The sequence below is a fragment of the Rutidosis leptorrhynchoides genome, chromosome 7 (assembly GCF_046630445.1).
Source record: "Rutidosis leptorrhynchoides isolate AG116_Rl617_1_P2 chromosome 7, CSIRO_AGI_Rlap_v1, whole genome shotgun sequence".
Taxonomy (NCBI): Eukaryota; Viridiplantae; Streptophyta; class Magnoliopsida; order Asterales; family Asteraceae; genus Rutidosis; species Rutidosis leptorrhynchoides.
The window spans coordinates 382,124,183-382,268,361 of record NC_092339.1 but is presented as its reverse complement, the minus strand read 5'-3'; positions in this window follow the sequence as shown (position 1 = coordinate 382,268,361).

Here is a 144,179-nt window from a genome sequence, read left to right as displayed (position 1 = left end):
AGTTAATGATTGTTGAATCAGAATCGAAGAATATACAGTGTAACATATTAATGTGAAATCTAAGTATTTCTCGGGTATTACCTACCCGTTAAAAAAATTTCACAAGTAATATATTGTACAAAAGAATTTTATTACAGTCTTTATGAAAATATATATGTATGTATATTTTCTTCAGATGTAATATAGATTTAATGAGTTAATATTAAATTAAACTCATTTGATTTACGGTTGAAACTAGAATTGAATAATTCCTAAAACTTTAGAAATTTCGTAACCTTTGCTGATTATTCCTTCCACTTGCATGAAATTATGAATTAATACTTCATTATTCATCTATTGATATTTCTTCGGTGAATAATGCTGGTGTTCGTGGAATTCTTGTGAACTTGGCCCGACACTAATGATGATTTCTAGAAAGTTTCGAATACATCGAAAATGAAAGTGTCTAATCGAACATATATTGGAATAATACACTTGGTTTATTATGAAATGGAATTCATTGAATTGAAACATAGATGGTAGTTAATGATGGTTAAGTTGTTAACGAAGGATGTACATCATAGCATATTAGTAATATGAATTTATCCGAGTAGTATCTATCCCTTAAAATTCACACGTAATAGCTTAGTACGAAAAGATAATTTGTTTAAAAATTCATATATATAAAATATACATATAAATTCTTCAGAGGGAATAAGTTAATACTTCATAACTCGTTGATGTGATATACTCGTTGTTGATTTGTGATGATGTCGGTGATTATGGAATTGGTGGAGCTTGTGATGTTGTAGATGCTGCTGGTGCTGGTCGGTACTGATGGTGCTGATGATGTTGTCAATACTGCTAGTGCTGGTGATGCTGCCGGTACTGCTGGTGTTGATGATACTGATGGTACTGCTGATACTGCTTGTATAACAAGTCTATTTTGTTACACACGCACCATTTCTGTTAGGGTTTCTGTTCTCCCCCTATCATCTCTATCCATCCACTCATCTTGATTTACGGTTATGATTAGAGTAAATAATCTCTAAAACTTTAGAGATTACATAATCACTGTAGAATATTTCTCCGATGAAGTTATGAATCAGTACTTCATCGTTTGTTGTTGTTGGTATTCTTTGGTATCTACAGGGCGTATGACGTTGATGCTCGTGGGATAGATTGTGAAGTTGAGGTTTGCGATGCGGTTGTTGTTGGTGATGGTAATGGTACTGTTGGTGTTGTTTTCGGTGGTACAGTTGGCGTTTGTGGCACTTGTGATGCTTGTAAATTCTGCGTCATGTTCTCCAAAGCCACCACCCTAGCGCGAAGTTCATTGACTTCTTCTAGTACACCGGGGTGATTGTTGGTTAGGATGAGCGGATGAATAAGATCTAAAATTTGAGACAATATATAATCGTGACGAGATACTCTGGAAATGAGAGAGAAAATGGTGTTTCGGACAGGTTCACCGGTAAGTGCTTCAGGTTCTTCGCCAAGAGGGAAATGTGGTGGATGGAAGGGATCACCTTCTTCTTGTCTCTAATGATTTAGTAGGCTACGAACCCATCCCCAATTAATCCAAAATAGATGATGGCTAATTGGTTGATCCATTCCGGTCACACTGCTTTCGGAGCTCGAGTGGAAGTTCATATCGGAATCCAAGGGGCTTGAACTAGTGGCGAGTTCCATTTCGTAAGATTGAATAAAGGATTTTTCGATATGAAATGATTTCCGGCTATTGGATGGTATTCTAATTACATAGAATATATATATATATATATATATATATATATATATATATATATATATATATATATATATATATATATATATATATATATATATAGAACAAAAGATTTCGTAAATTACAGAGGAATTTATAGAATATGTCAGGCAAAGTTTACAGTAACAGATACGCTAAGATATGAATTAGCAGATACGCTAAGATATGAATTTTGTCTATACACTATTCATACAATCAATGCAGTAAGATGTGTCTAGACTAAGAATGATAAGCAGGTAATTTCCGACAATAAATGATAAGCAAAACTTTTTGATATGCATCTAAGGTCGAAGTCCAGACTCACTAATGCGTCTTAATAACTATCCGTTAGACACACTAATGCAAGACCTAGTTCGCTAAGACCACCACTCTGATACCACATGAGACGACCCTTCCTAATCTATAAGGACGAATACAATAACATATGGTTACATTGCGAGGTATTTGACCTCTATATGATAAGTTTTACAAACATTGCATTCGCTTTTAAAAGACAACTTTCATTTCATCGAAGATGACAGGCATGCATACCATTTCATAATATATCCAAACTATAAATGACTTAATAATAATATTTATTGAACTCAACGACTTGAATGCGACGTCTTTTAAAATATGCCATGAATGACTCCAAGTAATATCTTTAATATAAGCAAATGCACAGCGGAAGATTTCTTTAAAACCTGAGAATAAACAAACCAAAAGGTTGGTGAGTTCATTAGTTTTTCATAATCATTCATTTCCATCATTTTAATAGACCACAAGATTTCAATAATTAATTGTACACGTAACCCGAGTACAAAATAATACACATAACCTGTGTATAAAAATCATTCATATGAATTGAACACCTGGTAACCGACATTAACTTTAATGCATAGAATATCCCCAAACAGAACCTCTCGTCTGTATAATATAATCTCGAAGTACTAAAGCCATCCATAACCTGAATGGGGGTTGTTAGGCCCAATAGATCTATCTTTAGGATTCGCGTCAATTAGGGGCCATTTCCCTAATTCTTAGGCTACCAAGCTTGAAGGGGCGATATTCGGTTTAATAATCCAATCATAGAATGTAGTTTTAAGTACTTGTGTCTATTTCGTAAAACATTTATAAAAGCAGCGCATGTATTCTCAGTCCCAAAAATATATATAAAAAGGGAGTAATGAAACTCACGATACTGTATTTCGTAGTAAAAATACATATGACGTCATTGAACAAGTGTAGGGTTGGCCTCGGATTCACGAACCTATATTAAGTATATATGTTTATATGTTGATCAATATCAGACTAACAATTTAAATCAAGTCGTAGTGTATCACAATCCTAATACTTTAGATTATCATACAAAAGTCAACAAAAGTCATCTAATCCAAAAATGACTTTCAAAATCTATACATGGTTATTATATAATTATATTACTAGAGTATAAGTCTTGATAGTTGAATGTATCGATAATTTACAAAACTCAAATTATCACATAACTGACTAAATTGTCATATTCGAAATTTTTTAGATAAATCAATGTAACAAGTTTATATATATTTATTTGTAATCTACATGTTATTTTAATGAATTATATGTTATTTTAATAATTAAATAACTTTTATTTATTCTACATATTTTAAGTAGTTAATATTTATATAGTAAATATTTCTTAAATTATTTCATCATTTATATAATGTATTAATGATAAAAATTTATTTTAATATATGATGAGATGTATTTTTATATATTAAGTAATATAATTTATATAACGTTTACATAATATGATAAAATATAGTGGTATTTATTATTAATATAATTGTATAACATGTGATAAATATATACTTGTATCAAATATTTATTTGATTAATCAATATAATATTGATAATAATAATAATAATAATAATGAACAAAAGTTGTATTATTTTGTAATAATAATAATATTAATTATTTTAATAATAATAATAATAATAATAATAATAATAATAATACTAATAATAATAATAATAATAATAATAATAATAATAATAATAATAATAATAATTTTAATAATAAATAATATTATTAAAATCATGTTAATGATAATAACAGTGATAATAATATTATTGTTATTAATAATAATACTAATAATATTAATAAAAATGATAATTTTAATGAAAATGTTAGTTTTATGATTTATAATAACATTTTCTAACAAACATAATAATCTTAATAATAACGATACTTTTTAATATTATCGATAATAATAATAATAATCATTTTAATAATAATACTAAAATAATAGTAATAATGATATTTTATAATAACAATGATATTCTATTAAAAATAATAATTTTAATAAAAATGATAGTTCTAATATTAATGATACTTTTAATAATAATAATAATAGAAATAATGAAACGATATTTTTTATCTAAATCAATATATTACAATATTTTAATTTCATCATGATAGTTATACTTATTATTTCCTAAATCAATTTGTTTAATAGCTTTTAGTCCTCTTTTATATCGCATTCATAATAATGATAATAATAATAGTAATCATAATAATTAGATGATACTAATATTAGTTTTAATGATAATGATACTAATAATAATTATAATAATACTAATGATAATACTAATAATTATTATAATGATAATAATAATAATAATAATAATAATAATAATAATAATAATAATAATAATAATAATAATAATAATAATAATAATAATAATAATAATAATAATAATAATAATTAATAATAATAATAAAAATAATCATAATAATAATATCAATAATAACTTTAGTGATAATAATGATAGTATTAATAATAACAATAACAATTTTAATGATAATACTTATATTAATAACGATAATGATAATAATAATAATAATAATAATAATAATAATAATAATAATAATAATAATAATAATAATAATAATAATAATAATAATAATAATAATAATAATAATAATAATAATAATAATAATAATAATTAGATAATTTAGATAATAATAATAATGACGATAGTAATAATAATAATCATTTTAATAATACTACTAAAATTAAGGATAATTCAGTTGACTATATCTTTTAATCCGTTCAACGAAACCATACGTTTTCTAAATGAAAAGTTATTAATTTTTCGCCAGCTTTCCAATGACATGCATATCATATACCTTATATGTCATAACCCATCAAAAATCTTCCTGAACGAACACAATAACATATGGTACCATCGCGATGAACTGACATCTATATGCCTTGAACGACTCCAAGTAATATCTTTAAAATGAGCAAATGCACAGCGGAAGGTTTCTTTCATACCTGCGAATAAACATGCTTTAATGTGTCAACCAAATGGTTGGTGAGTTTATAGGTTTATCGTAAACAATAAAATTCAGTACTTTTGATAGACCACAAGATTTAAATGTGCATAGTACAAATGGGCCCGAATTCTATACCCACCTGTAATGTACATGCGATATCTTTTGAATACAGTACACATATCTCGTGTACAAAATCATTTTTTCAATAATCCTTTGTAACCGTACACATATCTCGTGTACAAAATATCATACACATAACCTGTGTATAAAATCATTCTCTCGATACATAACATTCACTTTGCTTTCAGAGCTTGGCTTGGTAACCGACCTTAACATATAATGCGCATCAATAATAATATCCCTAAAACAGAACATCTCGTCTGTATAATATATAAACTTCGAAGTACTAAACATCACGCCCAATAGCTCTTCCGTCTAGTGAACATTCTGGGTGGGGGTGTTAAACCCGGTAGCTACCTTTAGGATTCGCGTGAATTAGGGGCCATACCCATTTCCTAATTCTTAGGTTACCAAGCTATAATGATCAAGGGAAAATATTCACATCAATTGGTGGCAATCATCATGTCCACCTAATTTAATAATAATCAACAGAACTTCTGTATGTATAATAATTCATTCGAGGAATGTTTTGCTTGTGTCTATCTCATCAAACATTCATAAAAGCATCTCATGTATTCACAGTCCAAAATATATTTCAAAAGCATTTAATAAAGCAGTTGTAAAAGTTGTGCATGTATTCTCTGCCCCAAAAATGTAAAGAGTAAAAGGGAATCAAATGAACTCACAATACTGTATTTTGTAGTAAAAATATGCATACGACGATACTGAATAATGCAAGGTTGGCCTCGGATTCACGAACCTATATCATTAATATATATTAACACATATATTTGTAATCGAACAAATTTATATATATTACATCTTAGTTTGTAACGACCCGTCAAAATCGCTATTGACGCGGCACGTTAATCATTGATTCCACAGTGAGGTTTTGACCTCTATATGATTCGTTTTGATAAAATATTGCATTCATTAAAATAAGTGACTTTCTAAACATAGAAAGTTATAAACATGTGGGCGAGTGCTTAGGTATAAGCAAAACCCCAAAATACATAAGTCTTTAATTTACAGGTTGACATCACAGTCCAATTATTTATTACACAACGCAGTTTTATTTTGAATGCAATAAACTTTGTACAAAGCATGAGAGACTCCATGCAGGCAACAAGCACATCACAGCGGAAGCAGTCTAAGGACCTGAGAATAAAACATGCTTAAAAGTTAACACGAATGTTGGTGAGTTATAGGTTTAATTGCTCGAGTCATAAACATATATAAAGATAGACCACAAGATTTCATCAAAAGTTTATCAGTAGATTCTACGTAACAGAGCACCCTGGTAACTAAACTTAACGCTATAATGATAATTACCCTATTTTTTTTAATACACGCAAACCAACGTGTCATAAACTCAAATAACATACGTCCGTTAAAAGGCTAGCGCTCTAGCTCGGACAGGGATGTCAAGCCTTATGGATCCATATACAATTATTCGCGCCCACCAGTCCATATCCTATGTACTGGCAGCTACTATTTACCAAAGCTAAGGGATTTTCGGTTTAACTCAGTGTAGAATTTAGTATGTACTCGTGTCTTATCGCGTTTAAAATAAATTGTATGTATTCTCAGCCCAAAAATATTTAAAGTATTTAAAAAGGGAGACTATAACTCACAGTTCAATATTGAGACTCAATATTGTAGGCAAATTGCGTAGACGTAATGATGGTAGACGACTGTATGGTTGGCCTTGGATTCAAGAACAATACCCCGCACAATACCTAATATTTCCTTAGCTTAAAGCGGTTTGAAACCCGAATTAAAAACACCCTCGTATATACCTTATTATTATTAAACTTAAATTTAAAATTATAATTATAATATAAATATAAATAAATTATAGAAGAAAGAAGTGTAAGGAATTCATCGAGGAAACTGGCGTATTTATAGTACTTTTTCATTTACTGTAGCTCATGCGATCGCATGAGTTTTCAGTGTTTTTGCCATGCGATCGCATGGCCGCCTTATCCGTTTTTATTTGCTAGTTCGTCGACATCAAATAGTGTTACTGTAGCAAATAGTGTTTACTGTAGCAAATAGTGTTTTACCGTAGAAAAGTCGTTTTTACTTGTACATATATATATATATACATACATATAATTGTTCATGAATCGTCGAGAGTAGTCAAAGGTAATTGAATATATGAAACAATTCTAAAATTTTGAGACTCAATCTAACAGACTTTGTTTAACGTGTCAAAATAATAAATCGTATAGAGAATTGGTTTAAATAAGTCGAAATTTTTCGGGTCATCACATAGTTTATATGTTATATGTATTTAATCTGTATATATTTAAAATGATTAATATTTATACATGTAGATATATTAATATGTATATTAGTATTTTATCAATACTTTGTTATACGTAACATTTATAAAAATAATGTTAATAATGATAATAAGAATGATAATACTTAAAATGAAAATTTTGATAGAAATACTTTTGTTAATAATAATAACTTGAAAAATGATAATTTTTATGATAATACTAATAATAATATTAATAATACTACTAATAATAATACTTAATGACAATACTAATACTAATGTTAATAATAATAATAATAATAATAATAATAAAAATAATAATAATAATAATAATAATAATAATAATAATAATAATAATAATAATAATAATACTTATAATATTTATAATATAAATAATAATGATAATAATAATAATAACAATATTAATAATGAAAATAATAGAAAGGCTACCTTTATGTAATAAGCCTTAAAAAAAATAAACGTCCATGCTAAGGATTGAACCCGCGACCTCTCGAAACCCAACTACTCCCCTAACCATTGCTCCATCTCTTTCTTTCTAATTTAATGGGGACATAAATAAAACGTTTGCATTATGGATAATTGATTTAATTGCAAATGGGATTTTTAAGATCCAAAAGGAAAACATCACTAAGTTGTCGGCCACCCACACAAAAAAAAATTAACTAATCATTTAATGGTGGCAGTTTATTTGAGCATGAAACAAAAAGAAATGATGCAGTCCATTGCAATAATACATCATCAAATAATAGGTGGTGTTTGCAGTGGTGTTCGAATGGATTTGGAAGAAAAAAAACGTGTGGCAGTGGTGGTTTTTCACGAACAACAAAATATAAACAAGGTATAGCAGTAGTGTGGTAGTTTAGGTTTTCGAAGGAAATAGAAAAGGTGTTCTTTGAGTTGGTTCGTTTGACAGAAAGATAGTGAAGAAAGTGCAACTGCAGCTGCAACAAGTATCGACGTAGCTGTTTTAGATGATGGGTGTATTGGTTTTTGATGGAATAAATCAGAAAACATAAATCATGGTAGCAATGATTCACGATGGAGTTTAGAGAGAAAAATAGTGAGAGGGAGAAGAGAGAAGATGAGAGAGAGAGGGAATGAGGTGGTGGTCGATAGTTGTGCTCATGGTGGTGTTCAAATGAATACACGAGTTTGATGGTGAGGGTGGGTGTGGTGATTGGTGATGAATATTAAGGTAGTTGTTTATAGGTGTCGATGAGCAAACAGAAAATAGATAGAAAGAGGAATGGTGGTGATTGCGGTGGTTCCCGTAGGTGGAGGTGGTGAGAGTTCAGCAGAAAATTTACATGGGTTGATGGTGGTTGAGGGTGATTAAAGTGGGTTTCAAGGTTGAAGATGGTTAACCAGTGGTTCATGGTGATGAACTGAGGGTGAGGTGATGGCGTGTGGTGGTGATGGCCAAAGGTGATGGCGGGTGTGGGGTTTATGAGTGAAGGTGGTGACTTGATTAGTTTTTGGCCAGTAATAGATTAAAGAGAAGTAGTCTGTGTGTTTCATTTACATAATACTATAATCTGATTTGCATAAAAGGAGTAAGTAGTGGAAAGTGTGAACAAAGGAGGTGATGATTGAGTTCTTTTCTATATTGCCATGCCACATATTTATATACATATGATGCAGTTAACAATTAATAATAAAATAATAATTATAATAATAATTATTTACTAATCAATAGAAAGAGTGTGAATTGCAAAAGAGACAGTGATTGAAATTTAAAAGTAACGTACGGTAAAGCAGCCTACTTCTTAACTTCATCTACCGACAGTTTTAACGGACTGGTATATCGTACTCCGTTGTTTAACTCGGTGGCGAATAAAAGTGTTCAGAAAAATCCCATATTTTTAAATTAACTATATTTATTTATTTTGGTCATTATGGTATAAAATTCAATCATTAATTTAATAAATCAAAATTACATCAACCGTCCCTCTCATTTCAGGGTAAAATATAAAAAGTGTTAAAATTTAATAACTAAATCCTAAATACATTTTTAGTAAGCCTAAAATTTATATAACTCATTTTTGAATCACCGTTTATTTTAAAATTACATAAGTTTGTATTTAACTTGCTTAATATCAATATAAACAACAAACGAGTATTACAATCATTTAATATTTATTTTTAATATACTTTATTTATATATAGAGATATATTTTAAATAATAATTATTATATTATCATATTTTAATTTTATTAATTTTTAATAACAATAACATATAATACTTCAAATTATATTTTGAATTATTATTTATATACATACACACATATCTATTTGAAATTAATTGTTCGTGAATCGTCGAGAGCAGTCGAAGGTCAATTGAATATATGAACATCGTTTCAAAATTTTCTAAACTCAACATTACATACTTTGCTTATCGTGTCAAAACCATATAAAGATTAAGTTTAAGTTTGGTCGGAAATTCCCGAGTCATCACAGTACCTACCCGTTAAAGAAATTTCGTCCCGAAATTTGAGTGGGATTATCATGGCTAATAATAAAAATGTTTTCATGATGAATATGCGTTGATAAGTAGAGTTTTACCATTATTGATTAATATAGATAAAACGATTCAATTATGGGAAGCGTACGAGTGAAGCTGTCACAAAAGAGTGAAATGAAGAAATACAGATTCGTCTTAACTTTTGACGGAGTCACTTTTGAATTTAGAAAATAGGATGCGTCTTAACTTTTGACGTTGTCTTGGTTGAATTCTGGAATTCAAGGGATTTAAAGAAAATCTTCGTGATCTGATTAAGATTTGATTTTTCGATGATTAAAGAAATTAGGATCTCTTTAATTAAATGCGGTAATCTGTTTTGATTGCTCTGCCGGATATTTTACTATAAATTCACTCCCTCCATTTCCTTTATATTTTGGAGTTCCATCCTTTTGTTTTCTCTTCCTGACTTTAAGTCAAGTGAATAATGGTCCAGAATTCGTAGATATAAGGTTTCGAATGAACATGATTAACGTTCTAAGGAAGAAATTGTAATAGCACAATCCGGCTTGTCAAATTACCAGAATTCAAGGGAAAAGATAGGACTATCAAGAAAATATATTCTTGATATGTTTATAGATTATATAGAATGTAAGAGTCGTGTAACATGGCACATGATGACGGTAGGGTCTGTGAATCATCACATTCCATTTGAAACTCAGCATGACTTACTGTAATATAATCACGTTGATCAAGTGTCATTATATTATACTAACTCATGCTTCAGTTCCCAAAACAATTTTAAAAATATTCGTATTTTAAACTCAAAGATTTTTAGAATATATAAACTAAACAGTTTCCTTTCTGATGTAATATAGATAGCACGAAGAGATGAATAATTTCGGACAAGAATATTTATGAAAATATCCTCAGAAATATCGAAGATATTAATAATGAAAGATACGATAATATCTTAGAATTTCTAAGAGTTTAGAGTCAGGAGCAAGGTATTCATTAATGACTTCAGCAGATACTAAATCATTTGGATTCTTTGATGGCAAATTTAGTCTTTGTGATTTGTCCACAGCCTCCTTCATAATTTCACATAATCCGCTTTTCGGTACTAAATTTTCTATTGAGCGTTTCCAACACTCCATTCTTTATCATCAAACTTTTGACTGTCAAGGCAGTCTTCAGTTTTTACTTCTTCATCAGCTTTTTTTTTCAAAAATTCAAAAACCTGATTCATAGGCTAGATAATTTTTTTTTTCAGAATTTTAGAATGAAAGCTCATAATTTTAAGAGATGAATGTTATATGTGTACATATAACTATCGATGTAGAACGCTGCGAGATTCAAAATACTGATTGCTGATTCTCGATAATTGGTATGGAAATTATCATTACAAGACGCCGATGAGTTCATGATAAGACTTCACTAGATAAGTATAGTGATTTGTCGGAGAGTTTTAAGTCAAAGAGCAACGAGGTTGCTGGTACGTCTGCTGATAATGTGGTGGAATACAAAAGGTTCTCTGGTATGATGATGAAGGGGCAAATGTATACATCAAAGTTATAATAAGACTTATTCGAATGAAAAGTTGAAATTGATTTGCTGAAGCTGTGACAAAATTGGCTACTTTGGAAAGGGATTGCAAAGTAATTTTCGGTAATAACAACTCCAAAGGAGCTAATAAAGATTCGTGTTAAACGTTTACTCAAGTTCCGAGTGTTTTCAAGTGCATAACTATATGCATCAATCTCTTCTTACGTAGATGATGTGCGGTTGGTTCATCCTCTGGATTGAGGTGTTTTCAAGAATTACAAAAGGTTTGAACGCAGATTGTAATTGTCAAGATACAAATGAGGTTTAAGATGAAATCAAGTGGCAAACTTAAAGAATTGTTTAGTTTCATATGTTATAATTAATATTTTAATTTATTTTAATTGTCCAATCTTGGTAGTCCACAGTTAGCAGTCCACAGTTACTAACTCAATAATTCCTATATAGTTTATAATATTCGAATTAATTAATATGTATCGTGACCCGTGTACATGTCTCAGACTTGATCACAACTCAAAGTATATATATTATTTGAGAGTCAACCTCAACCCTGTATAGCTAACTCGAGCATTACCGCATATAGAGTGTCTATGGTTATTCCAAATAATATATATAGATGCATCGATATGATATGTCAAAACCTTTTATACGTGTCCCGATATTTAAAGTGCGTAAAATAAATAACAAAAATTAAATGACGATAAATAAAATTGCGAGAATATAAATTGCGATAAATAAATTGCGATAATTAAAATGTAATCAGTTAGCTAGGAACAGTTAGCTAGGAACAGTTAGCGTGGATTCTTTACAAAATTCTTCTCATAGTTCAATTGTTTTTTTTCTAACAAATTTTATTTTGTTCAATGTTTTCTTCATTATGCCACTTGTTGGATTTTGATAAGTCAAAATCCAATTATGAAATTGAATGAAAATGGTTACTCTGTGGTAAACGGATTCGTATAGCTGTGGATGTGAGTAGGATAGTAAATGACTGTTGAATCAGATTCGAAGAATGTACAGTGTAACTTTTCAATGTGAACTCTAAATATTCCTCAGGTATTACCTACCCTTTAAAATATTTTTACCATTAACAGTTTGTACAAAAGAATTTTTAATTACGATCTTTATGAAAACATATATACATATATATTTTCTTCAGATGCAATCATGGATTTAATGAGTTAATATGATATTAATCTCATTTGCTTTTCGGTTTGAGCTAGAATAAGTAATCTTTAAAACTTCTAGAAACCACATATTCTTCACAGAATATTTCTTCTTCACAGAATATTTCTTCTTCACAGAATATTTCTTCAATGAATTTATGGATCAATACTTCATCGTTAACTATTAGGAACCACATATTCTTCGCAGAATATTTCTTCAATGAAGTTATGGATCAATACTTTATCGTTCATTGTTGTTGGTACTCCTTGGTATCTATGATGTGTATGATGTTAATGTTCGAGGTATAGATTGTAATGTTGAAGTGAGGGATGCGGATGTTACTGTTGGTGGTGGTGATGGCACTGTTGGTGCCGGTGCTACTGATGGTGCTTGTAATCTTTGCACCATATTCTCCAATGCTACTACCCGAGTACGAAGCTCGTTGACTTCTTCTATTACACCGGGATGATTGTCGGTCACGACGAGAGGATGAATAAGATCTAAAATCCGACATAGTATATAGTCATGATGAGATAATCTGGAAATAAGAGAGAAAATGGGATTACGAACAGGTTCGCCGGTAAGTGCTTCAGATTCTTTGTCAAGAGGTGAATTCGGTTGGTGGAAAGGATCAACTTATTCTCATCTTCATTGATTAAGTCGACTACGAACCCATCCCCAATACATCTAGAATTGATGATGGCTGATTGGTTGATCCATTCCGGTTACACTACTTTCGAAGCTCGAGTGGAAATCCATATCGGAATCCGAGGAACTTGAACTGGTTACAGAATTCATCTTACACAGTTAGATAAAGAATTTTTCGATAAGAAATGATTATCGGATATCGGATGATATTCTAATTACATAGAATACCTAATACCTATATATGGTACAGAAGATCCCGTAGATTATGCAAGGAATTAAGGAAACGTGTCAGACAAGGTCTAACGTGATGGAATATGAATTCGTCTGTACATCATCTATGCAATAATTGCAATAAGACGTGTCGAGACTGAAAATGATAAGTAGATATTTTTTTCGACAAGGAATGATATGCAAAGTTTTTAACATGCAGATCAGGTTCAAGTCCAGACTTATTAATATATCCTAACAACTACTAGGTTGAAGTCCAGACTCATTAGTGCATCCTAACAACTACTAGTTAGACACACTAATGCAAGACCTGGTTCGCTAAGACCACCGCTCTGATACCACATGTCATAACCCGTCCAAAATCTTCCTGAACGAACACAATAACATATGGTACCATCGTGATGAACTGACATCTATATGCCTTGAAAGACTCCAAGTAATATCTTTAAAATGAGCAAATGCACAGCGGAAGGTTTCTTTCATACCTGCGAATAAACATGTTTTAAAGTGTCAACCAAACGGTTGGTGAGTTCATAGGTTTATCGTAAACAATAAAATTCAGTACTTTTGATAGACCACAAGATTCAAATGTGCATAGTACAAATGGGCCCGAATTCTATACCACCTGTAATGTACATGCGATATCTTTTAAATACAGTACACATATCTCATGTACGAAATCATTTTTTCAATAATCCTTTGTAACCGTACACATATCTCGTGTACAAAATATCATACACATAACCTGTGTATAAAATTATTCTCTCGATACATAACATTCACTTTGCTTTCATAGCTTGGCTTGGTAACCGACCTTAACATATAATGCGCATCAATAATAATATCCCCAAAATAGAACATCTCGGCTGTATAATATATAAACTTCGAAGTACTAAACATCACGCCCACTAGCTCTTCCGTCTAGTGAACATTCTGGGTGGGGGTGTTAAACCCGGTAGCTACCTTTAGAATTCGCGTGAATTAGGGGCCATACCCATTTCCTAATTCTTAGGTTACCAAGCTATAATAATCAAGGGGAAATATTCACATCAATTGGTGGCAATCATCATGTCCACCTAATTCAATAATAATCAACAGAACTTCTGTCTGTATAATAATTCATTCTAGGAATATTTTACTTGTGTCTATCTCGTCAAACATTCATAAAAGCATCTCATGTATTCACAGTCCAAAATATATTTCAAAAGCATTTAATAAAGCAGTTGTAAAAGTAGCGCATGTATTCTCAGTCCCAAAAATGTAAAGAGTAAAAGGGAATCAAATGAACTCACAATACTGTATTTTGTAGTAAAAATATGCATAGACGATACTGAATAATGCAAGGTTGGCCTCGGATTCACGAACCTATATCATTAATATATATTAACACATATATTTGTAATCGAACAAATTTATATATATTACATCTTAGTTTATATGTTATATGTATTTAATTTGTATATATTTAAAATGATTAATATTTATACATGTAGATATATTAATATGTATATTAGTATTTTATCAATACTTTGTTATATGTAGCATTTATAAAAATAATGTTAATAATGATAATAAGAATGATAATACTTAAAATGAAAATTTTAATAGAAATACTTTTGTTAATAATAATAACTTGAAAAATGATAATTTTTATGATAATACTAATAATAATATTAATAATACTACTAATAATAATACTTAATGACAATACTAATACTAATGTTAATAATAATAATAATAATAATAATAATAATAATAATAATAATAATAATAATAATAATAATAATAATAATAATAATAATAATAATAATAATAATAAGAATAATAATAATAATAAGAATAATAATACTTATAATATTTATAATAATAATGTAATGATAATGATAATAATAACAATATTAATAATGAAAATAATAGAAAGGCTACCTTTATGTAATAAGCCTTAAAAAAAATAAACGTCCATGCTAAGGAATGAACCCGCGACCTCTCGAAACCCAACTACTCCCCTAACCATTGCTACATCTCTTTCTTTCTAATTTAATGGAGACATAATTTCTTTTAACTAGATTTCAGCCCAACATTGTAGGTTAATCTCGACCCAACAGATAACTTAAACTGTGGCCCAACATAAGAGGAAGTCTCGGCCCAGCAAGAAGAAGGTCTCGGCCCAGTAGAGAAAAAAAGAAAGGAACTCAGCCCAAGACTTTAAATAAAACGTTTGCATTATGGATAATTGATTTAATTGCAAATGGGATTTTTAAGATCCAAAAGGAAAACATCACTAAGTTGTCGGCCACCCACACAACAAAAAATTAACTAATCATTTAATGATGGCAGTTTATTTGAGCATGAAACATAAAGAAATGATGCAGTCCATTGCAATAATACATAATCAAATAATAGGTGGTTTTTACAGTGGTGTTCGAATGGATTTAGAAACAAAAAAAAAACGTGTGGCAGTGGTGGTTTTTCCCGAACAACAAAATATAAACAAGGTATAGCAGTAGTGTGGCAGTTGTGGTTTTTGAAGGAAATAGAAAAGTTGTTCTTTGAGTTGGTTCGTTTAACAGAAAGATAGTGAAGAAAGTGCAAGTGCAGATGCAATATCAACGTAGTAGTTTTAGATGATGGGTGTATTGGTTTTCGATGGAATAAATCAGAAAACATAAATCATGGTAGCAATGATTCACGATGGAGTTTAGAGAGAAAAATAGTGAGAGGGAGAGGAGAGAAGATGAGAGAGAGGGAATGAGGTGGTGGTCAATAGTTATGCTCATGGTGGTGTTCAAACGAATACACGAGTTCGATGGCGTGGGTGGGTGTGGTGATTGGTGATGAATATCAAGGTGGTTGTTTATGGGTGTCGATGAGCAAACAGAAAATAGATAGAAAGAGGAATGGTGGTGATTGCGGTGGTTCCCGTAGGTGGAGGTGGTGAGAGTTCAGCAGAAAATTTACGTGGGTGTTGATGGTGGTTGAGGGTGATCGAAGTGGGTTTTAATGTTGAAGATGGTTAATCGGTGGTTCATGGTGATGAACCGAGGGTGAGGTGATGGCGTGTGGTGGTGATGGCCAAAGGTGATGGCGGGTGTGGGGTTTATGAGTGAAGGTGGTGACTTGATTAGTTTTTGGCCAGTAATAGATTAAAGAGAAGTAGTCTGTGTGTTTCATTTGCATAATACTATTATCTGGTTTGCATAAAAGGAGTAAGTAGTGGAAAGTGTGAACAAAGGAGGTGATGATTGAGTTCTTTTCTATATTGCCATGTCACATATTTATATACATATGATGCAGTTAACAATTAATAATAAAATAATAATTATAATAATAATTATTTACTAATCAATAGAAAGAATGTGAATTGCAAAAGAGACAGTGATTGAAATTTAAAAGTAACGTACGGTAAAGCAGCCTACTTCTTAACTTCATCTACCGACAGTTTTAACGTACTGGTATATCGTACTCCGTTGTTTAACTCGGCGGCGAATAAAAGTGTTCAGAAAAATCTCGTATTTTTAAATTAACTATATTTATTTATTTTGGTCATTATGGTATAAAATTCAATCATTAATTTAATAAATCAAAATTACATCAACTGTCCCTCTCATTTCAGGGTAAAATATAAAAAGTGTTAAAATTTAATAACTAAATCCTAAATACATTTTTAGTAAGCCTAAAATTTATATAACTCATTTTCGGATCACCGTTTATTTTAAAATTACATAAGTTTGAATTTAACTTGCTTAATATCAATCGAAACATCAAACGAGTATTACAATCATTTAATATTTATTTTTAATATACTTTATTTATATATAGAGATATATTTTAAATAATAATTATTATAATATCATATTTTAATTTTATTAATTTTTAATAACAACAACATATAATACTTCAAATTATATTTTGAATTATTATTTATATACATACACACATATCTATTTGAAATTAATTGTTCGTGAATCGTCGAGAGTAGTCGAAGGTCAATTGAATATATGAACATCGTTTCAAAATTTTCTAGACTCAACATTACATACTTTGCTTATCGTGTCGAAACCATATAAAGATTAAGTTTAAGTTTGGTCAGAAATTCCCGGGTCGTCACATTATATCAGTAGCATATGTATTAATTTCATGATTTATCATAAACTACTTAACGGCGAAATTAAGCATACAAGCATGCATAAACATATATACTCGAGCACTAGTCAGGGATACACTATTAATATATAAAATATAAGATATGAATGCTCACGTATCAATATTGTGATCCAATATTGCAGGAAAGTACGTAGACGCAACGGAAATGATAAACACTAAATTGATGTAGCATCCCGTTTTCTCCTTACATGTCTTAAGGTATATATTTGATCATTAGAACGTCTAAAGTTCGTTTACTTATGTGATTAAACGATTTATAGTGTTAGTTGATATATATACGAGATATATATGTATATATATATATATATACGAGATATATATATATGTACATATATATACATGCGTATGGATGTATACATGTAGTTTAAGTGTTTATGCAAAGCTAAAATGGGGTGTACGAGTCAGGTTATGACATTTGGGTTGTTTTAAGTGGTATCATAGCATGGTCTAAGGGATTTAGGCGACTTGAGATAGGTGCCTAAACTTAGACTTTATTGTGTATGCGCTTTATGCAGGATTTGTAGGAGACGGGTCGGACCGGGGATTGGTTAGTGCTTAGGTTTAGGTGAACTAACTATGCGCTAATTGTTTTGTGTTGTGTTTGCAATCATCAAGCGAGATAGACGTTGTACTAGCAAGTTAATGCGACGTGCTCGCGTAACAATGATTAGCTACCATTGTTACGGGTTCAAATCGTGTCAAACAATCAATGTACGATGATTGTTGAGCAAGATGGGGTGGTGAGATGTATACGTATATATTGATGTCTTGTCCTCTCATTTCATTGTTTAATCTATTTCCATTTTATAGTATGAAGACGAGAAACGGACCCGAGAACAATGATGGAGGTACGAGTGAGGATGTTGAGTTCACGGTCAAAGTTGAGGCCATCTTTAAACGTCAAAAAGCGGGGTTTCTCGAAGATGTTAAGAAGATGTTTCTAGATACGATTGACGAGCAACTAGTCAATGTAGTAAAGGAACAAATTAAGGTTGTCCTTCAAGAAGATAATGTTGGAAGGATAGATTTGTTATATAAGAATTTTAAAGATTCACAACCTCCCACCTTTAAAGGTGAACGGGACCCACTTAGGAGTTCCCGTTGGATCTCCGATATGGAGGGGGCTTTTCGTACATACGAATGCCCTCTCGATAAAAAGATGAGGTATGGTTGTAGCATGTTAAAGGGTGATGCTAAATTATGGTGGGATGCGAAGATCCAACTTTATGGCGAAGAGCAATGCATGGAATTCACTTGGGATGAGTTAAAGACGGAGTTTTTCTATGAGTGCCGAACTTCGGCCGATCTTACTATACTCAAGGACGAGTTGCATGCCTTGAGGCAAGGGTCAATAGATTTGAACACTCTCAAATCCGTTTTCTTGTCGAAGGCCCAATTTTTCCCGGTGTATATCAGGAATGATAAAATGTTGAAAGAAGATTTTTATCGAATCTTGAACGATAACTATTAAGAAAGTATTAGTGTAAGTGTGGTAAAAAGCTTTGATGAGTTGTTCAACATGGCGAAGGGTTTTGAGGCGCTCATTTTGAGAAAGAGTGGCTTTACTTCCGGCAAAAGAAAGTTTGAGGATTCTAGTCATTCGAACTTTTCAAACAAGAAGAGCAAGAAGGGCTCTGAATGCATTAGTAGTGTGAAGAAGAGTAGTTCCGGGGTTTTTTCTTATTCGTGCTATAATTGTGGACAAAAGGGTCACATGGCTTGTGATTGTCCGAATCTATCCTCCGCGAATAAAATCACTTGTTTTAATTGTAACAAGGAAGGGCACCGAAGGACGGAATGTCCCGAGTTACGGGGTGATCATGTTAAGAAGTTAGAAAAGGCGGCGGGGACTGCGAGTGGGCGAAATTATTTGATGACCCATGATGAGGCCAAGCAATCCAACGAAGTCATCTCAGGTACTTTCATGGTTAACTCTAATCCGGCAAGGATACTATTTGATAGCGGTGCTAATTTATCATTTGTGTCTCCGCAATTTGTGTCTAAACTTGATACACCACTAGCTAAGTTAAGTCATCCGGTAGAAGTTGAAATAGCGGATGGTAAGACGGTGCTAGGGGTTGATGTTTGTAATGATTGTGATATTGTGTTCGGTTCCAAAACGTTTAAAATTGATCTTATCCCGATGACGTTGGGTGAATTTGATATTGTCGTTGGCATGGATTGGCTCGATCGTTATAGAGCCGATATCGCATGCCATGAAAAGTCTATCCGTGTGAAGACCCCAGTGGGGGAGAGTTAATTGTTCATGGCAAAAGACGGAGAAGACTTGTGCCACTATGCACTATTTCACGGGCACGTCGTTTTCTTAGTAGCTGTGGTATGGCTTTTCTTGCCCATGTAGTTGATCCTCGTGAAGAGCCACTATCCATTCGTGAAATTTCTGTTGTTAACGAATTCGAAGATGTTTTTCCGGATGAATTACCGGGTGTTCCGGTGGAAAGACAAGTTGAATTTCGCATCGAGTTGGTTCCAGGGGCTACCCCTATTGCTAAAACTCCTTATCATTTAGCGCCGACTGAAATGCAAGAGTTGTTGAATCAAACCCAACAGTTACTTGAGAAGGGTTTTATCCGACCGAGTGCTTCTCCATGGGGCGCCCCGGTTCTATTCGTGAAGAAGAAAGATGATAGTATGCGGATGTGCATCGATTATTAGGAGTTGTATAAAGTGACAATCAAGAATCGCTATCCATTGCCTCGGATTGACGATGTGTTTGATCAACTCCAAGGTGCAACGTATATATGTAAGATTGACTTACGGTCCGGCTATCACCAAATGCGGGTCCGTGAGGAAGACATTGAGAAAACAGCTTTTCGTTCGCGTTACGGGCATTATGAGTTTGTAGTTATGCCTTTCGGTCTTACGAATGCACCGGCGGCATTCATGGATCTTATGAACCGAGTGTGCCAACATATGTTGGACAAGTCGGTAATTGTGTTCATTGACGACATACTTGTCTATTCGAAGAGTATGAAGGAACATGAACATCATTTGCGTGGTGTATTGAAGACGTTGCGGAAGGAGAAGTTATATGCTAAGCTCTCCAAATGTGAATTTTGGCTAAGGGAGGTTCAATTCTTTGTTCATATTGTGAATAAGGATGGTAATCAAGTAGATCCGGGAAAGATAGAGATGGTGAAGAGTTGGGGGCAACCGACTACGTCTACGGAAATCCGAAGTTTTCTTGGATTGGCCGGTTATTATCGTCGGTTTATCCAAGACTTTTCTAAGATTGCTTCTCCTTTGACGAAGTTGACAAGGAAGAACGCTAGATTTAATTGGGAAAATGAGCAAGAGATCGCTTTTCCAATTTTTAAAAGAGAAGTTGTGTCAAGCTCCGGTGTTAGTGTTACCGGAAGGGGTGGAAGACATGACGGTCTATTGTGATGCTTCTTTAAATGGGCCCGGGTGTGTTCTAATGCAAAGAGGTAAAGTGATCGCTTATGCCTCTCGACAATTGAAGGAACACAAGACGAGATACGCGACTCATGATCTTGAATTGGCGGCAGTGATTCATACGTTAAATATTTGGCGCCACTACTTGTATGGTGTCAAGTGTACAATTTATTCGGATCATAAGAGTTTGAAACATCTTTTTGATCAACAATATTTGAATTATCGTCAACGTAGGTGGATGGATGTAGTGAAAGACTACGATTGTGAGATACTTTATCATCCGGGTAAGGCAAATGTGGTCGCGGATGCATTGAGTCGAAAGAGTCAACATCCGGCAATACGAGTAGGATCGTTACGCATGATTATTACTAACGATTTTCTTGTGAAGCTCGGTGAGATTCAAATCGAAGCTTTTGTTCATAACAAGCATGAGGAACGAATCATGGGGCAAACGGAGTCTATTACCTTAGGCCCGCATGGTTTGTTGTCCTTTCAAGGAAGAGTGTGGGTGCCTAAGATGGGGGATAATCGACGAGTGCTACTTGATGAAGCGCATAAGTCAAAGTATTCCATTCATCCAGGCGCGACGAAAATGTATCTTGATTTAAGGAAGGAGTATTGGTGGCCGGGCATGAAACGAAATGTTGTTAAGTATGTTGAACAATGCGTCACGAATTTGCAAGTTAAAGCCGAACACCAAAAGCCGTATGGTATGTTACAACCATTAGAAATCTCAAAATGGAAATGGGAGCACATTACCATGGATTTCATCACAAAGTTACCAAAGACGGTGAGAACCCAATTTGATACGATTTGGGTGATAGTTAATGGTTTGACGAAGAGTGCTTTGTTTCTTCCCATTCAGGAAGCGATATCATCGGAGACCTTGTCTAAGTTGTTTATTAAGGAGGTGATATCGAGACACGGGGTTCCTATATCTATTATTTCGAATCGAGACACTCGTTTCACATCTCGGTTTTGGGAAATATTTCCTGAAGATATGGGTACACAATTGAAATTTAGCACGGCGTACCATCCTAAAACGGATGGTCAAACCGAACGTACGAATAAAACATTGGAGGATATGTTACGGGCGTGTATTATCGATTTCGGTGGTAGTTGGGATGAACACTTACCTTTTTTGGAAGTCTCGTACAACAATAGCTATCATGCTAGTATTGGAATGCCACCGTATAAGATGCTTAATGGGCATCGGTGTCGAACTCCTATATGTTGGGGTGAAGTGGGACAAAGAGAAATCGGGAGTACCGATTTGGTTTTAGAGACGAATAGCAAGATTGATATGATTCGGGCTCATTTGAAAAAGGCTCAAGATAGACAAAAGTCATATGCCGATAAACGAAGGCGGCCGATTGAGTTTCTAGAAGGCGACATGGTGATGCTTAAAGTTTCACCATGGAAGGGTGTTATTCGGTTTCGAAAACGAGGAAAGTTAGCTCCTCGGTTTATTGGTCCTTTCAAAATTTTAGCTCGTGTTGGTCAAGTTGCGTATCGTTTGGAATTACTCGAAGAGCTTGCGGGGATCCATAATACATTTCATGTTTCCCATCTCCGTAAGTGTCTTGTGGATGATTCTTCATGGGTGCCATTAGACGATATTGAACTAAACAACAAGTTAGAGTATGTTGAGAAGCCGATTGCTATACTCGACGAAAAGGTAAAGAGGTTGAGAAATAAAGAGGTGAGAACTTTTAAAGGTTCCGAGTTTACATGGGAACCCGAAGAGTTTGTATTGGTGTATCTTCCTGCTTGTTATACGGCTTGGATCGCGAGGACGTGCTCCGATTCAAGTGGGGGAGAGTTGTAACATCCCGTTTTCTCCTTACATATCTTAAGGTACATATTTGATCGTTAGAACGTCTATAGTTCGTTTGTTTATGTGATTAAACGATTTATAGTGTTAGTTGATATATATATATATATATATATATATATATATATATATATATATATATATATATATATATATATATATATATATATATATATATACGATATATATATATATATATATATATATATATATATATATATATATATATATATATATATATATGTATATATATATGCGTATGGATGTATACGTGTAGTTTAAGTGTTTATGCGAAGCTAAAATGGGGTGTACGAGTCGGGTTATGACACTTGGGTTGTTTCAATTGACCTCACGAGCATACCCCCGAACCATACCCATAACCTCCATAGCTATAACCCATATTTTTCTTAGCCCTATCCTGCTCGAAAAACCCATTTTGAAATGACTCGAACATCACTCTGTCGTAGTATTTTATGTATAATACTAATAATTATAATACTACTACTACTACTACTAATAATAAGATTAATAATATTAATCTTAATAATAATAATAATAATAATAATAATAATAATAATAATAATAATAATAATAATAATAATAATAATAATAATAATATTAATAATAATAATAATATAAATAAAATAAATATACTACGGTGTAATATAGATAGAGAAATGAATTGATGAATGAATCGCAGAATGGATCGAGCTTTATAGCCCCCGACTAGTGAGCCACAACTCCGCAATCGCGAAGCATATGAGAGTAAAAGGGCCGCAATCGCGGAGGTCCTGTTTCCAGCTCACTCACAAACAAAACGTGGGCTGCCGACGGTTTAATATATATATATATATATATATATATATATATATATATATATATATATATATATATATATATATATATATATATATATAATTTATATAATTATATATTTATTATATTATATTAACGAGCATAGTCGACTTGTAACCTTAGTTCCGATGACCTATACGTTGTCACTCGACTAAAGTCTCAGTTCCGGTTTTTCGAACGACTTTTCGTACGCTTAGAAAACTTGTACTTTACGTTTCGGGTATTGTACCTTTATAGATAACAAGACTCAATTCAATGAAAAACTATCCCACTCTAAATGTAACTTATTCATTTGAGTGTTTTGGTCAATTGCTTCTATAAGTCGACGTCTCGTTATATATATATATATATATATATATATATATATATATATATATACATATATATATATATATATATATATATATATATATATTCATTTCAAATTATAAATTTGAAATATTTATTTAACAAAATAATATATAGTTTTTCAAAACTAATTATATTTCAAAGTTCATTATAAAAATCATTTTAAATAATAGGAATTATTATATCATATAACGTTTATATTTTTATAACTTATATTTGATATAATTCATTCATGCACCATACTTTCATAAGTTCAATTAACTTGTCTAAACATCAATCAAGTCAATAATCAAATACTATTATCGTTTATTAATAATTCAAAATATATATATATATATATATATACATATATATATATATATATATATACATATATATATATATACATATATATATATATATGTATGTATATATATGTGTATATATATATATATATATATATATATATATATATATATATATATATATATGTGTATATATATATGTATATATATGTGTATATATATATGTATATATATATATATATATATATATATATATATATATATATATATATATATATATATATATATATATTCAAAGTATGTTATTTAAACAAAAACATTTTAATAATTAAATTCTATTGTATCGAAAAACGTTTTCGTGCGTTTGAAACTAAATCAAATAATATTATAAAGTTTAGTTTTTCAAACTAATTGTATACGAAATCAAAGGTTTTAATAATAGATATTGTTATATCATAAAACGTTTTCATAAAATACAATTATATAATTTATAATGGTTACCAGTTTCTAACATACAGTTTATTCGTAAAACGTAGGGTTAAGTCCAGAGGATGATCAGACGTGTGAAATCATTTTAATGTAACATATCCAATTGTTTCACATCCCGACATCCAATAACTAAATTATCTATATTCTAAGTTTTAACTATTATAAAAGTTAAATAATTAACATATCAAAAGTCACGAAAAATATTATTGTAAAGCATGTATCGGAGATCAAACTAGAATCTCCACTAACCCTTGTCTAGTTCCTGATAATTGACACTTTGTTCTCACTTGTAAAGCACTTTACTAATTATTCCGAATATCGTTAAAAAGAACAGATTTCTTTAAATCACAGTGGACCTCACCAAAGAGACCCATAATCATAACATAATGTATCTGATAATTCAATCATTTGATATTATCTTTTAATTCTGTCGATAAATATATTGAAACAAATACGTTTATGTAAAGTATTATACATCTAATACTTTGTTAACGTTTTCAATTAATATTATATATTATATATACATATCTATATACACATAAATGTTCATGAATCGTTGAGCATGGTCAAAGGGTAATTGATTACATGAATGTAGTTCCAAAATTTTGAGATTCAACATTACAAATTTTTCTTATCGTGTTGGAAACATATAAAGATTAAGTTTAAATTTGGTCGGAAATTTCCGGGTTGTCACAAATAAGGTGCATGATGTATTTCATGTCTCGAATCTTAAAAAGTTTCTTGTTGATGACACCCTCGTTATTCCATTGGAGGATATCTGCATTGATGATAAAATGTATTTTGTTGAAAAACAGATAGAAGTTATGGATCGTGAGTTTAAAGGCTTGAAACAGAGCAACATTCCTATTGTTAAGATCTGTTGGGATTCACGAAGAGGCCCCGAGTATACCTGGGAACGTGAAGACCAGATGAAGCGAAAATATCCCCATCTTTTCTCAACCGCTGTTGCATCCGAGAAATCCACCTGAAACTTCGGAACGAAGTTTAAATTAACGGGGAGGTACAATAACAACCCTTACTTTTCCATTATGAATTTACTAATTTACCCTTAGAGTTTCATTGTCTTGTATCATTAGGGTTGTTATCCGAATAATAAATGTCCAGAGATATTAAATGCTCGTATTATATAAACCCTAACCCTAATTAAATTATTATGTATAGATATAAATATATAACTCCGTACAATATTACATAAAGTTATATAATTAGCTTTATAATTAAAATATAGTGTCCAACATCTAAATTATTGATCTTGAAGTAACCTTTGTTATAAATGTAAAACTCTTAGGAAATAAATAAAAATTTAATAAAAGTCATGGACTAAAATTTAAAAAGATTAATAATACTTATCCTAAATAAATGGTACAAAAAAAAAAAAAATATTCAACAAGTAAATAAATAAGTGCCGAGTGTAAAAAGAAAATAATGTATATAAATAAAAATAAAATTGGCTAATTGGTTTTGAAGATTTCTAGACTTTTCCTAAAACTAAGATAAGATCTTTTATATATATATATATATATATATATATATATATATATATATATATATATATATATATATATATATATATATATATATATATATATATATATATATATATAAGAACATATACGGCTAAAAAAAGGGGAAGTTCATACTTATCATGTTTAACTTGTTCCCTAAATTATTAATCTAGTCCCATTTATCAACTAAGTACAATTTATAATTAGATAAGAATTTCATATGAATTTTGTTTTAAAAAAATATTCATCGGCATTATCTTTGTTCCATTTTTTTTTTTTGAGATTTTTTTTATCAGTCTTTTTCAACTATAAATACTCCAACTCTTTTCATAAACTTTTCCACAAATTTGTTTTTAAGAAAGCTCTCATTCCCTCTAAAATAAATACTTGTAAGTTTCTTTCCTTTTTTTTCGGTTTATATTTTTTTTTATTATAGCCGATTGTTTTTTTTTTATTTTATGAATTATGTACAACAAAATTAAATATATAGGATCATAAAATAAATGATAAGATCTGGAAAATTTTTATATATTTTATGAAAACAAATTTAATATTTAATTGTTATTAAATTCAAATTTTATTCATATACGATTTAAATCATATTAAATATGTAACAATTAGATAAAATTGATAAAAATAATTTTTACAGGTTCTTTAACTTTAATATGATATAACAGTTATCAGAAATAATTTATGTAGAATTTATAAATATTTAATGCGAATTATTAAGTATTTATTGAATATATATGTATTAAATACCATACACATATGCAAAAATTGATATTAATTATTCTAAATACTTAAAAATAGTTATGATAATTTTTACAGAGGTTTTTAGGCTTATAAAAGTTATTGGATGAGGAAACTTAATTATTATAACATTTTATATTTTTATCCTATATTTAAATGGTTACCGAATTAATCTAATGAATAAAAACGAATTTAAATTGAATAAAAATATTCACATCAGTAATTTTTGCTTAGAAATTATTTATAACAGTAGATTTACTTATAAAAATAATTATAACAAGTTTTGGAATATTATTTATATTTAAATACAAATTACTTATTAATTAAACACAAAAACTATGTGAAATTCGTAATAAATACTAAACAGAAATAAAAATAATTATAAATTTTTTTCTAAGATTATTATACTTGTATAAACCTACGAAAATTATAAAAAATAAATAAATAGGTATATTAGTATTTAATAGAAATTTGTTTATGTTATTTGTAAACCGAGAGGGAAAATGAAAGAAATACAAAATAAATACAAAAGTGTACTAAATCTGATAATATGAAATTTTTATATTATCATTAGGATGTATAGATACTGTAAAAATTATAAAAATTAATTTTAACTTTATTTATCCTATTTATTTAATTATAAGCCGAATAGAATGGATAAATGATAATAAAATATTAAATAAATAATATATCTATAGAAAATTCGAATTTATAATTTTTATAATATATTTACATAATATAGAACCTATAAAAAATATAAAATTATTTAATTAGGGCGATTTAATAATTATTATCTAATTAACCTTGATTATAATAAATTGAGAATATATATAAAGAAAAATGGGAAAGAAATATAAAAACAAGATATATTTATTTAGTTAAAATTTTACACAGTTTAAAATACCTAAATAAAATTATAAAAATTTTATTTATATGTATTTGGTATTTATTATAATTAAAAATGAATTAAAGGAGATAAATAATAAGCATAATGTTTATAATATAAGTTAATAATAATAATAATAATAATAATAATAATAATAATAATAATAATAATAATAATAATAATAATACATTATTAATAAATACTTACATTATAACTTATTAAAATACTTTAGTTATTACATAATAAATAAAACTTAATAATAATTAATAATACTAATCATAGTAATACATTATTAATAAATAATTATAATGTAACTATTAATACGTTTAAGTATGATATAAAAATAAATAATACGTCATTAATAAATAAATATAATATAACTTATAATATAGTAATAACATAGAATATAACTTAACTTAAAGTGAAAGTTATAATTGAAAGATAACGTGCACTTTATACGAACCTCACCGCTATTCACGGCCTAGGGTGGTCCTTGTTACCATTATGGGACTCGCTTGTGGATCTCGAATGCTAAGACTTAGATTCTGATTAAGAGTCATGGGTACCCGGTAACAACAGATCATCAGAGTGACTTACTTGATAGCAACGAGGTTTGGGTAAGGGTGTACAATGTCTTATGAAAGATTATAACTCAAACTTCCTAAATTTGGAAACTTACTATAAATGGTAACTTTCCAAAAATAGTAACTTTTCAAAAATAGAACTCTTTTAGTAAACCATCACTAAGAATATAGGTTGCTATACTTATAAGTATACTTATATCCATTTTTTTTTTCTATCTCTAGGTTGAGATTTCCGGTTTACTACTTCCGTTCATTCATTTCTTTCGAGGATACTTGACTTACTATTAAGGTGATTTCATAGCCCTATTTTCTTTTACTGTTTTTATAAATTGGGGTGAGACACATGCTATCTTTTAAATGTTTTACATGTTAGACACAAGTACAAAACCTTAAAATGCCATGCTATATGCTTAAGTCATATTAAATTCCCCTTAGAGTAATATCGTCAATTGCTATGTGATTTACTGAGCTTACTTATTGTGAATAGTGCTGTTGAGGGTAACGCCTCTGTCCATTAACCTATGGTTGTGGACACATAATAATGATTTTGGGCCAGAAAGATCCTTGGGGTTACCGTTTAGTCTCGATATTACAATTCGGCATATGTTTTTAAAGATTGATATGATGAATGTCAGTCTATTTTATTGAAATCTTGTGGTCTTAACAATTCAGGAATAATTATAAACCTATGATATCACTCAACCTTTGTGTTGACTTTTCAAAGTATGTTTTATCTCAGGTAATTAAGATGCCGATAATGTGAACAGCTAGCTTTACATGGAGTCTGCATATTATCACCATTTATTTTAGTTTCATTTAATACATTGTTATTTCAATGTAAAGACAATATTTACTTTCACTGCCAATAATGAAGTTTATTTTATAAAACGTCTCATATAAAGTCGTTCTCGTTTATGTACAATACTTGTTTTGATATAATTGGTCACAAATACCCCCGACCCTATTTGGAGGTGTGACATTTCTGATCCAAACAGCTTCCGGAGCAGCTTCAGATGCAACAATGTATTCTGATTCTGTTGTAGACATCGTTGTAGTGCTCTGCTTCAAGCTTCTCCAGTTGACTGCACCTCCGTTCATAACGAAAACGTAACCAGATTGTGATAGACTATCATCTCGATCAGTTTCGAAACTAGCATCAGTGTAACACTTTATGCTCAGTTCATCAAAACCTCTGTAAACTAAGAACATATCTTTAGTGTTTCGTAAATACTTCAATATACTCTTTAAAGCAGTCCAGTGACTATCACCTGGATTCTGTTGGTATCGGGTCACATATTGAGAGTGAAAGAAACATCTGGTCTAGTGCACCTCATATCATACATGATGGATCCGATAACTGAAGCATATGGAACTCCAGTCATTCACTTCACCTCTTCGGGTGTAGAGGGGGCTTGAGTCTTACTCAATACCACATTTGGTTGCATCGGAAGACTATCATGCTTGGAAGCTTCCATCTTAAATTGCATTAAGACTTTGTCAATGTATGCACTTTGACTTAGACCCATTAACCGCTTAGATCTGTCTCTATAGATCTTGATTCCTAGGATATACGCTGCATCTCCCAGATCTTTCATAGAGAAACATTTTCCATGCCAGGACTTAACGTCTTGTAGCGTTGGAATATGATTTCCCATGAGTAATATGTCATCAACATATAAGATCAGAAAGACTTTAACGCTCCCACTAGCTCTCATGTACACACAGGGCAGATTAAGGTTTTGTGAGAAGCCAAACTCTTTGATTTTCTCATCAAACTTCTTGTTCCAGCTCCTTGATGCTTGCTTTAATCCATAAATAGATTTATGAAGCTTACATACTTTCTTAGGATATTTGGGATTCACAAACCCTTCAGGTTGCACCATGTAATGACCCGGAATTTTCTGACCAAATTATACTTATGAGATTAATATTTACATAAATTAAACCATACCAACATGATAAGCAATCCAAATTGTTGAGACTTGTGTTTTTGAAAAGAGTTTTACACAACGTTTGACCGTCCAATATGACCGATGATATCACGAACTATATAACATACGATAATTAAACGTTTGTGTATATATATGTATTTATATATATTTAACATGATCTAAGGATGGTTTAACATCTCATTGTGTACTAATGACAATGAGTTGTAAGTATATTTTGAAACTACTAACTTAAGTTTTCAAAACGATAACTATACGTAACATTCTTTGATATATATACTTATAATCTATAATGCTTATACATGTATCGTATATATAATGTATTTAATCACTTTTTAAGGACTTAAATACATAAAACAATATAAGTATATTCACAAAATATAGCTATATTTGAATTCTCATTCCGTTTCCTCAAGATTTCTATACGTATATCTAGGGTATATGTACCCGTATCATACCCAGCTTCTATACGTATTTACTATTGGTATATACACATCAAATCAACATCCTAATAAACATTATTACTGCCCTAGATATGAGGTAACTAGAATTTGTCAAGTAGTATGAATTATTAGTAAGAAAACAAAATTAGGAATCCTTTTCTTTCTTTATAAACTAAAAACGTTTTTATAAATGAACATCATTTCTTCACTCCATTTTCTCATACCTACACCCTCATTTCTCTCTCAAAATACTCCTAACTTCATACTTGATCATCTCCAAGCATTTTCCCCATCATTTAGCTTCAATTACAAGCCTTAAACACCATAAGAAAACTCTTTCAAGAACATATCAAAATAACCACCCATTTGAAGAAGTTTACTTCCAACCTTTTGATCTAACTCCACAACTCTTTGATTCCAAGATTATTTCTTATATTTTGAAGTAACTTTGTCCAAGTAACTTGAGGTAGTAACCTTGTTCATAATCTTATTCAATTCATATTCATATAGCTATCTTATTTTGTGGTATAAAATTTTAACAACAACAACATAGTTTGAATGATTTCAAACTTGTTCGCAAACTAAATAGATCCTTCTAACTTGACTTTTAAAACACTTCAAGACCTGTAATATATCATAATGATATGCTAACCTAACAAGATATAACTTGGTTTTACAAAGAACATCTTAAAAACTGAATCTACGTCGTCGGAGTGCAACCGGGGGCTGTTTTGGGTTGGATAATTAAAAACCATCCTGAACTTTGAATTGGAAGTTTATGTTCTGGAAAAATGATATTTCTTATGAATATGTTAACACATAAAAATTTCATGGTTTAACTCAAAGTGTAAGTATTTTTAGAAAAATGATCATTAAATGTTGTTTTTATGATGGAAAATGATCACTTTCATAAGTTTCACCAAAGTTTGACCTATAACCTATGATTTTGAATAAAAACTAAGGTATTTTAAGTTCATATTCTTAAAATTTGACTCGATCCAAGGAAGTGGCAAGTTGAACCAACAAAAACGGAGTTGTAATGAAGAAACTACGACTAAAACAAGATTGGGTATCCGAAGCTAGTTTAGCTACGAAAATATTTGGAGAAAAAGTAAATTAATCATATCTTTTCTAATTAATATGATATTTTATATATAATTACTTATGATTTGATTTTATATATTTCAGGACCACCCATAAACAACACGAGAAGATTAATCATAAGACCTAATGATTGTACGCAACACGTCATTTGACAACACGGTACTTTATGTACGCAACACGTCATTTGACAACATGGTACCATGGGTCGAGATTAATTCTGATCAATACGAATACGATGGGGTCTTTATTTATTTTATTTAAGCAACTAATTGTGGACCACTAACATCGGACTGCTAACTACGGACTAAGAAAATATTAAAAGTATATATATATGTAACGATTACTTAAAAAGAAAATATGTTGATATATTATATATATGGTTAGGTTCGTGATATCTATCGGAGACCAAGTCGAATTAAATACCTTCAAGGCAAAAGTGAGTTTCATTTGCTCCCTTTTTAATTGCTTTTGCAATATATATTTTTGGGCTGAGAATACATGCGCTGCTTTTATAAATGTTTACAAAATAGACACAAGTACTTAAAAATATATTCTACGTTGAGTTGTACCACTGGCATATTTCCCTGTAGCTTGGTAACTATTATTTACATGGGTATTGTAAACGCGAATCCTGTTGATAGATCTATCGGGCCTGACAACCCCAACCGGACTGGACGACCAGTATTCAACGGGTGCACAGTACTTCATTTTGGTGACTACACTTGGTACGGTGTAGTGAGATTTCATAATAAAGGGAATATGCGACGTTGATTAAATGTTAAGTATGGTTACCAAGTGCTCAACCACTTAGAATGCTTTACATACACTTGCGAGTGTATTATGTTTATGATTATGAAATCTTGTGGTCTATTAACATATTGAAATGATTGTTATGATAAACCTATGAACTCACCAACCTTTTGGTTGACACTTTAAAGCATGTTTATTCTCAGGTACGAATTAAGTCTTTCGCTGTGCATTTGCTCAATATAAGGACATTTCTTGGAGCCGATCATCGCAATGGGACCAAATGTTGATGACTTCGTCCAGGTGGATTAGGACGGGTCCTTTCAGTTGGTATCAGAGCGGTGGTCGTAGCGAACCAGGTCTTGCATTAGTGTGTCTAACTAGTAGTTGTTAGGATGCATTAATGAGTCTGGACTTCGACCGTGTCTACATGTCAAAAGTTTTGCTTATCATTTCTAGTCGGAAATCATCTGCTTATCATCCTTAGGAAATTACCTGCTTATCATCCTTAGGAAATTACCTGCTTATCATTCATAAGTCTAGACACATTTTACTACATTTACTGCATTGATAGTGTATAGACGAATTCTTATCTTAGCATATCTGTTATTGCGAACTTTGACTGATATCTTTTCAAAGATTCTCCGTAATTTACGGGATTTTGGTATTATATATACATATGTAAATTATGTATTGAAGATTACCAAATCTAACTCCTATAATCTATTCCATACCAAAAATTCATTTCCCCATTATACAAGATGGATTCCGCATCTAGTTCGAATTCTTCAGATTCCGACAGTTATGCCGATATGGATTTCCATTCGGGCTCCGAAAGCAGCGTCACCGGAATGGATCAACCAATTTCCCATCATCTATTCTGGATGAATTGGGGATGGGTTCGTAATATACTAAATCACTGGAGACAAGAAGAATGTGATCCATTCCATCCACCAAATTGCCCTCTTGGCGATGAACCTGAAGCACTTACCGGCGAACCTATTCGAAACACCATTTTCTCTCTCATTTCTAGAGTATCTCGTCACGATTATATACTATCCCATATTACAAATCTTGTTCATTCACTCGCTCCAACCGCCAATCATCCCGGTGTACTAGCAGAAGTTAACGAACTTCGTGCTCGCATGATGGCTTTGGAGAACATGGTGCGAAGGTTGCAAACACCAGCAGCAGCACCAGCAGCATAATCAGCACCACCATCAATAACATCAACAATGCCATCATCACCACTAACAAACAACATCCGCATCACACGTCTCGACATCATAATCTGTCCCACAAACATCAACATCATACGCACCATAGATACCAAGGAGTACCAACAATAATGAACGATGAAGTATTGATCCATAACTTCATTGATATTCTGCGAAGAATATGTGGTTTCAAAAAGTTTTAGAGATTTCTTATTCTAGCTCAAACCGAAAAGCAAATGAGATTAATATCATATTAATTCATTAAATTCATGATTTCATCTGAAGAAAATATATTTGTATATATGTTTTCATAAAGATTGTAATTAAAAGTTCTTTTGTACAAAATATTAATGGTGAATTTTTTTTAACGTGTAGGTAATACCCGAGGAATAATTAGATTTCATCTTAATAAGTTACATTGTACATTCGTCGAAGCTGATTCAACAGTTATTTACTATCCTACTTACAACCACCGATATACGTATCCGTTCACCATAGAATAACCATTTTCATTCAATTTCATATTTGGATTTTGACTTCCCAGAATCCAACAAGTGGCATATGAAGAAAACATATGACAAAATAAAATCTGTTAGAAACAAACAAATTAACTATGAAAAATTTTGTTAAGAATCCACGCTAACTGTTCCAGCTAACTGTTCCTAGCTAACTGATTACATTTTATTTATCACAGTTTATTTATCGCAATTTAATTATCGCACTTTTATTTATCGTCATTTAATTTCTGTAATTATTTTACGCACTTTAAATATCGGGACACGTATACAATGTTTTGACATATCATATTGACGCATCTATATATATTATTTGGAATCACCATAGACACTCTATATGCAGTAATGATCGAGTTCTCTATACAGGGTTGAGGTTGATTCTACAATAATATATATAGTTTGAGTTGTGATCGAGTCTGAGAGGTATACGGGTCACGACACGTATTAATTAATTCGTATATTATATATTAAACTATATATGAATTATTGGACTGTTACTGTGGACTATCGACTGTGGACTAATGACATTGGACAATTAAAATGAATTAAAATATTGATTATAACATATGAAACTAAACATTTCTTCAAGATTGCCACTTGATTTCATCTTAAACCTCATTGTATCTCGACGATTACCATCAGCGTTCAAATCGATCATGATTCTTAAAAACACCTCAATCGAGAGGATAAACCAACCGCACTTTATCTACGGAAGAAAAGATTGATGCATATAGTTATGCACCTGAAAAACCCTCGGAAACTGAGTAAACGTTTGACACGTATCTGTTCTAGTTCCTTTGAGATTGTTATTACCGAAGATCGTTTTGCAATCCCTTTCCAAAGTAGCTAATTTTGTAACAGCTCCAGCAAGTCAACACTGACTTTTCATCCGAAACAACTTTATTATAACCGCGATATATATGCGTACTCTTTATTGTTACTGGGGAACCTTTTATATTCCACAATATTACCATCAGCGATTAATCATTCTAAAAACACAATTCTCCTGAAACTACCTTGGTTTGATAACCGATGACCCAGATCAGTTAACTTTGAAAATGCTGACGAAGCAGCATGTTGTAGATGATCTTAATGGCCAAAAGTTTGATGATAAAGAAAGGAGTGTTAGGAACGCTCGATAGAAAATTTAGTACCGAAAAGCGGATTATGTGAAACTATGAAGAAAGCCTTGGACAAATCACAAAGAATAAGTTTGCCTTCAAAGAATCCAAATGATTCTGTGCCTGCTGAAATCGTTAGCAAACATCTTATTTCTCATTCTAAACCTTCACAGACAAATCTTCTTCATCATCTATTGATATTAGAAATTCTAGGATATTCTCGTATGTTCTATTATAAGTATCCTCCATATTTCTAGCGATATTTTCACAACTATTCTTATCTGAGATCATTTATCTCTCCGTAATATCTGCAACATAAAAGAAACTGTGTTAGTTTCTAAATTCTGAAACCTTCGAGTTTAAAATATGAATGTTTTGAAGTAGTGTTGGGAACTAAAGCATGGATTAGTATAATATAATGACACTTGATTAACGTCATTATATTACAGTAAGTCATGCTGAGTTTCTAATGAAGCATGATGATTCACAGTACCGTCATCATGTGCCATTTACACGACTCTTACATTCTATCTAATCTTTAAACATATCAAGAGAATATTTTTCTGGATGACTCGGTCTTCTCCAGGGTATTCTGGTAATTTAACAAACCAAAATCGTTCTATTACCATTTTCTTTTTAGAGCATTAGCTATGTTCATTCTGAATTTCATATCTACGAATTCCGGACCATTACTCGCTTGACTCGAAGTCGGGAAGAGAAAACGAAAGCATGAAGCTCCAAAAAAATAATGAAGAATATAAACTTCGATAATAACCCCGAAATTACAAACCGTGTATATCGATGCAGATAGCAATATAGAGACACGGGAGAATTAGAAACACTATAAACACAAGAGTATAGTAGAAGTAAATAGATTTTTCTGGTGGTAGATGAAAAAGAAGAATGACAGATATAAAAGTTAGGAGTATATCAAGAATCAGGACTGGATGGAGCATATTGATGAATGCTTTAAAGTAAGAATCAAGGGAGAAAGAATAGAAGGTGTGAGTCGCGGAAAATAAGGAAACGAAGGGGTAAATTTATAGTGAAATATCCGACAGAGCAATCGAAACAGATTATTGCATATAATCAAAGAAGATTCTGATTTTCTTAATCAACAAAGAACCAAATATTATTACGTAAGATTCTATTTAAATCCCTTAAATCCCGGAAATCAATCATAACTACGTCATCGGTTAAGACGAATATATTTTACTCATCTCACTCTTTTACGATAGTCTCATTTATATTCTTCGCATAATCGAATCGTTTTATCTACATTACTCAATGATGATAAAACTCCATTATCACCTTATATTTGTCATGAAAACCTTCTTATTGTTATCCATAACAACCTCTATCTAATTTCGGGGACGAAATTTCTTTAACGGGTAGGTACTGTAATGACCCGGAATTTTCCGACCAAATTATACTTATGAGATTAATATTTACATAAATTAAACCATACCAACATGATAAGCAATCCAAATTGTTGAGACTTGTGTTTTTGAAAAGAGTTTTACACAACGTTTGACCGTCCAATATGACCGATGATATCACGAACTATATAACATACGATAATTATACGTTTGTGTATATATATGTATTTATATATATTTAATATGATCTAAGGATGGTTTAACATCTCATTGTGTACTAATGACAATGAGTTATAAGTATATTTTGAAACTACTAACTTAAGTTTTCAAAACGATAACTATACGTAACATTCTTTGATATATATACTTATAATCTATAATGCTTATACATGTATCGTATATATAATGTATTTAATCACTTTTTAAGGACTTAAATACATAAAACAATATAAGTATATTCACAAAAGATAGCTATATTTGAATTCTCGTTCCGTTTCCTCAAGATTTCTATACGTATATCTAGGGTATATGTACCCGTATCATACCCAGCTTCTATACGTATTTACTATTGGTATATACACATCAAATTAATATCCTAATCAACATTATTACTGCCCTAGATATGTGGTAAATAGAATTTGTCAAGTAGTATGAATTATTAGTAAGAAAACAAAATTAGGAATCCTTTTCTTTCTTTATAAACTAAAAACGTTTTTATAAATGAACACCATTTCTTCACTCCATTTTCTCATACCTACACCCTCATTTCAATCTCAAAATACTCCTAACTTCATACTTGATCATCTCCAAGCATTTTCCCCCATCATTTAGCTTCAATTACAAGCCTTAAACACCATAAGAAAACTCTTTCAAAAACATATCAAAATAACCACCCATTTGAAGAAGTTTACTTCCAACCTTTTGATCTAACTCCACAACTCTTTGATTCCAAGATTATTTCTTATCTTTTGCAGTAACTTTGTCCAAGTAACTTGAGGTAGTAACCTTGTTCATAATCTTATTCAATTCATATTCATATAGCTATCTTATTTTGTGGTATAAAATTTTAACAACAAGAACATAGTTTGAATGATTTCAAACTTGTTCGCAAACTAAATAGATCCTTCTAACTTGACTTTTAAAACACTTCAAGACCTGTAATATATCATAATGATATGCTAACCTAACAAGATATAACTTGGTTTTACAAAGAACATCTTAAAAACTGAATCTACGTCGTCGGAGTGCAACCGGGGGCTGTTTTGGGTTGGATAATTAAAAACCATCTTGAACTTTGAATTGGAAGTTCATGTTCTGGAAAAATTATATTTCTTATGAATATGTTAACACATAAAAATTTTATGGTTTAACTCAAAGTGTAAGTATTTTTAGAAAAATGATCATTAAATGTTGTTTTTATGATGGAAAATTATCACTTTCATAAGTTTCACCAAAGTTTGACCTATAACCTATGATTTCGAATACAAACTAAGGTATTTTCAGTTCATATTCTTAAAATTTGACTCGATCCAAGGAAGTGGCAAGTTGAACCAACAAAAACGGAGTTGTAATGAAGAAACTATGACTAAAACAAGATTGGGTATCCGAAGCTAGTTTAGCTACGAAAATATTTGGAGAAAAAGTAATTAATCATATCTTTTCTAATTAATATGATATTTTATATATAATTACTTATGATTTGATTTATATATTTCAGGACCACCCGTAAACAACACGAGAAGATTAATCATAAGACCTCATGATTGTACGCAACACGTCATTTGACAACACGGTACTTTATGTACGCAACACGTCATTTGACAACATGGTACCATGGGTCGAGATTAATTCTGATCAATACGAATACGATGGGGTCTTTATTTATTTTATTTAAGCAACTAATTGTGGACCACTAACATCGGACTGGTAACTACGGACTAAGAAAATATTAAAAGTATTAAAAGTATATATATATATATATATATATATATATATATATATATATATATATATATATGTAACGATTACTTAAAAAGAAAATATGTTGATATATTATATATATGGTTAGGTTCGTGATATCTATCGGAGACCAAGTCGAATTAAATACCTTCAAGGCAAAAGTGAGTTTCATTTGCTCCCTTTTTAATTGCTTTTGCAATATATATTTTTGGGCTGAGAATACATGCGCTGCTTTTATAAATGTTTACAAAATAGACACAAGTACTTAAAAATATATTCTACGTTGAGTTGTACCACTGGCATATTTCCCTGTAGCTTGGTAACTATTATTTACATGGGTATTGTAAATGCGAATCCTGTTGATAGATCTATCGGGCCTGACAACCCCAACCGGACTGGACGACCAGTATTCAACGGGTGCACAGTACTTCGTTTTGGTGACTACACTTGGTACGGTGTAGTGAGATTTCATAATAAAGGAAATATGCGACGTTGATTAAATGTTAAGTATGGTTACCAAGTGCTCAACCACTTAGAATGCTTTACATACACTTGCGAGTGTATTATGTTTATGATTATGAAATCTTGTGGTCTATTAACATATTGAAATGATTGTTATGATAAACCTATGAACTCACCAACCTTTTGGTTGACACTTTAAAGCATGTTTATTCTCAGGTACGAATTAAGTCTTCCGCTGTGCATTTGCTCAATATAAGGACATTACTTGGAGCCGATCATCGCAATGGGACCAAATGTTGATGACTTCGTCCAGGTGGATTAGGATGGGTCCTTTCATACCATATATACGTCCTCGCTAAGGTGACCATTCAGGAATGTTGTTTTGACATCCATTTGCCAAATCTCATAGTCATAATATGCTGTTATAGCAATGAGTATCCTAATAGCTTTAATGTCCGCTACCGGAGAAAATGTCTCTTCATAATCAACCCCATAGGTTTGAGTATAACCTTTTGCTACCAAGCAGACCTTAAAGGTGTGTAGATTTCCGTCCATGTCAGTCTTCTTCTTGAAGATCCATTTACACCCAACAGGCTTGATGTTTGGTGGGAGATCAATCAAGCTCCAAACTTGATTATCTTTCATGGACTACATCTCTACATTCATAGCATCTTGCCATTTATCAGATTCAGGATCTGACAATGCAGCTTTGTAATTAGCGGGTTCGCCCAGATCCCCTAATTCCAAATCCTCTGTCGTAACTATAAGGTTTAACCTTTCAGGTGGATGAGTGGTTCTACTAGATCTATGAATGACATGCTTCATCCTGTACCTCAACACTTTCATGTTGCGGCTCAGTACAAATTTCGCTAGTGCCTTCAGAAGGTAATGTATCTTGTTCTCGAATTTCTTCAAGATCTACATTGCTCCCACTTGCTTCTTGTAAGAGGAGACTCTTCACCAAAAACTCAACATATCTAGCAGTGAAAACCTTATTTTATGTTGGATAGTAGAAGTAGTATCCCATCGTTTCCTTTGGGTATCCTACAAAGATACACTTGAAAGTTTTGGACTCAAGTTTGTTTGGTGTATCACGCTTCACGTGAGCCTCACAACCCCAGACTTTCAAGTAAGACAGATCTGGGACCTTCCCATGCCTTATTTCATATGGTGTCTTGTTTACCTTCTTGGTTTGAACCATGTTGAGAATGCGTGTAGCAGACTCTAGAGCATATCCCCAAAAGGATGCTGGTAGAGTTGTTAGACTGATCATTGATCGAACCATGTCAAGCAAAGTTTGATTTCTCCTTTCTGACACCCCATTATGTTGAGGTGTGTAAGGAGGAGTAAACTGTGAGACAATTGTGACAACCCAGAAATTTCCGACCAAATTTAAACTTGATCTTTATATGTTTTCGACACGATAAGCGAAGTCTGTAATGTTGAAATCTCAAAAACTTTGAACTATGTTCAAGTATTTATTTACCTTTTGACTGTTCTCGACGATTCACGAACAATTATGTGTAAATAGATATGTATGAATATAAACATATGTGTGAATACTAAACTGAGTGATAATACTAAACTGAGTGATAATAGCAAAACATTAATGGTTTGGTTGAAATGAAAATAAGTTAGGAAATTATTATATGACTTGAAAACGTTAACAAAGTATTAAACATATAACGTTATACTTTTCGTTTTAGATAAACATATACGTAATAAAATGTGTTATTGTGAAATGCGTATATATATATATATATATATATATATATATATATATATATATATATATATATATATATATATATATATATATATATATATATATATATATATATATATATATATATATATATATATATATATATATATATATATATATATATATATATATATAAAGTATATTGAACTTATATTTGAGCGGTTTCGAATGCAATTAATAGATATAGTAACACTTGATTATCATTAAACAAGTTAATACAAACTTATAAGGATGTAATATAAATATAAGTTCTAGTAATAAATTATGTGATCTGAATATAATTAGTTTTAGAAGGATAAACTATATAATAGTTATTTGATTTAGTTCCAAACGTACGAGAACGTTTTCAGTCTAAAAGAATTCTATTACTAAAACGTTTTAAAATGTAATTTGAAATCTAATTAAAGTTTTATGCTATATATATTAAATCACATTTACATATATACATATTGTTTTAAAGATATAAAACGTGTTACGATATATTTCGAAAGATTAACGCATTTTACAATATGTCAAGAAGCAGATTATTAAAGTTATTATCATTATCTTTTATTGTTATAAACTTTAGGAATTATACATAACTGTTAGAGTGTCACGTCTTCTTTTAAAACGAATATAACTTTATAAATATCTAGAACCACTTTGACAAATTATTACCGAGCCATTTTAATAAGGATAAGGGTTTTAACATTATCCTGAATTTTAGAATCTTTCTAGAAACCTTTTGACAAGTTATAAATGATAACGGTCCGTGATTTAATATAAATATATACATAACTTACAATGTGTAATTAAAACATGTTTATAAATATTGAATAGATATGATTTCAAAATAGTTAAGTAAATGATAGTAACACTTGTTTGATTTGATTGATAATTGTTATATTAATTAGAAAGTTTAAAACAAACGATGGCGCATAAATGAATTATAGCAAATTGAGTTTTAAAACGTAAACGTTATGTGATATAATATTTTCTATCATGTAAACGATTTTAAATTATATACATTGAAATTTGAAATATAATTTGTTTTGAAAAACTATATTGTTAAATAAATATTTTAGATTTATATTTCGAAATGAATATATATATATATATATATATATATATATATATATATATATATATATATATATATTTCAATATAATGAAATTTAATATTAAGTAGTTATAAAACGTTTTGAGTTAAAATAATATTATTATATATATTATGTGTATATGTATATATAGTGAGATGTTGATTTATAAAAGCTAATGACAAAAACACTCTAACATTCAAGTTACACTTCGAATGATTTAGTTATTGATAAGTTAAGTTTATATTTTTGTTAAAGGTACACATCACGAAACGTAAAACGCTAGTTTTCTAAGCGTACGAAAGGACGTTCGACAAACCAGAACCAGGATGTAAGTCGAGCGATAACGTATTAATCTTTGGAACTAAAATTACAAGTTAACTATGCACGCAAATATAATATAATATATAATTAATTATATAAATTAAATAAATAAATATATATTATATATTAAAAACCGTCGGCACAAAATGATAAACGATTATGGGCTGTAAAGTATATCCATGTGATCACATGGGAGAAGCACCATGGAGCCATGCGATTGCATGGCCTGCTGGGTCAGTGCACATCTATAAAACCCGACTCGTTCTGGCTTCAAACATACACACACACTTATTTCTCTATCTCTGTATTATATTTATATTATTATTACTATTATTATTATTATTAATATTAAGATAATTAACACTAATCATATTATTATTAATATCAGTATTATTAGGAGCGATATTAGTAGTATTATACCTAAAATATTATGACGAAGTCAGGAGCGAGTTATTTTAAAACATGTTTTTCAAGTGGGATAGTGCTAAGGAAATTATGGGTTATAGCTATGGAGTTTATGAGTATGATTTAGGGGTATAGCTCGCGAGGTCAAACTAGTGTTTATCGTCTCTGTTGCATCTACGTACTTTCCTGCAATATTGAATCACAATATTGATACGTGAGCACTCATATCTTAACTTTTATATATTAATAGTGTATCCCTGACTAGTGCTCGAGTATATAAGATTATGCATGCTTGTATGTTTAATATTTTCGTTAGATAGTTTATGATGAATCATGAATTTAATACATATGCTACTAGGATAAGATATATAATATGAATGTTGTTGGAAAGCTGGCAAAAAATTCAGCAACTTTTCATTTAGGAATCGTGTGATTTCGATGAACGGATTAAAAGATATAGTCAACTGATGAAATGCCACGTTCATATTAATTATAAACGTTTCATATTAATTGGTTTTTTTGCGAGGTTTTGACCTCTATATGAGACGTTTTTCAAATCTTGCATTCGTTTTTAAAAACAACCATAACCTTTATTATTGAATAAAGGTCTCAATGACATAATTTAGATTGTCTATCAAAGACAATCTCCTCAAATAAGTTAGTTTTTACACAACCCATTACAATATGATCAAATATATTACAACAAATACTCCAAAAGCAAGTTTAAACAATATAAACAATTATGCCGGCTCCAAATCTTGACCTTGGGTTGGCATACGATAGCGGAAGCGTTTTTAATATTCATCTGAGAATAAACTTGCTTAAAACGTCAACAAAAATGTTGGTGAGTCATAGGTTTAATTTCTATATAATAATCATAATATTTAATAAGCCACAAGATTTCATTTAATTAAATGCGCAGGATCATTACAACTGCAAAAATCATTCATGCGATGAGTAGCCTGGTAACCAACCTTAACATAGAGCGCTTAAGATATCTGGCATCATACATTCCACTATTCAAATGTATGACAAGGACCCTTCGAAGTACTAAAGCATTTCCACTATTCGAAAATGGTGGTGGTTGGTGCCCATAGATCTACCTTTAGGATTCGCGTCAATTAGTGTTTTTCACTAATTCTTAGCTTACCAAGCATAATAATAATAAGTACAGATATCCGGTATAACAAAACAATCGTAGAATGTAGTTCCATGAACTTGTGCTTATTTTGTAAAACATTTATAAATTTTGCATGTATTCTCATCCCAAAATAATTTAGATAGTAAAAATGGGACTATAACTCACTTGTGATGATTTCCGAATAGATTGTGGTAAGACTTGACCTTTGAAAAATTCAAGAACCTAATAATAATATTCTTGTGTCAAGATATATATATATATATATATATATATATATATATATATATATATATATATATATATATATATATATATATATATATATATATATATATATATATATATATATAATTAATATTCCATACTTATGATACTTGTGATAATTTTAATTGTCCATTGTTAGTAGTCCAACGTTCGTAGTCCAATAGTCCAATAGTTCAATAGTCCAATAGTCCAACAGTATAAATATATATATAAATATAAATGCGTATATTGTGTTAGAATTTACTAACACTATAATATATTGTATGAAGCAATCCGCGACCCATTGTATACATGTCTCAGGCTCGATCACAACTCAAAGTATATAATATTTTGGAATCCACTTCGACCCACAGCTAACTCAAAATTACTGCCAATGGTGTCTTATAGTTCATTCCAATAATATATATAGAAGAAATCAAAATGATATGTCAAAACTTTGTATACGAATCCACAGTGATCAAGTCATATATATATATATATATATATATATATATATATATATATATATATATATATATATATATATATATATATATATATATATATATATATATATATATATATATATATATATATATATATATATATATATATATATATATATGGTGCCTTACGATCTTTATTAAGACTATAATATATTGTCGTAGAACTTAATCACAACTATTATAAATTGTATTTCCATAAGTTCGGGAACAAGACATGTATAAATACATGTAGGATACAAGGTAAGTTAGCTAGGATAAGGTTAGCATCCATTTTTATAAATCATGTCCGTAGCTAAAATTTAAGAAAAATATCCAATTTTGTTTTACCCATAATTTCTTCGTTACAAATCCATTTAGAGTGATTCGAGTTGCCATGGTTTCATATCAAACTAAACATTATTAATCTTAATAGAAAAAGTATAGATTTATAGTCAAAAATACAGCTTAGGTGTCAAATAAGAGAAGATAGTCATATCCGTCGTAAGAACGACATCTTGATGACCCTTTTGAAAAACATACTTCCACTTAGAGTTTAACCATGTATTTAGAATATATTTCATATCCATATAAAATAAGATTTTTCACCAAAGGAAATCTTTTAATTCAAAGTTTAAGATAGGTTTTTAAAATTAAACCCAAAACAGCCCCCGTTCGACTAAGACGGCGTATATTCGATTTTAAGGTGTTCTTCGTGTTTATAAGTTTTATATCCTTATGTTAGCTTGACATACTGTCATAATACATGTGTTGAAGTATTTTAAAAGTTTAGTTAAAAGGATTTAGTTTGTTTGCGAACGAGTTTAGAATTAACTAAACTATGTTCTAGTTGTTGTAAGTTATAACCTCATAATAAGATAGCTATATAGATATGAATCAAACGAGATTATGAATAAGATGACTACCTCAAATCAACTAAGTGATGTTACTAGAAAAGATAGGAAATAATCTTGGAATCAAAAGTATCTTTGATGGCTTGGAAACTCTTGAAGTATGAACATGGAATGAACAAAAGTTCGAATAAGAATTCTATCTTGAATTAAGATAGTTATAAGTATATAAATTGAAGCAAAGCTTATATATCATTCTTACCTTGATTATAAGATGAAAAGCTACTGGAATGAAAGTAGAATTATGGATCCTAAAGAGTTGTTGAGTTGGATTGGAAGTTGGAAGCAAACTTCTTGGAGTTGGAAGATTATCTTGATATGTTCTTGATCAAGCTTTCTTATGATGATTCTAACTTAGCTTTTGATTCTAAAACTTGCTGAATTGTGTTGTGTTCTTGAGAGAGTGTTTGAGTATGTGTGTTTTTAGTTAGAAAAATATGAAGTAGAAATGAAAATGGAATGGATGTATATGTAGTAAAGATGGCATGAGGTTAAGGTAAGTGTATAGGATCCTTATGTTGAATTTTAGCTAAATGGTTAATACTAGTTGTCAATCCATGGCTCCCACATGTTTCTTGCTGTCCTAGGGTTGGTAAGATGCAGATTTTTATGTGTATATACCAATAGTATATACGTATAGAAACTGGTTACAATATGGGTATAAATACCATATGAATACGAGTAGAATTCTTGATGGAATTGAATGGGAATATGAATATAGATATCTTTGTTGAGTATAAGTATATTGATATATGTATTTAAGTCTTTCAAAAGTGTATTAATACATCTTAATACAATACATATATATTGATTTTAACTTAAGAGTTAATACGTCGATAATCGATACATATATGTATATTGTTTCAAAGTCTTTAAGTTAGTAGTCTCATCTTATATATATAACTCATTGTTATTATACTTAATGAGATACTTAAATATCATTTAATAAAATCTTAATATATATATATATCCAAATATATATTCCTTTAATTAATTATTACGATATATGACGTTGACAGACTGGGTGGCCAAACGTTTGTATAAAATCCATTCCAAATATATATATCTTGACAAGTTTGATTGCTTAACATGTTGAAAACATTTAATTATGTAAATATTAATCTTATATATAGCGGAAAAATTCGGGTCGTTACATTACACACCCGTAAAATTAAATTTCGTCCCAAAATTTAGAATAGTACCTAGTTAACGTGCGATATCGGAAAATAAATGTGGGTACTTCAGCTTCATTTGGTCTTCTCGTTCCCAAGTGAATTCAGATCCTCTACGAGCATTCCACCGAACCTTAACGATTGGTATCTTACTTTGTTTGAGTCGTTTGACCTCACGATCCATAATTTCGACGGGTTCTTCGAGGAAATTTAGTTTCTCGTCAATCTTAATTTCATCTAAAGGGATAATGAGATCTTCAGTAGCTAGGCATTTCTTCAGGTTCGAAACATGAAAGGTGTTGTGAATCTTTTCTAATTGTGGAGGTAGTTCAAATCGATAGGCCACCTGCCCAATGCGTTTTTCGATCTTGAATGGCCCAATGTATCTTGGGCTCAATTTCCCTCGCTTTCCAAAACGAATAACACCTTTCCAAGGTGATACCTTAAGCATAACCATATCACCCTCCTCAAACTCTAAAGGTTTCCTTCTAACATCCGCGTAGCTCTTTTGCAGACTCCGGGTTGTTTTCAATCGTTGCTGAATCTGAATGACCTTGTCGGTAGTTTCCTGGATAATTTTCGGACCTGTAATCTGTTTTTCTCCCACATCACTCCAACAAATTGGAGACCTTCACTTCCTCCCATAAAGTGCCTCGAATGGTGCCGCCTCAATACTAGAATGATAGCTGTTGTTGTAGGAAAACTCAGCTAATGGTAGATGTCGATCCCAACTGCTTCCAAAATCAATAGCACATGCTCGTAGCATGTCTTCGAGTGTTTGAATCGTCCTTTCACTCTGCCCATCAGTTTGTGGATGATAGACAGTACTTAAATCTAGACGAGTTCCCAATGCTTCGTATAATGCCTGCCAGAATCTGGAAGTAAATCTGATATCACGATCAGAGATAATAGAGATTGGTATACCATGTCTAGAAACAACTTCTTTCAGATATAATCGTGCTAATTTCTCTATACCATCCTCTTCTTTTATTGGCAGAAAGTGTGCTGACTTAGTAAGACGATCGACTATTACCCAAATCATATCATAACCACATGCGGTTCTCGGTAACTTAACAATGAAATCCATGGTAATGTTTCCCCATTTCCATTCTGGGATTTCAGGTTGTTGGAATAGACGCGATGGTTTCTGATGTTCAGCTTTGACTTTAGAACAAGTCAAACATGCTCCTACATATGTGGCTATATTGGCCTTCATTCCTGGCCACCAAAATTTTCTCTTGAGGTCTTGGTACATTTTCCCTGTTCTGGGATGTATTGAATATCTGGTTTTATGTGCTTCATCTAGTACCACTTTCCTCAAATCCCCATTCTTTGGTACCCAAATTCTTTCAGCTAAATACCTGGTTTCGTCTTCTCGAATATTAAGCTGTTTTTCTAATCCTTTGGGTATTTCCTTTCCAAAAATTCCTTCCTTCAAAACCTCCTGTTGTGCCTCTTTTATTCGAGTAGTAAGATTAGTATGAATAATCATGTTCATAGCTTTTACTCGAATAGGTTCTCTTTCCTTTCGACTCAAGGCATCGGCTACCACATTCGCTTTCCCCGGGTGGTAAAGAATTTTACAATCATAATCATTTAGCAGCTCAACCCACCTACGCTGCCTTGTATTTAGTTGCTTTTGATTTAAAATATGTTGGAGACTTTTGTGGTCAGTGTATACAATAAACTTGACCCCATATAGATAATGTATCCACATCTTTAATGCAAAAACAACGGCGCCCAATTCCAGATCATGTGTGGTGTAGTTTTGTTCATGAATTTTGAGTTGTTGAGAAGCATATGCAATCACCTTCTTTCGTTGCATAAGAACACACCCAAAACCCATTCTTGATGCGTCGCAGTAGATAACAAAATCTTCTATTCCGTCAGGTAACGATAAAATAGGTGCCGTAGTCAACTTCTTTTTCAACAATTGGAAGGCACCCTCTTGTTCGGAAGTCCATTCATACTTTTTCCCCTTATGTGTCAAGGCAGTTAAAGGTTTGGCTACTCGGGAGAAATCTTGAATAAATCTCCTATAATAACCGACTAAACCCAAAAATTGATGTATTTGCGTTGGAGTTTTTGGGGTTTCCCAATTTTTAATGGCTTCAATCTTGGCGGGATCAACTTTGATTCCATTACTACTGACTACGTGGCCAAGAAATTGTAATTCATTTAACCAAAAAGCGCACTTAGAGAATTTTGCATAAAGTTGTTCTTTTCTTAACAACTCTAACACAAGTCTCAAGTGTTGTTCGTGTTCTTAGTTATTCTTCGAATAGATAAGAATGTCATCAATAAAGACAATAACAAACTTATCTAAATATGGACTACATACTCGGTGCATGAGATCCATGAAAACTGCGGGTTCATTAGTTAGACCGAATGGCATAACCATGAATTCGTAATGGCCATAACGAGTTCTGAAGGCTGTTTTTGGTATATCGGCTTCTTTAACCCTCAGTTGATGATAACCCAACCTTAAGTCGATTTTGGAGTATACGCTCGAACCTTGGAGTTGATCAAATAGGTCATCGATTCGAGGTAAAGGGTATCGGTTTTTGATGGTTACTTTGTTCAGCTCACGGTAATCGATACACATGCGAAAAGACCCATCTTTCTTTTTAACGAACAAAATTGGAGCTCCCCATGGTGACGTACTCGGTCGGATAAAACCACGTTCTAATAATTCTTGTAGCTGACTTTGTAATTCTTTCATTTCGGTGGGCGCAAGTCTATATGGAGCACGAGCTATTGGTGCGGCTCCTGGTACAAGATCTATTTGGAATTCAATGGATCGGTGTGGAGGTAGTCCCGATAATTCGTCCGGAAACACCTCAGGAAATTCTCTTGCAACGGAAACGTCATCGATTTTCTTTTCTTCTTTTTCAACCTTCTAAACGTGTGCTAGTATGGCATATCAACCTTTTCTTATTAGTTTGCGCGCCTTCAAACTACTAATAAGATTTAATTTGGCATTACCCTTTTCTCCGTACACCATTAAGGGTAACCCGTTTTCTCTCGGAATGCGCATCGCCTTCTCATGACAAACAACTTCGGCTTTCACCTTGGACATCCGGTCCATTCCAATAATTATGTCGAAGCTTCCCAATTCCACCGGTATTAAATCAATTGCAAACATTTCGCTAACTAAACTAATTTTTCGATTTCGGCAAATTTTATCAACCTTAATTAGTTTACCGTTTGCTACTTCAACTATACACTTTTTATCCAAAGGCATTAACGGGCAATTTAATTTGACACAAAATTCTCTACTCATATAACTTCTATCGGCACCCGAATCAAATAAAACATAAGCAGGTGTATTGTTGATAAGAAACGTACCCGTAACAAGCTCCGGGTCTTCCTGTGCTTTCTCCCCATTAATGTTGAAGGCTCTCCCACGGCCTTGCCTATTTCCATTCCTGCACTGGTTTATGATATGGCCCGGTTTTCCACATCCATAGCAAACAACGCCGTTATTATTTGTTCCGGCATTATTTACTCCTTTGTTTCTATTTGGTCCGTAGACTTCACACTTTGCCGCAATATGGCCATTCCTATTACACTTGGTACATAATTCTCTACAAAACCATTCCGGATGAAACGTATCACACCTGGGGCATATAGTTCTTTGCCTTTTGTTTTCGTCGTCGTTGTTGTTGTTGTTGTTGTTGTTGTTGTTGTTGTTGTTGTTGTTGTTGTTGTTGTTGTTGTTGTTGTTGTAAGGGTTATTGTTGTTGAGTCATTTGTTGTTGTTATTGTTGTGATTGGGATTGTTGTTGTTGTTATTATTATTGGGATGGTTGTTGCGGTTGTTGTTGCGATTATTGTTGTTGTTGAGGTGGTTGCGATTGTTGTTGTAGTTGTTGTTTTGATTGTTGTTGTTGTACTGGTGACCATGATCACTGCTTTCCTCCCACTTTCTTTTTCCCTGTTTCATTATGGCCTCCTCGGCCGCTTCTTTCTTTATCCTTCCCGTAATTTGGCCTATCAATTTGTGGGCTATACGGCTCGCTTTCTGCATTATCGCAGGGTCGTTAGCACCTACATGCTCTTGGATTCGTTCCGGCAACCCTTTTATGAATGCTTCAATTTTTGCTTCTTCGTCCTCAAATGCTCCAGGACACATTAAAGCTAGTTCATTGAAACATCGCTCGTAGGTAGTGACATCTAACCCTTGGGTTGTCAATGCTTTAAGCTCTGCCTTGAGCTTGTTGATTTCGTTTCTGGGACGGTACTCTTCCGTCATCATGTGCTTGAAAGTGGACCATGGAAGTGCGTAGGCGGTATTCTGTCCTACGTAATCCATGTAGGTATTCCACAATGTCAAAGGAGTACCCCTGAAAGTATGTGTGGCATACTTAACTTTATCATCTTCTGCGCAGTTACTGATTGCGAACACGGCTTCAACCTTCTCTGTCCATCGCTTTAGTCCAACGGGTCCTTCAGTTCCTTCAAACTCATTGGGTTTGCAGGCCATAAAAGCTTTGTAGGAACATCCTACCCGGTTGCCATTGTTTCCTCCACTGCTGGAACCCGATTGGTTATTGTTGTTGATTGCATTCACCACTGCAGCCATATTTGCAGCGAAAGCTTGAAGTTCTTCTGTGTTCAATTGTTGTTGTCTAGTATCTGGAGGAGCCATTTCCTTCAAAAATAGCCGACTGAGTTAATCATATAGAATTTTAGAAGTAGCCAAAAAGTATTTTGCAGCTTAATATGAACTTATTATTATAAAAGCCTTTTCTTCATATTAGCGTTTTATAACTATAATAATATTCATACTTAGCAGCTAACACACAAATTAACTACTAAAATTCTAATATGAAAAACTATGGTAAGTTATTACGTTACTAAGTAATAATAAGTTGTAATAATAATAATAAACCTTCCATGCTTATTCTTATTATTATACAATCATAAGGAAAATTATGTAGTGACCCGAACTTTTTCATGTTTATATATATTAAATGAAATTGTTATTTACATGATTAAGTGTTTCCAATATGTTAAGCAATCAAACTTGTTAAGACTTGTTTAAATGAAATAGGTTTCATATAGACATTTGACCACCCAAGTTAACCGGTGATTCACGAATGTTAAAACTTGTAAAAACTATACGATGACATAGACACGTATGCAAATGTTTTGACATATCATATCGACCCATGTATATATATTATTTGGAACAAACATAGACACTCTATATGCAGTAATGTTGGAGTTAGCTATACAGGGTTGAGGTTGATTCCAAAAATATATATACTTTGAGTTGTAATCTAGCCTGAGACGTGTATACACTGGGTTGTGGATTGATTCAAGATAATATATATCGATTTATTTCTGTACATCTAACTGTGGACAACTAGTTATAGGTTACTAACGAGGACAGCTGACTTAATAAATTTAAAACAGTAAAACGTATTAAAAATGTTGTAAATATATTTTGAACATATTTGATATATATGTACATATTTGTTATAGGTTCGTGAATCGACCAGTGGCCAAGTCTTACTTCCCGACGAAGTAAAAATCTGTGAAAGTGAGTTATAGTTCCACTTTTAAAATCTAATATTTTGGGATGAGAATACATGCAGTTTTATAAATGTTTTATGAAATAGACACAAGTAATTGAAACTACATTATATAGGTGAATGATCGAAGCCGAATATGCCCCTTTTGCTTGGTAACCTAAGAATTAGTAAACCGATCAACTAATTGACGCGAATCCTAAAGATAGATCTATTGGGCCTAACGAACCCCATCCAAAGTACCAGATGCTTTAGTACTTCGAATTCGTTTTTATCATGTTCGAAGGATTTCCCGGAATGATAGGGGATATTCTTATATGCATCTTGTTAACGTCGGTTATCAGGTGTTCACCATATGAATGATTTTTATCTCTATGTATGAGATGTATATTGAAATATGAAATATTGTGGTCTATTATTACGATTTGATAAATATATAGGTTAAACCTATAACTCACCAACATTTTTGTTGACGTTTAAAGCATGTTTATTCTCAGGTAATTATTAAGAGCTTCCGCTGTTGCATACTAAAATAAGGACAATATTTGGAGTCCATGCTTGTATGATATTATGTAAAAACTGCATTCAAGAAACTTATTTTTGATGTAATATATTCTTATTGTAAACCATTATGCAATGGTCGTGTGTAAACGGTATATTTTAGATTATCATTACTTGATAATCTACGTAATGCTTTTTAAACCTTTATCGATAAAATAAAGGTTATGGTTGTTTTAAAAATGAATGCAGTCTTTGAAAAACTTCTCATATAGAGCTCAAAACTTCGCGACGAAATCAATTAATATGGAACGTTTATAATCAATATGAACGGGACACTTCAGTTGGTATCAGAGCGTTGGTCTTAGAGAACCAGAAATTTGCATTAGTGTGTCTTATCGAGTTTGTTAGGATACATTAGTGAGTCTGGACTTCGACCGTGGTTTCTTTAAAAAACGATTGCTTAACATTTTTGTTGGAAACTATATATTATTAACATGTAAATATTATTTGATATATTAATCACTTAACGTGTTTCATATTGTGTGATAGATGTCTACCTCTAGTATAAATTCCATCGACTCACCTAATAATAATGAAGAGTCGAATGTACTTTGGGAAGATTCACAAATTTCTGAAGAGGAATCGGAAGAAGAGGAACCGGAAGAGGAGGAACTGGAAGAAGAGGAACTGGAAGAGGAGGAACCGAAAGAAGAAGAGGTTTCGGAGGAAGAAATATTGATACCTACAATAAATTGATTAAATAAAAGAAAATCCTCAACCAACGGACCAAAGTTAAAAATGATCAATGGTGTTTCCGCCGAGGAAGCAAAATATTGGGAAGATTACCAATTTTTTGATAAATCGGATCCCGATGAGGATTCCGATGATGTTATAGAAATTACCTCGACCCAATTTAATAAAGCGAAAGAAAATAATAAGGAAAAAGGTATAAAAATAGAGAAACCCGATTCCAACCCCGATGAACTTTATATGTATCGGCAACATCCATATTTCCTAAAATGTAACAATGACCCAGGAACCTCTAAACCACCAGGTTTTTCTAAACCATTGTGAAAAACAACGGCTCGTATTAGAGGAACACCATATATTCCTAGAAAATTAGGAAAATGAACCAAGTCCGAAGAAGAAGAAACCAGTGATTCAGATTAGAGGGTTGTAATCATGTTGTGTATTATATGTATTGTAGTGTGCTTGTACTTTTATGTTCTATATAAAAATTGCTTGTATTGTTTATTAATTATCTTTTATGACTCTAATCCTTATCTATTTTACAGTACAAAAACACAAAATGGACGTTAAGGATAGACAACCAAAAATTTTAGAAGACCTACCAGGAGATATGATTGATGAAATCTTATCTAGAGTCGGGCAGAATTCATCAGCACAATTAGTTATGGCAAAATTAGTTTGTCAAACATTTGAAAGACATTCCAGAAATGCCTTAGTTTATAAAAGGCTTTCCTTTGATAGGTGTGGTATATCACATTGGGGAGACCGTAAGTTTCGCTGTGTTTTCTTTAAAGCGTTAAATGCGGGGAACCCAAATGCAATTTTACGCTACGGGTTAAGAACCTATTTGGACTCAACATATCACAACATAGGATTTCATGAGTTAGAAAAAGCTTCTAACATGCAACATAAAGAAGCATGTTATACTTACGGGTTAGTGATGTTCGCTTCTAACCAAAGTGAGAAAAAGAATATCGGGTTACAACTTTTAAATAAAACCCTCCCACAAGTGACGGATTCAGTAGTTGGGGTGAGAAACAAGGTTTTTAGATTATTGCGAGGCTGTTGGACATTACGAAACCCTTGTCCTTTTGACGACATTACAACATGCTGCCTAGCCAATGGTCATAACGGTTATTTTCCACAAGACCAAGGATGGGAAGTCGTCTTAGTAAAACCAGAATGCATGACTTGTTTCTGGACTTATGTGTGACGACCCGAAAATTTTCGACCAAATTTAAACTTAATCTTTATATAAATCCAACTTGATAAGCAATGAATTTTAATAAATCTTGAACCTCCAGAAAGAGTTTTACATAAGCTTTTGGTCACCCTTTTATTCCGACGATTCACGAACGTCATAACTTGATTTAATTATTTAATTGTTTAATTATTGTATATATATACATGGATTTATATATATTTAACTTGAAAATATGATAATTAAATATCTCATTAAGTATACTAACAAAGTATTATATATATATTTTCATACTACTAATTTAAAGAATTTTCAAACAATATATATGTTACTATTTAAACGACGTAATTAACTTATGTTAAAATGTATTTACATATAATGTATTACGAGTGTAAATACATCCTTGAAAGTATTGAATACACTTTATAATATACCAAAATATATAAAGGATAGCTATACTCGTATTTCCGTTCAATTTTTTCAAGAATTCTACTCGCATTCATACGGTATTTTTACCCGTATCATACACAGCTTCTAGAAGTATTTACTATTGGTATATACTAATAGAAATCTTCAATTATTTGTGTAATATGTCATCCATGATCTAATCAATTTAACATGTCATCCATGACTTCATACATTTTAACTTATCTTAGATATTTTCACTAAAAACCAAATTTTCAAGCCTATAAATAAGCACCATTTCTAACTCATTTTTACACATTCATTTTCCAAATTCTACTTCCAATTTTCACATACACTTGTAAGAACTCTCTCAAGTTTTGTTCTAATACTTCTTTCTAGCAACTTTACATTCTAAACTTGAGGTAAAAAATCTACTTTAACTCTTGTTCAATTCATATGTTTATAACTATCTATATAAGAGTTTATAAACTAGAACATAGTTTAGTTGATTCTAAACTTGTTTGAAAAACTAATATAATCTTTCTAACTTAACTCTAATGACACTTATTTATATGTATTATGATGTTATATTAAGTTAATATAAGAACTTATAACTTGTACATATGAAGAACACCTTGAAACTTAACGTATATCCTTTAATCTCCATTCGGTAAAAAGCGGGCTGTTTTGGGTTGGGAATTAAAAACCTATCTTAGACTTTGAGTTCGAGGCTAAGACTTTAGAAATATGTTAATATATGTAAATAAGACTTCCAGTATTTTTTTCATGATTTTAGACAAAGTGGAAGTATTTTATCAAAAATCATATATTGGGTGGATGCCGGGATTTTTCCAAATCTGTCCACCGACACAAAAAGAGGGTAAAGCTCTAAAAATTACTACTTGGGATGAACTTTTTGAATTGTTTTTGTAAAATTTACGTCTTAAGGAATCCATAGCAATTTGATTCACTTTAAACGGAGTTGTAATGAATATTTGGTGAGCAAAATAAAATCTGCTAAAATTAACGTTGTATGGACGAAATTTATATTATAAAAACTATATTAACCATATTCTTGCTAACTTTTCCTATATCCTATATATATTTGGACATGTTATCATTAGTATAACAAAATATTATAATCTTGGTTAATTCCGAGATTGTATATATATAATAATCTTGGTACGTTCCATGACAATACGTGCACAATACGTTTTGATAAATCCTAAGACAATACGTACACAATACGTCTTAGTTAATTCTAATACAATATGTATACAATACGTCTCTGGATTGATGCAAGACAATACGTACACAATACGTCGTGAGGTAATTCTAAGATTATATATATACCGATTAATGGACTGTTGGACTTTTCGAACTATTTTGAACTACTAACATAAAATGTTAAAAATTATTATATAAGTATTATATGAACTTATTTTTTTTTCATATGTCGTATTATTATCTGAATCATTATTATTGTTATAGGTTCGTGAATCCAAGGACGACGACCATATTTTTATTAAGTTGAAAACTTATTATTAATATACTTTTACTACCGTGAGTATATAGTCCCATTTTTAAACTCTGAAAATATTTTGGGATGAGAATATATGCATTTTATGTTTTACGCCATGGACACAAGTACTTAAAATATATTCTACATTGAGTTGTACCACATTGCATATCTTCCCTAATAGCTTGGTAACTAATATTTACATGTTGTAAGAACATGTAAGCGCGAATCCTATTGATAGATCTATCGGGTTTGACAACCTCAACCGGGCTATTCGCTCTAGTATCGTAAACGGTTGCATAGTACTTCGTTTTTACTACACTTGGTACAGTGTAGGGAGATTTCATAATAAAGGGAATATGCCACATTAATGGTTAAGTATGGTTACCGAAGTGCTCAACAACTTATAGAATAATTTTATACACTTGCGAGTGTACATATATTTATAACTATGAAATCTTGTGGTCTATATTTATATCGATGCTAAACCTATATATCTCACCAACCTTTGTGTTGACTGTTTAAGCATGTTTATTCTCAGGTCCTTAAGAAAGTCTTCCGTTGTTGCATTATCTAAGCAAGCTGTGCATGGAGTCTCATGCTTTTGTTTAAATGAAGTGTTGCATTCAATAAAACCTTTGTCATATATTATATTCTATTGTTATGTCACGTGTATAGTATTTGGAAACCGATGTACCATGGGGATTATTTCTTAAATAATCGCCCGCTTGTTTAAAACATGCATTATGTATAATAATGGTGTGCTTTTTATAAAATGAATGCAATATTTTTCTAAAACGTATCATATAGAGGTTAAATACCTAGCTATGGGACCAATGAATAACGTACTGATTTTATAGTAATATGGACGGGTCGTTTCATTATGAATTACGTGTCTTTATTTCCTTTGCTGAACAACTTGCGTATTAACTAGATTTATCTTCAAAACTGTCCTGTATCAAAGTGTACTATATTTCATGTTATATATAATATAGCGAAGTTGTAAGTTTGAAGAATATTTGTATGTGATATATTATTATAATCAGTTTTTCATATGAAATTATAGTAGTTGAATTGTATATTAGCTACAAAGTATGAACTTAACGGGTAGGTAGTACCCGAATTTAAACTTATAAAGCGCTAATATGAAGAAAAAGCTTTTATAAATGAGTTCATATTATGCTACGAAATACTATTGACTACTTTTAATATTCAGTATGATTAACTCGATTCAGTTAGCTATTTGAAGGAAATGGCACCGACTACTTGACAAACCATGAATATGAGTGAAGAGGAATTTCGTACCTTTCTTGCTGCAAATATAGCCGTAGTACAGGCTGCGCTACATACCAACAATAACTCTGAATCTAGCAATGCAGCTAACGGCGCAAAAAATCATGTAGGATGCTCCTACAAAGAATTCACTGCCTGTAAACCTTTGGAATTTGATGGAACCGAAGGACCAATTAGATTGAAACGGTAGACCGAGAATGAAAGGACCCGTTCATATACATTATAAATGATTCATAATAGTTGATTACATTGTGAGGTATTTGACCTCTATATGATACATTTTACAAACATTGCATTCGTTTTTAAAAGACAAACTTTCTTTACATCGAAAATTGACAGGCATGCATACCATTTCATAATATCCACTATCCAACTATAAATTGATTTAATAATAGTCTTTGATGAACTCAATGACTCGAATGCAACGTTCTTCGAAATATGCTATGAAAGACTCCAAGTAATATCTCTAAAATGAGCAAATGCACAGCGGAAGATTTCTTTAATACTTGAGAATAAACATGCTTTAAAGTGTCAACCAAAAGGTTGGTAAGTTCATTAGTTTATCATAATCATTTATTTCCATCATTTTAATAGACCACAAGAATTTCATTTCCAGTTCTCATAAATATACGTCCCATGTATAGAGACAAAAATAATCATTCATATGGTGAACACCTGGTAACCGACATTAACTAGATACATATAAGAATATCCCCATCATTCCGGGATCCTCCTTCGGACATGATATAAATTTTGAAGTACTAAAGCATCCGGTACTTTGGATGGGGTTTGTTAGGCCCAATAGATCTATATTTAGGATTCGCGTCAATTAGGGTGTCTGTTCTCTAATTCTTAGATTACCAGACTTTAATAAAAAGGGGCATATTCGATTTCGATCATTCAACCATATAATGTAGTTTTGATTACTTGTGTCTATTTCATAAAAACATTTATAAAAATTACGCATGTATTCTCAGCCCAAAAATATAAAGGGTAAAAAGGCAAATAAAACTCACCATACTGTATTTCGTAGTAAAAATACATATAACGTCATTGAACAAGTGCAAGGTTGGCCTCGGATTCACGAACCTAAATTAGTTATATATATATAAGTTGGTTAAAATTTGTCTAACAATTAGGTCAGGTCATAGTGTATCACAATCCTAATGCTCGAGACTAATATACAAAAGTCAACAAAAGTCAATTTGACTCAAAATGATTTCCAAAATTTATACATGATTATAATATATTTTAAACATCGTCGTTTTATATTTTTAAAAGAATTACTAGAGTAAATAATATAATTCTTTTATTAACAAATATAATTTTATATAAAAATATACTTTTATATATCTTAAGTAATAAAATTTATAAAGTTCATTTGATATCATAAAAATATTACCATAGGTTTTATTATGGTAATTATATTATTTGTATTACATATTTATTTGATAAAATAACATTGGTAATAGTAATAAGTAAAAGTTGTATTATTTTGTAATAATAATGATTATTATCCTATTAATAAAAATATTAATTTTTATATTTACTAAAAATGATGTTATGATAAAATGATAGTTCTAATTCATCATAATAATGAAATTTTATATTAAAAATGATATTCCTCTTAAAAATAATAATTTTTGTAAAAATGATATTTTTAATATTAATAATACTTTTAATAATAATAGTGATAAGAATAATGAAAAATGATAATTTTATCTATATCAATGTCTTACAATATTTTAAATTTCATCATGATACCCATACTCATTATTTCCTAATCGATTTGTTAGTAACTTTTAAATCGTCTTTCATTTCGCGTTCATTTTGATGATAATAATAGTAGTTATAATAATTAAGTGTTACTTAATATTATAATACTAATAATAATAAATGTTATGATAATGATATTACTAATAACTATTTTAATGATTAATAATAATAATAATAATACTAATCATAACTTTAACAATAGTAATAATAATAAAAATAACAATTTTTAATGATAATACTTTTTATTGATAATAAGAAGAATAATAATAATAATAATAATAATAATAATAATAATAATAATAATAATAATAATAATAATAATAATAATAATAATAATAATAATAATAATAATAATAATAATAATAATAATAATAATAATAATAATAATAATAATTTGATAAAAATTAGAACGACGATAATAACGACGATGAAAATAATCATTTTTAATAATAATATCAAAACTTCAATTGACTATAACTTCTAATTCGTTCATCGAATCCATTCGACATCTAAATGAAAAGTTCTTAATTTTTCGCTAGCTTTCCAATGACATGCATATCTTATACCTTATCTTAACTGCATAGGTAACTAATTTAAGATTCAACATAACATATCTAAGGGCAATATCAAAAGTACAAGCATGCATAATCCTAAATACTCGAGCACTAGTCAGGGATACACTATTAATATATAAAAGTTAATTTACGTGTACTCACATATCAATATTGAGATTCAATATTGCAGGAAAGGTACGTAGACGCCACGGAGACGATAAATACTAGGTTGACCTCACGAACACACCCATGAACCATACCCATCACTTCTATGGCTATAACCCATAATTTCCTTAGCCCTATCCTACTCGCAAAACTTGTCTTGAAATGACCCGCTCATGACCTCATCGTAGTATTTTATGTATATTAATACTAATAATAATACTACTAGTGGTAATAATTAGATTAATAAAAATATTAATCTTAATAATAATATTTAAAATATAAATATATGTGTATATATCTTGAGAGAGATAAAGAGTGAAAACTGGATCCTGATCGAGTTGGTTTTATAGATATAATTTGCCACTATGCGTACGCACGAATAAATAATGGAACATGGTTTTGAACTTGGAACATGGTTTTGAACGTACCCTTGTTTTATAATTAATATTATATATAAATTAATATTTAATCTATATAATTAATTATATATTATATTATATTTACGTGCATGGTAAAAATGTAATTTTTACTCAAATGACTCGTACGTTGTCACTCGACTCATGTACCACTTTCGGTTTTTCGAGCGCTCGTTCATACGTTTAGATAACTAGCCTTTTACGTTATGCGACGTGTACCCTTATCATTAATTTGACTTACTTATCAAAAAAATTACCTTATAATAAATGTAACTTATAAAATTGAGCATTGTGGTCATTTGCTTCTATAAATCAGTGACTCATTGTTTGTCAAAATATATTATTTTAAATCAGGACGTCTTATGACTAAGTTAAAATATATTTATTTTTATTTAGAATTGTAAATTCGTACATAATAAATATATTTGAAATATTTTAACTAATGATGTATTATTTAGTTTTTTTTTTCAAAATCAAATATTTTTCAAAGTTCGTTTTATTTAACTCGTTTTTAAATAATAGTAGTTATTTCACCAAATACTGTTTTTAATGTGAAAACTAAAGGGTTGTTTATCTAGGGACACGAGTTAATCAAGTAAAGTATATTTTTGAAATTTAAATGGAAATGATTCCTAACTTTTGACTAACTCACGTTAATGACACTTTTGTAAATCACTTTTATCAAATATTCCGGATATCGTTAAAAAGGAAAGGTTTTATAAATCAAAGTGGACCTCTTAATAGAGCCTCGTAATCCTAATTCAATGTATCTGTTAAGTCAATCATTTGATAACATCTTCTAATCCCATCGATAACTATTTGAATATATATATTTCGAAACAAATAAGTTTATGTAAAGTATTATACGTCTAATACTTTGTTAATGTTTTCAAGTTATAATATATACATATATACATATATAATCATATCCGTTCCTATAATGGTTCGTGAATCTTTGGAATTTGGTCGAGGTTAAATGAATGTATGAACACAGTTTAAAATTTTTGAGATTCAACTTACAAACCTTGCTTATCTTGTCGGGAATATATAAAGATTTAAAGTTTAAATTTGGTTGGAAATTTCCGGGTTATCACAGTACCTACCCGTTAAAGAAATTTCGTCCTAAAATTTGAGTGGAAAGGTTGTGAATGATAATAAGTATGTTTTCATGATGCATACGGGCTGAAAATTAGAGTTTTATCATCAGCGAATAATTTGGATAAACAATCCTTTTATATGAATAGTACGAATGAAGTTAATATAGAAGAGTGAAATGAGTAAGTGTAGATTCATCTTATCATTTAACGTAGATATGATTGATTCCCAGATTTCAAGGGATTTGAAGAAAATCTTCGTAATAAGATTTGATTCTCCGGTAACCAAGGGAATTATGATCCGCTTTAAATGAGATCGGTCATCTTAATTGTTCTGTCGGAAATTTTCTTATAAATTCACCTCCTTCGTTTCCTTACAACTCACACCTTCTGTTGATGTATTTTATGTAAGTCCCTAGACATCTACCCACGTCCATTGCAGGTACAACAGTTTACAGGCCACCATGATTGCTCGTTATTATCCTATCCGTGTTTGTATGTGGTTACAGGAACTGCAGGAACGAGATTTAGATGTTTGACTATGTTAGACTTAGTCAGACGTACGAGTGAAGCCTCACTAGTATTGGTGACAGGCTCATACGTACAGTTGATGCTGAGCTAAGTCACAATTACAACCTAAATGAGAAGACACGAGTGAGTGATCACCCGTACGGCTGATGAAGCCAACTCGTACGTGTGATGAATGAATCGTATGGGTGAGTCAACAGCAGGGGTATATAAAGTCTTATGTTCTTCATTTTAGGTTAAGCCTCTCATTTGTTACACACACTCAGATCTAGTGAGCTCATCCGATTCTCTCTCAGTCCAAATCACCCAGGTGGTGAATAATAGCTCTAGGTGTTGATCTAATCACACTTGATTTAGTTGTGGTTTGACTAAATTAATCAAAAAAAACTTAACCTATTCACTAGTGGGTTTGATTCACTTATTCCGCCATTGTGTGAGTTAAATCTGTTGATTTCTAAGTTTCTAGTCATGTTTCATCACCTTCTATTCTTTCCCCCTCAACTCATATTTTAAAGTATTCATCAATATGCTCCATCCAGTTCTGATTCTCGATATACTTCTAACTTTCATATCGGTCATTCTTCTTTTTCATCTACCGCCGGAAGAATCTACTTACTTCTACTATACTCTTGGGTTTATAGTGTTTCTAGTTCTCCCGTGTCTTTATATTGCTATATGCATCGATATATAAGGTTTATAATTTCTGGTTTATAGTTGGGCTTTATGTGTTCCCTTATATTTCAAAGTCTCTGCTTCTGTCTTCTATAATCATTATCATTCACAGTTAATGCTTTCTTTTATTTGCTGCAATTTATACCCCAATTTCTATTTTGGAGTTTTGTCCTTTCGTTTCTTCTTCTTGCGATTAAGCACCGCTTATAATGGTCTAGAATTCACAGATATGAATTTCGGAATGAACATTGTTAATGTTCTAGGAAGGAAATTGTGATGGTACGATCTTGACTTGTCAAATTACTAGAATACCTTGGAAAAGGCCGAATCATCAAGAAATATTTTCTTGATATTTTAGGGGTTAAATAGAATACAAGAGTCGTATAACATGGCACATGATGATGTTATGATCTGTGAATCATCATGTTCCATTTAGAAACTCAGCATGACTTACTGTAATATAATCACATTGATCAAGTGTCATTATATTATACTAATTCATGCTTCAGTTCCCAATACTACTTCAAAATATTCTTATTTTAAACTTGAATGTTTCAGAATTTAGAAACTAAAATAGTTTCTTTTATGATGTAATATAGATAGCGCGAAGAGGTAAATGATTTCAAATAAGAAAAATTAAGAAAATATCTTCAGAAATATGGAGGATATTTATAATGAAAGATATGATGATATTTTAGAATTTCTAATATCAGAGGATGATGAAGAATATTGTCCGCAGGGGTTTAGAGTCAGGAGCAAGGTATTCGTTAATGACTTCAGCAGGTACTGAATCATTTGGATTCTTTGAAGTCAGGTTCAGTCTTTGTAATTTGTCCATAGCCTCCTTCCTACTTTGCTCAATCCGTTTTCCAGTTCTAAGACTTCTCTTTTTCTGCGCTTTGCCAGCACACTTCATCATTATCATCCAGCTTTTACTGTTTAAAGTCGTTTATAGTTTTTGCTGCTTCATCAGCATTTTTTCCATTTTCGGAGAACCAATTCTTAGTTCGGAGTATTTTTTAGAAACTTCACATTCAAATTAAGTCCAGAAGATAGATGTTATATATACACCTATAACTGTTGGCGTAGACATGCTGCGAGATTTCAAAATACTTATTGCTAATTCCCAATGATTCGTATGACAATTCTCATTACAAGATGCGAATGAGTAAATGATGGGGTTTCAATGAATAATTATAATGACTTTTTGGAGAGGCTAAAGTCAAAGGGTAATGAAGTTGCTGGTACATCTGCTAATAATGTGATGGAATGTAAAAGATTCCCTGGTAACGATGGTGTATATCTCAAGGTTATAATAAGGTTAGTCTGACTGAAAAGTCGAAGTTGACTTGCTGGAGCTGTGACAAAACTGGCTACTTTGAATAGGAGTCGCAAAGTTATTTTTGCTAATAAATGCCAAAGAATCTGACGCGGATACGTTGTTTAAACTTTTACTTTGGTTTCAAGAGTTTTTTGGGTACATAACTGTGGGTAACATGTGGTTGGATCATCATCTCGATTGCTCATCATTCGAAGTGTCTTCAGAAATTTTCGAAGGGTATGAACATAGATTGTAATTGTTAACATACATTTGATGTTCTAACACAGTTTTGAAGTCAAAATATAGCTTGTGAAAGATGTAAGGATCTAAGATTGATGATTTTGGTCATATCTCGAGTTAAATTTTGAGATTTCAAAATTAGAATATGTAATTAAATTCTGAATGAGTATGGTTGTTTTGATTTCTATAAAAGAATGTATATTGTTGTGAAAGTAGGGAGTATAATGGATGATTTGCTGAATCAGATTCGAAGAATGTAACATATTAATTATGAATTTACATATCTCTCGGGTATTACCTACCCGTTAAAAAAAATTTCACAATTAATATTTTGTACAAAAGAATTTTATTACAGTCTTTATGAAAATATATATATGTATATTTTCTTCAGATGTAACATAGATTTAATGAGTTAATGTTAAATTAAACTCATTTGATTTACGGTTGAAACTAGAATTGAATAATTCCTAAAGGCTTTAAAAAGTACCTAACTTTTACGCAGTATTTCTTTAATGACATTGAAATTATGAATCAATACTTCGTTATTTGTTGATGTATGATGTTCGGTTCGTGGAATTCTTGTGAATTTCGCAAAGTACGAATGATGTTATCTGAAAAGTTTCGGGTAGATCGATGATGAAAGTGTAAAATCAAATATATACTTGATTTATTATGAATTGGAATTTGTTAAATTACGACAGAGATTGTAGTTAATGCTGGTTAAGTTGCGGCCGAAGGACGTACATTATTGCATATTTGTAATATGAATTAACCGAGTAGTTAAGATTCACACACAATAGCTTAGCACGGAAAGATTTATTTCAAAATATATATATATAATATATATATAATTTCTTCAGAGGGATTGAGTTAATTCTTCATAACTCGTTGATACAATATACACGTTATTGATTCGTAATGATGTCCACAGTGATTCTTGAACTGACGGAGTTTGTGATGTTATCGGTGTTGTTGATTCGGATGTTGACTGTACTGACGATGCTGGTAACGCTGACGGTACTGTTGATGCTGTTGGTAAAGCAAGTTTAGCTTGTTAATCACACACCATTTTTGTCAGGGTTTCTACTCTTCCTTCTATCATTTTGGTTCGCTTAACTGATTTATGGTTAGGGCTAGATTAGATAATCTCTAAGACTTTAGAGATTACATAATCACCGCGGAATGTTTCTCCAATGAAGTTATGAATTAATACTTCGTCAGTTATTGTTGTTGGTACTCCTTGGTATCTATGGTACGTATGACGTTGATGCTCGTGGGACAGATTGTGAAGTTGAGGTTTACGACGCGGTTGTGGTTGGGGGGTGGTAATGGTACTGTTGGCGTTGATGATGGTGGTACTGGTTATGCTGCTGATGCTGCTGCTGGTGTTTGTAACCTTTGCACCATGTTCTCTAAAGCCACTACTCGAGCGCGAAACTCGTTGACTTCTTCTATTACACCGGGGTGATTGTCGGTTCGGACGAGCGGATAAATAAAATCTAAAATTTGATGTAATATATAATCGTGACGAGATACTCTGGAAATGAGATTGAAAATGGTGTTTCGGACAGGTTCGCCGGTAAGTGCTTCAGGTTCTTCGTCAAGAGGGCGATGTGGTGCATGGAAGGGATCACCTTCTTTTTGTCTCCAATGATTGAGGAGGCTACGAACCCATCCCCAATTCATCCAGAATAGGTGATGACTGATTGGTTGATCCATTCCGGTCACACTGCTTTCAGACCTTGAGTGGGATTCCATTTCGGAATCCGAGGAACTTGAATTAATGACGAATTCCATTTCGTACGATTGAATAAAGGATTTTTCGATTGAAATGATTTCCGGCTATCGGATAGTATTCTAATTACATAGAATATCTATATATATATAGAGCAAAAGATTTCGTAGATTATGGAAGAATTTACGGAATATGTCAGGCAAAGTTTACAGTGATAGATACGTTAAGATATGATTTAGCAGATACGATATGATATGAATTTTGTCTATACACTATTCATGCAATCAATGCAGTAAGATGTGTCTAGACTTAAGAATGATAAGCAGGTAATTTCCTACGGATGATAAATAAATGATTTTCGACACAAAATGATAAGCAAAACTTTTGATATGCAGACACGGTCGAAGTCCAGACTCACTAATGCATCCTAACGACTTATCAGTTAGACACACTAATGCAGACCTGGTTCGCTAAGATCACCGCTCTGATACCAACTGAAAGGACCCGTTCATATACATTATAAACGATTCATAATAGTTGATTACATTACGAGGTATTTGACCTCTATATGATACATTTTACAAACATTGCATTCGTTTTTAAAAGACAAACTTTCTTTACATCGAAAATTGACAGGCATGCATACCATTTCATAATATCCACTATCCAACTATAAATTGATTTAATAGTAATCTTTGATGAACTCAATGACCCGAATGCAACGTTCTTCGAAATATGCTATGAAAGACTCCAAGTAATATCTTTAAAATGATCAAATGCACAGCGGAAGATTTCTTTAATACCTGAGAATAAACATACTTTAAAGTGTCAACCAAAAGGTTGGTGAGTTCATTAGTTTATCATAATCATTTATTTCCATCATTTTAATAGACCACAAGAATTTCATTTCCAGTTCTCATAAATATACGTCCCATGCATAGAGATAAAAATAATCATTCATATGGTGAACACCTGGTAACCGACATTAACTAGATACATATAAGAATATCCCCATCATTCCGGGATCCTCCTTCGGACATGATATAAATTTCGAAGTACTAAAGCATTCGGTACTTTGGATGGGGTTTGTTAGGCCCAATAGATCTATCTTTAGGATTCGCGTCAATTAGGGTGTATGTTCCCTAATTCTTAGATTACCAAACTTTAATAAAAAGGGGCATATTCGATTTCGATCATTCAACCATATAATGTAGTTTTGATTACTTGTGTCTATTTCGTAAAAACATTTATAAAAATTGCGCATGTATTCTCAGCCCAAAAATATAAAGGGTAAAAAGGCAAATGAAACTCACCATACTGTATTTCGTAGTAAAAATACATGTAACGTCATTGAACAAGTGCAAGGTTGGCCTCGGATTCACGAACCTAAATTAATTATATATATATAAGTTGGTCAAAATTTGTCTAACAATTAGGTCAGGTCATAGTGTATCACAATCCTAATGCTCGAGACTAATATACAAAAGTCAACAAAAGTCAATTTGACTCAAAATGATTTCCAAAATTTATACATGATTATAATATATTTTAAACATCGTCGTTTTATATTTTTAAAAGAATTACTAGAGTAAATAATATAATTCTTTTATTAACAAATATAATTTTATATAAAAATATACTTTTATATATCTTAAGTAATAAAATTGATAAAGTTCATTTGATATCATAAAAATATTACGATAGGTTTTATTATGGTAATTATATTATTTGTATTACATATTTATTTGATAAAATAACATTGGTAATAGTAATAAGTAAAAGTTGTATTATTTTGTAATAATAATGATTATTATCCTATTAATAAAAATATTGATTTTTATATTTACTAAAAATGATGTTATGATAAAATGATAGTTCTAATTCATCATAATAATGAAATTTTATATTAAAAATGATATTCCTCTTAAAAATAATAATTTTTGTAAAAATGATATTTTTAATATTAATAATACTTTTAATAATAATAGTGATAAGAATAATGAAAAATGATAATTTTATCTATATCAATGTCTTACAATATTTTAAATTTCATCATGATACCCATACTCATTATTTCCTAATCGATTTGTTAGTAACTTTTAAATCGTCTTTCATTTCGCGTTCATTTTGATGATAATAATAGTAGTTATAATAATTAAGTGTTACTTAATATTATAATACTAATAATAATAAATGTTATGATAATGATATTACTAATAACTATTTTAATAATTAATAATAATAATAATAATACTAATTATAACTTTAACAATAGTAATAATAATAAAAATAACAATTTTCAATGATAATACTTTTTATTGATAATAAGAATAATAATAATAATAATAATAATAATAATAATAATAATAATAATAATAATAATAATAATAATAATAATAATAATAATAATAATAATAATAATAATAATAATAATAATAATAATAATAATAATAATAATAATAATAATAATAATAATAATAATAATAATAATAATAATAATTTGATAAAAATTAGAACTACGATAATAACGACGATGAAAATAATCATTTTTAATAATAATATCAAAACTTCAATTGACTATAACTTCTAATCCGTTCATCGAATCCATTCGACATCTAAATGAAAAGTTCTTAATTTTTCGCTAGCTTTCCAACGACATGCATATCTTATACCTTATCTCAACCGCATAGGTAACTAATTTAAGATTCAACATAACCTATCTAAGGGCAATATCAAAAGTACAAGCATGCATAATCCTAAATACTCGAGCACTAGTCAGGGATACACTATTAATATATAAAAGTTAATTTATGTGTACTCACATATCAATATTGAGATTCAATATTGCAGGAAAGGTACGTAGACGCCACGGAGACGATAAATACTAGGTTGACCTCACGAACACACCCATGAACCATACCCATCACCTCTATGGCTATACCCCATAATTTCCTTAGCCCTATCCTACTCGCAAAACTTGTCTTGAAATGACCCGCTCATAACCTCGTCGTAGTATTTTATGTATATTAATACTAATAATAATACTTCTAGTGATAATAATTAGATTAATAAAAATATTAATCTTAATAATAATATTTATAATATAAATATATGTGTATATATCTTGAGAGAGATAAAGAGTGAAAACTGGATCCTGATCGAGTTGGTTTTATAGATATAATTTGCCACTATGCGTACGCACGAATAAATAATGGAACATGGTTTTGAACTTGGAACATGGTTTTGAACGTACCCTTGTTTTATAATTAATATTATATATAAATTAATATTTAATCTATATAATTAATTATATATTATATTATATTTACGTGCATTTTAAAAATGTAATTTTTACTCAAATGACTCGTACGTTGTCACTCGACTCATGTACCACTTTCGGTTTTTCGAGCGCTCGTTCGTACGTTTAGATAACTAGCCTTTTACGTTATGCGACGTGTACCCTTATCATTAATTTGACTTACTTATCAAAAAAATTACCTTATAATAAATGTAACTTATAAAATTGAGCATTGTGGTCATTTGCTTCTATAAATCAGTGACTCGTTGTTTGTCAAAATATATTATTTTAAATCAGGACGTCTTATGACTAAGTTAAAATATATATATTTTTATTTAGAATTGTAAATTCGTACATAATAAATATATTTGAAATATTTTAACTAATGATGTATTATTTAGTTTTTTTTTTTCAAAATCAAATATTTTTCAAAGTTCATTTTATTTAACTCGTTTTTAAATAATAGTAGTTATTTCACCAAATAATGTTTTTAATGTGAAAACTAAAGGGTTGTTTATCTAGGGACACGAGTTAATCAAGCAAAGTATATTTTTGAAATTTAAACGGAAATGATTCCTAACTTTTGACTAACTCACGTTAATGACACTTTTGTAAATCACTTTTATCAAATATTCCGGATATCGTTAAAAAGGAAAGGTTTTATAAATCAAAGTGGACCTCTTAATAGAGACTCGTAATCCTAATTCAATGTATCTGTTAAGTCAATCATTTGATAACATCTTCTAATCCCATCGATAACTATTTGAATATATATATTTCGAAACAAATAAGTTTATGTAAAGTATTATACGTCTAATATTTTGTTAATGTTTTCAAGTTATAATATATACATATATACATATATAATCATATCCGTTCCTATAATGGTTCGTGAATATTTGGAATTTGGTCGAGGTTAAATGAATGTATGAACACAGTTTAAAATTTTTGAGATTCAACTTACAAACCTTGCTTATCGTGTCGGGAATATATAAAGATTTAAAGTTTAAATTTGGTTGGAAATTTCCGGGTTATCAGGTGTTTGCCATAAGTAAGTGTACTGAAGAGGAAAAAGTTAAGTACGATACGTATACCTTCACAGGTACTGCGTTAACGTGGTGGAACACCTATCTTGAACAGGTAGGACAAAATGCTGCTTATGCACTATCGTGGTCGGCATTCACGCAATTGATGAACGAGCAGTACCGTCCTAGAAACGAAGTCAATAAACTCAAGGCAGAACTTAGAGAGTTACGAACACAAGGGTTCAACGTTACCACATATGAATGACGATTCACAGAGTTGTGCCTATTATGTCCGGGAGCATTCGAAGATGAAGAAGAGAAGATCGACGCGTTTGTAAAAGGGTTACCAGTAAGGATTCAAGAAGATGTGAGTTCACACGAGCCCGGTTCTATACAGAAGGCAAGTCGAATGGCTCATAAATTCATAAATCAGATTAAGGGAAGAATTAAAGAGCAGGCTGCCGAAGAAGCCAACACGAAACAACTCAAGAGGAAGTGGGAGGAAAACGGTGACAAGAGTCACCAGTACAACAACAACAACAATTACAACCACAATTGCAACAACTATCCCAACAACCGCAACAACAATCGCAACAATAACTGAAATCCTAACAATAACTACAACAAACATCCCAACAACAACAACAACAACTATAACAACCGTTTCAACAACAATAACAATCCCAATAACAACCTCAATAACAACAACGGCAACAAAAACTAAAAACAGCCATGTCATAGGTGTGAAGAAAATCATCAGGGGTTTTGCATGACATTTTGCAACAGGTGTAAAAGAAATGGTCATAGCGCGATAAAGTGTGAGGTCTACGGACCAAAGTTTAACAGAACTAAAGGAACAAATAATGTCGGAACAAGTAATGCCGAAACGAATAGTGTCGGAGCAAGTAATACCAACGCTGTTTGTTATAAATGTGGAAAACTGGGCCACATTATTAGAAATTGCCCGAATCAGGGGAATACTAATGGGCAGGGCCGTGGAAGAGTTTTCAATATTAATGCGGTAGAAGCACAGGAAGACCCAGAGCTTGTTACGGGTACGTTTCTTATTGACGATAAATCTGCTTATGTTTTATTTGATTCGGGTGCGGATACATAATTTGTTACGGGTAGATTATAGGATGTAGATTAGTACTCTGCAATACATAATTTACATATGCATATATAATACTAAAATCCCATAAGTTATGGAGGAATCTACGGAAGTTGTCAGGCAAAGTCTACAGTAACAGATATGCTAATATATGAATTAGCAGATACGCTAAGATACGAACTTTGTCTATACACTATTCAGGCAATCATTGCAGTAAGATGTGTCTAGACTAAGAATGATAAGCAGATAATTTCCTAAAGATGATAAACAGATGATTTCCGACAAAAATGATAAGCAAAACTTTTGACATGCAGACACGGTCGAAGTCCAGACTTACTAATGCATCCTAACGACTATCAGTTAGACATACTAATGCAAGACCTGGTTCACTAAGACCACCGCTCTGATACCAACTGTGAAGACCCGTCCTAATCCATCCGGACGAAGTCCATATCGAATATAAATGTTTCACAACAGTTGATTACATCGCGAGGTACTTGACCTCTATATGATACATTTTACAAACATTGCATTCGTTTTTGAAAAGACAATTCTTCATTACATTGAAAGTTGACGGCATGCATACCATTTCATAATATATCTAACTATAATTGACTTAATAATAATCTTGATGAACTCAACGACTCGAATGCAACGTCTTTTGAAATATGTCATGAATGACTCCAAGTAATATCTCTAAGGTGAGCAAATGCACAGCGGAAGATTTCTTTCATACCTGAGAATAAACATGCTCTAAAGTGTCAACCAAAAGGTTGGTGAGTTCATTAGTTTAACATAAATAATCATTTCATAATTTTAATAGACCACAAGATTTCATATTTCCATTTCTCGTAAACATACATCCCATGCATAGAGACAAAAATATGATTCATATGGATTGAACACCTGGTAACCGACATTCACAATATACATATAAGAATATCCCCATCATTCCGGGATCCTCCTTCGGACATGATATAAATTTCGAAGTACTAAAGCATCCGGTACTTTGGATGGGGCTTGTTGGGCCCGATAGATCTATCTTTAGAGTTCGCATCAATTAGGGTGTCTGTTCCCTAATTCTTAGATTACCAGACTTAATAAAAAGGGCATATTCGATTTCGATCATTCAACCATATAATGTAGTTTCAATTACTTGTGTCTATTTCGTAAAACAGTTATAAAACAGCGCATATATTCTCAGTCCCAAAAATATATATTTCAAAAGCATTTAAAAAGGGATTAATGAAACTCACGCATATAAATATTGTAAAACAGTTAATAAAGCATTTGCATGTATTCTCAGCCCAAAAACGTAAAGAGTAAAAAAAGGTAAATGAACTCACCTATTGTATTTTGTAGTAAAAATACATAATACGACATTGAACAAATGCAGGGTTGGCCTCAGATTCACGAACCTATATCATTTGTATATTTATTAATACATAATTGTAGTCGAATAATATTTATATATTTTATTATTAATAATATACTTGTTATATTATATGTTATATAAATATAGATAAATTTTATATTTTTATATATTTTATATACTAATATTTATTATCCATTATAACGTATTAATAATAATAATTTTATATTAAAATTTATATATGCATAAAATATGTTTTTATATATACTTGATGTCTTTTTGTATATATATATTATTTAATATCAGTTTAATAAATAAGAATATAGTGAAATATAATATTAATACTTTGGTAATGTATTTTTATATAAAAATATCTATTTGTATTAATACTAATAATAATTATGATAATGATAGTAATAGTAGTAATTATAATAAAGATAATAACAATGTTACTCTTAATAAATATAATAATTCTAATCAAGATTTTAATTTTTAAATAAAAAGGTAATTTCAATAAAAATGATAACTTTTATAGTTTTCATTAAAATGATACTTTTAATAAAAAAATTTTTACTACTTATCATAATCATATCAATCATATTAATAATGATAATATTAATACTTATTTTAATGATAACAATAATAATTCCATAAATTTTAAAATGATACTAACACTAATATTAATATTACTGAAAATATTAGCATTAATGATTTATGATACTTATAGTAACAATAGTGATAATAATGATTATAATTCTTATATGATAATGATAATAGTTTTAATTCTAGTAATTACAATAATAACTAATAATAACAAAGAAAATAACAATAATAACAATAATAATTAATAACATAATAATAATAACAATAATAATAGTAATAATCATAATAATAATAATAATAATAATAATAAAAGTGATATTAATAATAATTAGGTGACTACCTCATTAAGCTTTATATAAAAATATCTGCCGCGAGCCGGGCTCGAACCCGCGACTTCCCGTTCACAAACACACCTCATTAACCATTTCGGCCATTTTGAATTTTCTGAAATTATATCCATCGGTTTATATATAACCCGTTATCATATATTCCCTTTTTCTTTCATCTCCACAACTTGATCGATTAGAGTCTGGTTGCTGGGGCTTGCTTGTCGACAGGTTTACAGAATAACAGGAAGAGATAATAATCGAAAAAAATAATAATTAGGTTATTGATTATCAATATCCTCATTCATCATCATTTATCATTTACTAAATACGATCATCATCAATATATAATCGTTTCATCACCTTCTTGATTATCATCATCAATCTGTCATGCATCACCTTACCATTATTGTTGTTAATCGTTCATCACCACATCATTTTTATTTGATAATATCGTTATTCACGGTTTTACAATAAGAATGATCTTTGTAAAAATAGCGTGTGGGATTTGTAAAATGAAGCAGCCCAACTCAGTTTATAGGAGCCCAGTTAATAACTCATAGATCCAACAACTACTCCGTTAACTTAGATAAAAAAGGAGAAGGAAATTTCGGACAGATAGTAATAGCTGGATTCCATTATATAGCCGACATCCTTATCATATTCGGTATTCATCATACTCTTTATCTTTTTCATTGATTCATCATCAACACACAATACACTCTATTCATCATCTCTTCTCTTTTTTTTTTATTATAGCGATTGCAGCAAAAAGAGATCGTGTGTGCTTCTTGATTGATTTGAACAATAGTTGTTCTTGATGGACCGTGTGGTTGTTAAGCTAGGGTGGTTCTGTGAGAGTTCTGCAGCAGATTGGTGACGGTTTGGTGGTGATTTTCGAATAGGAGAGAGATACATGATGAGAGAGAGAGAGAAAAGGGAGAGAGATGGCGAGGATGGCTAGGATATCTCGATTTGTTTTGTGTTTATGAATTTCAAAGGTTAACATTGATAAGAAGTGATCGAAGTTGGTGTGCTAAGTGGTGGTGATAGTGTGTTCATGAAAAGCATTGGTGAATGGTTGGTTCGAAAAATGGTACTTTGGTTATGGTGGTTTAAGGGTAGTTGCACATGGTTTTGTTTAACTTAGGAAGAAACATAAAATAGAAGCTGCAACAGTTCATTCATACGCAAGTTACCAAATAAAAGAAAAGAAAAAGAGAGTTAGCGAGGGTGGTGATTCTTGTGGTTTGTTCAAGAAGGTTGATGGGTGATTGTATGGTGGGTTGGTTAAACAGATTTAAAGATGGTGTGGTGATCTCACGGTTAACAAGAAAACTGTAATGGTGGCGGGTTGGTTGTTCATTGAGGTTGTGGTGGTTGATGATGGTGAATCAATTTGTCAATGGTAGTGGTCTGCTACGGTGAACAACCAAAAAAAAGAAGTAGTAGTTAACGGTTGATCATAGGTGATGTGTGTTTATGATTAATAGAAGTAATAATAGATGGAATGATGTACAACTCATTAATCAATTAAATAGAGAAGGTAGTCCACAATTTCTCAATCAGACAAAATTAGAACAAAAATTCAATAAAGTAAAATAAAAACGAATCCAGTTGTTATGATTTGTACTAATGATAGAGATATGAAACGAGTTAGTGACATAATTTATCAATCTAACACAGTATGTGAAACAGATTTTGATATATACACCGTATTAAAATCAGTATACATTTATAAACATAATATTAATATTATTAATAATAATATAAATACTAATAATCATAATACAGGAAATAAGAATATCACTAATACTAAAAATAATAATAATTGTATTAATGATAGTAATACTAATTTTAATAATAATAACTAATGATAATTATGCTAGTAATCATAATAATAGTATTATTATTAATAATAATAATAGAAATTCTTAATGGTAATGGCTATAATAATATCTCATAATAGTAATACTAATATTAATCTGAATAATTAAAATTATAATTTTTTTCGCTTGTTATAATACGATATTAATAATGATAACAATAATATATGTAGCAAATCAAATGTATTAAGTTTTATATTATAATTTCTAATAATATTATTAGTATTAATAATAATAATGAATGTAATAACAATATAACAATCATAGTTAGACTTGTAATTATATTAATATTATAATTATATAATATGATAACATTCATTTAATATTTATATATTTATTTACACATAAATATTCGTGAATTATCGGGAATAGTAAAAGGTTAAATGCTTTCATGAAATAGTACAAAATTCAAAAATTTAATCTAATAGACTCTGCTTATCATGTCGAATTTACGTTAAGGTTAAAGTTTAAATTTGATCAGAAATTTTCGGGTCGTCACAGTACCTACCCGTTAAAGAAATTTCGTCCCGAAATTTGAGTGAGGTAGTCATGGTTAACAATTAGAATGTTTTCCTGACGAATATGAGTTGATAAATAGAGTTTTATCATTATTGAATAATATAGATAAAACGAATCGATTATGTGAAGCGTACGAGTGAAACTATTACTAGATAGTGAAATGAAAATGACAAGTTTCATTATAACTTTTGACTAGTCATGGTTGAATTTAGAAAATAAGATGCATCTTAACTTTTGACGTTGTATTGATTAAATTCCGGAATTCAAGGGATTTAAAAGAAAATCTTTGGAAATCTATAAGATTTAATCCTTCGGCGAATAAGGAAATTAAGATTTATTTAATTAAATGCGATGATCTGTATCGATTGCTTTGTCTGGTATCTTCTCCATATGTGAACTTCTTTCGTTCCATTAATTTCACCACTCCAATTCTTTCTTTCTCGTTCCATACTTTCAAATGATTGTGAAAATGCTTAATCCAGTTCTGATCCTTGTCCTCACCCTTACTATCACAACAATCATTCTCCTTTTTCAACTTCCACCAGAGGAATCTGTTTTCTTCTACTTCGCCCTTGGGGTTATAGTGTTTTTAATTCTCCCGTGTCTCTATGTTGCGATAAACATTGATATACACGGTTTGTAATTCCTGTGTTTGTGATCGGCTTTATATTTTTCTTTACCTTTCGGAGCCCCATGCTCTAGTTTTCTCTTCCCGACTCCAAGTCAAGCGAATAATGGTCCAGAATTCGTAGATATAGAATCTTGAATGATTATAATGTTCTAAGCAGGAAGGAACGTGATAGCACGATTTAATTTTCAAATTATCAACATCACGGAAGATAGAACCATCAAGAATACATTTTCTTGATATGTTCAGAGGTTAAGTAGAATGAAAGAGTTATGCAACATGACGCATGATGATGGTATGATCTACTGTGAACCATCATCACGTTTCATTAGAAACTCAGCATGACTTACTGTAATATAATCACGTTGGCCAAGCGTCATTATATTATACCAACCCATGCTTCAATTTCCAACATTTCTCCACAATTCATTCATAATTTATACTTAGATTTTACAGAAGTTTCCAATATAATGGAATTCTGAAAACACGAAGAGGTAGATAATTTCGGACAAGAATATTTATGAAAATATCCTCAGAAATATCGAAGATATTGATGATGATATTTTGGAATTCCTAAGTTCGATAAATGATGATGAAAAATTTTCCGCAAGATTTTAACATGACTTCGGAGCAAGATATTTTCTAAAGATTTCATCGGATCCAGATTTATCTGGGTTCTATGAATTTAGGTATGTTACTAGTATTTCTCCTTGGTTTCCTTTATGGTTAGCTCAATCCGTTTTCCAGTTCCAAATTTTCTACCGAGCGTTCCTAACACTCCATTCTTTATCATCAAACTTTTGGCCGTTTAGACCATCTACAATTTTACTGTTTCCTCTGCATTTAATGCAGCCATATCTGAATCATCGGTTTTCAATCCGAGGTGGTTTCAAGAGAATTGTGTTTTAAGATGATTAAACGCTGATGATAGTATAGTGGAATATAAAAGGTTCTCCGGTAACGATAAAAAGAGCACGCGTATATATCAAGGTTATAAAAAGGTTGTTTCTAACGAAAAGTTGAAGTTGACTTGTTGGAGCTGTTACAAAATAGGTTAATCCGAATGAAATTCGAAGTTGATTTGTTAAAACTGTGACAAAATTGGCTACTTTGAAAAGGAATTTCAAAGTTATTTTTGCTAATAAATGCCAAAAGATTTAACGCAGATACGTGTTAAAATATGACTCTGGTTTCGAGAGTTTTTTTTTTTTCAGGTACATAACTATATGCATCAATCTTTTCTTCCGTAGATGAAGTGCGGTTGGTTCATCCTCTCGATTGAGGTGTTTTCAAGAATCATGAAAGGTTTGAACGTAGATTGTAATCGTCAAGATACAAATGAAGTTTAAGATGAAATCAAGTGGCAAACTTGAAGAAATGTTTAGTTTCATATGTTATAATCAATATTTTAATTCATTTTAATTGCCCAATGTTGGTAATCCATAGTTCAAAGTCCATAGTTAGCAATTCAATAATTCATATATAGTTTAATATATTACATTCGAATTAATTAATACGTATCGTGACTCGTGTATATGTCTCAGACTCGATCACAACTCAAAATATATATTATTATTAGTGATATAACCTTTATATTATTAATTTGTGTATTTCATTATTATTATGTAAAAATATAACTTTTGTTAGATTATATGTCTCAAATATTTTAGATGTATATATTTCATTTTTTTTTTTTGATAAATTGTAATTATACTAACAATAGAAAAAAAATTTAATACTGATTAAGATAATGATAGCAATAATACTAGTGTTAATAATAAGGATAATAATATTAATGATTTTATTAATATTAATATTAAAGACAGTTTTAATGATAAATCTTATAATATTGCTAATAACAGTAATTTTTAATAAATTAACTAATTTAACAATACTGATAATAGAAATAATACGTTTTGATATTAATACTTAATACTTAATAATAATAATTGTAACAATCTTATTACTAATGATAAACTTAATAATAATACTTTTATTAATAATAATTATAATAATTCAAAATTGATATTAGTACTAATATTAATATGACTAAATTAAGTTTGAGTCAAAAATTAAATGACGATAAATAAAATTGCGAGAATATAAATTGCAATAATTAAATTGCGATAAGTAAAATGTAACCAGTTAGCTAGGAACAGTTAGTTAGAAACAGTTAGCTAGGAACAGGTAGCGTGGATTAAAATTCTTTTTAATTAATTTGTTCGTTTCTAACAAATTTTATTTCATCAATTGTTTTATTCATTATGCCACTTGTTGGATTCTGATAAGTTAAAATCCAAATATGAAATTGAATGAAAATGGTTAATTTGCGGTGAACGGATTCGTATATCGGTGAATGTAAGTAGGATAGTAAATGACTGTTGGAATCAGATTCGAAGAATGTACAGTGTAACTTTTCAATGTGAAATCTAAATATTCCTCGGGTATTACCTACCCGTTAAAATATTTTCACCATTAATAGTTTGTACAAAAGAATTTTAAATTACAATCTTTATGAAAATATTCTTGCATGTATATTTTCTTCGGACATAATCATGGACTTAAATGAGTTAATATGATATTAAACTCATTTGCTTTTCGGTTTGAGCTAGAATAAGTAATCTTTAAAATTATTAGGAACCACATATTCTTCGCAGAATATCAATGAAGTTAGAGATCACTACTTCATTGTTAACTATTAGGAATTACATATTCTTCGTAGAATATTAATGATATTATGGATCAATACTTCATCGTTCATTGTTGTTGGTACTCCTTGGTATCTATGGTGGATATGACGTTAATGTTCGTGGGACAGATTGTGATGTGGAGGTGTGGGATGCGGATGTTGCTGTTGGTGGTGGTGATGTTGCTGAAGCTGGTACATTTTGCACCATATTTTTCAAATTGATTACTCGAGTGCGAAGTTCGTTGACTTCTTTTATTATTCCGGGATGATTGTTGGTCGGAACGAGCGGATGAATAAGGTTTAGAATTTTAGATATTTCGTAATCGTTGAGAGCCGTTCTGGAAATAAGAGTGAAAATGGTGTTTCGAACATGTTTGCCGGTAAGTGCTTCAGGTTCTTTGCCAATAGGGCAATATGGTTGGTGGGAGGGATCACTACTTCGCATCTTCATTAATTAAGTTTACTTCGTACCCATTCTCAATTCATCCTGAATTTATGATGGTTGATTGGTTAACCCATTCTAGTTACACTGCTTTCGGAGCTCGAGTGGGAATCCATATCGGAATCCGAGGAACTCGAACTGGTTGAGGGATTCATCTCGTACGATCAGATGAAAGATTTTCGATAAGAAATAGATTATAGGATGTAGATTAGTACTCTGCAATACATAATTTACATATGCATATATAATACTAAAATCCCATAAGTTATGGAGGAATCTACGGAAGTTGTCAGGCAAAGTCTACAGTAACAGATATGCTAATATATGAATTAGCAGATACGCTAAGATACGAACTTTGTCTATACACTATTCAGGCAATCATTGTAGTAAGATGTGTCTAGACTAAGAATGATAAGCAGATAATTTCCTAAGGATGATAAACAGATGATTTCCGACAAAAATGATAAGCAAAACTTTTGACATGCAGACACGGTCGAAGTCCAGACTTACTAATGCATCCTAACGACTATCAGTTAGACACACTAATGCAAGACCTGGTTCACTAAGACCACCGCTCTGATACCAACTGTGAAGACCCGTCCTAATCCATCCGGACGAAGTCCATATCAAATATAAACGTTTCACAACAGTTGATTACATCGCGAGGTACTTGACCTCTATATGATACATTTTACAAACATTGCATTCGTTTTTGAAAAGACAATTCTTCATTACATTGAAAGTTGACGGCATGCATACCATTTCATAATATATCTAACTATAATTGACTTAATAATAATCTTGATGAACTCAACGACTCGAATGCAACGTCTTTTGAAATATGTCATGAATGACTCCAAGTAATATCTCTAAGGTGAGCAAATGCACAGCGGAAGATTTCTTTCATACCTGAGAATAAACATGCTCTAAAGTGTCAACCAAAAGGTTGGTGAGTTCATTAGTTTAACATAAATAATCATTTCATAATTTTAATAGACCACAAGATTTCATATTTCCATTTCTCGTAAACATACGTCCCATGCATAGAGACAAAAATATGATTCATATGGATTGAACACCTGGTAACCGACATTCACAATATACATATAAGAATATCCCCATCATTCCGGGATCCTCCTTCGGACATGATATAAATTTCGAAGTACTAAAGCATCCGGTACTTTGGATGGGGCTTGTTGGGCTCGATAGATCTATCTTTAGAGTTCGCGTCAATTAGGGTGTCTGTTCCCTAATTCTTAGATTACCAGACTTAATAAAAAGGGCATATTCGATTTCGATCATTCAACCATATAATGTAGTTTCAATTACTTGTGTCTATTTCGTAAAACAGTTATAAAAATGGCGCATATATTCTCAGTCCCAAAAATATATATTTCAAAAGCATTTAAAAAGGGATTAATGAAACTCACGCATATAAATATTGTAAAACAGTTAATAAAGCATTTGCATGTATTCTCAGCCCAAAAACGTAAAGAGTAAAAAAAGGCAAATGAACTCACCTATTGTATTTTGTAGTAAAAATACATAATACGACATTGAACAAATGCAGGGTTGGCCTCAGATTCACGAACCTATATCATTTGTATATTTATTAATACATAATTGTAGCCGAATAATATTTATATATTTTATTATTAATAATATACTTGTTATATTATATGTTATATAAATATAGATAAATTTTATATTTTTATATATTTTATATACTAATATTTATTATCCATTATAACGTATTAATAATAATAATTTTATATTAAAATTTATATATGCATAAAATATGTTTTTATATATACTTGATGTCTTTTTGTATATATATATTATTTAATATCAGTTTAATAAATAAGAATATAGTGAAATATAATATTAATACTTTGGTAATGTATTTTTATATAAAAATATCTATTTGTATTAATACTAATAATAATTATGATAATGATAGTAATAGTAGTAATTATAATAAAGATAATAACAATGATACTCTTAATAAATATAATAATTCTAATCAAGATTTTAATTTTTAAATAAAAAGGTAATTTCAATAAAAATGATAACTTTTATAGTTTTCATTAAAATGATACTTTTAATAAAAAAAAAATTTACTACTTATCATAATCATATCAATCATATTAATATTAATACTTATTTTAATGATAACAATAATAATTCCATAAATTTTAAAATGATACTAACACTAATACTAATATTACTGAAAATATTAGTATTAATGATTTATGATACTTATAGTAACAATAGTGATAATAATGATTATAATTCTTATATGATAATGATAATAGTTTTAATTCTAGTAATTACAATAATAACTAATAACAACAAAGAAAATAACAATAATAACAATAATAATTAATAACATAATAATAATAATAATAATAATAATAATAATAATAATAATAATAATAATAATAATAATAATAATAATAATAATAATAATAATCATAATAATAATAATAATAATAAAAGTGATATTAATAATAATTAGGTGACTACCTCATTAAGCTTTATATAAAAATATCTGCCGCGAGCCGGGCTCGAACCCGCGACTTCCCGTTCACAAACACACCTCATTAACCATTCCGGCCATTTTGAATTTTCTGAAATTATATCCATCGGTTTATATATAACCCGTTATCATATATTCCCTTTTTCTTTCTTCTCCACAACTTGATCGATTAGAGTCTGGTTGCTGGGGCTTGCTTGTCGACAGGTTTACAGAATAACAGGAAGAGATAATAATTGAAAAAAAATAATAATTAGGTTATTGATTATCAATATCCTCGTTCATCATCATTTATCATTTACTAAATACGATCATCATCAATATATAATCGTTTCATCACCTTCTTGATTATCATCATCAATCTGTCATGCATCACCTTACCATTATTGTTGTTAATCGTTCATCACCACATCATTTTTATTTGATAATATCGTTATTCACGGTTTTACAATAAGAATGATCTTTTTAAAAATAGCGTGTGGGATTTGTAAAATGAAGCAGCCCAACTCAGTTTATAGGAGCCCATTTAATAACTCATAGATCCAACAACTAGTCCGTTAACTTAGATAAAAAAGGAGAAGGAAATTTCGGACAGATAGTAATAGTTGGATTCCATTATATAGCCGACATCCTTATCATATTCGGTATTCATCATACTCTTTATCTTTTTCATTGATTCATCATCAACACACAATACACTCTATTCATCATCTCTTCTCTTTTTTTTATTATAGCGATTGCAGCAAAAAGAGATCGTGTGTGCTTCTTGATTGATTTGAACAATAGTTGTTCTTGATGGACCGTGTGGTTGTTAAGCTAGGGTGGTTCTGTGAGAGTTCTGCAGCAGATTGGTGACGGTTTGGTGGTGATTTTCGAATAGGAGAGAGATACATGATGAGAGAGAGAGAGAGAAAAGGGAGAGAGATGGCGAGGATGGCTAGGATATCTCAGTTTGTTTTGTGTTTATGAATTTCAAAGGTTAACATTGATAAGAAGTGATCGAATTTGGTGTGCTAAGTGGTGGTGATAGTGTGTTCACGAAGAAGCATTGGTGAATGGTTGGTTTGAAAAATGGTACTTCGGTTATGGTGGTTTAAGGGTAGTTGCACATGGTTTTGTTTAACTTAGGAAGAAACATAAAATAGAAGCTGCAACAGTTCATTCATACGCAAGTTACCAAATAAAAGAAAAGAAAAAGAGAGTTAGCGAGGGTGGTGATTCTTGTGGTTTGTTCAAGAAGGTTGATGGGTGATTGTATGGTGGGTTGGTTAAACAGATTTAAAGATGGTGTGGTGATCTCACGGTTAACAAGAAAACTGTAATGGTGGCGGGTTGGTTGTTCATTGAGGTTGTGGTGGTTGATGATGGTGAATCAATTTGTCGATGGTAGTGGTCTGCTACGGTGAACAACCAAAAAAAAGAAGTAGTAGTTAACGGTTGATCATAGGTGATGTGTGTTTATGATTAATAGAAGTAATAATAGATGGAATGATGTACAACTCATTAATCAATTAAATAGAGAAGGTAGTCCACAATTTCTCAATCAGACAAAATTAGAACAAAAATTCAATAAAGTAAAATAAAAATGAATCCAATTGTTATGATTTGTACTAATGATAGAGATATGAAACGAGTTAGTGACATAATTTATCAATCTAACACAGTATGTGAAACAGATTTTGATATATACACCGTATTAAAATCAGTATACATTTATAAACATAATATTAATATTATTAATAATAATATAAATACTAATAATCATAATACAGGAAATAAGAATATCACTAATACTAAAAATAATAATAATTGTATTAATGATAGTAATACTAATTTTAATAATAATAACTAATGATAATTATGCTAGTAATCGTAATAATAGTATTATTATTATTAATAATAATAGAAATTCTTAATGGTAATGGCTATAATAATATCTCATAATAGTAATACTAATATTAATCTGAATAATTAAAATTATAATTTTTTTCGCTTGTTATAATACGATATTAATAATGATAACAATAATATATGTAGCAAATCAAATGTATTAAGTTTTATATTATAATTTCTAATAATATTATTAGTATTAATAATAATAATGAATGTAATAACAATATAACAATCATAGTTAGACTTGTAATTATATTAATATTATAATTATATAATATGATAACATTCATTTAATATTTATATATTTATTTACACATAAATGTTCGTGAATCGTCGGGAATAGTAAAAGGTTAAATGCTTTCATGAAATAGTTCAAAATACAAAAATTTAATCTAATAGACTCTGCTTATCATGTCGAATTTACGTTAAGGTTAAAGTTTAAATTTGATCGGAAATTTCCGGGTCGTCACAACGTTGACATGTTTGTCATTGTTTTTATCGATGACATACTTATTTACTCAAAGAATGGCCAAGAGCATGAAGAACATTTGAGAAAATGCTAGAGTTGCTGAGAAAAGAAAAACTGTACGCTAAGTTTTCAAAGTGTGCATTTTGGTTGGAAGAAGTTCTATTCCTCGGTCACATAGTGAACAAAGAAGGTATTCAGGTGGATCCAGTAAAGATTGAAACCGTTGAAAAGTGGGAAACCCCGAAAACTCCGAAACACATACGCCAATTTTTAGGACTGGCTGGTTATTATAGGAGATTCATCCAAGATTTTTCCAAAATAGCAAAACCCTTGACTGCATTAACGCATAAAGGGAAGAAATTTGAATGGAAGGATGAGCAGGAGAAAGCGTTTCAATTGTTGAAGAAAAATCTAACTACGGCACCTATATTGTCATTACCTGAAGGGAATGATGATTTTGTGATATATTTTGACGCCTCAAATCAAGGTCTCGGTTGTGTATTAATGCAACGAACGAAAGTAATTGCTTATGCGTCTAGACAATTGAAGATTCACGAACAGAATTATACGACACATGATTTAGAATTAGGCGCGGTTGTTTTTGCATTAAAGACTTGGAGGCTCTACTTATATGGGGTCAAAAGTATTATATATACCGACCACAAAAGTCTTCAACACATATTTTATCAGAAACAACTGAACATGAGACAGCGCAGGTGGATTGAATTATTGAATGCTTACAAATTTGAGATTCGTTACCACCCAGAGAAGGCAAATGTGGTAGCCGACGCCTTGAGCAGAATGGACAGAGAACCCATTCGTGTAAAATATATGAATATAATGATTCACACTAACCTTACTACTCAAATAAAGAGGCGCAACAAGGAGTTTTAAAAGAGGGAAATTTAAAGGATGAAATACCCAAAGGATCGGAGAAGTATCTTAATATTTGGGAAGACGGAACCCGGTATAGGGCTGAAAGAATTTGGGTACCAAAATTTGGAGATATGATAGAAATGGTACTTAGAGAATCTCATAAAACTAGGTACTCAATACATCCTGGAACGGGGAAGATGCATAAGGATCTCAAGAAACATTTTTGGTGGCCGGGTATGAAAGCCGATGTTGCTAAATACGTAGGAGAATATTTGACGTGTTCTAAGGTCAAAGCTGAGCATCAGAAACCATCAGGTCTACTTCAACAACCCGAAATCCCGGAATGGAAATGGGAAAACATTACCATGGATTTCATCACTAAATTGCCAAGGACTGCAAGTGGTTTTGATACTATTTGGGTAATAGTTGATCGTCTCACCAAATCAGCACACTTCCTGCCAATAAGAGAATATGACAAGATGGAGAAGTTAGCATGACTGTATTTGAAGGAAGTCGTCTCCAGACATGGAATACCAATCTCTATTATTTCTGATAGGGATGGAAGATTTATTTCACAATTCTGGCTGACATTAAAGCAAGCATTAGGAACTCGTCTAGACATGAGTACTGCCTATCATCCACAAACTGATGGGCAGAGTGAAAGGACGATACAAACGCTTGAAGACATGCTACGAGCATGTGTTATTGATTTTGAAAACAGTTGGGATCGACATCTATCGTTAGCAGAATTTTCCTACAACAATAGCTACCATTCAAGCATTGAGATGGCGCCGTTTGAAGCACTTTATGGTAGAAAGTGCAGGTCTTCGATTTGTTGGAGTGAAGTGGGGGATAGACAGATTACGGGTCCAGAGATAATACAAGAAACTACCGAGAAGATTATCCAAATTCAACAACGGTTGAAAACCGCCCAAAGTCGACAAAAGAGCTACGCCGACATTAAAAGAAAAGATATAGAATTTGAAATTGGAGAGATGGTCATGCTTAAGGTTGCACCTTGGAAAGGCGTTGTTCGATTTGGTAAACGAAGGAAATTAAATCCAAGGTATATTGGACCATTCAAGATTATTGATCGTGTCGGACCAGTAGCTTACCGACTTGAGTTACCTCAACAACTTGCAGCTATACATAACACTTTCCATGTCTAGAATTTGAAGAAATGTTTTACTAAAGAAGATCTCACTATTCCGTTAGACGAAATCCAAATCAACGAAAAACTTCAATTCATCGAAGAACCCGTCGAAATAATGGATCGTGAGGTTAAAAGACTTAAACAAAACAAGATACCAATTATTAAGGTTCGATGGAATGCTCGTAGAGGACCCGAGCTCACCTGGGAATGAGAAGATCAGATGAAGAAGAAATACCCGCACTTATTTCCAGAAGATACGTCAACACCTCCAACTGCTTAAAATTTCGGGACGAAATTTATTTAACGGGTAGGTACTGTAGTGACCCGAACTTTTACATGTTTATATATATTAAATAAAATTGTTATTTAAATGATTAAATTTTTCCAACATGTTAAGCAATCAAACTTGTTAAGACTTGTTTAAATGAAATAGGTTTCATATAGACATTTGACCACCCAAGTTGACCGGTGATTCACGAACGTTAAAAATTGTAAAAACTATATGATGACATATATATGATTATATATATAGTTAACATGATATTATGATAAGTAAGTATCTCATTAGATATTTTAACAATGAGTTATATACATAAAATTGAGTTTATTGAATTAAGAAACTCGAAATGATATATATAACGATTATCGTTATAACAATGTCTTACCAAATACATATGAATCATATTAAGATATTGATACACTATATTTAATCATGATAAATGATAAGTAAACATGTCATTAAGAGTATTAATAATGAACTACATATGTAAAAACAAGACTACTAACTTAATGATTTCGAAACCAGACATGTATGTAACGATTATCGTTGAAACAACATTTAACTGTATATATATCATACTAAGATATATTAATACATCATAATATCATGATAATGTAATAATTTAACATCTCCTTAGATATAATAAATAATGGGTTAACAACATTTAACAAGATCGTTAACCTAAAGGTTTCAAAACAACATTTACATGTAACGACTAACGATGATTTAACGACTCAGTTAAAATGTATATACATGTAGTGTTTTAATATGTATTCATATACTTTTGAAAGACTTCAAGACACTTATCAAAATACTTCTACTTAACAAAAATGCTTACAATTACATCCTCGTTCAGTTTCATCAACAATTGTACTCGTATGCACCCGTATTCGTACTCGTACAATACACAGCTTTTAGATGTATGTACTATTGGTATATACACTCCAATGATTAGCTCTTAGTAGCCCATATGAGTCACCTAACACATGTGGGAACCATCATTTGGCAACTAGCATGAAATATCTCATAAAATTACAAAAATATTAGTAATCATTCATGACTTATTTACAAGTAAACAAAATTACACATCCTTTATATCTAATCCATATACCAACGACCAAAAACACCTACAAACACTTTCATTCTTCAATTTTGTTCATCTAATTGATCTCTCTCAAGTTCTATCTTCAAGTTCTAAGTGTTCTTCATAAATTCTATAAGTTCTAGTTTCATAAAATCAAGAATACTTCCAAGTTTGCTAGCTTACTTTCAATCTTGTAAAGTGATCATCCAACCTCAAGAAATCTTTCTTATTTACAGTATGATATCTTTCTGATACAAGGTAATACTCATATTCAAACTTTGATTCAATTTCTATAACTATAACAATCTTATTTTGAGTGGAAATCTTACTTGAACTTGTTTTCGTGTCATGATTCTACTTCAAGAACTTTAAAGCCATCCAAGATCCTTTGAAGCTAGATCATTTCTTGTCACTTCCAGTAGGTTTACCTACTAAACTTGAGGTAGTAATTATTTTCATAACATCATTCGATTCATACATATAAAACTATCTTATTCGAAGATTTAAACTTGTAATCATTAGAACATAGTTTAGTTAATTCTAAACTTGTTCGCAAATAAAGTTAATCCTTCTAAATTGACTTTTAAAATCAACTAAACATATGTTATATATCTATATGATATGCTAATTTAATGATTTAAAACCTGGAAACACGAAAAACACCGTAAAACCGGACATACGCCGTCGTAGTAACACCGCGGGCTGTTTTGGGTTAGTTAATTAAAAACTATGATAAACTTTGATTTAAAAGTTGTTCTTCTGGAAAAATGATTTTTCTTATGAACATGAAACTATATCCAAAAATTATGGTTAAACTCAAAGTGGAATTATGTTTTTCAAAATGGTCATCTAGACATCGTTCTTTCGACTGAAATGACTACCTTTACAAAAACGACTTGTAACTTATATTTTCGACTATAAACCTATACTTTTTATATTTAGATTCATAAAATAGAGTTTAATATGAAACCATATCAATTTGATTCACTCAAATCGGATTTAAAACGAAGAAGTTATGGGTAAAACAAGATTGGATATTTTTTGATTGTTGTATCTACGGGAAATATTGTAACAATTCTATACAAATCATATCCTAGCTAACTTATATTGTATTATACATGTATTCTAATATATTATGTAATCTTGGGATACCATAGACACGTATGCAAATGTTTTGACATATCATATCGACCCATGTATATATATTATTTGGAACAACCATAGACACTCTATATGCAGTAATGTTGGAGTTAGCTATACAGGGTTGAGGTTGATTCCAAAAATATATATACTTTGAGTTGTGATCTAGCCTGAGACGTGTATACACTGGGTCGTGGATTGATTCAAGATAATATATATCGATTTATTTATGTACATCTAACTGTGGACAACTAGTTATAGGTTACTAACGAAGACAGCTGACTTAATAAATTTAAAACAGTAAAACGTATTAAAAATGTTGTAAATATATTTTGAACATACTTTGATATACATGTACATATTTATTATAGGTTCGTGAATCGACCAGTGGCCAAGTCTTACTTCCCGACGAAGTAAAAATCTGTGAAAGTGAGTTATAGTTCCACTTTTAAAATCTAATATTTTGGGATGAGAATACATGTAGTTTTATAAATATTTTACGAAATAGACACAAGTAATTGAAACTACATTATATGGGTGAATGATCGAAGCTAAATATGCCCCTTTTGCTTGGTAACCTAAGAATTAGTAAACCGATCAACTAATTGACGCGAATCCTAAAGATAGATCTATTGGGCCTAACGAACCCCATCCAAAGTACCAGATGCTTTAGTACTTCGAATTCGTTTTTATCATGTCTGAAGGATTTCCCAGAATGATAGGGGATATTCTTATATGCATCTTGTTAATGTCGGTTATCAGGTGTTCACCATATGAATGATTTTTATCTCTATGTATGAGATGTATATTGAAATATGAAATATTGTGGTCTATTATTACGATTTGATAAATATATAGGTTAAACCTATAACTCACCAATATTTTTATTGACGTTTAAAGCATGTTTATTCTCAGGTAATTATTAAGAGCTTCCGCTGTTGCATACTAAAATAAGGACAAGATTTGGAGTCCATGCTTGTATGATATTATGTAAAAACTGCATTCAAGAAACTTATTTTTGATGTAATATATTCTTATTGTAAACCATTATGTAATGGTCGTGTGTAAACGGTATATTTTAGATTATCATTACTTGATAATCTACGTAATGCTTTTTAAACCTTTATCGATAAAATAAAGGTTATGGTTGTTTTAAAAATGAATGCAGTCTTTGAAAAACGTCTCATATCAAAACCTCGCGACGAAATCAATTAATATGGAATGTTTATAATCGATATGAACGGGACACTTCAAATTACATTGCGGATTTTCTTACAAACTTAAACACATAATATAATACATATTATACAATGCATGGAATACAGGATAACTACCGATGGTTCAAGAACGGCGAGATTTCTTAGATATTGACGTTGTTTCTTTCTCGGCCAAATGTTTAGATTTTCATTTGGATAGTTCTTTTTCCAATTCCTCCCAATTGGTTCTTTCGGCTAATTGTTTGGGAGCAAAACCAACAGTCATTATACGAGCGGTCATTTTATAAACTGGTCTCTTAGATGGTTCAGGTGGATGATCACAAACATTTTGGGTCATAATAGGTTCATCGGGTTTGGGATCGGGTATAACAGCCCAAGATTTTCCCAAATCACGTTGTGGTTTGGTAATTTCCACAACTTCTTCAGGATCCTCTTCTCCGGGTTCCTCTTCGGGATCTTCTTCTGGATCCTCTTCTGGAACCTCTACTGGCAATTGTGAATCTTCCCAATTTTCCCAACAATTTTCCACTTTAATGGTAGCACTAAAAGTTAACTTTTCCGTTGGTTCATAAGTCGTATGCTTTGACTCAGCCTCCGAATCACTTGATAAGTAAATGAAATCTGAATCACTAGAGATGCTTATATGATCGGATGAAGTCATCTATCACATAATAGCAGACACGTTAAGAGAATGATATATCTTATAATATTTATATGTTAATAATCTTATGTTTCCAACAATTATATTAAGCAATCATTTTTAAAACAATTACGGTCGAAGTCCAGACTAACTAATGCATCAAAAATCAGTTAGACACAATAATGAAAAATTTTCTGATTCTCTAAGACCGACCCTCGAATACCAACTGAAATGACCCATTCATATTAATTATAAACGTTTCATATTAATTGGTTTCTTTGCGAGGTTTTGACCTCTATATGAGACGTTTTTCAAATCTTGCATTCGTTTTTAAAAACAACCATAACCTTTATTATTGAATAAAGGTCTCAATGACATAATTTAGATTGTCTATCAAAGACAATCTCCTCAAATAAATAAGTTTTTACGCAACCCATTACAATATGATCAAATATATTACAACAAATACTCCGAATGCAAGTTTAAATAATATAAACAATTATGCCGACTCCAAATCTTGACATTGGGTTGGCATACGACAACGGAAGCATTTTTAATATTCACCTGAGAATAAACATGCTTAAAACGTTAACAAAAATGTTGGTGAGTCATAGGTTTAATTTCTATATAATAATCATAATATTTAATAAGCCACAAGATTTCATTTAATTAAATGCGCAGGATCATTACAACTGCAAAAATCATTCATACGATGAGTCGCCTGGTAACCGACCTTAATATAGAGCACTTAAGATATCTGTCATCATACATTCCACTATTCAAATGTATGACAAGGACCCTTCGAAGTATTAAAGCATTTCCACTATTCGAAAATGGGGGTGGTTGGTGCCCGTAGATCTACCTTTAGGATTCGCGTCAATTAGTGTTTTTCACTAATTCTTAGGTTACCAAGCATAATAATAATAAGTACAGATATCCGGTATAACAAAACAATCGTAGAATGTTGTTCCATGAACTTGTGCTTATTTTGTAAAGCATTTATAAATTTTGCATGTATTCTCATCCCAAAATAATTTAGATAGTAAAAATGGGACTATAACTGAAATGACCCGTCCTAATCCATCCGGACGAAGTCCATATCGATTATAAACGATTCACAACAGTTGATTACATCGCGAGGTACTTGACCTCTATATGATACAGTTTACAAACATTGCATTCGTTTTTGAAAAGACAATCTTTCATTACATCGAAAGTTGACAACATGCATACCATTTTGTAATATTTCTAACTATAATTGACTTAATAATAATCTTGATGAACTCGACGACTCGAATGCAACGTCTTTTGAAACATGTCATGAATGACTCCAAGTAATATCCCTAAAATGAGCAAATGCACAGCGGAAGATTTCTTTCATACCTGAGAATAAACATGCTTTAAAGTGTCAACCAAAAGGTTGGTGAGTTCATTAGTTTATCATAAACAATCATTTCATAATTTTAATAGACCACAAGATTTCATATTTACAATTCTCATAAACATATGTCCCATGCATAGAGACAAAAATATCATTCATATGGATTGAACACCTGGTAACCGACATTCACAATATGTATATAAGAATATCCCCATCATTCCGGGATCCTCCTTCGGACATGATATAAATTTCGAAGTACTAAAGCATCCGGTACTTTGGATGGGGCTTGTTGGGCCCGATAGATCTATCTTTAGAGTCCGCGTCAATTAGGGTGTCTGTTCCCTATTTTTTAGATTACCAGACTTAATAAAAAGGGGCATATTCGGTTTAATAATCCAACCATAGAATGTAGTTTCATTTACTCGTGTCTATTTCGTAAAACAGTTATAAAAACAGCGCATGTATTCTCAGTCCCAAAAAATATAAAGAGTAAAAGGGATCAAATGAACTCACCTAATGTATTTTGTAGTAAAAATACATATAACGATATTGAACAATGCAGGGTTGCCCTCGGATTCACGAACCTATATTATTTGTATATTTATTAAAACATATACTTGCAATCGAACAAAAATATATATATATATATATATATATATATATATATATATATATATATATATATATATATATATATATATATATATTAGTGATATAATGTTTATATTATTAATTTATATCTTTCCTTATTACTACATAGAAATATAACTTTTGTTATGTTATATGTATCAAATATTTTTATATGTATATATTTCATTTGTTTGTTTAGAATAGTAATTGTATTAATACTAAAATAATATTAGTAGTGATTGAATTAATGTAATGATAATGCTAGTATTAATAATAATGATAATAAAAATAATGATTTTATTAATAATAATATTAATGATAGTTTTGACGATCAATCTTATAATATTAATAATAACAGTAGTTTTTAATAAAAATGAAATGTTTAATAATAATAATGATAAGAGTAAAAAAAATTTATAAGAATACATAATACTTAATAATAATAGTTATTATAACAATCTCATTAAAAATGATAATTTTTAGTAATGATACTTAATAATAATAACACGTCTTCAATGATACTATTACTAATGTAAATCATCAAAATAATTGTTTGTATTACCTTCATAAAAACAATCATATTAATGGTCCTAATCATGATAATACATATGTTGATATTAATAAAACTAATAATAACATTAATAGTACTTATTGATGTTACATAATAACAAAATGATAATAATACTCGTAATCTCACTAACCCTAATAATACTAATAAGTGGTAATTATAACTCATATTAATAATACTAATAACAATAATAATTATAATACAAGTGTTAATATCAATAACAATAATAATCATATTTATAATACTAATAGTAATATTAGTTAATATTATTAAGTTATAAAAGTATTAATAATAAGTACTAAATAGAACTACCTCAAAATGAATTCTCAATAAAAAGAACAGCCCAAGTGAGGATCGAACCCAAGACCTCTTGAAACCCGACACCATACCCAACCATCTGATCTGGCATGCTTTTCTGATTTTAGAGAGAACCCGTTTATATATAACCTTTGTTTTAATGTCGTCTTCTTCTCCAACCTTCAAATCGACCAGGGATACAAATGTTTAAACAAATATTTATTTACCTCAAGAATATCATAACGAACCAAATATCAGTTGTCTATATGAAAATAAAATAGATAAAAGATCCAAACAGGCTGCTACAGCGACGGCTGTAACAGCGACGGCTGTATCAAAGAAAAAAAAATCGTTTTTGAATTTAGAGGCTGTTATTGACGAAATTTATAACATAAAATAGACTCCAATTCTTCTTTTGAAACTTTCTGTATAACTAATTTGAGGTATAACATCAAAACAATTGCTAATTTCTTGATGAACACCTTGTTGACTTTATTTTTCAAAAACTTTGACCCATAAATTCGGGCTCGATAAAACGAATTGGAACCTGAGAATTTGAAGAAAGATTGAGTGCATGATTCCTAACAAGATTGCATTAATACATTTTGGAAATTGGTTCAAAATCGAAAAATGATAAAATTTATCTAGTACAGAGGTTTTGCTGGAAGAAAGAAAAAAAATATATCTGCTTTCATCAATTCAGATTATCGATTGGTTTATAACATGTTGCTCAAAAGATTGATTCCACAGAAGAATTAATTGATTGAGGTCTTATGGTAGGGTTGCTCACGGTCGACATCTTCACGGATGTAACAGAAAGGAGAAAAAAAAAATAATAGAAGAGAGAAAAAAATTAATCAGATGGTGATATAAAATAAATACGAGTATGAATTTGTTTATATATAACTAGTCTTCAATATCCATATATATATTTGCAGCTATCTGTATTTGTTTACGTATCAGTATATCTATATATCTTTAAATCTGTAACCGCATATGTATGTATATATAATCTATTAGTTTATATAATTAACTATTAAATATCTTAGTAATAATAATATTTGTTAATATTAATAGTAGTAATTCTCATAATTATACTAATAATAATAATAATAATTATATTAATAATTAGAATCGTAATTATAATAATAACAATAATAGAAATAACAATATTAATAATTAATGTTAGTTTTTATAGTAATACTTATATTAACAATAAAAATTAAATACTATTAATAACAATGTTAATAATGAAAATCTGAATAATAATAATAATAATACAATTAATAATATTAATATTAATAATAAAGTAATAATAACAACTTTGTTTTACATTGTAATTAAATTTAATAATTTAATATCACCTATTATTATTTAAGTGACATGTATATATTTAATATAACGTATACAAAATATTTAATATCACTTTATATATGATACAATATTCATATATCATTAACTATGTACATAAGTCATATATATATATATATATATATATATATATATATATATATATATATATATATATATATATATATATATATATATATATATAGATTCATAAAAGATTATTTATTTTGTATCTTATTTTATGTTTTTAATTTCAATTGATTAAAGTGCATTTTATTAATTCAAAATATTATATATACACTTATATTTATATTTATATCTATATACTTCTATTTTTTTTTATTCACATATTTATTTACATACAGTGGTTCGTGAATCGTTGGAAATGGTCGCAATCAAATGAATCTATGTGAACAGTTCGAAAGTTCTTAAGACTCAACTTTTCAAACCTTGCTTATCATGTCGGAATCATAGTAAGATTAAGTTTAAATTTGGTCGGAAATTCCCGGGTCATCACAGTACCTACCCGTTAAAGAAATTTCGTCCCGAAATTTGAGTGAGGTGGTCATGGATAACATTAAAAATGTTTTCATGACGAATATGAGTTGATAAATTGAGTTTTATCATTATGGATAAAAATAATTCGATTATTCGAAGAGTACGAATGAAGATATCATAAAAGAATGAAATGAGAAATAAAGATTTGTTTTAACTTTTGACGTAGTCAGGTTTGAATTTAGAGAAATAAAGTTCGTCTTAACTTTTGATGTCGTCTTGATTGAATTTAGAAAATAAGGTGCGTCTTGACTTTTGACGTGGAGGGTTGAATTTGAATTCCGGAATTCAAGGGATTTAAAGAAAATCTTCGAAATCTAAAAGATTTGATTCTTCGGCAAGTAAGGAAATTAAGATCTCTATAATTAGATACGGTGATCTCCCTTGATTACTCTGTCTGATATTTCCATTATAAATTTACCTTTTCCGTTCCATTAGTTTTCACCACTTCTATACTCAACTCTCAAATCCAAAAGATTCTGAAAATGTTTAATCCAGTTCTGATCCTTGTCCTCATCCTTACTATCACAACAATCATTTTCCTTTTCCAACTTCCACCAGAGGAATCTGCTTTCTTCTACTTCGCCCTTGGGATTATAATGTTTTTAATTCTCCCGTGTATTTATGTTGCTATAAACATTGATATATACGGTTTGTAATTTATGTGTTGCAATCGAGATTTATATTCTCCCTTAAATTTCAAAGCTCTATGCTTTTGTTTTCTCTTCCCGACTTCAAGTCAAGCGAATAATGGTCCAGAATTTGTAGATATAGAGTTTCGAATGATTATAATGTTCTAAGCAGGAAGGAACGTGATAGCACGATTTGATTTTCAAATTTATCAACATCGCGGAAGATAGAATCATCAAGAATACATTTTCTTGATTTGTTCAGGAGTTGAGTTGAATGAAAGAGTTATGTATCATGGCACATGATGACGGTATGGTCTACTGTGAACCATCATCACGTTTCATTAGAAACTCAGCATTACTTACTGTAATATAATCACGTTGATCAAGTGTCATTATATTATACTAACTCATGCATCAATTCCCAACATTACTTCAATAACATTCATATTTTAAGCTCGAAAGTTTACAGAATATAGAAACTAACAGTTTCTATATGATGTAACACTGATAACACGAAGAGATTAATGATTTCAGATAAGAATGGTTATAAAAAAAATATCTTCAGGGATATGGAGGATATTTATAATGAAAGATACGATGATATCTTAGAATTTCTAATATCGATGGATGATGAAGAAGATTTATCCGTAAGGGTTTAGATTCGGAAGCAAGGTATTCGCTAAAGATTTCATCAGAAACAGAATCATTTGGATTCTTTGAAGTCAAACTTATTTTTTGTGATTTGTCCACGGCTTTCTTCATAGTTTCGCATAATCTGCTTTTCGGTACTAAATTTTCTATTGAATGTTTCCAATATAATGATACACAGGAAGCACTAAGAGGTATATAATTTCGGAAGAGAATATTTATGAAAATATCCTCAGAAATATCGAAGATATTGATGATGATATTTTTGAATTTCTAAGTTCGATGGATGATGGAGAAAGATTTTCCGCAAGATTTTAACATGACTTCGGAGCAAGATATTCTCTAAAGATTTCAACGGATTCAGAATTACCTGAATCCTTTGAATATAGGGTTTGGTCCTTGTATTTGTCCTTGGTCTCCTTCATGGGTAACTCAATCTGTTTTTCAATATCCAATTTTCTATCGAGCGTTCCTAACACTTCTTTCTTTATCATCAAACTTTTGTCCGTTTAGACCATCTACCATTTTTCTGTTTCCTCTGCATTTAATGCTATGATATATGATTCATCGGTTATTAATCCTAGGTGGTTTCAGGAGAATTGTGTTTTTAGATGATTAAACGCTGATGGTAATATGATGGAATATGAAAGGTTACCTGGCAACAATAAAAGAGCACGCGTATATATAAACGTTATAATAAGGTTGTTTCGTACGAAAAGTCGAAGTTGACTTGTTGGAGCTGTGACAAAATTTGCTAATTCAGAAAGGGATTGCAAAGTTATTTTGGGTAATAATAACACAAAAAATTTTTGCATAGCTATGTTTTAAACGTTTACTCAGTTGCCGAGAGTTTCTCAGGTGAAAAGTTATATGCATCAATCTTTTCTTCCGTAGATGAAATGCGGCTGGCTTATCCTCTCGATTGAGGTGTTTTCAAGAATTACGAAAGGTTTGGACGCAGATTGTAATCGTCAAGATACAAATGAGGTTTTAGGGTGAAATCAAGTGGCAAACTTGAAGATTTGTTTAGTTTCATATGTTATAATTAATATTTTAATTCATTTTAATTGTCCAATGTTGGTAGTCCTTGATTGATAGTCCGCGGTTAGCAATTCAACAATTTATATATAATTTAATATATAATATTCGAATTAATCAATACGTATCGTGACCCGTATTCGTCTCAGACTCGATCACAACTCAAAGTATATATATATATATATATATATATATATATATATATATATATATATATATATATATATATAGATGGGTCGATATGATATGTCAAAACATTGTATACGTGTCCCGATATTTAAAATGCGTAAATAACAGAATGATGATAAATAAAGTGCGTAAAATAAATAACAGAAATTAAATGACGATAAATAAAATTGCGAGAATGTAAATTACGATAATTAAATTGCGATAAATAAAATGTAACCAGTTAGCTAGGAACAGTTAGCTAGGATCTTGTTAGCGTGATTTCTTAACAAAATTTCATATTGTTAATTAGTATGTTTCTAATCAATTTTTATTGTGTCCTTTATTTCTTCATTATGCCACTTGTTGGATTCAGATAAATCAAAATCCAAATTTGAAATTGGATGAATATGGTTATTCTGTGGTGAACGAATTTGTATATCGGTGGATGTAAATATGATAGTAAATGAGTGTTGAATCAAATTTGAAGAACGTACAATGTAACTTATTAATGTGAAATTTTAAATATTCCTCGGGTATTACCTACTCGTTAAAATATTTTCACCATTAACAGTTTGTACAAGAGAATTTTTAATTACAATCTTTATGAAAACATATATACATATATATTTTTTTCAGATGTACTCATGGATTTAATAAGTTAACATGATATTAAACTCATTTGCTTTTCGGTTGGAACTAGAATAAATAATCTCTAAAACTTTAGAGATTACATATTCGTCATGTTGAACAAAGATAAATGAGGTAGAACGATACGTAGAATGAAGATCATACTCAAAGTACAGACGATGATATTGAAGCATGGATTTTTGATGGTACTGGTACTGTTATTGATGGTACTGTTGGTGCTGGTGATGTTGCTGAAGCTGGTACATTTTGCACCATCTTCTCCGAATTGATTATTCGAGCGCGAAGTTCGTGGACTTATTACTCCAGGATGATTGTCGGTCGGAACGAGCGGATGAATAAGGTTTAGAATTGTGGATAGAATATGATCTTGTCGAGTTACCCTGGAAATGAGACTAAAAATGGTGTCTCGAACAGGTTCGCCGGTATACGCTTCAGGTTCATTATCAAGAGGTGAATTCAGTTGGTGAAAGGGATTGCCTTCTGCGCGTTTCCATTAATTAAGTCAACTACGAACCCATCAGATGAATTGATAATGGCTGATTGGTTGATTCATGCCGATGACTCTGTTTTCGGAGCTTAGGTGAACATCTAGGTCGGAATAACTATCGGAATAGCTATCGAAATCTGAGGGACTCGAACTGGTTGCAGGATTCATCTCGTACGATCAGATGAAGGATTTTCGATAAGAAATAGATTATAGGATGTAGATTAGTACCCTGCAATATCTAATTTACATATGCATATATAATACTAATATGCCATAAGTTACGAAGGAATCTACGGAAGTTGTCAGGCAAAGTCTACTGTAACAAATATGCCAAGATATGAATTAGCAGATACGCTAAGATACGAATTTTTTCTATACACTATTCATGCAATCATTGTAGTAAGATGTGTCTAGATTAAGAATGATAAGCAGGTAATTTCCTAAGGATGATAAACAGATGATTTCTGACAAAAATGATAAGCAAAACTTTTGACATGCAGACACGGTCGAAGTCCAGACTTACTAATGCATCCTAACGACTATCAGTTAGACATACTAATGCAAGACCTGGTTCACTAAGACCACCGCTCTGATACCAACTGAAATGACCCGTCCTAATCCATCCGGACAAAGTCCATATCGATTATAAATGATTCACAACAGTTGATTACATCGCGAGGTACTTGACCTCTATATGATACAGTTTACAAACATTGCATTCGTTTTTGAAAAGACAATCTTTCATTACATCGAAAGTTGACAACATGCATACCATTTCGTAATATTTCTAACTATAATTGACTTAATAATAATCTTGATGAACTCGACAACTCGAATGCAACGTCTTTTGAAACATGTCATGAATGACTCCAAGTAATATCCCTAAAATGAGCAAATGCACAGCGGAAGATTTCTTTCATACTTGAGAATAAACATGCTTTAAAGTGTCAACCAAAAGGTTGGTGAGTTCATTAGTTTATCATAAACAATCATTTCATAATTTTAATAGACCACAAGATTTCATATTTACAATTCTCATAAACATATGTCCCATGCGTAGAGACAAAAATATCATTCATATGGATTGAACACCTGGTAACCGACATTCACAATATGTATATAAGAATATCCCCATCATTCCGGGATCCTCCTTCGGACATGATATAAATTTCGAAGTACTAAAGCATCCGGTACTTTGGATGGGGCTTGTTGGGTCCGATAGATCTATCTTTAGAGTCCGCGTCAATTAGGGTGTCTGTTCCCTAATTTTTAGATTACCAGACTTAATAAAAAGGGGCATATTCGGTTTAATAATCCAACCATAGAATGTAGTTTCATTTACTCGTGTCTATTTCGTAAAACAGTTATAAAAACAGCGCATGTATTCTCAGTCCCAAAAATATAAAGAGTAAAAGGGATCAAATGAACTCACCTAATGTATTTTGTAGTAAAAATACATATAACGATATTGAACAATGCAGGGTTGCCCTCAGATTCACGAACCTATATTATTTGTATATTTATTAAAACATATACTTGCAATCGAACAAATATATATATATATATATATATATATATATATATATATATATATATATATATATATATATATATATATATATATATATATATATATATATATATATATATATTATTAGTGATATAATGTTTATATTATTAATTTATATCTTTCCTTATTACTACATAGAAATATAACTTTTGTTATGTTATATGTATCAAATATTTTTATATGTATATATTTCATTGGTTTGTTTAGAATAGTAATTGTATTAATACTAAAATAATATTAGTAGTGATTAAATTAATGTAATGATAATGCTAGTATTAATAATAATGATAATAAAAATAATGATTTTATTAATAATAATATTAATGATAGTTTTGACGATCAATCTTATAATATTAATAATAACAGTAGTTTTTAATAAAAATGAAATGTTTAATAATAATAATGATAAGAGTAAAAAAAAATTATAAGAATACATAATACTTAATAATAATAGTTATTATAACAATCTCATTAAAAATGATAATTTTTAGTAATGATACTTAATAATAATAACACATCTTCAATGATACTATTACTAATGTAAATCATCAAAATAATTGTTTGTATTACCTTCATAAAAACAATCATATTAATGGTCCTAATCATGATAATACATATGTTGATATTAATAAAACTAATAATAACATTAATAGTACTTATTGATGTTACATAATAACAAAATGATAATAATACTCGTAATCTCACTAACCCTAATAATACTAATAAGTGGTAATTATAACTCATATTAATAATACTAATAACAATAATAATTATAATACAAGTGTTAATATCAATAACAATAATAATCATATTTATAATACTAATAGTAATATTAGTTAATATTATTAAGTTATAAAAGTATTAATAATAAGTACTAAATAGAACTACCTCAAAATGAATTCTCAATAAAAAGAACAGCCCAAGTGAGGATCGAACCCAAGACCTCTTGAAACCCGACACCATACCCAACCATCTGATCTGGCATGCTTTTCTGATTTTAGAGAGAACCCGTTTATATATAACCTTTGTTTTAATGTCGTCTTCTTCTCCAACCTTCAAATCAACCAGGGATCCAAATGTTTAAACAAATATTTATTTACCTCAAGAATATCATAACGAACCAAATATCAGTTGTCTATATGAAAATAAAATAGATAAAAGATCCAAACAGGCTGCTACAGCGACGGCTGTAACAGCGACGGCTGTATCAAAGAAAAAAAAATCGTTTTTGAATTTAGAGGCTGTTATTGACGAAATTTATAACATAAAATAGACTCCAATTCTTCCTTTGAAACTTTCTGTATAACTAATTTGAGGTATAACATCAAAACAATTGCTAATTTCTTGATGAACACCTTGTTGACTTTATTTTTCAAAAACTTTAACCCATAAATTCGGGCTCGATAAAACGAATTGGAACCTGAGAATTTGAAGAAAGATTGAGTGCATGATTCCTAACAAGGTTGCATTAATACATTTTGGAAATTGGTTCAAAATCGAAAAATGATAAAATTTATCTAGTACAGAGGTTTTGCTGGAAGAAAGAAAAAAAAAATATATCTGCTTTCATCAATTCAGATTATCGATTGGTTTATAACATGTTGCTCAAAAGATTGATTCCACAGAAGAATTAATTGATTGAGGTCTTATGGTAGGGTTGCTCACGGTCGACATCTTCACGGATGTAACAGAAAGGAGAAAAAAAAATAGAAGAGAGAAAAAAAATTAATCAGATGGTGATATAAAATAAATACGCGTATGAATTTGTTTATATATAACTAGTCTTCAATATCCATATATATATTTGCAGCTATCTGTATTTGTTTACGTATCAGTATATCTATATATCTTTAAATCTGTAACCGCATATGTATGTATATATAATCTGTTAGTTTATATAATTAACTATTAAATATCTTAGTAATAATAATATTTGTTAATATTAATAGTAGTAATTCTCATAATTATACTAATAATAATAATTATTATTATATTAATAATTAGAATCGTAATTATAATAATAACAATAATAGAAATCACAATATTAATAATTAATGTTAGTTTTTATAGTAATACTTATATTAACAATAAAAATTAAATACTATTAATAACAATGTTAATAATGAAAATCTGAATAATAATAATAATACAATTAATAATATTAATATTAATAATAAAGTAATAATAACAACTTTGTTTTACATTGTAATTAAATTTAATAATTTAATATCACCTATTATTATTTAAGTGACATGTATATATTTAATATAACGTATACAAAATATTTAATATCACTTTATATATGATACAATATTCATATATCATTAACTATGTACATAAGTCATATATATATATATATATATATATATATATATATATATATATATATATATATATATATATATATATAGATTCATAAAAGTTTATTTATTTTGTATCTTATTTTATGTTTTTAATTTCAATTGATTAAAGTGCATTTTATTAATTCAAAATATTATATATACACTTATATTTATATTTATATCTATATACTTCTATATTTTTTTTTATTCACATATTTATTTACATACAGTAGTTCGTGAATCGTTGGAAATGGTAGCAGTCAAATGAATCTATGTGAACAGTTCAAAAGTTCTTAAGACTCAACTTTTCAAACCTTTCTTATCATGTCGGAATCATAGTAAGATTAAGTTTAATTTTGGTCGGAAATTCCCGGGTCATCACAATAACTCACTTGTGATGATTTCCGAATAGATGGTGGTAAGACTTGGCCTTTGACAAATTCACGAACCTAATAATAATATTCTTGTGTTAAGATATATATATATATATATATATATATATATATATATATATATATATATATATATATATAATTAATATTCCATACTTTTGAAACTTGTGATAATTTTAATTGTCCATTGTTAGTTGTCCAACGTTCGTAGTCCAATAGTCCAATAGTCCAATAGTCCAACAGTATAAATATATATATATATATATATATATATATATATATATATATATATATAAATATAAATGTGTATATTGTGTTAGAATTTACTAACACTATAATATATTGTCTTAATATAATAAGACACATAATATGTATGTTGTCTGAAGCAATCCGCGACCCATTATATACATGTCTCAGGCTCGATCACAACTCAAAGTATATAATATTTTGGAATCCACTTCGACCCACAGCTAACTCAAAATTACTGCCAATGGTGTCTTATAGTTCGTTCCAATAATATATATAGAAGAAATCAAAATGATATGTCAAAACTTTGTATACGAATCCACGGTGATTAAGTCATATATATATATATATATATATATATATATATATATATATATATATATATATATATATATATATATATATATATATATATATATATATATATATGGTGCCTTACGATCTTTATTAAGACTATAATATATTGTCGTAGAACTTAATCACGACTATTATAAATTCTATTTCCATAAGTTTGAGAACAAGACATGTATAAATACATGTAAGATACAAGGTAAGTTAGCTAGGATAAGGTTAGCATCCATTTTTATAAATCATGTCCGTAGCTAAAAATTAAGAAAAATATCCAATTTTGTTTTACCCATAATTTCTTCGTTACAAATCCGTTTAGAGTGATTTGAGTTGCCATGGTTTTGTATCAAACTCAACATTATTAATCTTAACAGAAAAAGTATAGATTTATAGTCAAAAATACAGCTTAGGTGTCAAATAAGAGAAGATAGTCATATCCGTCGTAAGAACGACATCTTGATGACCCTTTTGAAAAACATACTTCCACTTAGAGTTTAACCATGTATTTTGGATATATTTCATATCCATACAAAATAAGATTTTTCACCAAAGGAAATCTTTTAATTCAAAGTTTAAGATAGGTTTTTAAAATTAAACCCAAAACAGCCCCCGTTCGACTAAGACGGCGTATATTCGATTTTAAGGTGTTCTTCGTGTTTATAAGTTTTATATCCTTATGTTAGCTTGACATACTGTCATAATACATGTGTTGAAGTATTTTAAAAGTCAAGTTAAAAGGATTTAGTTTGTTTGCGAATAAGTTTAGAATTAACTAAACTATGTTCTAGTTGTTGTAAGTTATAACCTCATAATAAAATAGCTATATAGATATGAATTGAACGAGATTATGAATAAGGTGACTACCTCAAATCAACTAAGTGATGTTACTGGAAAAGATAGGAAATAATCTTGGAATCAAAAGTATCTTTGATGGCTTGGAAACTCTTGAAGTATGAACATGGAATGAACAAAAGTTCGAATAAGAATTCTATCTTGAATTAAGATAGTTATAAGTATATAAATTGAAGCAAAGCTTATATATCATTCTTACCTTGATTATAAGATGAAAAGCTACTGGAATGAAAGTAGAATTATGGATCCTAAAGAGTTGTTGAGTTGGATTGGAAGTTGGAAGCAAACTTCTTGGAGTTGGAAGATTATCTTGATATGTTCTTGATCAAGCTTTCTTATGATGATTCTAACTTAGCTTTTGATTCTAAAACTTACTGAATTGTGTTGCGTTCTTGAGAGAGTGTTTGAGTATGTATGTTTTTAGTTACAAAAATATGAAGTAGAAACGAAAATGGAATGGATGTAAAAGTAGTAAAGATGGCACGAGGTTAAGGTAAGTGTATAGGATCCTTATGTTGAATTTTAGCTAAATGGTTAATACTAGTTGTAAATCTATGGCTCCCACATGTTTCTTGCTATCCTAGGGTTGGTAAGATGCAGATTTTTATGTGTATATACCAATAGTATATACCTATAGAAACTGGTTACAATACGGGTATAAATACCGTATGAATATGAGTAGAATTCTTGATGGAATTGAATGGGAATACGAATATAGCTATCTTTGTTGAGTATAAGTATATTGATATATATATATATTTAAGTCTTTCAAAAGTGTATTAATACATCTTAATACAATACATATATATTGAGTTTAACTTAAGAGTTAATACGTCGATAATCGATACATATATGTATATTGTTTCAAAGTCTTTAAGTTAGTAGTCTCATCTTATATATATAACTCATTGTTATTATACTTAATGAGATACTTAAATATCATTTAATCAAATCATAATATATATATATATATATATATATATATATATATATATATATATATATATATCCAAATATATATTCCTTTAATTAATTATTACGATATATGACGTTCGTGAAACGTCAGACAGACTGGGTGGCCAAACGTTTGTATAAAATCCATTCCAAATATATGTATCTTGACAAGTTTGATTGCTTAACATGTTGGAAACATTTAATTATGTAAATATTAATCTTATATATAGCGGAAAAATCCGGGTCGTTACAACTGAATTATCGTTAATTTTAGTATTATTATTGTTAAAATGATTACTATTACTATCGTCGTTATTATCGTCGTTATTATTATTATCTAATTATTATTATTATTATTATTATTATTATTATTATTATTATTATTATTATTATTATTATTATTATTATTATTATTATTATTATTATTATTTATTATTATTATTATTATTATTATTATTATTATTATTATTATTATTATTATTGTTATTATTATTATTATTATTATCATTTAATATAAGTATTATTATTAAAAATTGTTATTATTATTATTATTATTATTATTATTACTATAGTTATTATCATTAAGGTTATTATTAATATTATCATTATTATTATTATTATTATAATTATTAGTATTATCATTAATATTATTATAATACTTATTAGTATCATTATCATTAAAACTAATATTAGTATCATCTAATTATTATGATTGCTATTGTTATCATTATTATGAATGCGATATAAAGGAGGACTAAAAGCTATTAAACAAATCGATTAGGAAATAATGAGTATGAGTATCATGATGAAATTAAAATATAGTAAGATATTGATTTAAGAGAAAAATATCGATTTCATTATTTTTATCATAATTATTATTACTAAAAATATCATTTATATTAAAACTATTATTTTTATTAAAATTATCAATTTTTTTATAGAAATATCATTATTATAAAATATCATTATTATTATCATTTTAGTATTAATAATAAAATGAGTATATTTATTATTATCGATAATATTAAAAAGTATTGTTATTATTAAAATTATCATAATTGTTAGAAAATGTATTCATTAAAATTATCATTTTATGAATATTATTAATATTACTAATAACAACAATATTATTATCACTGTTATTATCAATAACATGATTATACTAATATTATTTATTATTAAAAATTATTATTATCATTAATAAACATTAGTAATGTAATTATTATTATTATTATTATTATTATTATTATTATTATTATTATTATTATTATAAAAATATTAATATTATTATTATTACAAAATAATACAACTTTTATTTATTATTATTATTATTATCAATATTATCTTATCAAATAAATTTGTGATACAAAGATATTTTTATCACACGTAATAAATAATACGTACCACTATATTTTTGTGATATTAAGTGAACTATATAAACTATATTACTTAAGATATAATAAAAGCATATTTTTATCATATATAAATTTTAATATAAATTTTTGTTTATTAATAAAGGACTTGTATTATTTACTCAAATGAAAACCTGATAAACATATTTAAATATATAAAATGACTATATTTAAGTCATATAATAAACATGTATACATTTTGAAGTCATTTTGGGTCAAAATGATTTTTGTTAACCTCTGCATGATAATCTCGAGCATTAGGATTGTGATACACTATGACCTGACCTAAATTGTTAAACAAATATTGAACAACATATAAATATATATAATTAATATAGGTCGTGAATTCGAGGCCAACTTTGCACATGTTCAATGCCGTCATATGTATTTTTACTACGAAATACAGTATTGTGAGTTTCATTTGCTCCCTTTTTAAATGCTTTTGCAATATATATTTTTGGGACTGAGAATACATGCACTTTTATAAATGATTGACGAAATAGACACAAGTAATTGAAACTACATTCTATGGTTGAATTGTTATACCGGATATCGCCCTTGTTGAACTTGGTAGCCTAAGAATTGGTGTTTATTATAATTGCCACCAATTTACGTGAATCCTAAAGATAGATCTATGGGCATTGACACGCCCCAGTCAGAGAATTTGAACTGCTTTAGTACTTTGATGTTTATATGTTTGGGGATATTCTAGATGCATTTTGTTAATGTCGGTTACCAGGTGTTCAATCCATATGAATGAATTTTAAACACTTGCGAGTGTATGATTATTGAATAAATGAAATCTTGTGGTCTATTAAAATTATGGAAATGATTGATTATGATAAACTAATGAACTCACCAACCTTTTGGTTGACACTTTTAAGCATGTTTATTCTCAGGTATGAAAGAAATCTTCCGTTGTGCATTTGCTCATTTTAGAGATATTACTTGGAGTCATTCATGGCATATTTCAAAAGACGTTGCATTCGAGTCATTGAGTTCAACAAGATTATTATTAAGTCAATTATAGATTGGATATATTCTGAAATGGTATGCATGCCTATTAACTTTTGATGTGATAAAGGTTCGTCTTTTAAAAACGAATGCAATGTTTGTAAAATGTATCATATAGAGGTCAAATGCCTCGCAATGTATCCATATGTTATTGTATTCGTCCTTATGGATTAGGACGGGTTGTTATATGTGGTATCAGAGCGGTGGTCTTAGCGAACCAGGTCTTGCATTAGTGTGTCTAACTGATAGTTGTTAGGTGCATTAGTGAGTCTGGACTTCGACCTTAGCTGCATGTCAAAAGTTTTGCTTATGATTTTCTGTCAGAAATTATATGCTTATCATTCTTAGTCTAGACACATCTTACTGCATTGATTGCATGAATAGTGTATAGACAAAATTCATATCTTAGTGTATCTGCTAAATCATATATTAGCGTATCTGTTACTGTAAACTTTGCCTAACATATTCCGTAAATTCCTCCGTAATCTACGAAATCTTTTACTCTATATATATAGATATTCTATGTAATTAGAATACCATCCGATAACCGGAAATCATTTTATATCGAAAAATCCTTTATTCAATCATACGAAATGGAACTCGCCACTAGTTCAAGTCCCTCGGATTCCGATATGAAATTCGACTCAAGCTCCGAAAGCAGTGTGACCGGAATGGATCAACCAATTAGCCATCATCTATTCTGGATGAATTGGGGATGAGTTCGTAGTCTACTTAGTCATTGGAGACAAGAAGAAGGTGATCTCTTTCATCCACCACATTGCCCTCTTGGCGAAGAACCTGAAGCACTTACCGGCGAACGTGTTCGTGATACTATTTTCTCCCTCATTTCCAGGGTATCTCGTCATGACTATATACTATCTCAAATTCTAGATCTTATTCATCCACTCGTCCGAACCGACAATCGTCCCAGTGTAATAGAAGAAGTCAACGAGCTTCACGCTCGGGTAGTGGCTTTGGAGAATATTGTGCAAAGGTTTCAAGCACCAGCAGTAGCACCGGCATCAACAGCACCACCATCGGCCACGCCAACAGTACCATCACCACCACTAACAACAACATCCGCATCCCACACCTCAACATCACAATATGTACCTTGAGCATCAGCATCATACGCACCATAGATACCAAGTAGTACCAACAACAAGAACCGATGAAGTATTAATCTATAACTTCATTGGAGGAACATTCTGTGGCGATTATGTCATCTCTAAAGTCTTAGAGATTATCTATTCTAGCCCTAACCATAAATCAGATGAGTGAACCAAAATGATAGAAGGAAGAGTAGAAACCCTGAAAAGAATGGTGCGTGATTTACAAGCTAGACTTGTTTTACCAGCAGCATCAACAGTACCGTCAGCATCACCAGCACAGTAAGTGCCGTCAGCATCGTCAGAATTAGTAGCATCTACAACATCATAAGCTTCGCCAGTTCAAGAAATCACCGTGGACATCATTACGAACCAACAACGAATATATTGTATCAACGAGTTATGAAGTATTAACTCAATTCCTCCGAAGAATTTATATGTATATCTTATATATATAAACTCAGAAACCATCATAAATCTTTTCGTACTAAACTATTATATATGAATTGAAGGAGGGTAGATACTACTCAGTTAATTCATATTACTAATATGCTATGATGAACATCCTTCCTTAACAACTTAACTATCGTTAACCACAATCTCTATTTTAACTCACTGAATTTCATTTCATAATAATCCAAGTGTATTATTCAATTATATGTTTGATTTTACACTTTCGATATACTCGAAACTCTCTAAGAAACAACATTCGTACCTTGCGAAGTTAGCAAGAGTTCTATGAACATCAACATGATTCACTGAGAAAATATCAATAAGAATAAATAATGAAATATTGATCACAATAGTGAAATACTCTGTAAAGATTATGTAATCTCTAATGTTAGAGATTATTCATTTCTAATTCCAACCGAAAATCAAACGAGTTTAATTTGATATTAACTCATTAAATATGTATTACATCTGAAGAAAATATACATACATATATAATGAAAATTCTCTTGTACAAAATTTTACTTGTGAAATTTTTAACGGGTAGGTAATACCTGAGAGATATATAAATTCACAATTAATATGTTACATTCTTTGATTTTGATTCAGCAAATCATCAACTATACTCACTACCTTCACAATGATATACATTCTTTCATAGAAATCAAAACAACCATTCTTATCTAAATTTGATTACATATTCTGATTTTGATAAATCAAAATTTAAGTCAAGATTTAACAAAAGACATCACTCTTAGATCCCTACAGCTCTCAAAGCTATACTTTGACTTCAAAACTGTGCTAGAACATCACTTCTATTCATAGAACCCAGAAAAATATTCATGTCGTTCAAAATTCTAGAACATCATATGTATATTGACGATTACAATCTGCGTTTAAGCCCTTCATGAATTTTGAAAACATCTCAATTAAGAAACAATCAAGAAGATGATCCAACCACACGTTATCTATGAAAAGAAGAACTTATGCACCTAGAAAACTCCCGGAACCCAAAAAGAAGTTTAACAAGTATACGTGTCAGATCCTTTGGCATTTATTAGCAAAAATAACTTTTCAACCTCTTCTCAAAGTAGATAGTTTTATCACAGCTCCAGCAAATCAACTTCAATGGTTCATTCGAATAAGCTTTATTATAATGATTCCTTCATCATTGTTACCGGGGAACTGTTTATGTTCCACACATTAGCAGTAAACTTACCAACAATTTTGTTGATCTTTGATTTTCAAAAAAATCATTATATTCATTGAAACCTTATCAAGTACTCATCTACATCTTGAAACAATAATTGCCATACCAGCTACCGAGAATTAGCAATCAGTATTTTGAATTTCAAAGCAATTTTACGCCAACAGTTATATATATACATATAACGTCTACCTCCAAGACTTACATACTTCGAATGTGAAGTTTCTGAAAAACACCCTAAAACTGCGAACTAGTTCTCGAAATTTTAAAAAATGATGATGAAGCAGCAAAAACGGTAAACAACCTTAACAGTCAAAAGTTTGATGATAAAGAATAGTGCCTTGGCAAAGTCCAGAAAAAGAGAAGGTTTGAAACTGGAAAATGGATTTAACAAACTATGAAGGAGGCTGTGGACAAATCACAAAGACTAAACCTGCCTTCAAAGAATCCAAATGATTCAATGTCTGCTGAAGTCATTAACGAATACCTAGCTCCTGACTCTAAATCTTTATGGACAAATCGTCATTATCACCCATCGACGTCAGAAGTTCTAAGATATCATCGTATCTTTCATTATAAATATCGTCGATATTTCTGAGAATATTTTCATAACTATTCTTATCTGAAATCAATTATCTCTTCACGCTATCTGCATTAAATCAAAAAGGAAACTGTTTGGTTTCTATATTCTGAAAATCTTTGAGTTTAAAATATGAATGTTTTTGAAGTAGTGTTGGAAACTGAAGTATGAATTAATATAATATAATGACACTTGATCAACGTGATTATATTACAGTAAGTAATGCTGAGTTTCTAAATGGAATGTGATGATTCACAGATCATAATGTCATCATGTGCCATGCTACACGACTCTTGTATTCTACTTAATCTATCAAGAAAATATTTTTCTTGATGATTCGGTCTTTTCCAAGGTATTTGATGTGTGAAACGTGGTATATGAATTGTTATATGGAAAATACCGATTTTAAAGATTACACACACTAACGGGCAGTGTACACGATTGTGTAGTAGTATAGATAATGGTAAAATCTGTGTATCGTTCCAAGGACAGTTATATATGCAAGTTAAGATTCTATAAACTAAATTGAGTTTTAACTAGATAAAATGAAATCAAACAAATACAAGATATTGGATTGCCGTTTAACAATAGGCAAATCAATAAAGGAATAAGTTTAAAAGACAATATTTTTGGTATTTTAGATTTATAAAAATGAAAAGATAGTTTTTATATCAAATAAAAGGAATATGCTCATCTAGACTTTTTAACCTCGAATGTTGATTATTGTTTTAGGATTAAGACTGGATTGATTGACTACGTACGAGAACTAATTAATTGGTTTACCAAGAGTAGTCTTGTGCAAACACTCAAACGAGATTACACGACACAAGTGATGTTCTTGTCATCTAAGACCTCCTATTTGTAATCAATTAATTCAACTAGCCTAAAGACTTGAATGATGATAATGCCAATGATGTGTTGATCATGATCCACTCCTATGTCAACTAATGGTTTAGCTTAGTTCATTCCCTTAGTCCGGTTAAATGCTTAATTCACCCAACTCAAGTAATCAATTTAATGTAGCAACAGGATCCTTATAAACGTCACTAGATAAGGCAAATTGATAGTGCTCCAAATGAACATATATTTAGTCGCAATATCATCCCAATATGTAAAGTTTTTAGTTGCAATTGTTCTAATTTCAAGTAATATTCGTTTAAATAAATAAGTGCGAATACTGAAGACGCAAATGAAGATTTGAAGATGCAAATGACCAAAAAGCTCAAATGTACAAGATACAATCCAAGTGGTTCAATTTATTGATGAGAAACATCTAAAAATTACAAGAGTACAAGTCGTGAAACGTAAAGTACAAGATATCTAAGCACACAAAAAGACGTTCAAAAATCCAGAACCGGGGCCTGAGCCAACTATCAATGCGCGATGCAACGAACCTAAAATTACAAGTTAACTATGCACATGAATATAATATAATATATAAATAATTCATAAAATTATATATATTATATATATATTAAATAAAAACATCGACAAATAAGAAGACATGTGATTGTGAGCTGGATCAAAAGGCCATGTGATTGCATGGCCAAAAGGCACAAAATCCATGCGATCGCATGGGATACTGTAGTTGGCCAAGTCTATAAATTGAGCAATTTTCGGACGAGTTATGTACACCATTTTTTCTTTCTTCCTCTGTAAACTTAATATATATATTATAATTTTAATTTAAGTTAATTTTAATAATAAAGTTATGGTTTAGTTGAGTTATTGTAAGAAATGTTTTACGGGTTTTAAAGTCGGAACTCTGTCCGGGTAACACTACGCGATAAATAATAACTGTAAGTTATGTTTTTCCTTTTTCAATTAATGTATCGTAACTAAGTTATTATTATGCTTATTTGAGGCGAAGTAATCGTGATGTTGGGCTAAATATTAAGACGGGGTTATTAGATTTTGTACCATAATTCGAGTTTGGACAAAAGACCGATTGTGGACATTGGACCATGAACTATTAATAGATGGGGGGTATTGTCTAATTGAGCGACAACTTATCAGAATCTGTCGAACCTATCTTCAAATTAGTTAACCTAATAATTATTAAATGATTATGTATGTCATATTTAGTGACGTTTATACGACGTCTTTTAGCAATCATTTAATTAATCAATTGGATTGGGTAATTTATTATTCATTTTGGCCAAATGAATAAATTAATGTATCATAAGACTAATTAAAACAAGGGTGGATTACATACAAGGGTAATTGGTGTAATTGTTAACAAAGTATTAAAACCCTGAATTACATGCAATCGATAACCTGGTGTAATTATTAAACAAAGTATTAAAATCTTGTTACAGTTCGAATCCCTAATTAGTTGGAATATTTGACTTCGGGAATAAGGTTAATTTGACGAGCATTTTATAATTATGACCGATGAACTATTATGGACAAAAACCATATAGGTTTCAAATAAACCAGGACAAAGGACAATTAACCCAGGTAACAATAAAGTAAAATCAAAACGTCAAACATCATGATTACGGAAGTTTAAATAAGCATAATTCTTTTATTTCATATTCTATCTCAATTTTATTTACTGTTATTTTATTTATCATCATTTATTTATCGTTATTTATTTTACGCACTTTAATTATTGTCATTTATCTTTACGCTTAAAAACTTATAATCGACAAATCGGTCATTAAACGATAAAACCCCCCCTTTTTATATTATTATTACTATATATAAGTATATATATTTTATATAAATATAGTTTCATGAAAATATAGTACGTAATCACTAGCTCCCTGTGGAACGAACCGGACTTACCTAAAGCTAAACTACTCTACGATTAGGTACACTGCGTATAGTGTTGTAACAAGGTTTAGGTATATTCCATCCGTAAATTAATAAAACTTGTGTAATATTTCGTCGTATTTCGTAGTAAATAATAATAGTATTTCGTACACCTCCGCATCACACATCAAGTTTTTGGCGCCGCTGCCGGGGACACTAAAACGCTATATTTTGTTAAAAATAAATTGTTGTAAATATATATTATTTCTTATTTCGTAAAAATATTTTGTTATTTATTATAAGTTTAATTTAAAAAAAAAGAAAAATTAGAAATTGGGCTACAATACTGTAGCAGCCCAAGATCTAAACTGGATTACTGGTCAATGCGACCGCATGAGCCAGAAGGCATTACCTCATGCGATCGCATGAGAAGCTGTGACAGGCCAACCTAGTACGCATTAAATACACTTTAGGGTTTAAATTAATTATTATTATTATTAACCTAATTAGGGTTTTATTTAATTAATTAGTTTTTAAGTTTAGTTTTAATTTATATTTATTAATATTAAGTGTTTTTATTATTATTAAATATATAAAATTAATACTTTTATAAAATAATAATATAAAAATAATATTTTTATAAAAATAAGTAATTTTATCATTTTTTGTCTCTTTTTATAAATTGTATATTTTAAACGTTTAATTCGTAATATGTATATTTATCGTTCGTAATTAGTTTTAAACTTAGTATTTTTCCATAGTTATTTTATATTTCTAGATTTTTAGGCTTTGCCGTAAAATCCCTTAAGTGCTTTTTCTTTAGATTAAGATTTAGGCGCTTTAAAATTTTGCGACACGGTTTTTAGATTTTAGTGCCTTTTAAGTTATTGCCGTTATGGATATACAATTCCTTTAAGCTTTAATACATTTAGGTGCAACTTTTTAGATTTAGTTTTTAGACTAATAAGTTTCGACGTTTTTCTTTCTTATTTTTATTTTTCGACGTTTTTCGACGCGCTTCTTTTTCTTTCTCATTTCTACGCTCTAGTTTTTAGGACATAGAATTTTCTTATTTTCTTTAAATAACGAAAAATTATTTTAAGCTGTTAAATTGATACACATCCAAATTTTCTGGTTCGTAGTAATAGTTGGATTTGTTAGTGGCGAGTTGTGGGCTTCCGATTTAAAGGGTCCTGGCTACCTGCTGCATCTATTGGCTATTCGAAACGTGGGCACAATCAGAAAAGTCTATTAATTTGATAACTTATATAATTTTTATTTTTATAACTAATAGGATATTCAGTGAATGCACCGAGCAAAATGTTCACCACCTTTCATACGTTCACCAACTGTAACTCGATCAAGACATCTAGCCAATATTGCCGCCGTTAATTTTTCTTTAGAATCATCATCAAGTAATCCAAGTACTCCAACTCAAAATCCCGATAATCCATTTTTTGAACCCAACTTCACAATTAAGAACCCGGAGGATATTCAAGGACAATTCCAAGATCTTGAACCACTAATCATTCCTCTTGAACCACAAACCGTTAAATCAGAATCTTCTAGTGATTCAGATTCAACATATTCAAATATGGAAGTAACAGAACCTCTAAGTATGGAAGATCGAATGAGAGCTACACGCACTGGCCAATGACACGCCATTATTCGACCAGATGTTAATGCGCCAGATTATGAAATCAAAGGACAAATCCTACACATGGTAACTAATCAATGCCAATTTAGTGGTACGTCAAAAGAAGATTCAAACGAACATCTTCGAACCTTTAATAGGATTTGTACTCTATTCAAAATCAGAGAAGTTGAGGATGAACAGATCTATCTCATGTTATTTCCCTGGACTTTAAAGGGTGAAGCCAAAGATTGGTTAGAATCGTTACCCGAAGGAGCGATTGATACATGGGATGTTTTAGTTGAAAAATTTCTTAAAAGATTCTTTCCGGCATCTAAAGCCGTGAGACTTCAAGGAAAAATTGTTACGTTCGCACAAAAACCAAATGAAACATTATATGAGGCGTGGATAAGATTCGGAAAGTTGTTGAGAGGATGTCCTCAGCACGGTTTAGACTCTTATCAAATAGTACAAATATTTTACCAAGGTGTCGACGTTGCTACACGAAAAGACATCGACACAGCAGCTGGTGGTTCCATTCTGAAGAAAACCATAACCGAAGCTCACAAAATCATTGATAACACAGCCTCCCACTCTCATTAGTGGCACCAGGAAAAAGATATCTTTCGTTCATCTAAAGCGGCTAGAGCCGATTCTAGCTATGACTTTGATTCCGTTTCCGCAAAAATAGATGCTTTCGAGAGACGAATGGAAAAGATGAATAAAGATATTCACAATACGAATCAGTTGTGAGCAATGTGGTGGACCACACTTAACGAAAGATTGTCACATTGAACAAACGATGGAACAATGTGAGAATGTTTCTTACATGAACCAAAGGCCGGGAAATAATTATCAAAATAATTATCAACCGCCAAGGCCAAACTTCAATCGATATCAAAACATTCTTTACAATCCAAATGGACCCAACAATAACTCGTACAACCAACAAGGTCTGAATAACCAACCAACTCAAAACAACACTTTCAATTAACAAAGACCTGGCTTGTATAAACCACCACAACAAACTGAAGAGAAAAAGCCAAATCTGGAAGAAATGATGGCAAAGCTAATGGAATCTCAAACACAATTTATTACATCTCAAACCCAAACGAATGAGAGGTTTGATCAGTCATTAAGAACTCAACAAGCTTCCATTTTGAATCTAGAAAAACACATAGGCACTCTTGCTAGCATGATGAGTGAGAGGGAACAAGGAAAGCTACCGAGTGATACTGAAGTAAATCCTCGGAATGAGAATGTTAATATGGTGTCAACAAATTCTAAAAAACCAACACCAGAAGATGGGAAGGTTTTAGATGTGAGTAACAATGAAGAAGTTACACCACCATCACCACCCGAGTATGTAAAGCCAGTGGTGGCAAAATACAGACCAACCATCCCGTTTCCAAGAAAAGGAGTTGAGTATGAGCAAGTGATAGGTATTAAAGTATGTGATACCTTTAGAAAGAAGAAAAAGAATAAGAAAGTACAAGAAACAAAAAGTGTAAAAATAAATCCGGTGAAGACAGTTCCACCAAAACCTCCACCCAGGTTGGGTGATCCGGGTGAATTTATTATTCCTTGTCTACTTAGTGATTGTGTCATGTATGATGCACTAGCATATTTAGGTGAGAGTATAAGTGTTATGCCTCTTTCATTATATAAGAGATTAGGCGTAGGTGAGTTAAGTCCAACGGAAATGAGTGTTCGACTCTTTGATCAAACCATTAAGCACCCAGTTGGAATTGCTGACAACCTACCAGTTCGAGTAGGCAATTTAACCTTTCTAGTCGAATTTATTGTCATTGACATAGAAGAGGACTCAAACATTCCTCTAATTTTAGGTCGACCATTCTTAGCGTCCATCGGGGCGTTATTTGATGTAAGAGAGGGTAGAATGACACTTAATGATGGTGATAAATCGGTCACCTTTGTGAGTCAAAAAGCTAAATCTCCACCAACCAAAACCGTTGAACCAATAAAAATGATTGATAAGTACCATATTGTTTTACCAACTCCAACGGTAATGCTTAGCAATAATAAAACGCCTAAGTGTGGGGAAGATGAAGTAACACCTGATGATGACCGAATAACAAAGAACCACGTTGTTAATACGAAATTAAATGACCCCGTTATTAACAGTTCAATGAAGAAACTTATTAAACGAATTCGCGATGCTAGAACCAAGGGGAACTTTAAGTTATGTAACCGGTTAGTATCCAATGTATCGCCTAAAGAAAAGACAAAACTAGTTGAATTTGTGGATATTACACAGGAATCCGACCAATGGCTTAAAGCAAAAGTCGCAGATATGTAAGTTGATTATGGTTCAAAAGAAATTGACAATGAAGTAAATCACAATTTCGACACCACGGCTACCTAAGTGTGGGGAGATTCAAATGTTCTAAAAAGAAAATGCTGTCTAGAGTTAGATGTTCTGTTCTCGTGTAGTTCTGAGAATGGAATCCGATTGGTCTTTTCCATTAGCAGACACTAAAGAACTAGTTTTCTCCCTCCATTCTGAATTTTTGTTTTGTAGGTTTTGTATGAAATTAATATGCTTATTAAATTTATGTTTTGTGTGATTTTAAAAACAAAATTTACTTTATTTCATTAAAGTTTAAAAAATGATTTCTAAAATTCGTCGTGAGTTAAAGACTAGGTCATGAAACCTAAATTGCTTTACCCAAAGAGGGGGCGAAAATTTTTGTTATCATTATTTTTAATATTATTGATCTAAAGTATGCCAAAAAAAATTTTAAAAAAAAAACAAAAATCTTTGCTTTTATAACAATCGCTTTAAAAATGACAAATTTTAAATTTTGTTGAGGGATGGACTAGGTAAACGTACCAAAACTACCTCTACCTAAAGTAAAAGGAAACAAAATTTTTAAAATTATTCATTTATATTGTTTTAATAAATAAAGTTTTCTATAAAATAATATTATGTATATATATGTTTGTAGTTTATCCTATGTACAAAATAGAGTAAAACAACACACTTTCAAAAACTGGCATTAAGTTCAGCAAAAGCTACTAATTTTGATGACAAGACGAAAAATATCATATGTGATATAAAACAATATGTTTGCAAACTCGGTATTTTTAATCATTTTTCTATACTAATCACCCTCATGAATTTAACTTTTTACTGATTTCTTGCAAATGAGGGCATTGCAAGATCTTAAGTGTGGGGAAGGGTTATAAATTCTCTCGGGTTTATACTTAGTTAAATTGCCAAATTTTGTGAAAATTTGAAAAAATTTCAACTAAATGAATTCAAAATCATGTTTATACATATTTATGAACGATAAAACTAGGTGTTAACACCGAAATTATTGTTACCTCGAAAAGGACATAAATTAAGAAACAACCCAAAACGCTTGAATTCATTTAAGAATGGAATAGAGGAGAATAAAAAGGCAAAGAAAAATATAAATAAAAGCTAAGTGTGGGAAGAATTTACCAAGTTCTTTAAAACATATATCACATATTTTGTACAAGCTTATTGCAGGTACTTTTGTTTTGGACTATATTAATCAGTTTTACCCGATTTACTGTAATATATTCTAAAGAAAAGATGGATCTACACGATGAATCAATTACATCATTAAAAGGAAGTAAAGTCTTCTGAAAAAGACACGCGCTTCTTGATTTAGGTCAGGAAGTTGTTATCCAGACCAGTTGTACGAAAAACCTTGAAAAGTTTTCTCAAAAATCAGCTGGAAATCCACGGACCTCAGCATCAAACAGGGTCGCCATGTGGTCATATTTATCCTAACCATGAGAAGGATTTATCTCGTAAAATGGGGAGGGCGCCGTGCAAATTAGCTTGATAAGACTATTGAATCAGACCTCCAGAAAGGATAATCTCCTTAAAGATTAAAAATCAGCATTTAAGCCTGATATTACTCAATCCTTGAGATTGACCTTAAAGATTGAGAATTACAAACTCATGAAATTCAATGATATCTAAACTCGAGCTTGAACGAGAAAATATTTTAATCAAAAATAAAATCGATTTGTTTTCTGAAAACCTATTTTCAATGCGTTCATTAACATTGAACGTAAAATCCTAGACGTGTGATTTCCTAATACAAGGTTAGTGTTGGTCCCTTAATAACAACAGGAGTATTGTAGAGGGGGGGGGGGGGGGGTGAATACAATTTCTTTCTGATTAACTTAACAGTTAAACACGATTAGTATTCAAGCATGTAAATTAAATAGAGTCATAGGTAATTTTCAACAGTTATTCTTTATTGATTGAATCATAAAGAATCACAACTATCCTTGGCGGAATGATAGTTGGTTGATACAGATTACCTAGATTATAGCTAAGAGGTAAACTAAAAGCTATTACACGTTTTGGACTCTAAGTAATAAACCCACACCACTAGTTGTTACAATAGTGGATACAACAATTTATAGTAGTCCTATTATCCGTGTAATTGATCCATTGTCTACTGGTGCATAAGATGTCTTGTACTTGTGGGGACAATTGTGTCAGAAGGCATGCTCCCCTTCTTTCCTCTTTGGTAGCTATTTGCAGGAACACCCCAATTCGGTTTGGCACCACTATTTGTTTAAACAAATAGAATGTTGTGTTCCCTAGGCACTGACAAAGTATAACACATGTCTGTACATGCATCAAACTTCTGCATTCCCACGTGGTCTTGTAAGGTCACTTGTCATCCGCCGACGCATGTCCTTTTCTGTTCAACTTTATCTTCGACTTCTGTTGAATAGTACGTCTGACGTAGACCACTCAGAGAAACTACCATGCTTGTAATGGAGCATGGTTGTCTTGTGTTGTATGCTGCAAACCAGACATACTGGTTCTTCATATGCTGAGTCACTTGATATTCTTGATTTGCTGAGTACACATCCTGTGCTGATTCGAAGAATACACTCTACCTTGTGCTGGTAGACAAGCCAGCATACTAAACACTCGACACAGCTATATTAGCTGACTATACATAAACAAACATGTGCTGGCTGCACATAACATTTTAGTACAAATAAATTACAGTTTTGTCATAATTAAATCCTTAATTATTTTGGGGACTCAACAATCTCCCCCTATTTGATGATGACAAAACCTATGACATATAGAGAAAACACTAAAGCCAGCAACAAGGGAACAAATGAAAATAAGCAGAGAGAATGTCCCTTTGTAAGTTTGTTTTGGGATCTTTTGCTGAGTTATCTATATCTTATAATTTGATATGATTTTGAAGATAAACTCATTTCACTTTCATTACACCAGAGTATATACAGTAATTACAAAAGTGTCATAATGAAAAGTAAATAACAAAAGATACAATTTAAGCACATAGAGGGCTATCTATCTTTGTCCTTTTCTCGTTCTTCTTCAGATAGCTCCTCTTGTTTGATTCTCCAGGCTTTAGGGAACAAATAAGGTACATCAGCAGGGTCAAATACAGGAATATGAAGAGGTAGAATGATGGGGCCTCTTCCGGTTGGTCCTTCACCAGTAGATTGCTTTCCTTTAGTCGTTTGAGAAAGAACTTCTTCTACATTTACTGCTGGTGCATTCCCAAACTTCGTTGCTTTGTTGAAGAGCTAATGGAGTTCAGATTTAAGTGCATTTTTGATGGCACTTTCACCTTTACCAATGAAATACTCCAAGATCTCCATCCATTCACTAAATCCTAGGGATCTTAACTCATCATAGTTTATCCTTTCTTGAACATTATTCTCCCTTATGACATTGAAAGCTCTTTTTGACCCTCTATTCACTTTGATGATTCTGCTGGGATTTGTTCTTCTATTCATCACATCACCATACCTACTCCTATAATAATGATCAGGAAATTCAATGGTACGGACAAGTTCTATAGGAGCAGTAGCAGGAGCTTTCTCAGCAGCTTCCATCTCATCAAGTGCCTTATCCTGTTCTTTGACGATGGCTTTGGCTAATTTTAGGGACTCAGCCTCTTGCTTTCTATCAGCAGCCAATTTGTCTTCTACTTCCTGAAGCCTTACTCTTTCAGCTAGTTCAGCATCAGCAGCCTCCCTTCTTTGCCTTTCTGCCTCTAGGCCCAACAGATAATCAGTGGCAGTAATTTTCAGGGATCTGACTGCTTTAATCATTTTTCTACCCTCTTCAATTCTCAGAGCAGCACGATACTCTCTTAGATCCATACCCAGCTGATTAGCCTCATGAAATTGAACTTTCTCTTCATCAGTAGAGAGCTTTTGACCACTGTTATTTAGATACACGCCTATCTCAATGCCATAAGTTAAGGCAGTGATGTAGAGAGGCTGATCAAGAGGATGATGCAGCAATCTAATCTGGCGTATCATTTCATTAATAGCAGCTTGTCTCTATTCAAGCAATTCAGTAACAGTGATCTCCAGTCTGTAAGCTTCTCTTTCATCTGGATTCATTCTTCTAAGATCTGGTTCACCTCGGGTAACTGAATCATCTTCCCAAATTGTGTGTTTACCATGAGGTCTTTGGGAAGATGGAGGATACATGATTGATTCTGCTATGCCTGAAGAGCTTACAGAAAACTGATTGACACGATTATCCTTTGTTCTGTCAAAATAAGTGAGAGTCCGGAGAGAGATAGGTGATTGAACAAATAAGTGATCTCCTCTACTCCAGACTGTAAAGTCAGCAGGATCAACCGTGTCATCATCTTGCTTAGCACCCAGCTCAACCACCTTGGCTGGGTCTTCAACACTTGTATCACCCAGCAGCACATGTCTAGCTGGGTCTTCAATCACAGCACTCCTTGCTGTGTCTTCAGTACCAGCTGACTGATTAGTATCAGCTGGCACGACTGCCACAGTACCTTCATCAGCTGCCTCAAATAGGGGTCCTTTCCTGAGGGGCTGGTTGTCCCTAGGAGTGGATTTTACCCTTTGTTTGTCAATAGACTTGGGTTCAGCTGATGGTTCTTGTGTTGATACTGGTTCTTGTGGAGGCAGGTAGGGAACAATAGCAAGATGCTCCCCCTGATCATCATCATCATCAAGATTAATTATTTCTGCTGACTGTTGTTGTGTAGCTGGCTGTGCAGAAGATGTTGGTCGAGCAGATGAGCTGGTTTCTAACATAGCATCTAACCACTTCATAAAAATGTCAGCTCTAACTCCTCCCCTGACTCAGTAGATGCAAGATAATCTTTCATTTCTTTAGGAGTCATTCGTTTGATCCTGTCTGCTTGTTCAGCATACAGCTTTGCCCTCTTTTTGTCGTATTTGATCATGAACTTAGCATTTCTTTTTCGTGCATCCTTTTTGAATTTGTCAATGCTAATCGGGTCATCATTAATGTCCCTCTTTTTTGGGGTCAGCCATTTCCTATGCTCAATTCTGTGGGGTTTAAGAGCAACATAGGCATCCCATTTGACATTGAAGGCATCATTTAAATCTTGCTGTCTCTTTTCTCTCCAGTTTTCTTTTCATTCTTCTTTCAATAGTTTGAGAGACAATGAAAGCTTCAGCAACAGCCAATTCAGAAACATCACTGGGCTTACTACCAAAACCAATATCATCCACTGATGTGGCAGACAAACTGGGTTGAGATTCACCAGCTACCTGTACACCAGCTTCAGTATGAGTGTTGCTGGGCTTAGTGCCAGAGTCTTGACCAGTAGTACCATCCCCATCACCATCCCTCCTTAGTTTTTTTGGAGCCTTTTCATGCTCATACTCCCCCTCTGATTGTTTTCTCTTTTTGGATTTCTTCTTAGATTTCTTCTCCCCCTTTTTGTCATCAGTAGGGGCAGAAGGGTGAACAAGGGAGACCTGTGCATCAAGGTCACTATCTGAATCTGGAACAGAGAATGCAAAATTGTTCCAGTCAGCAACTTCAGGAGTAAGATGGGCACCAGGATCCACACCAAATTATTGAAGAAGGAGACTGGAAGTCCTAACTTCATTCCTTGCAACACCCATGGCCATCTATTTAACAATAGCCCTAACATCACCTTGTAGAGCAGCCAATCGTTGCATATTCTCTACCATTTGAACATAGGCAGAGACAGGAATCATGTTAGCCATTTGGTGTTCCTGCGAATCCAATCTCTCATTCAAGACCCTGTTCTCCTCATTAAGGAAAAGATTCCTTCAGTTAGCAGCGTCAAGTTCAGCTTGGAGATGGGTAATTTGTTCACAATATTCATTATGAGAGATGATTTTCTTTTGCAGATCCTCTTCTTCTTCATGATGTCTGACAATAGCTTCCACCGCTAAATCAGTAAAAGCACACACCTGTTTGAGCTTGTTGTCAATAGGAGTAGTGGTAGCTTTCCCAGTAGAACGTATGGCTTCAGATACACTATCAATAATAGTAGTGTGAATGGTTTTGCATAAATCTGGTGTAACCTCAGCCAATGTCTTATAGACAGCCAGGGTGGAGATGTCAGCCACCTCATCAGCATTAAACTTAGCATAGCTGGTTGAGGGGTGATCACTAGCAGCTGACACAGAAGTACCTCCGTGGGGTGGTGGAGGTGGAAGGTCAGAATCTGACTCATCACCATGATCACCATCATTTTTACCTTCACCCGAAGGTTTAGAACCACTGGTATCCTTATCAGCATCATTATCAGCATCGTTAGTCAGATCTACTGGTTTGTCTTTGGAACCAGTCACATTATCATGAGTGACTGGCTCGCCCTTACCAGTACCTTCATCAGCATCACCATCAGAAGAAGATAATGAGGAAGAAGCTAATGAAGAAGAAGGTACTGGCGAATCAGGAATATTCTGCATGATGTATTTACCAGTATCTGGATCTCTGATGAACTTGAGAGGCCTCCATGTACCAGGCCATGGAGAAGAAGCTGGAGCCATACCAAAATGTTCATAGTATGGCTGCTCATTAATTTGTTGTAGAGTAGCCAACCTCTCATACACTTCTTCTCTTGCTGGTTGATCTAGCTGAGACAATAGTTCAGTCAGCTCCTCGCGAGGCAATTGGCTGGCTGAGACTATGGTAGTTTGAGGATCAATGGTTAGCTGATCCACTAGCAGAGCAACTCGGGGAGTGATAGATGCTCCCCTATAGATGAATTTGGGTACAACTTCATCAGGATCTGGCACTTGGCACACATATGGTTTCTTCTCAGCAGAAACATGAGCCAAAGAAGAGTCAGTAGTGGTAGTAGCCGAGGTACCAGCATCTATAATGGGTTCCGTAGATCCAGTAGGAACAATAGATGACTGCTCAGATGGTTGATTAACAGTAGCAGAGGCAGCAGTATCTGTTTGTGGCTCTTTTGGAGCATAGCTAACATCCTGGAGAGATGAAGGCCAGGATGACTCATCATTATCAGCATGGGAGCTACCACCAGTAACCACTTCAGTAGTAACAGCGATTAAATCAGTAACATTGGTGGTGGCAGCAACATCAAAATCTAGAACCTCCTTAACAATATTACCCTGTGCACAGAGTCAGATGGAAAAGTAGCACTTGTGCTAGCATCTATGATAACATCCTGTACATTAGAAGCAGATGGAAAAGTAGCACAAGTACCAGCATCCACAATAACATTCTGTGCATCAGAAACTAAACCAGCAGAATCGGCAGCTTTATCAGCACCAAGCACAATGTCACCCTTTGGTTCGGTGACAGATTCATTAAGTAGAACATCCTTGACAATATTGTCAATTACCGTTTTAAGAACAGGAGGATCCACTATGATTTCATCTTCCACTTCAGGTTCAGTAGTGGAAGCAGCAATACTGGGAGCTTGAGGAGTAACAGTAGGAAAAATATCAGAAACCAGTTCCTCAGAAACAACAGTTGAACCAGCATCAACTAACTTCCTAGTATCACCAGCAGCTGTAGAAGCAACAGTACCAGCATCAGCACCACCAGTAGGAGAAACAGTAGCACCAACACCAGTAGCAGAGGCAGCAATCTCATCAGTAGGAATAATAACATTTTTAACTTGCTCCCCCTCTGCCTGTTTATCTACCCTGCTATGAACTGAAACAATAGAACATTGTATGTTAACAACTGTAGAACCAAATAAATTTGACTCAACAATTGCATCTGGTGTTGGTCTCTGGGGACAGACTGGTGATTTGGTTAACCCTTCGAATGAGACAGAATAAGGTGTCTGTAAGTACAGCAGTGACTCTGCTGACTCATTGGCGACACATGTTGACCCAGATAGTGTAAGAGTTCTGGCTGGTAATGATGTAGGAGTGAGACTCTTATCATGATCCAAGTAACATATTGGCTGTGCAGTATCCTGAGCTGGTTCAACATGATGAGGACCCAGCTCAAGTCTGCTTTGGGGGTCAGTTATGTTCTCTGCTGGTTGTACTGTCAGCAGAGGATATTGCATTTAGTTCATTTCAGAAAAATGTGGGAGTGCCTGGTTAGAAGAGTATGGGTTGCTACTCTTCTTAACACTAGTTTTAAAACCAGTTAGCTTGGGAGCCAAGGTTATACCTTTAACTCCCTCAACATTTTTCAAGTTAGCAGTTAAAAGATTTTTAATTAAGTTAAAATGTTCTGTTGTTTAGTCTAGAAACGCACCGGGTTCCATAGCCACATCCTTTGCAGGAGCAACAGTTGAGACTGGTGCAATCTCCCCCGTGGTTTGCTTGGAGCCAGCTTTTGCACGTTTGGATTTGCCTGTTACCAAGAAATAGTTAAGCAACGGATTCCAATACTAGAAGTGGGTAGTCAGTATATAAGACTAGGGCTGTTCTTTATGATCAGAGAGCACAAGATTCTAATACAACTACTGCTTTACCAGTATGTAAGACGATGGCTGTACTAGTTGAGGTAGCTGGCTTCTTTCTTTTGATAGCTGACTTATGCTGAGTTCCCTCCCCCTCAGCTGGTGCAGAACTAGAGGCAGTCGATTGGTTAGCTCCACCCCGAGCAGCAAGATACTCGAGCATTCCTGGTGTCAGACCAGTATATGGAGCAGCAGGAGCCTCTTTTGGCATTCCCCCGTGTTTTAGAGGCAGGTCAACCGATTCATCTGTGATTTGCTGGTATGCTTCACCCAATTCATTTTCAAAAACCAGACTTAAGAATTGTGGAAAGGGAATTAAATGTGTTCTTCTTGGTGCTTGCACCATCTCCCTTAGCCTCAAATAGATTTCCCCGGCATAATCAATGTTTCTGTTAAAAAACAAACCATGACCAATCTTGAGCTCAAAATCTGAGCACTGGTCAAAACTTTCTGATTTCTGGCTGATACAGTGAGTCAGCAACCCAAAGAAATAATACTAAAGAGATGGCATATGCTTCCTCAACGGTGTATGAGATACTGGTTGTGAAAAACCAATAATTTCTAGCACCTCCCTCTGGAATACATCGCTAGTTGGTGAATCGTCAAACGGTCCACCTGGTAATTGAAGAGCACGGCGAATGGCCTCAACAGTGACGGAGCAGCTTAGGGTTTCTGTCACCATGCCATGAATACATGGGACATTCTGGGGAGTGGTGGCAGTGGTGGCAGTGTACCAAAATCTTGCCAAGCAAGCAGGATATAACTGTGAAGGTACACCGATGATTGCTCTTGCCAGAGGGGACTGCCAGATGTAGTTGATTAACCTTTCATAACCCATATTGACCTTTGATTTGGGAATGGAAAGAGCATGGGCAGTATTGCCTCTCGATAGGCGAATCGTCGTGTGTTCAGCTGCATTTGCAGCCCTAACTAGGCTTGGATGGAGGTTGAACAGTGGTCATTGAACTACTTGTTCTTCGATGACCAGTGGTGGTTGCTGTTCTGGTTGTTGTGGTTCTACCGGTTGTTGTTGCTGTGGTTGTTGTTCTGCTGGCTGGTTTTTAGCAGGTGGTGATTGATGTTGTTGTTGTTCTGCCATTGATGATTTCGTAGAAGATGGATGTATGAATTGATTTGAAGATTTGGGGATTTTAGAGAGAAAAATGTGAATTTGAAAGGTAAATCAGAAAGTTAATAACCAAAGGTTATTAAGTGGAATGTATCACCTTATTTTACCTTTCGGATTGGTGGAAAAAGTACAGGAGAGAGAAAATGGCAACTGTAGACTGCAGGCGCGTGGGCAGATGTGACAGACTGGCATGATTTCAAGGGAACACAAGCTGTTGACATGATGTATATACGGCTTGAACACTCATACCTCCCATTCAGCATCAAATGCAGCAGGTTTTAATTAAAAATTGATTTAAAAACCACAAAATGAGTTTTGTATTAAATACAAAATACTTTTTTATATTTAATATGTCATGAATTTAATTTAAATCATTTAGAGTAAATGAGTTTCAGTTTTAAGGAATCATTAAATATTGTGAGCTATTTATTATTTCATTAAATACATTTGATAACCAATACAGGACCTTGCTGTGCTGATTGTTTGATATGTAGGCAGTAAGTGAAAAATATGTGACTTACTGGTTTGCCCTAGATACTATAGAACCAACACACCAACAAAGTTGTCCTTTATTTTAGAGTTCAAGCATACCCAGCTCAGAGATGAGATAGTTAAATCGTTTTTCATCTAAGGGCTTTGTGAAGAGATCTGCTAACTGCTGGTCTGTTGAAATAAAATGTAGCTCCACGTCTCCTTTTTGAACATGATCCCTTATGAAATGATACCGAACATCGATGTGTTTAGTCCTTGAGTGCATCACAGGATTGTTGGTGATGGCAATGGCACTAGTGTTGTCGCAGTATATTGGAGTTTTTGTAACATGAACACCATAGTCCTTCAGCTGGCTTTGCATCCACAGTACTTGAGCAGTACAACTACCAGCAGAAACATAAGTGGATACAGTATTTTGCTTTTTGCTCGTCCAACTGACTAGCCTACCACCCAGTAATTGGCACCCACCTGTAGTACTTTTCCTGTCTATTTTGCACCCTGCAAAGTCAGCATCTGAATACCTAATTAGTTCAAAATCCTGGTCTTTGGGGTACCAAAGACCACGTTTAGCAGTACCTTTCAGATACCTAAATATCCTTTTTACTGCTAGCAAGTGTGACTCTTTAGGATCAGCTTGATATCTGGCACAGAGACATGTGGCAAACATAATATCTGGTCTGTTAGCTGTGAGATAAAGTAGGGATCCAATCATACCTCTATATTCAGTGATATTGACTGGTTCACCATTGGGATCAGCATCTATTTTAATGGATGCTGCCATTGGAGTCCCTATATCTTTTAAACAGGTCAGACCAAATTTCTTTAACATATCTTTGATATATTTATCTTGACTTATAAAAATTCCATCATCAAGTTGTTTAATCTGCAGACCAAGAAAGTGCTGCAGATCTCTTTGTAAACTCATTTCATATGTCTTTGACATAAGTTTTGAAAAATCTTGACAATGGGTTTCATTTTTAGAACCATAAATAATATCATCCACATATATCTGTACCAGCAAGAGATCACCATCTATCTCTTTTGAGAATAGAGTGGTATCAATTGTTCCAACTTTAAAACCTTTACCAGTGAGATACACATGAAGTGTCTCATACCATGCTCTTGGTGCCTGTTTGAGGCCATAAAGAGCTTTTTCTAGCTTGTAGACATGGTCTGGATATTTACTCCTTATAAAACCAGGAGGCTGTTTGACATAAACTTCTTCTTGCAGCTTCCCATTTAGAAATGCAGATTTAACATCCATCTGGAATACTCTAAAGTTCATCTTAGCAGCATATGCCAAGAATAATCTGATAGCTTCCATCCTAGCCACTGGTGCATATGTTTCTCCATAATCTAATCCTTCTTCCTGTTTGAAACCCTGAGCTACCAATCTATCTTTGTTCCTTATCACAATCCCATCTTCATCCATCTTATTTTTGAACACCCACTTGGTACCAATGATCTTCTTAGTTTCATCATCAGGTTTAGGTACCAATGTCCAAACCTTATTTCTATCAAACTGGGAGATTTCTTCTTGCATAGCTCCTGCCCAGCTTGGATCTTTGATTGCATCATCAAGACATGTAGGTTCAATGGTAGACACAAAATTTACATGCATACAAAAGTTGCTTATAGCATGTCTTCTTGTTTTAACACCACTAGCCAGATTACCAATAACTTGCTCGATAGGACGTTCCCTTGTCCATCTAGTGTTATGAACAGGTGAGCCAGTTGTAGAACACACAGCATCTTAATCACTAGCTTGGTCAGAGGTATGAACAGCAGTAGGAGATAGCTGATCATTAAGAGTGTAACTAGTATCAGCTTGTGATCCTGCAGAACCAGTAGACCTATGCTCAAGTTGTAAGACTTCAGTAGAGCCAGTAGGTCTACATGGTTTAGACACAGATGGAGTAGAGTGTTCTATCTCATCATCAGAGAACCCAGCAACATGGATTGGTGAGGGTTGTGCTGCTGGTTCTTCATTATCTAGCGCTTGGTGAGTAGGCTCTTCAAACAGTAACTCTTCATCTTTATGATCAGTAGATGAAGAAGGAGCAGTTTCATCAAATGTAACATTAATGGATTCTTCAAAATAACCCCTTCTCTTGTTGAAAACCCTATATGCCTTTGACATGTTGGAATATCCTAAGAATATACTTTCATCAGCCTTAGCATCGAACTTTCCCAGCTGATCCCTATTGTTTAGGATGTAACAGGGAGTGCTAAATACATGAAGAGTTGAAATTGAGGGTCTTCTTCCTTTAAGAACTTCATAAGCGGTTTTCTGATGTCTTTTCACAATTAGAGATCTATTCTGGGTAAAACAGGCAGTATTCACAGCTTCTGCCCAATATGAGTTTCTCAACCCAGAATCAGCCAACATAGATCTTGCTGCTTCAATGAGATTTCTGTTTCTTCTTTCTGCAACACCATTTTGTTGAGGTGTTCTCACAGCAGAGAAGTTCTGGTTTGTCAGCACAAAATTCTTCCAATGTACCATTTCTGAATTCTGTACCATGATCACTTCTTAGCTGTTTCACCAGTTCCCATTTAAAAGCTCCATTCTTTTGATAAAATTGATAATTTCATCAGCAACTTCACTCTTTTGCTTCAAAAAGAATACCCAAATGTATTTGGAATATTCATCAACAATAACCAGTGTATACTTCTTCCCACTACAGCTGGCCACATTAACTGGACCAAAAAGATCCATATGAAGTAAATGGAATGGATTCTCAACAGATGAGATTTGCTTTGATTTGAACGAGGCATGGTGATGTTTTCCCTTTTCACAACCAGGACACAATCTGTCCTTCACATAAGACATCGTGGGTAGCCCAGACACCAAACTTCTACTGGATAATTTGTGAATATCTTTAAATTTGAGATGTGAGAGTCTCTTGTGCCATAACCACTTTAGGTTGTCTGCTGCCTTTGAGTAGAAACAAGTATCAGTTGTTGTGACTGCTGTGTTCATGTCAATTTGATACATTTTTTCATGACGTTTTGAAGTCAACAGTGGCTTCCCTGTCTTATCAAAAATAGTGCCAATTTTCCTTCTGAATTGGACTATCTTATTCTTACTTGTCATTTGGCTTATGCTGAGTAAATTATATTTAAGCCCAACTACATATGCAACATTTGAGAATGTGATATTCCCATTTGTCAAAGTACCAAAACCCTTTATGTAACCCAATGAATTATCTCCATATGACACAACTGGACCATCTTTTTCTTGATAGTCCATTAGCAGGGACTTACATCCGGTCATATGTCTCGAACAACCACTATCGAGATATCAGATTTTCTTGTTTTGAATGCCCTTCACAGTAGCTAAGAGATTAGTTCTTTTTGGGAACCCATCCGAGGATGGGTTCTGGAAGAGTCATTTTTGATGATCTCTTCCGTTCTGCTGGTTTGCTAGAAGAAGCAGTAGCAGTGGGGGTCTGGGTTTGAGTACACTGGTTGGCCAGGTGATTTATGCTGCCACACTTGTAGCACTTTCTCACTTTTGGCCTAGGTGGCTGATCATACACAGACTTGACAGGGGCAGTAAGATCAGGTCGACTTTTGGATACTGCCTCTATAAGCTGGTCAAGCTTGACTGTCATTATCTCAGTGATAGACAGCTCATCACTCGAGTCCACTTTAGCTTTTCCCTTACGGGCAGCCATCTTCGTAGAACCAGTACCATAGTCATGGTATATTGCTTTGCCTCTATCATTTGACGAGCCAGTGTGGAAAGTTACTGGCTTGTCTGCTGAAGCTGAATGATCAGTATGAATTTTAACTGCTGCCTTCGACTTGCCAGTATTTGGTTTGACTGGCTTGTCTGCAGCTACTGGGTGACCAGTAAGTTTGTCAACAGCTGGCTTAGCACAGATGGAACTCGAACATGAAGGGGAATCAGCAGGTTTAAATTTTCTTTGATTGTTTTCTGTGATTTCCTGTTTAATACATCTTTCCTTTGGAGTCATGTAGTAGATGCTTGAGGGGTCAGTAGTCTCATCAATTGAGGTACTGGCTTCTCTTGCTCTAACTTCATCCTCCAAGATTTCTTTCATGGCAGGTGGTGGGGACACAGCAGGTCTGACAAACTTATTTGTCAAGACCTTTTTACCCTCAACTATCTTGGCAAAAGTATTTGGCAAGACAGCTTCAGGATCAGTTTCAAGAATTGGGTCCATGAAAGTAACTTCTGCAATAGCAGCAGCAGCATCATAGTCACCAGCAAAGAAAGCTTCAACTTGGGTAGGCACCTGCTCGTTAACACACTTAGCTGTGCGTTGAGCAGATGTACACCATGAAGCGACAACCTTTTTAAGGTTATCCAGCTGGTTCTTGACTTCTGCTGCCTCACCGTGAAGAGATTTTAAAGCAAAATTTTGTTTTTCAAGTTTGGAAATTTCATCTTTCAAGACTTTAATTTCATCAGTTTTGCTTTTAAGTTTCTCACTTAAAGATTTGTTATCAGTTTTCAAAACTTCTTCACGTTTACTGCCTCTACATAAATCAATTCTTAGGTAGTCAAACATTTCAGCTTTTTCATCATCAGTATAAGTTCGAAAGTTATCAACCTTATATAGCATTTCAGATTTCCATTGAGGTGAATCTCTTTTTCGATCAGCTTCCCTCATATCAGCCAAAAATGTACTACCATTATCATCCTCATCAGACTCCTCGATTTCCTTGGCCATTAAACACAGCTTTTTCTCAGCAGCATAACCAGCACCATCATCATCAGTATCACTATCAGAAGATGAAGATGAGCTGGTTTCATCCCAGTCATGGTGCTCAGCAACTAAAACCTTTTCTGGCTTCTTACACTTCTTTTCAGCCTTAACACTCTCCTTCATCTGAGCTTTCATAGCTTTGTACTTGTTCTTGTACTTGTCAGCTTTTGAGAAAGAGTTAGCATGTGAGATTGAAGGTTTTCTGAACATGCACTCAGCTGCAAAATGTCCAACCTTCTCACAATTATAACACTCAGATTTAGGACCCTTGACTGATTTGCTGCTAAACCTAGCACTTGGTTTCTTACTCCCTTTGTATGACTTGCTGGTTCTATTACGATTGAACCTTTTAAATTGCCTAGCCAGCGAAGCCATACCTTCAGCAAACCCTTCTACATCACTTTCATCATCACTGCTTTCTTCAGACCCAGTACCACTGTCCACATTCTCTTCAGCTGACTCTTCTTCTGCCATCAACTTTTGAACCAGTAAAGCCTTTTGAGCTTTCTTTTTAGCAGCAGCAATAAGAGCAGTATCATCTGTCTTAGAATATTTTGAAGTGGTGGGAGCAGACATAAAATTTTCTTTCAAGTTAAGTTCAAATTTAGCTTATGCCTTCTCATGGTTCCATAGGGAGCTATAGAGAGAAGACAGGTTAAAGTTTTTTAAGGTGTGAGTGGTTCTTAATGGGTCAGTTACAGGTTTCCATTTAGCAGGCAGTGAGTCAATGAATTTGTTTACTTGTTCAAATTCAGTATACGTGACATTCAAGGTATTCAGGTCAGCAATTAGAGAGATAAACCTAATGAAGGTTTGCTTAAGGGTTTCACTCTTGTACGCAAAGAACATTTCATATTCTCTTTTCAAAGCAATCATTTTGTTCTGCCTTACCTCACCCATACCCTCATAGGTAACATCTAGATAGTCTAACATAAGCTTAGCATTTGCTTTTCCCTTAATCAGTTTGAACAATGGGTTAGGTAATGTTATAGCTAACAAGGTTCTGATCTTAGGGTCAAGCCCAACACGACGTTTATCCTCAGCATCCCATCTAGAAGGTATGAGAACAACTTCCCTGCTGGGAATGGCAAGAGTGTCAGCTGTAGCTGGAACACTTTCAAGGGTTTCAGTTGGGACAAAAGGACCATCTGTGGCGATGCCAGGCATGAGTGGGTCAACAGACTCAAGGTGAAGCATGAATCTTGACTTCCAAGTTTCATACTCATCTTCATCAAATTTAGGTGGTCTATTGGATGATCCATTTTCAAGGTAAGCTGTATTTGAATATGCAGCCATGTGAGAATTCAGATCCAAGATATTAAATTATCAAGACTGAAGCTCTGATACCAGTTGTTGGTCCCTTAATAACAACAGGAGTATTGTAGAGGGGGGGGGAGGGGTGGATACAATTTCTTTCTGATTAACTTAACAGTTAAACACGATTAGTATTCAAGCATGTAAATTAAATAGAGTCATAGGTAATTTTCAACGGTTATTCTTTATTGATTGAATCACAAAGAATCACAACTATCCTTGGCGGAATGATAGTTGGTTGATACAGATTACCTAGATTATAGCTAAGAGGTAAACTAAAAGCTATTACACGTTTTGGACTCTAAGTAATAAACCCACACCACTAGTTGTTACAATAGTGGATACAACAATTTATAGTAGTCCTATTATCCGTGTAATTGATCCATTGTCCACTGGTACATAAGATGTCTTGTACTTGTGGGGACAATTGTGTCAGAAGGCATGCTCCCCTTTTTTCCTCTTTGGTAGCTATTTGCAGGAACACCCCAATTCGGTTTGGCACCACTATTTGTTTAAAAAAATAGAATGTTGTGTTCCCTAGGCATTAACAAAGTATAACACATGTCTGCACATGCATCAAACTTCTGCATTCCCACATGGTCTTGTAAGGCCACTTGTCAGTCGTCGACGCGTGTCCTTTTCTGTTCAACTTTGTCTTCGACTTCTGTTGAATAGTACGCCTGATGTAGACCACTCAGAGAAACTACCATGCTTGTAATGGAGCATGGCTGTCTTGTATTATATGCTGCAAACCAGACATACTGGTTCTTCATATGCTGAGTCACTTGATATTCTTGATTTGCTGAGTACACATCCTGTGCTGATTCGAAGATTACACTCTACCTTGTGCTGGTAGACAAGCCAGCATACTAAACACTCGACACAGCTATATTATCTGAATATACATAAACAAACGTGTGCTGACTGCACATAACATTTTAGTGCAAATAAATTACAGTTTTGTCATAATTAAATCCTTAATTATTTTGGGGACTCAACAGTTAGCAATTGGGTTACACAAAACCACAAGTTTTGAGCTAAAATTTTAAAATCTGAAACCCACAAAACCCACAAAAACATTTTGCAACATCGGTGAAGGGTTATTCCAGAATACTTATCTAGGGTAAAAGCTAGATTGAATTTTCAAAAGATCAAATGTTTTCATAAAGATCCAATTTCCTTAAGGATCTAAATTTTCATAGTCACGTGGAACTTTGAACAGCCTTTCAAATGTGCACTTTTCTTTGGAAACCGAAAGTAAATCGGTTATTTAATTGCAAGTGTCGTTGACCTAACCCCGACGCAACTGTAGATGGCACACCCACCTTTAACCATGGATCTATTGTTACTATCATTGTTTATACCGCCGTATCAAAATCACTGATGTATAAAGTGTGAGAATAAAAAAAGTGATTCGAGTGAAGTGTGATTTTATTTCAAGTTCTGTATTGCTTGAGGACAAGCAACGTTCAAGTGTGAGGATATTTAATAGTGCTCTAAATGAACATATATTTAGTCACAATATCATCCCAATATGTAAAGTTTTTAGTTGCAATTGTTCTAATTTCAAGTAATATTCGTTTAAATAAATAAGTGCGAATACTGAAGACGCAAATGAAGATTTGAAGACGCAAATGACCAAAAAGCTCAAATGTACAAGATACAATCCAAGTGGTTCAATTTATTGATGAGAAACGTCTAAAAATTACAAGAGTACAAGTCGCGGAACGTAAAGTACAAGATATCTAAGCACACAAAAAGACGCTCGAAAATCCAGAATCGGGGCCTGAGCCAACTATCAATGCGCGACACAACGGACCTAATGAAATGTCCCGTTCTTGTTGATTAAAAACGTTCCATATTAATTGATTTCGTTGCGAGGTTTTGACCTCTATATGAGACGTTTTTCAAAGACTGCATTCATTTTAAAACAAACCATAACCTTTATTTCATCAATAAAGGTTTAAAAAGCTTTACGTAGATTATCAAATAATGATAATCTAAAATATCCTGTTTACACGCGACCATTACATAATGGTTTACAATACAAATATGTTACAACGAAATAAGTTTCTTGAATGCAGTTTTTACACAATATCATACAAGCATGGACTCCAAATCTCATCCTTATTTTCGCATAATCTCTTAATAATCACCTGAGAATAAACATGCTTAAAACGTCAACAAAAATGTTGGTGAGTTATAGGTTTAACCTATATATTATCAAATCATAATAATAGACCACAAGATTTCATATTTCAATACACATCCCATACATAGAGATAAAAATCATTCATATTGTGAACACCTGGTAACTGACATTAACAAGATGCATATATAAGAATATCCCCATCATTCCTGGATCCTCCTTCGGACATGATATAAATTTCGAAGTACTAAAACATCCGGTACTTTGGATGGGGTTTGTTAGGCCCAATAGATCTATCTTTAGGATTCGCGTCAATTAGGGTGTCTGTTCCCTAATTCTTAGATTACCAGACTTAATAAAAAGGGGCATATTCGATTTCAATAATTCAACCATAGAATGTAGTTTCACGTACTTGTGTCTATTTTGTAAATCATTTATAAAACCTGCATGTATTCTCATCCCAAAAATATTAGATTTTAAAAGTGGGACTATAACTCACTTTCACAGATTTTTACTTCGTCGGGAAGTAAGACTTGGCCACTGGTCGATTCACGAACCTATAACAAATATGTACATATATATCAAAGTATGTTCAAAATATATTTACAACACTTTTAATACATTTTGATGTTTTAAGTTTATTAAGTCAGCTGTCCTCGTTAGTAACCTACAACTAGTTGTCCACAGTTAGATGTACAGAAATAAATCGATATATATTATCTTGAATCAATCCACGACCCAGTGTATACATATCTCAGTATTGATCACAACTCAAACTATATATATTTTGGAATCAACCTCAACCCTGTATAGCTAACTCCAACATTCACATATAGAGTGTCTATGGTTGTTCCGAAATATATATAGATGTGTCGACATGATAGGTCGAAACATTGTATACGTGTCTATGGTATCTCAAGATTACATAATATACAATACAAGTTGATTAAGTAATGGTTGGAATAGATTTGTAACCAATTTTCACGTAGCTAAAATGAGTAGTTTTTACCAATTTTGTTTTGCTCGCCATTTCTTCGTTTCTAATCCGTTTTGAGTGATTTAAGCGGCTACGGTTTCGTATTGAACTTGACTTTATGAAACTAAATAGAAAAGGTATAGGTTTATAGTCGGAAATACAAGTTACAAGTCATTTTTGAAAGAGGTAGTCATTTCCGTCGAAAGAACGACATCTTGATGACTGTTTTGAAAAACATACTTTCACTTTGAGTTTAACCATGATTTTTGGATATGGTTTCATGTTCATAAGAAAAATCATTTTTACAGAAGTATAGCTTTTAAATCAAAGTTTTTCATAGTTTTTAATTATCCAAACCAAAACAGCCCCCAGTTGTAACTACGACGGCGTAAATCCGGTTTTATGGTGTTTATCGTGTTTCCGGGTTTTAAATCATTAAGTTAGCATATAATATAGATATAAATCATGTGTATAGTTGATTTTAAAAGTATAGTTAGAAGGATTAACTTTATTTGCGAACAAGTTTAGAATTAACTAAACTATGTTCTAGTGATTACTAGTTTACCACTTCGAATATGATAGCTTTTTATGTATGAATCGAATGATGTTATGAACATCATTACTACCTTAAGTTCCTTGGATAAACCTACTGGAAAAGAGAAAAATGTATCTAGCTTCAACGGATCCTTGGATGGCTCGAAGTTCTTGAAGCAGAATCATGACATGAAAACAAGTTCAAGTAAGATCATCACTTGAAATAAGATTGTTATAGTTATAGAAATTGAACCAAAGTTTGAATATGATTATTACCTTGTATTAGAATGATAACCTACTGTAAGAAACAAATATTTCTTGAGGTTGGATGATCACCTTACAAGATTGGAAGTGAGCTAGCAAACTTGAAAGTATTCTTGATTTTATGTAACTAGAACTTGTAGAATTTATGAAGAACACTTAGAACTTGAAGTTATAAATTGAGAGAGATCAATTAGATGAAGAAAATTGAAGAATGAAAGTGTTTGTAGGTGTTTTTGGTCGTTGGTGTATGGATTAGATATAAAGGATATGTAATTTTGTTTTCATGTAAATAAGTCATGAATGATTACTCATATTTTTGTAATTTTATGAGATATTTCATGCTAGTTGCCAAATGATGGTTCCCACATGTGTTAGGTGACTCACATGGGCTGCTAAGAGCTGATCATTGGATTGTATATACCAATAGTACATACATCTAAAAGCTGTGTATTGTACGAGTACGAATACGGGTGCATACGAGTAGAATTGTTGATGAAACTGAACGAGGATGTAATTGTAAGCATTTTTGTTAAGTAGAAGTATTTTGATAAGTGTCTTGAAGTCTTTCAAAAGTGTATGAATACATATTAAAACACTACATGTATATACATTTTAACTGAGTCGTTAAGTCATCGTTAGTCGTTACATGTAAGTGTTGTTTTGAGACCTTTAGGTTAACGATCTTGTTAAATGTTGTTAACCCAAAGTTTATAATATCAAATGAGATTTTAAATTATTATATTATAATGATATTATGATATATTAATATATCTTAATATGATATATACATTTAAATGTCGTTACAACGATAATCGTTACATATATGTCTCGTTTCGAAATCCTTAAGTTAGTAGTCTTGTTTTTACTTATGTAGTTCATTGTTAATATACTTAATGATATATTTAATTATCATATTATCATATTATCATATTATCATATTATCATGTTATATATAATATAACAATGTATTAATATGCTTCATATATATTTAGTAAGACGTGGTTATAACGATAATCGTTATATGTATCGTTTCGAGTTTCACACGTCAATAGTCTCCTTTTTAAGTATATAACTTATTGTTACTATTTTTAATGAGATACTTGATGATCATTATATCATGTTAAACATATATATTTATTCATTTATGTATCATCATGTCATATACAACTTATAGCGTTCGTGAATCATTGGTCAAACTGGGTAATCAGACGTTTACAAAATTTTCGTTTCAATTAACCAAGTCTTAACAAGTTTGATTGCTTAACATGTTGGAAACATTTAATCATGTAAATATAGTTTTCATTAAACATATAATCATAGAAAGGTTCGGAAAAGTTCGGGTCACTACACCTAAAATTACAAGTCAACTATGCACATGAATATAATATAATATATAAATAATTCATAAAATTATATATATTATATATATATTAAATAAAAACGTCGGCAAATAAGAAGACAAATGATTGTGAGCTGGATCAGAAGGCCATGCGATCGCATGGCCAAAAGGCACAAAATCCATGCGATCGCATGGGATACTGTAGCTGGCCAAGTCTATAAATTGAGCAATTTTCGGACGAGTTATGTACACCGTTTTTTCTTTCTTCCTCTGTAAACTTAATATATATATATAATTTTAATTTAAGTTAATTTTAATAATAAAGTTATGGTTTAGTTGAGTTATTGTAAGAAATGTTTTACGGGTTTTAAATTCGGAACTCTGTCCGGGTAACACTACGCGATAAATAATCACTGTAAGTTATGTTTTTCCTTTTTCAATTAATGTATCGTAACTAAGTTATTATTATGCTTATTTGAGCTGAAGTAATCTTGATGTTGGGCTAAATATTAAGACGGAGTTATTGGATTTTGTACCATAATTCGGGTTTGGACAAAAGACCGACACTTGTGGACATTGGACCATGAACTATTAATAGATGGGGGTATTGTCTAATTGAGCGACAACTTATTGGAATCTGTCGAACCTATCTTCAAATTAGTTAACCTAATAATTATTAAATGATTATGTATGTCATATTTAGTGACGTTTATACGACATCTTTTAGCAATCATTTAATTAATCAATTGGATTGGGTAATTTATTATTCATTTTGGCCAAGTGAATAAATTAATGTATCATAAGACTAATTAAAACAAGGGTGGATTACATACAAGGGTAATTGGTGTAATTGTTAACAAAGTATTAAAACCTTGAATTACACGCAGTCGATAACGTGGTGTAATTATTAAACAAAGTATTAAAACCTTGTTACAGTTCGAATCCCTAATTAGTAGGAATATTTGACTTCGGAAATAAGGTTAATTTGACGAGCATTTTATAATCATGACCGATGAACTATTATGGACAAAAACCATATAGGTTTCAAATAAACCAGGACAAAGGACAATTAACCCAGGTAACAATAAATTAAAATCAAAACGTCAAACATCATGATTATGGAAGTTTAAATAAGCATAATTCTTTTATTTCATATTCTATCGCAATTTTATTTACTGTTATTTTATTTATCGTCATTTATTTATCGTTATTTATTTTACGCACTTTAATTATTGTCATTTATCTTTACGCTTAAAAACTTAAAATCGACAAACCGGTCATTAAACGGTAAAACCCCCCTTTTTATATTATTATTACTATATATAAGTATATATATTTTATATAAATATAGTTTCATGAAAATATAGTACGTAATCACTAGCTCCCTGTAGAACGAACCGGACTTACCCAAAGCTAAACTACTCTACAATTAGGTACACTGCCTATAGTGTTGTAGCAAGGTTTAGTTATATTCCATCCGTAAATTAATAAAACTTGTGTAATATTTCGTCGTATTTCGTAGTAAATAATAATAGTATTTCGTACACCTCCGCTTCACACATCACAAATTACTAACACCTATTAGTTATATGGAATTAAATAATGAAAATATGTATAACAGATTCTAGGGAATTGATCGTTCTCCTAGACAACTACACATATCAATTAAGCTATCCGAAAGTATCTACAAGAGTTGTTCTTACATTCCTATATAGATTAATCGTTTGAACGCAACTTACCCTTTTTGGTAAAAGACGGGCAAATAATTGTCACTAGGTGTAAATCAATATACTAAATCAACAAGATGGTGTTTCTTAGTTGAACAAGTATACTAACTAATTGAATCGAAAAGATTAAACTTAACAAGAATGGTTCTTGTATTCAAACATCAAACTATCATGCATAAGAACAATTAATCAACAAAGGTAAACAATCAACATCTCGATTATTAATCTAGACAAGCATAAAAAGAACTAGCTAATAATCATATTTAAAGACAATATCAAACTGGAAACAAAGATTGAATTCATTAAACTAACAAGAATCGACCTCTTGAAGCAATCTTGGATGATGATCCTGATGATTCTTGATTCCGGATTGAAATGATGGATTAGATGATCCTGGATTACTCCAAGGATCACCTTGAATCGTAACCTCTGCCTCTGAAAATGACTGTGTAGTGGTGTGTTTTGAATGAGGCTGGACAGGGGTTTAAAAAGGGAATAATCTGCACCGAAAGTGGAGTGTGCCAAGCGCACTATTTGGGGTGCGCTGAGCGCACTGTTCACCAACCCCGAAAACACTTTACAGCTCGACTTTACCCTTTCAATCTGCTTTACAGGCTGTAGTGCGCTTAGGAGTGCGCCGAGTGCACTGTAGCAGCGCGCACTATTTCTACAACTCCCAGAATTGTCTGATCAAAATTTGGACGAGTGAGCTGAGCGCACACCCGTGGCGCACTCCTTGGCGCGCTCTACTATTCATCGACTTTTTGACTTGTTTTCGATCTCTGAGTAGTATCATCCAAAATCTTCCATATTTCTTCAATTACACAATGATTCTAACTATTTTACAATAAAATGGAATACAAACGAAAATACTATGTTTACACACGAAATAAACAACGATAGAACTTGATATTGTGACTAAAGATATGTCTAATTTGAGTAATATCAGTATTCTGGTAATTTGACAAATCAAGATCGTGCCATTACAATTTCCTTCTTAGAACATTAACTATGTTCATTTCTAAATTCATATCTGTGAATTCTGGACCATTACATGCGGTGCTTAATGGATAGAAGAGAAAACAGAGCATGAAGCTCCGAAATAGAAATGGGGGTATAAATCGCAGTAAATAGGAGAGAGCATTAACCGTGGATGTCGATGATTATAGAAAGACAGAAGCGAGGACTCTGAAAAATAAGGAAAGATATAAAGCCTGACGACAAAACATAAATTACAAACCGTGTATATCAATAAGTATTGCAACGTAAAGACATGGGAGAACTAAAAATACTATAAAGCCAAGAGTATAGTAAAAGTGAATAGATTCCTCCGGCAGCAGATGAAAAAGAAGAATGATAGATATGAAAGTTAGGAGTATATCAAGAATCAGAACTAGATGAAGCATATTGATGAATACATTAAAGTATGAATGAGGGAGAAAGAATAGAAGGTGTGAGTTGTGAAAATAAGGAAACGAAGAGAGTGGATTTATAGTAAAATATCCGACA